Consider the following 144179-nt stretch of genomic DNA (forward strand, 5'->3'; position numbering starts at 1 on the left):
AGTGTTAGATGCCATTCCAACCAGTCTACTTCAACTGTTTAAAGGGATTTATAACACAAGTCAATTAAGAACCCAGACAATTTTTTTGGACAATGTGGATATTTGTGTTAATTCAGTTTCCAATAAGCAAAGAAGAAATCTTTTACATACCACAACCTTACCTGCTGGGAGGTTTTATTGGGAGTCCAAATTTGTGGACATAAACTGGACATATGCTTGGACTATTAGTGATAAATACTGTTTAAATAACAAAATAAAAGAGGTGTCCTTCAAAATATTGCATTGTATATATCCTACCAAAAAAACTTTGAGTAGATTTGTTGTGGATATGGACCTGTCTTGTTCATTCTGTGGAACTCAGGAGGAAACTATTTATCATCTGTTTGTGGACTGCTGACATACAAATATGTTTTGGATTGAAGTGGGGAACTATATTGGAAATATAACTAAACAAACTGTCACATTTTTAGATAAAGACATTATTCTGGGTTACCTTAATATCAAAGTAGACAAAGACTGTATCTTCATTACATCATTACATCTTCATTATTATTGGCAAAATTTCTTATCCATAAAGCCAAATGGTCAAACTCCAAACCTAAATTCCAGCATTTTTTGAGTGAAATAAATCAGTATTGTACCATTGTTAAACATCTGCAAAACCAAAAAGCACTTCGAACTAATTTAATTTTTGAAAAATTGAAAATTTATTAAACCCCAAAGATTTTTGAAGTAATGATTCTTTTTGTCTTATATATATATATATATATATATATATATGTATGTGTATATACTTATATACTTTTTGTTTTATTTCTTATATTTTCTGTAATATGTACACATTGCAATTTCCCCTGAGACATTCACATTGTTATCGTATTGTGTTGTTTGTCAATAAAGTATGAAAAAAAAGGAGAATAAAAGCTGCAGCGATCCTCTACACCCAAATGTGTCTCTGAGCTCCTTATTTTACATATGAAACTCCGCTTTACCGACACCGAACCCCGGAAAGCAGGCTCCACTGACAATAATCTGATTGTGAGTTGCCAAAAGGTTCAGAATCTCTTTGTTTTAAACCTATAATAATCCAGAAATAAAGCTTCACAAAAGGCTCCACATATTTCATCTTCAAGATAGGCTTCGACAGACAACTTCGGTGTTTTCTCCTTGTTAATCTATGACTTTTTTCTCGCAAAATTACGAGATTTTAAGTCGTAAATTTAGGAGAGAAAAACTCGTAAATTTACGAGATTTTAAGTCGTAAATTCATTTATTTATTTATTTATTTTTTGGGTGGGCCTAAAACTCCGTCGTAATTTTGTTTAAAGGACATACGTAAATAATGTTTTCTCAAAGTAGATCAGTAAGTATTTAGCAAGAAGTATTTTTTGCAATGACCACCATAAAAAAAAATATGGGACTGAAGTTGTAAAAATATGAGATAAGTAAAAAAAATAACGATAAGAAAATCGTAAAACTAAGAGAAAAAAATTATGATTCTACAAAAAAAAGAAAAACAACCTAAAACGTTGTCATATAACAAGGAAAAAGCCATGCGATTTAAAAAAATAAAGTTGGTTGTGTTAGCCTCCATCCACATTTGCCAACTTAATCCATCAGTGCAGCCATATCTGCAGCTATACTGCAGATGGCATAAACGGCATGCCTGACAGAAATCCTGTCCTTGTGGGTGAAGTATCCTTATCACCAGTCTTATGGAAAACCAGCGATATCCGCGGCCGGCTTAAATCTGTGTGAATTTTTTTTTATGAAGTGGTGCAATTTCCTGAATGTTATTTTCAATATCCTTTTACTTATAATAAACTATGTCGACTCACTCATTGCTTAGTATTTCCTTAGTTGTAAAACCAAAGCTGAAGTAACCGCTTACAATGAATTTTAAATCTCTCATACTGAAATTCCATATTCGTCCTTTTTTCTTGTTGTTGCTATTTTTCTTTGTAAACAGCCTTTAGTCTCATACATTTGTGACTTCAACCTGTACATTTTCTACTTGTTACTCATTGAATTATAACTTCATTCTCCATAAGTGTTCACTGTTTTCTCATATTTTTACAACTTTATTCTCATAAATTTCAACATTTTAAAGTCTTTCCAGGTATCTGTTGTAGCCACTCCTCCAGCTTGGGGGTTACTGCCCCGAGTGCTCCAATTACCACCTGCACTTTCCATGCTTTCTCCATAAAAAAATGTATAATATAATTATATATATATCTATATCTACATATATATATATATATATACATAGATATATATAGATATATAGATATATCTATATATAGATATATAGATATATATATATATATCTGTGTGTGTGTGCAAGGCCTATTTTTACCTCACACCATAATGAAAAAATTAAGTGACGCATGTGTTTTATTTACTTTTTTTTATGATAGCTACTATAACAATTGTTGTTAAGGCAAAGAAAAAATCTATCAAACACAAATTTCATTAAGTTTTTATCAAGAAATAATGTTTTTTATTTTTTTTCTTCATAATCATTTAAACTTCAGTGCTCTAAACAAAATAATTTCTGGTCTACTCATAGTTTTTAAGCCTTTATCTGAAAGCAGCTCAGGTTTTTGAACCATAATGATTATTAAGTCTGAATTAGAGAACAGATGAGAAAACAGATTTTATTCTGGGCTGAAATGATTTAATACACTGATGTTCTGCAGTTTTAACAACCAACATCAAAATGACCAAAAAAAGGCAAAACTAAGTGAATTTAAACCAACTATCCTGTTCATGCAATTGGATAAACAAATGGAAAAATGGCAAACCCTGAAATCAAAGATAAGACTTAACCAGAAGAAACACGGATATTACTTACTGAGGAAGTGATCACTTCAGAAGGAACAACGTCTGAAACGTTTTTCCAACACAAGAACAGAAAAATAACTAAAGATATTAAAAAAAAGGCGTAAAACAAAGACTGACAGGAGGAGGTCGGACTTCTAGGACAGCGCATGCACACAGATAAGGCATAAAATGAAGAGAAGCATATCTACAGACCATAAAAAATAAAAGTCCATGTGAGATCATATTCAGGTCGATGAATATGGTTTTGGTTTTAGAAGGACTACAAAGTTCATAGTTCAGTGGACATCAACTGAAAGTCCTGAAAAACCATGAAGTTCTTCTAGTTTGTTTGGAACTGAAATGTGAACATCTCTTGCCTCTACCAGGCATGCAGCATGTTTACATTTTTTGCTTGTATTCTCTGTCACTTATGGATCACTTACCTTTTCCTTGACGTGCTGATGTTGTCCTGTCCAAAACTTGAGCTAACAGCAGAGCATAAGGCCTCTTGTATTATACAGGTTTTACTGTTACAATAGCGGGTTATCAATCTTCTGACACACAATGTGTATAATTAAATAAACCCCTTTTGTAATTTAGGCAAAACTTTATTTACATTTATTGTATTTGCATCATTTTTTTTTTTGGACCGGACAGAAATGAGAAAAGGGAAGAAGAGAGGGATGTAATATGGGGGGAAGGGGGAGGGGGGTAAGGGCACAAAAGAAAGGAAAGTTAAGGAAATTGTAGGATTATTACAGAAGTAATGGGATGGGGGGGGGGGGTAGACTCATAAAGCAACAAGTTGCTGGAAGTTTATTATTATTACTGTCAGTTGTAAATGTTACTCTAAAATTGGCGGGGCTTTTCCACACAATGAAATGTTACAAACATAACTGTTGGCTCCAAAAATCTTCACATATGAACATGTCAATATGTACACAATACAACTACAGTTCACACACACAAACTTATGCATAAAAACCATCACACCATTTCATTCAGTCACACAAACTATTTATGCAAACTGTTGTGTGTGTGTGTGTGTGTGTGTGTGTATTTAATTCAATTCAATTCAATTTTATTTGTATAGCCCAAAATCACAACAACAGTCGTCTCGATGGGCTTCGAAGTGAAACATGAACTCAAAAGGATCATGAATACAAAGAGTTCAATAGTAAAATACTAAAATGACCAGCAGTATGTCCTAAGTCAGCTAGCTTGATGTATAATGGAATTTCCCGTAAGACGCCTAATGCTAACACTCGTTTAACTTAAACATACACTGCTGACTAAATGAGAACAACTTTATACTCACTGGCACGAATTTTCCAAACTCTTTCATGGAAACCATTTGTGGTCTAAAGCACAGATTTGTGCCCAAATCTTCTGTAATAAAGTTTAATGCTAAATCATGAGCTTCACCTAGTGGCCAAACTGAAACGCTCCCAGGAGAGGCAGAACATAATGATCTGCTCATTTTTGTTGGAGCTTCTTCGTTTGAGAAATTATGTAACACTGTATTGTGTTACCAGTCTCATTGGTTTATTATTTCACTAAGCATATTTACAGATGTGAACTGGGAATAATGTGAAAATCTTCAAAACATATATAGACAGGAGCGTATGCAGCTGCAGGGAGCGTCAGTTTGTTGTGTAGGGGCCGTTTCAAACACCCTGATATAACTGATAATGGAAAAGCATCGGTGCAAGATTTCTTTTTCTCTAAGCACTGAGCTGGCGCCCCCTTGGAACTGCTGCCCCAGGCAGTCGCCCGTACTACCCGTACTTAAAACCGCTACTGCCAAAGAGACTGTATTCTTTCCGAGATACTTGAACTTATGGCTGACATTTCTTCCAAGCTGATATGATCAAACAGCAGAATCCTGTATTGAGTTATATTACTATTTGTCTGGTTTTTTGAGTTTAGTAAAAGAAGGTGACTATTTACATGTAATTTTCTAAATACATGCAGCCAGTGCTGAACTTTTTTCTTAGCCGCACAGACCCAGAGGAAGGGTTAAGGTTGGAATTACGGTTACGGTTAGTCAAACCACCAAATGGTTACTGAGTGCGGCTGTGTCTGCAGCTCACTGCTCCCCAAGGGGAAAGAATCAAATGTGCAGATCACGTTTCACACACCTTAGTGGGAGACAATTAATTGGACATTAACTTTAACTTTGAACTCATGCGGCCAACAATAACATTCAGCCTTGGGCGCATTATAGTACGTGCGAGTAATGTTGCAATGTGCATCTTGGCTCCACATACATTTTGGGCCTACAATATTTTTTTTAACAGGTTTTGTGCTATTAAATACCAATAAATAAGTTATTTATGCGATAAAGACCCTGCACATCCTCCACTATAGAGCTCTACAATAGCCAAAGGTCAATCAGTGTAACATTTAATTATCAGGCAGGAGATGCATTTTCACCTGATAAAAAAAAACAAAGCAGTAATATATAGACTGGCTTGTATGAGGCTGAAGTTGGCATTGGATTTTTCTGCTTCAATTTTGATGGTTAAGGAAAATCTTAAGGGGAAAAGTGTAATTTTCACATTAAAATGTTCCAACAGGAAATCTAAAGTAAAAAGACATCCCAAAACTCTCTGTAGACATTTTATGATTGTCTGTTTTTTTTTAACCGTGGTTACAAAGCAGTTTCCTTGTCCTGGGATCCATAAAGTTTTGTCTTATCTTGTGTGTTCAAAGCTGCCATCCCCTTATTGTAATGATAACATCTGTTAAACACAAGTGGCTCTTTCCTGTTTGATGGACAGGACAGATGAAAAACGTACTGTTGTTAAATATTCGAAAATAAAGTAATATAACGAACATAAAATGTATTTGTCTTTTTTATTGAAGATAAGATAAGATAAGATAAGATAAAGATACTTTATTGATCCCAGCTTGGGAAATTGGGTTGTAACAGCGTCGGCGTTAGGCTCAAGATACAAACAATGGCTGAGAACAGAGAACAGAACAATCAATCAGAAGGAAACATCAGTGAAAAAAAACTGTATTGCATGACAGCTCTGGAGAAAAACAGACAGACCATAAATGAGTTTATCTATTGCAAATGCATGACAAGTTATAGAGTCCAATGGAGTGAGGAATGAAAGATCTCCTGTAGCTGTTGGTGTGACAGCGAAACTGCCTTAGCCTATTGGAGAAGGCGCTCCGCTGACCGTCAATAACAGGATGGAGAGGATGCTCAGGATTATCCATGATGAATAAGAGCTTATTTAAAGTCCTCCTCTCCATCACAGCTTCAAATGTGTCCATTTTACAACCGATTATGGAGCCAGCTCTTTTGATCAGTTTGTTCTGTTTATTAGTGTCCCTGGCAGATATGCCCCCCCCACCCCCCCCCCCCCCCCCCCCAGCAGACCACCCAGAAGAACAGAGTGCTGGCCACAACAGACTGGTAGCAAATCTCGAGCATCCTGCTGCACACGTTGAAGGATCTTAGTCTCATCAGGAAATAGAGTCTGCTGCTGGCCTTCTTATACGCAGCAGTGCTGTTGCTCTTCCAGCTCAGTCTGTTGTCGATGGTTACTCCCACTACCTACTACTCCATCCATCTGATTCTGGACCATGCTTCTGCTAAAGCCTTGCAGTCAGTAGCAAATACTGATGCACACACCTACAGTGCTCTCTATTGATTGTTGCTATTTCTTTTTATTTTATTTTTTTAAATCACATACAAGTTACACCTGTGTAGAAGTTACACTATGAGCCAAACTGTGCAAATATATATATATATATATATATATATATATATATATATATATATATATATATATATATATATATATATATATATATATATATATATATATATATATATATATATATATATATATATATATATATATATATATCCCCAATCCCACACTGACATTGGGATGTCATTCGGGCTCAAGAAATGCAGCCGGATGGTGACAAAGAGAGGCAAGGTAGTCCACACAGGAGGGGTCTCACTCCCAGAAGGAACAATAGCAGACATCGAGGACAGTTACAAGTACCTTGGAATTCCACGGGCAAATGGCAACCTGGAGCAGGGAACAAGGAAAGCTGCAACAGCTAAATACCTCCAACGGGTAAGGCAAGTCCTGAGAAGCCAGCTCAATGGCAAAAATAAGACCCGGGCAATAAACAGCTACGCACTGCCAGTTATCAGATACCCTGCAGGAATAATAAGATGGCCAAAGGAAGAGATACAGACCACGGATGTTAAGACACGAAAGCTCCTTACCATGCATGGAGGGTTCCATCCCAAATCCAGCACCATGAGACTGTATGCTAGCCGCAAGGAAGGAGGCCGAGGACTAGTGAGCGTAGAAGCCACTATCCAGAATGAAACATCCAAGATCCATGAGTACATCAAGCTCAAGGCCCCAACTGACAGTGTGCTCAGTGAATGTCTCAGGCAATGGAGAGCAGAGGATACAGTGCTGGAGGACAGATGCTCATGGGAGGACAAACCCCTGCATGGGATGTACCACCGGACCATAACTGAAGTGGCTGATATCAAGAAGTCCTACCAATGGCTAGAAAGGGCTGGCCTACAGGACAGCACTGAAGCACTCATCCTGGCAGCTCAGGAACAAGCCCTGAGCACCAGAGCAATAGAGGCTCAGATCTACCACACCAGACAAGACCCAAGGTGTAGGCTGTGCAAAGAGGCGCCTGAAACAATCCAGCACATAACTGCAGGGTGTAAGATGCTGGCAGGTAAAGCATACATGGAGCGCCACAATCAAGTGGCTGGAATAGTATACAGGAACATTTGTGCAGAATATGAACTGGAAACCCCAAGGTCAAAATGGGAAACACCTCCGAAGGTGGTAGAGAATGAGAGAGCAAAGATCCTGTGGGACTTCCAGGTCCAGACTGATAGGATGGTAATGGCGAACCAACCAGACATTGTAGTGGTGGACAAAGAACAGAGGAAAGCCGTTGTGGTGGATGTGGCAGTGCCAAGCGATGGAAACATCAGGAAGAAGGAACATGAGAAACTGGAGAAATACCAGGGACTCAGAGAAGAACTGGAGAAAGCATGGAAAGTGAAGGTGACAGTGGTGCCTGTGGTAATTGGAGCACTCGGGACAGTAACCCCCAAGCTGGAGGAGTGGCTACAACAGATACCTGGAAAGACCTCAGACCTCTCAGTCCTGAAAAGCGCAGTGCTAGGAACAGCTAAGATACTGCGCAGGACCCTCAAGTTCCCAGGCCTCTGGTAGAGGACCCGAGCTTGGAGCATAAACCACCAGGGTGAGAGGAGCGTTTTTCTTTAATATATATATATATAAATATATATATATATATATATATATATATATAAATATATATATATATATATATATATATATATATATATATATATATATATATATATATATATATATATATATATATATATATATATATATATATATATATATATATATAACCCCCTCCAAAAAAACAGCACAACTTATTCTCCGAAAAATATAGGGACTGCATTGTGACATCTGCATAATAAAGACAGAGAAACTCAAAATCAGATGTCCCAGGGAGAGGAAACCTGCTCAGGTTTACAGAATACGTTAGGACAAGCAACCTGGGCTAAACATGACCTGCAGTCTCTTCTGATTCCTCCTCAGTTCAGGTTCAGTTTAGTCCGTTTCCACTCATCGCGCTTCTTGAGACAAACCTCAGATCTGAACACAAACATTTGCTCATTTGAAGGCTCCGGTCCAACAGAACTACTGTGCTTGACCGCTAGATGACGCTAAACGCATATAGTTCTGACGCAGTGAAGTTTTCCAGCAGTGTCGGCCCTGGGGAAGCGGAGGTGCTGGGAGGGAGAAGGGAAGACGGGCGGTGTTTCAGCTTCAGCTTCAGTGCGAACACACTGATGAAAGCAACTTCACTTCAGCGATCACTGAAACCTGTGTTTGGAGCTCTACCTGCGCTGGAACAATTACAAACCAACAGATGCAGTGTTTTCTGCTCCTTCATCGAACGGGTTCAGACCCTCTGACAGTTAAACTCCAGTTCTAACGCCAAATCTTTCGGGACGGGCTGTTCTTTATTTGCTCATTATTTGTCCCCAAATTGTAACTGTTAATTGTCTTCTTCTGTAACAAGACTGACGCTCTGACCTGCATGATTATTCTGCGTGCGTGATGAAACGCTGCCACGCGCTTTAGGAGCGCTGAAGGAGAGAGTGTGAGTGTGTGTGTGTGTGGTGGGGGGGGGGGGGGAGCAGCGGCGCTGTCCAATAGGATGTGTGATGGGAGGGAGTTTGTAACTTCAGCATTGTCCCAACTTAGAGGGACTCCGGAGCAGAGACGGCTGACGCGCGGCACCGTTATTCGCGTGACGGTGCGTGAGAGCCGTGGATGCGCCCCGACTCTGGAGCAACTGTGAGGGAAGCATCAACTCTCTGCTTCTTTGTTCCTGGAGGTTCGTAGGGGGGGGCCACAGATGGACTGAAACGTAGCTTTTCTGACCTGCAGGAGTTTTATTCTTTCACTCTGAGGACTTTTACGCGCGTGCGTGGATTCTTCACAAAGGAGAAGAGACTTGTGAAAAGTTTGGTCATGCGAAAGAGCCGCTGCTGCGCCCCTCGTTAAGTTTTCGGGACTCCTGGAGTTCGGGGCTGCAGTAAGTGAGCCGCTAAGGTCCAGATAGTGGATGCATCATCAGCCTGCGCTGCGGCGGAGAAAGGCGGACCCGGTACTGGACCATGGCGCGTGCAGGTAGAGGTTTGAGTCGGTTTCATCTGGTTTTGTTGATGCTTTGGACTCTGTCGCGAAGCTCCGCATCCAGCCAAGTCCGTCAGGAGTTTCAGGTCCTGGAGGAGCAGCCCATCGGAACCTACGTGGGCACCATAGAGACGAAGGCCAGCTTCACGTACCGCTTCAGCGAAAACCACAAACTTTTCGCCATCAACGGCTCCACGGGGGTCATCTGCACCGCAGCGCTGATTGACAGGGAGCTCCTCCCGAGTGACGTCATTAACGTGGTGGTGCTGTCCAGCCAGCCCACCTATCCCACCGAGGTCCGGATCGTAGTTCTGGACATGAATGACAACTCGCCGGTGTTTCCAGACGCGTCCATCGTGGTGTCCTTCAAAGAGGATGCGAGCAGAGGCAGGCAGGTCATCCTGGACACCGCCACCGACGCAGACATCGGCAGTAACGGAGTTGACCACACCACCTACAGAATAGTGGAAGGAAACGAACAGAGGAAATTTCGCCTGGATATCACCGTCAATCCCAGCGGGGAGGGGGCGTTTCTGCATCTGGTCTCCACAGGAGGCCTGGACCGGGAGCTCACTCCTTTCTACCAGCTCCTGATTGAAGTGGAGGACAAAGGAGTTCCCAAAAAGTTTGGTTACCTGCAGGTGAACGTCACCATCCAGGACATCAACGACAACCCCCCAGTTTTTGAGCAGGACCAGTATCACAGCAGCGTGTTTGAGGATGCTGCTGTAGGCTCCAGCATCCTGCAGATCACAGCCTCCGATCAGGATGAGGGCGCCAACGCTGAAATCAGGTACATCTTAGATGAAGGAACACCTTTCCAAATCGACCCCAAAACCGGCACCATTGTAATCAAGGAAAGTTTGGACTTTGAGAGCAAAAAGGAGTACTCGCTGACCATTCACGCAGCGGACAAAGGAGTGCCCTCTCTGTCAGGCCGGACAGAAACCACCATCAAACTTTTAGATGTGAACGACAACGACCCAGTCGTAAAGTTCAGGTATTTTCCAACAACCTCCAAGTTTGCGTCTGTGGATGAGAATGCACAGATTGGCACAGTGGTGGCCTTGCTCACCGTTTCAGACTCAGACTCCCCGTCTGCTAATGGCAACATATCCGTTTCCATCTTAGGAGGCAATGAGCAGAGACATTTTGAAGTACATAAGTCTACTGTGCCTAATTTAAGTCTGATCAAAGTGGCCAGCTTGTTGGACAGAGAGAGAATTTCCTCTTACAACCTGACAGTGTCTGTGTCAGATAATGGCAGGCCGATGGCCAGGTCCTCCTTTGCCAGTCTGGTTATTTTTGTGAATGATATCAATGATCACCCCCCTATATTTCAGGAAGAGCTTTACAGAGTAGATATCAGTGAAGACATCCCAAAAGGCAGCTATATTAAAGGGGTCTCTGCAACAGATGGAGATTCTGGGCAGAATGCCAACCTGCGCTACTCCCTGGTGTCAGGAAACTCTTTGGGTTGGTTCTCCATCAGTGACAACAGTGGCCTGGTAACCAGTGCTGCTCTGCTGGACAGGGAAGTTGCTTCTGAAATCGTGCTAAACATTAGTGCCAAAGACCAGGGGCTCCAGCCCAAAATTTCCTACACAAAGCTTATAGTCAGTATCACAGATGTGAACGACCAAGTGCCCACGTTCACTCAGAGCACTTACCACGTTTCGCTGCTGGAGCACGCTCCTGCTGGCACCGAGCTGCTGGTGCTGTCGGCCTCCGACAGTGACCTCGGCCCCAATGGAACGATCCGCTTCTCGTTCGATGCTGAGACTCCAGCCAGCCTGCGGGAGCTGTTTCGTCTGGATGCTGTGTCTGGCCGCCTGAGCACAGCCGTGGAGCTGGACAGGGAGGATCAGGCCTCATACTTACTCCACATCAGGGCAGCTGACGCAGGTAGCCCTCCTCTGCACTCTGTAGGAAGAGTCAACATCACTCTGTGGGACATCAATGATAACAGGCCAGTTTTTTACCCAGTTCAGTATTTTGCTAGTGTTAAAGAGAACGAGCCCCCAGGCTCATATGTAACCACAGTTTTAGCATCAGACCGCGACCTGGGGCGAAATGGCACAGTTAAATATGTCATTTCATCCGGAGACACCACTAAATTCCACATTCACAGCAACACAGGGAAAATTACCACACTGGTGGCCCTGGATAGAGAGGAGAAAACTGCTTACCAGCTGCAGGTGAGAGCCACAGACGGAGGAGGCCTGAGCTCACACACACATGCCTTTGTGACAGTAACTGTCACAGACACACAGGATAACCCACCAGTCTTCAGCCAGGAAAATTACAGCTTCGTCATGTTTGAAAATGTGTCTCCTGGGACTGTCATAGGGACAGTGTCAGCTACCACAGTTGATCTGAACTCAAACATTTCATATCTGATCACCTCAGGAGATCAGAGGGGCCTCTTTGCTGTGAACGGAGCAGGCCAGATAACAGCATCCAGCCTGATAGACAGAGAGGAGAAAGGATTTTATCAGCTGAAGGTTGTAGCCAGGGCCGGGGAGATCACAGGAGAGGCCTTTGTCAACATAACTGTGAGGGATTTGAACGACAATGCTCCTCGTTTTCTACATGCTGCGGAGCATGTGAGTGCAGTGGAAAACTGGAGCACTGGACACATTATATTCCAGGCCAAAGCCTCAGATCCAGATGAAGGTTTAAATGGCGTGGTGGTCTACAGCCTCAAAGAAAACCCCAAAGGCCTCTTTCACATTCATGAGAAGCACGGCCTTATCACACTGACTGGGTCGCTGAAGGCCTCGACAAACTCCTATGAGGTTGAAGTTACTGCATCTGACATGGGGGTTCCTCAGCGCACCTCAAGCCTCAGCCTCATCATCAGCGTTTATGATGTCAATGACAATTCCCCCATGTTTGACCAGCTCTCTTATGAGGTCATTATCCTGGAGTCTGAACCTGTCAACAGCCGTTTTTTTAAAGTGGAGGCCACTGACAAAGACTCTGGTCTTAATGGAGAGATTATGTATGACATCGCTGGTGGCAACACGGGGGATATGTTTGGCATTTTTCCAGACGGGCAGCTATACATCAAAGCTGAGCTGGACAGAGAGGTTCAGGACAGATATAACTTAGTGGTTGTGGCTAAAGACAGAGCTGTGGAGCCGCTGAGCGCCTCCGTCAATGTCACTGTGATCCTAGACGATGTAAATGATAATCGTCCTCTTTTTAACAGCACTAATTATGTGTTTCATTTTAAGGAGGAGCAGCAGAGGGGGTCATTGGTGGGGCAGGTTTTTGCAGAGGATAAAGACTTTGGCCCAAATAGTGAGATTAGATACTCCTTTGAGACTCCACAGCACAACTTTGAGCTGAACACCATCACTGGGGAGTTGACCAGCACATTGAAGCTGGACCGCGAGTCACTCATGAGACAAAGAGGCACCGCTGTGTTAAGCTTTGTGGTTGTCTCATCAGACCAGGGCCTCCCCAGGCCCCTCAGGGACCAAGCTAAAGTACAAGTTTATATTCAAGACATCAACGACAACCCCCCTAAATTCACCAAAGACATTTACCAGGCTTCCATTTCTGAGTCAGCTCCAAACATGACTCAACTCCTGCGGGTCTCTGCCTCAGATGTAGATGAGAGCAAAAATGGGGTGGTGCATTATCACATCGCTGAAGGCAACGAGGAAGCCCAGTTCACTATCGATAGCAGTTCCGGACAGGTGACCTTAGTCGGGAAACTTGATTATGAATCTTCATCCTCCTATTTGTTGAAAATCATAGCTGATGATGCTGGAGATGTCCCTCTTTCCTCCTCCTGTATGCTGAGTATTAGCATCTTAGATGAAAATGACAACAGTCCCTCCTTCCCAAAATCTTCATTATCCGTGGATGTTCTGGAAAACATGAGAATTGGGGACCTCGTAGTTTCTGTTACTGCTACTGATGCAGATTCTGGCCAGAATGCAGACATAACATACAGCATCACTGCCATAAACAATCACGGCACCTTTAGCATCAGCCCCAACACTGGCAGCATCTTTCTGGTCAAAAAACTGGACTATGAAACTCAATCGTTTTACAAACTCAACATCACTGCGAAGGACAATGGCAGGCCGGCCCGCTCTTCATCCATTCCTGTGGTTGTATACGTCCGGGATTTTAATGACAATCCCCCCGTTTTTGCACCTGGAGACATTTTCAAGTCCATACCTGAAAATCTACCTGTCTCAGCCTCAGTCTTGACTATTACAGCGCATGATACTGATGCAGACATAAACGGGCAGTTAGAGTACTCCATTGTGCAGCAGGTCCCTCGAGGAAACTACTTTGGCATTGACCCAAGCTCTGGACTTATATATACCAGCAAGGAAATTGACAGAGAGTTTTCCAACCTGTTTGAGCTCACAGTCAAAGCCACGGATCAGGCTGTTCCAGTGGAATTCCGGAGGTTTGCCCTGAAAAATGTCACAATATGGGTCACAGACCTGAATGACAACTTTCCCACATTTGTGTCTCAGAATGCTCTTGTGGCTGAGCCCAACATAGTCATTGGCTCTATCCTTACAACACTTGTGGCCTTTGACCCAGATGATGAAGCAAATGGGGAGGTGGAGTATGAGCTGGTGGAAGGAGACTCTGACACTTTCATCATGGACAGGTACAGCGGAGACATCCGCCTAGCCTCTCAACTGGTGCCTTCCCGACTTATGTACACCCTCACGGTGTCAGCCACTGACCACGGCATTGACCGCAAGACCTCCAAAACAGAGCTGACCATCATCCTTGAAGGGGCGGATGGGCCAATTTTCTCCCAGCCCAAATACATTACTGTCTTGAAGGAGGGCCAGCCTCCGGGCACCAATGTCATCTCTCTCAATGCAGTGAGCCCAAGAGGGCCCAAAGGGAAAGTTGAGTACTTTATAGTGGCGGTGCGCAGCGGCGAAAGTGGTGGAAAAGCCATGGGACGCCTTTTTAGCATCGGCCGCCACTCAGGAGTGATACAGACGGCAGCAGAGCTGGACAGAGAACAGGGATCCGACCTGTATGTTCTGGATGTGTACGCCATTGAGACGGACGCCAACCAGCCCAGGACGCAGCGTACTGAGGTGAGTGGCTGGCTTGTTGCTTTTCTTCTTCTCTGCTGGAACACAAAAACCATCAGTTGTTCTGCTTTGTAAAAGGGTTAGACTATATCACTGAGATCTTTAGACTTTTTTTTAGCTGAAGTGGACTGAGAATTACTGGTCACAAATAAAACAACCAAAATTTACAAATATCTGCTGATAAATCAAATCCAATTTAACTCAGAACTGTGTAACATGTTGTACCCCAACAGCTGTTTTTAAAAGCACTTCTGTATTTGGCTAAGAAAAAAGGTTTAGAACATTGGAGAATTCTTCCTCTATTGAGTTGAGTTATTCTTATCTGGGCCTTTGTGTGGACAGAAATTTTAAAAATCCTCATTATGGACATTACCGGCTTATAGCTGTAGAGACATTTCCATGCTCCTTTTCAGTCATTTCCCCTCATCAGTGTCTGTTTCTGAGAGGCCATGTCAGCTCTGGGTGGTCTCGGGGTGTCCCATACCACCCAGGCCTGCTGTGCAAGAAATAATTGAGCATTAAAATTGGGTGACCTCCTAACAGACCCTTCATGAAAAGATGCTGTTGCCAAAGAGAAAGAAAACCGGGCGACCCTTCTAATTAGCATTAGGTAATGCATCTTTTCAGGGTTACATTCTTTGAAAGGTAATGTTGGAAGCCTAAGTCCAGTTTGGGGGTCGAAAGGACTCAGTAGGCTAAAATGGAAACCAAATGTGATGCTGTGTGCGTGGTTCTTCCCATGGTTCAAAGATTCTACTGAGTTTACATTAAAACACTGGGAAGTGGTAGCTGCCTTTCTTCAGGAAAATGCTCTGTGTTACTTAATTATAAAAGAAAAATTGATGTGATATGATCCTGAAATTGAACGTTAGAAGGAAACGTCTGACAGTTGTTATTGATGCCTTTCAGCTGCTGCAAGTATTTAACCTGAAATCCAACACTGGGATCAGTTTTTGGAGACAAACTGACATGTTAAAGAAATCCTGGATTATTTGGCAAAAATCGTGTTAGCTAGGTTAATTTAGAGGTTGACTGAGAGGCCAAATGGGAATATCAATGCTTTCTCGCTTTGCCTGCAGCAAAGATGACAATCTGCTTTCCTGCAGACTTAGCAGCTGAACTAATGAGAGAAAGAGTGCTTCACTGCTTTATTCCCCAACTTTCAACTCCAGATTGGCTTCATGCTAAGCCTGAACTTTGCCCTCCCATGGAGAGATGACTAACATTCTTTGGGACTGAGCAGTTAGTCTCTATAAAATGAAAAGGGCAACAGCTTGATGGGATTCAGGTGAACGTCCATGAAAGGAGGTGAATTTCATGCAGCAGAGCAGAAAAGATGCTCCATTTGTAAAAGACAAAGTGAGCGGGTCATTTCCTTGCTGTTGTGTTACCGTGTAAACCTACATTCTTAAACTAACGTTTTTCCAGAGCGCTGTTTATACAGCGGATATCCAGTAGCAACTAGGGGATAATTTCCACCCCTGGGGTTGTGACCCTTTCACATTCTCAGTTTACCCATTTTCCTCATTGATTGGATGCATGAGGGAAAGCTGGCATGTTTCCCTGTGCAATGCAGCATGTGTGATGTTTTGGAAACGCTCAAACAAAGAGAATTCAGCTGGAAATGTTTTATCGGTGGCCACGATCTTAAACAGCCAGAGACATTTGTCAGTGTTTGCTGGTTACCTCTGTCCAAACAAGACTCTTTGTGCCTTCTGGATCTCATCTGGGTCATGTGCTGGGATATCCAGAGGGACTTTCATTTACCCAAGCTTTGCTGAAAACTGGACAAAGGTAGATAACAAGATTTGGATGCTGCTCCTCGAAGGTCTTTGAAGGCTTTTTATAAACTTCACTACCCAGAAATCTTGGTGGTTCTTCCTCCTCCTAGTTTGGGTAAAGTGTGGAGAAAAAAAGTATCTTGGCAACCGTTTGCTCTATTGTTGTAAAAGAATTCATTGAGCTGAGTAGGATTCTTCTTATTTCATTCCAACATTTTGATTCATCACATCCCCTGATGTCTGAGAAGCCCTCAGCTCACGATAGTTACATCTGAGTGACGTTTATGCTCAGCTGAAGGATTGTTCCCAGCTGAGTGACATGTCTCCTATAGAGTGAGATGTTCAGTATTGCTGAAGTGCTCTCTGCCACCTTCACACGAGGGTCATCACATGTGCTCGTTCACAATTTAGGCTAAAGCTTCATTTCTGCGTGTTGTAGCAACTATCCAGCTTTCAGTAACTGGATCTGCTTTTCTCAGGGTTGTCAGTTTCATCACTAGAATGAACTGAAACACGCTCATTTTTTAGGTTGGTGAAGGATCCCGACTGTTGGGAAAGTGGCAGATTGCTTTTAAACAAACATGCCGCACAATCCAGCCTCGCTGTGGAAAAGAGACAACATGAAAACGACACACTGCTCAAGTTTATTTAAAAAAAAAGTCACGCAAGAATTGCTGACATGCATTTACAATGAGTGGTTGCTCTGTTGTCTCTGGCCAGTCTGTGACTGCCGCACTGTGGAAAGAAAGCGGTTCTCCCCACCGACCTCTGTACTGGAGGTTTGAATTGGCATTGCTTTGCCACTGATGAAAAAGATTGAACCCATCCAGTGATTTGTATGTCTTCATCACTTCTGTCATATAAACACCTGGAGTAAACAGTAAATAGTTCCAAATGCCATCGTTCTCCACATTTCATCACCCTTTAACTTTTTTCTGTGGTGTCTGGACTTTTGTTGAGATGATTCATGTAGCTCCTGACACAAAATCTTGTGTTTGAACTGGTCACTATGCAGTCCATGTTTCACCTGTTGGCTTCCTGCCATCTGGAGTTGGTCAGGTCACATGCGTGAGAATGGGACTAAGGTCTGCAGATATTCAGCTCTGCTACACAGATGGATTCTCTTCAGCTGCTGCTTTCAGACAGTTTTCTGATGGCCAAAACAGGAAAAATGACAAACTTTAGCCGTGTTTGTCATACAGCTTTATAAGCAAATGATAATTTATTTCTAACCAGATAGATGTGTGTCAGATCAGGAAGAAAACAAACATTTTTGTATCTAAAGTAAATGTCTTTACTTTAAATACTTTGATGGTGACGGTGGTAGACGCTACTGATAGTAACTTAAAAAAGACGAAAGACAAAGGAAATCTACTGGTGTAAAAAGGAAACTGAAGCAAAGAATGAATAATATTATGTAAGGGTAAATGTCAGACGAAGTATGCATTATCACTTTTTAACGCACGCCGTGGAAGCCTGAACCGAAGCGTTAAAAGTGATAATGCACACTTCGAAGGCCATTAACCCGCTTATACCATGGTCACTTACAAAAGCAACGATGGGTTGAATAAAGCATCAGTTCAGAGAGAAAGTTCATCTCTTACCGCTTGTTTTTGTCCAGATGATGAAGCTAAAGGTTGCTTTAAAGAAGCCGGCGCAGTGATACAAAACATTTAAGCTAGCTGACCGGAACTTCTTTTTTCACCGTGTGGTTATCCTGTGGTAAATCACTTTTTAATGCACACCCAGCAGCCAATCAGAATCGAGTATTCACCCGGACCATGGTATAATATATTTTCAAATTTAGGTTAAAGAAATTTATCAAGCTCCCGTTGTCCCTCCACTGTTTGTGTGAGGTTCAGCCAGAACCCAGGCGGTTTTAGTTCCGGCCTGGCTTAGCTCTGAGTTGTTGCCAAAAACAAACATGGCCAGTTTTTGTTTAGTTTCCTGAATGTCACTGGAATATGAAGCACAACAGCCAGTAAATAAACACTTGTGAGGTCACGATTCTGCTCAGCGCACAGATGCTGTGATGGATGAGCTGTGGAGCCACTGCTGCTGATAGGATAGGGATCATAAAGCCAGCAGTAAAATTTCAGTTATTTCATTAGTCTACAAGTAGATGTCAACGAAAATGTGGTCACATGACCCCCTGGTGCCTCTGAGGCCTGTTTTGCTCTGCATTATCTGAAATGAGAAGGTAGGCGTGGCATATGAGATTGACGGTTCTTTGAGCATGCCCATTACAGGGTTTGATAGCTGAGGGTCTAATGCTAATCTGTCAATCAACATATCATGAACTGCTCAAACATAAAGAAATGACTGATGTTCATAAATATTTTTCCTGGTTTGTTTGTCATGAAGAATAAATCTAACCACAGAGAAGAGGAGTATTTGGCAACCAGACTGTGTTTTTGTGTTAAACAATTTTACTGTAGAGTAACCTCATTGTCACTGACCTGGCTCCAGTTAAATTTTTCTTTTTTTTATATGCTTCAGCCTGGAAGTCAAAGGTTTGCTGCTTGTATGATGTGTTCCTGGAGAGAACATCAAACCTGAAGTCTATCCAGATGCCATTTTCTTTCGCAAAATGGACTTCGCCATGTTGGACACAGATGATGTCAGGAAGCAGTGATTGGTTCTAAGTTGTCTGAGTCAATGTTTCTATGGCAACCATTATCACATATCAGTAGTGAACATGTTGGCTAACACTGCTTTCAGGTGGGAGCCTGCTTCCACTTGAAAGCAGGCTACACAAAGGCACACTGCAGGGCTTCATGCTAAATTCAGATTTTTTGAAAAAATCCATTTTTTTGCAAGGCCTTTCACATTTCCAATTAAATACGAATTTTTGTGATCTCCTGTGTGACCGTGAAATGACCCAGAAGTGACCTGCATGCGCAGAAGAGTACTCAACGGTGAACGACGTCACTCGTTGTTTGCGGAAGTGGCTAACGTTAACAATGGATGTCAACAACAGTGTTGTCAACAGCGGAGCTCTTTTTTCATTATTACATTTATTTTCACAAAGGAGCAGCACAATTACAATCTTCTCATTTTAAGAAGGCATTGGAGCCAGGATCGTCTGGAACCACTGTTGTGGAATGAGGATGTGGATGTGCTGGGGCCGCGCGTGTGTGTAAGAGTGGAGAGAGCCCGTGCAGCGCCGTATTCCCTACTGCGCTGCACGCGCTTTCTCCTCTCTGAAGGGCAGTGAGAGGGGCAGTGGGGGCGCGCATTAGTGTTGTGTGTTAAAGAGAAAGGAGAATGATAATAAAAGAAGGCTTCCACCAGAATAAATGCTATTGACTGTTTATTAACCTGTTCTGGAGAATCCTGGAGAATCTGAGGGTCCGAACGGGGAAGTGAACCCTGGAGGAGGATCCGCCTTCTGTCCCCCGCGCTTCTGATCACGGTCGGAAAGGGAGGAAAAAAAAGTAATCGCGGGGAAGGTTCAACACCACGCTCGGCCATTTTGCTGGAATTTTTTTTTTAATCGCGCGGTTGCGATAAGAGCCCTCGAGTTTGGCCTGAATAGAGCTGTCACCCTAAATATTAATCAAATCGGTGACCTCGCTTCCCTTCCACTGACTGGTCACAGCAGCATCGTCCGCCATGGTTGTTGTTTATGTTCTCGTTCCCGCCTACTTCAACGCAGAATTATGTCGTTTGTAGCGTCTCCATGACGTACGGGTCGGATTCATGCGGCCTGGCCGTTCAGACGGCGGTCCCATTTCAAAAGATCGGATACGTATCAGATTCAGGACCACATACCCAGTGGCCTGGGTCACATTTGATAAGATCGGATCTGTGTCGTCCAGACTGTCATGAAAAGATACAGGTCGCAAAGGGGCAAAAAAATCGGAATTGGGTCGTTTCAGCCTGCGATGTGAACGTAGCCTAAATCTGTCAAATGTTTTAAACATTGGATATGAGACCACCTACTTTTATTGAGGCATCTGATTAGTGAGTTTATAACTTGAATAACTTTCACTACAAAAAATACCATTAAACCAAGAGGATTAACATTTAAAAATGGTATCAGATTCAGAACGGTTATTCTGACCAATAGAGTGACTGAGTAACAGCTGTTTATTTCTCTATAGAAGTCTATGGGATTTTGGCTTCTTGGGCACAGCAGGTACTTCCTGTTTGGAAGACCAGGGGGAAGGATCATTCTGTCCAGTTCTCATATGGGTAAAATTGGTGTTCTAATGCAAGTGTTAAAAGCACTTGTGAAGTTCAGTACTGGTTTTGCCCTGTTACAGGTGAGACACAACCATCACAACTTTTCATTACTGTTCCTGTCCACTGGGACTGCAGGACTTTGGTTTTTTCAAGGTTCTTCAAATTCTTTGCATGTGCACCTTAAAATCCTTGTTCCCATAACCAAACGCTGGTTTTAGACTTTGAACCTTCCAGCAAAGGGAAGCTTGAAAATACTAATAAATTTTGCTCTCGGATTCTTTTCTGCGCTGTTTCCCTTAATCTACCCCCCTCTGCAGTTTCCCTGGATCCGATTGCAGCAGTTGCTCTTAAACTTGAAGTGGATCTCAGTGAAGAGCTGTTTTCTCTGAAAGTCCTCTGGTGCCCCATCAGCCTTTGCCCCCTCCTGTAAAGGCATTGTTCCCCTTCAAAAACAAACAGCAGCGTTTCCACAGCCCTTCCTCTCTTCTGCCTCTGAAGATAAAGTGTTGATTTGTATTTATTTTTCTGAGCTAGCTCTTGGCTTGGCAGATTTTGGAGGGGTCTGGATGACCCTGACGGGCGGTTTCTCCTCAAATGAGGAACATGCTTCTGAAATGTTTCTGCCTGCAGAAAGAAGGACTCTTAGGGAGGAGTCTGCACGTGCCAGCCTTTGTTTTTTAAGTTATAATGAAGTAGAAGGTGTTTTTTTTTTCCATCAGCAAAGCTCTGCTGTTGGTGTGAACGTCTCCTTCTGGAGCGAGCTCCTGCTGTTTCTGCAACTCTTCAGGAGCAGCTGCACTCCCTCCTGTGTGTTTTTGTTTCCAAAATCAGAAACTTCTGCAGCAGAACTCTGACTTCTGTCTCCTCTTTGTCTCTGTTCTGGTGAGTTTGACTCTTTTCTAACGTGAGCTCAGAAAAGGCTGTGGTTTGGAGCTGAGCCTGCAGAGTGCACAAAAATCCTGAAACCTAAAACCTATTCGGCCTGTCAGGTCATCGTGCCGGGAGGAGGGTCACATCCAGCTGCACCACGCCGCGCATGTCAGTGTGCACGCTCATGGCTGTAGATGTGGGGATCACTCCGGTCTTCTCTGTCACAGATAACTCCCTAAAATCTGCAGTTCTCTGCTTTAACCAGGTCTGACTTCTACCGCAGTGGGTTCACGCTCACAGGCCGCATTCTCCAGAGGACACGTTTGCCACCAAGCGAAGGAGAAATAGCTCAAACCAGCTCCTTCCTTCAAGACTGCAACTCACGGTTCGTGTGCTCGAGCAGAGTTTGAGATGTTCCAGCCAAATAATAATTTAGGTTATAATTCACACAGTCATCTGGCCGGGGATGCTGTTAGAGGATCTGCTCACCCCCCTCCCCGTAGATGGTCCCTGTGAGTTGAGAGAACCGGCGGGTAAACTGGTTCTGAGCATGACTGCCTTCTAAAGCGTTTTACAAGACTCCATTGTCATAAAAGTTGAATAAACAATCAGCCGTGCAGAGAAGTGAGTACTGTACTCCGTGTAACCCTCTGTCATGGAGACCAACAGACTTCAGAGCAGTCAGAAAAACTCTGCTCCAAGGCCGTTCTGGTCATGTGTTCAGCCTAATCCTCAAGAAGCTTCTGGATTATTCCTTATTTATTTGCTCAGAAATGTTTGTTTCTGTTTTCTGTGACTGCGAAGAAAAGTGTTTCTGCTGCTTGTCTGACCGTCTCTGATAAAGATCACAGTTACTATGTCTGTGTTTGTGGGGCTTTGGCCTCAAAGCTGGACAGAACCGAAGACTGCATGGAGCAGGTCTGCCTGAAATGTCATCCTTCACTGACCGCTTTAGATTTGTAGAGAACTGTGACATCATAAACTCAGATTACAGACATCCTGCCTCAGTGTCACATTCAGCTTCACATTGTGTAGGCAGCACAAAGCTGTAGGACTGATCTCCCAGCAGGCACTCTGTGAGGCTCAACTGGACATTTCATCCAAAAATGCAGCAGATCTATCACAGGTTTCTATTCTTTTGTCCTACTATGAAGTTTCTGTTATTGGGCAGTTTAGAGCAACCCCCCATGGCAAAATGTAAAACACTTGAAGTATATTTTACAGAGTCTACTTTAGTATAAGTATAGCAAGTCTAATATAGACCATATCCGCGTAATGCAGAAAATATACTAATTGAATACTTCTTCTGACTAAATTGGAACATTTTAAGTTTACAATGTAGTAAAAAAAAAAGTAAACTTCAAGCATAATAATAATAAGTATACTTGTAGTAAACTTTAAAAGACTACTTTTTTTAAGGGGCACAGAAACATGATCTTTACTTTTTGTATTTCATCTTCCAGAAGGCTGAACCTTCAGCTTTGTCAGAACCAAACATTCATAGAACATTCAGAAACGTTAACCCGGCTTTTTCCTGAAGGAGAGGCTGTGATGGAGGGAAAAGTCTTCACAAAAGAAGGAAATCCTTACCCACGCAGTTCTTCTTATTGTTCTGTTTGCTGGGCTGTGGAACAGTGGTCATTGCACAGATCAAGCGTAGGTACCATCTCATTATATTTGCACAGAATCAAAGAGGATTTTTCCACCTGAGGAGTAAAGAGCAATACCGTTCCTCTGCTCTGGAGTCCATGATGGTCAGACCTGAGCACCAGAGATGTTCTCCACTGGCCATTTATTCCAAACTGCTGTAAAAGGTCACATTGCCTTGCCGACAGCTCCGCATGCTCTTTGACCGATATTCGGTTAGCTTCAGTAAAAGTAAACTAAAGTCCGAGTACACAAAGTTACCCTTGACATGCCATCCCATTGTCTGAACTTTGCATTGTCATCTGTGGCGAACTGAATTGTCCTGCTGCGGTTCCCTGGCCCGCTCTACTCTAAACAGGTTCAAACACACATTTGTTCAGTCTATTTTCAAACACGGGTCGCAGCTGAATGATGTTCACGGAGGATCAACATGTGCATTAAAAGAAAAGTCTGTCAGCTCTGCGGTCGACTGTCTGCCGCTTGTTTTCTCTCTGCCTCATCCAGAGTCAGAGCTGGACCTCTGCTTAGAATAATAAATGGCTGTGGTTGCAGTTGTGCATGCTCAGTGGACTTTTGCATCATTTGGTTTATTTTCACTTCAGAGATACATTTCTCCAGTTGTTTGACTGATTGCCTTTTTTGAGAGGAGTCCTTCTTCTGACCTGCACATGGTGACCCCTGCATACTTCTCTGCTGTGTTCAGAAGGGCCCAGGGTTTGTTCAATCACAAAGCTGCTGCAGAAGCTGTGATGCAAAGTTTCCGAGTGTTGTTGTCCATCGGCCAAACTTAGTCTGATTGGGAGGCCGTTGGAAGTGATCGAGTCCAGCGATGATTTGGTCTGAAAACTGGGTCATGAAGGTTCCTCGCTGTGAAATAAATCCAAGGCTGGGAGTGACTCTACATCCCATGGATTTCTTGATCCTTTTTGTGCTCCGGTCCGACTGTGAAGGGACTATAAAGTCTGCCCCAGTCTCTCCAGCTCAAAAAATGTTCCGTTACTTTCTCTTGTAAAACGAATGGGGCTGGAGAGGCAGAGGCAGAGCTGCGGGTTGATTTTGGCACAGGGTCTCTGTGGTAATAATGGATCCCAGCTACAGAAAGATTTGTTTTCCACGTGACTCACTGTTCTCTCTAGCATCAACAAACACTCAAACTTATCCACGTGCAGAAATAGTTGCTGCAAAGTTCCTTTGTTTTCCGAGCTTAGACTCCACCGCTTTGCCTTGCCGAGCTACTTCATCAACCCCCTCGGACCCCCATCAAACCCACCGCTGCAGTCACAGTGGTCTTTCACACAACCTCCAGGGACATTGACCCAGAAGGAGAGACGTTTTACGCGCAGGCTGATGTGCACGCACACACCTCATCTGCCCCTCCTGCGGTGAGACGAGCCCCCACAGGCAGGAAGCGGGATCTCTAGCAGCTCGGACAGATAATTTAAGAACAAGAACGGAGAGGAGAGAGAAAAGGGGGGGAGGCTCAGGAGAAAAAGGGGGGAGGTTTGGAGCTGAGTTTAGTGTCAGAGGTAGGAGAGCGGCAGTGATAAAGTGGCACCAGAATGCCAGAACCCGTGTTATTTCTGTAGGAGTTTCCCATCCTGCTCCCGTTATGCAGCACTTTGGTTTTTTTTTAGTTTGTGCAAAACTTCAGCTCTGAGTTCTTGCTGTGCCGCAGCAGTTAAACCACTTTTCAGGTTTGCAGAATCTTTTCAGGCTTTTTCTTGCTTGGCCTGCAGTGCAGTTCTGCTCTAGAAAGAGCCAAGCCGCAGCTTATCTGCAGCTGCTTTCAATCTGCCCTCTGAATGCTGCAGCTCTCAGAACGTCCTCGCTTAACTTCAGGGGAAGAGGGGAGATTTGAAAGATCATGCAATGCTGGCTGTAAGTCTTTCTGACAAGACTCTGGAGTCTTCTCCCTTCATTTCTTTTGCCGCTCTGCTCTTTAAAATCCTGCTTCCTGATAACACAGTGTTCTGTTTAAGTTTGTGGTTTTCAAATTCTCTTTTCAGGTCCAAATGTTTAATTTTCTTTTTTGTTTTAGTTAGAAATCCGGTTTTATTTTGATAGTGTATTTTTTTCTTGGAATATTTCTGAGTTCTACTTCCTGGTCCTGCTCTGTTGCTGACCACATCAGTCAGTGTTCTAAATGGAGTGTGAAAGTCACGCTGGTATCCCACTGCCAGGTTTTCGTCCCTCACTCTCACTATTACCGGTATGTTTTTTTTTTCATCCAATCCTCTGCCCTGGATCTCACCTGCACTCAGAAACCAGCTCTGATTGGTCAGTTCAAGAGGCTTTGACATGCTGATGCAGCTCTGCACTGATCGATTGTTTTCCGTCGTCTCATATCCTCTTTTCTAAGATAAGAGGAAAAACTGTTTCTGTAGTTTCTGACAGTGTGATGGGGCTGCTGGAGTGAAAACTAACATGAATAAAGGTGTTCATGTCTTTCACCCCAGAGGCTCATTTAAACTGTTTTTTCCTTTCTTTGAACCATTATTTAAGCACATGTTGATGAATTGGTCTCATTTGAATAGAATAATGTTGTCAATATTTAGGTATTTTAGTATTTCATGGTTTATGTTCTTTAATGGAGTTTGTTTTTTTGCTCACAGTATTTGTCACTCTGGAGCCTTTAGGGTTCTCTTCCTCTGCTGGTTCTGGGGAGGTAACCCTAAAATATTTTAATGGGAAGTTTGAACAAAAATATATTACCACTGGTAAAAGAAATACTGGACTGCGTTATGGATTAAATCTCTTACTAACCCAAACCAGGTACCTTTACCTGCTTCTGTTCAGTGCTGTCTTAATTATTTTAGGAAAACCTTTGAATCATTTCCCCAAGTTCAACCCTGTCATCCAGCCAGCCAAGATGCAGGAGAAAACTCAGCTTTGGGACTATAAGAATAACTGCCACCTATAGAAAAGACTAAGGAAACCTCAAGCAATGAAATCAGTATGAAAACATACAGAGAGATGAGCATGCACATGCTTCACGGCTTGTTTACAAATCACAACTGTGTTCACAAATAAAGGACAACACTCAGTGGTGGACTCAGCAGTTTGGGGACCCCAGGCGTTCAATAACATGGGGCCCTCTGCAGGAGTTAAATTAATCCTTTTTTTTAAATCCTTGCCTAGGATAAAACATCCGTCCAATAACTTCTTCATAGTGCACTTTTAGACAGAATCAATGTCAATAATCCAAATGTTTTGATAAGCATCTAAAACGTGAAATCACATTTCATTGTAAAGGAAATGCCTTTTATGTAGATGATTTTTTTCTTGGTAAAAAATCTTGAATTTATTGAATGCGCTTATTTGTTTCTTAAAGCCTTTCTATGAAGGGTTAGATGGGTCAGGTTAGGAATCTGTTTTATCCCCATTTTGTGCTTGTCTGAGTATTTTTGAGGTTCAGGTCCCCTGCCTGGGGGACTGGCGACCTGTCCAGGATGCCCCCTGCCTTCGCCCGCAAGTGGCAGAAGATGAATAGACTCTACACTGGCAGTAAAAAATGCAAAATTGTACATTTTGTAACACTTTCTTCCAAAAATGACTAAGCTGAATTGTTTTTTGATGAAAAATTTTCCCCAATATTCGTATGGAATATTACTTACTAATCCATAGATAGGAATTATCATCTGACCGCCCCCATCAGAGCAGGCGCTTGGGCCGAAATGTTTTTTTTTTTCCAGCTCTGACCCGCTTGCGTTTGTTTCTTTAGCTAACAGGAACCTGGTAAATGTACTTTTGAAAAGAATCAAAATTTCTGGGATTGTTCTGCAAGTTTGGTGCCATTGTGTTTTCATTTCCAGTTCCTGAAGACCTGGTCAGCAGCTGACCTTGCCACCACCTTTACATGCGGGGAAGTGACTCACCAAGTTCTGCAGGAAATTCTCTTTAACCTTACTTATCAGCATGAATTATGAAGTATGTGAGGAGATGACAGGGGATTCTTAAGACAGGTTTCTTTGTTGAAAACTCAGGGAAAAGAAAGTTAAGACTTTAAAAGAACTGAATTAAAATCAGACACATTGTTTTACTGTCTTGTCTGATTCGATGACGCTAACCCATCATTCAGATGCTTGATGTGGGGAATCATGTCCACATGTGTTCAAATCAAAGATGGTGAATAAAACAAAAGGAAAAACTTCGATTGGAGCAGATGTTCAAAGTTGGGGGAGTTTGGTGCGTAGATGAAATCATCAGAGTTCCTGTTTTGTTCCTCGAACTCTTGTTTTGGTTTTGGCCGGAGGCTTTTCCACGGGAGGGAAGGATGCCGTCGGGAAACGCTGTTTGGTCTACAAGAGGTGTGGTGTTACAAACTGACGTCTATATGAACGCGAGGATTCAGGGTTTCAAGTTGAAAACTGTAGCTTTTGCTAAACAAAGAGGTCGAGTTTCAGAAACAGAAATGGAAGCAGCCTTCTGTCCAGGTAAAATAAAAAGCTGCAGAAATCACCGCTTTGCAGAAAAGCTGTGGGATCCTGAGCGTCTCAGAGGAGCGTCTCAGGAAAGGAGCCAGTGGTCACACAGACAATAGAAGAATAGTTTCTGGTGACTTTCAGGGAGGTTCTTGGACCGGGCCTGGTGCTGTGCTGGAACTGCTGCTCTGTCTTTGACATCCACAGCAGTCACAGAGAAAAAACTCTGACCTTGAGCGTGTGCACGTGCAGTTCACTGCATTACTGCGAGCTGTCCTTCAACAACCAACAAAACAGCCTGTTTACTCAGATTCTCCAGAACGGGGCTTCTGTCAGACATGGAGGACTTCTGGCTGGAAGCAGCCAACCGCTCTAGATGGTGCCCCCCCCCCAGCAGTTAGCCAGACTAATTCAAAGCAGCTGCTGGGGGTTTGAGGCAGCGTGACTCAGATTGTTGTTTGTGATCAGGGTACCTGAGCTGCCCCGCCCTCAGCGCTGTTGTCTGACAAAACTCCAGTTTTGATTAAATTTAGTGGAAACAGCTGCAGTCAGCGCATGCTCCTCATGAGGATTTACCAGCGTAAATCACACAGTCTTTGTTTGTGCGTTTGTCTTTTCAGGTTTCTTTGTGTTTTTGAGTGATTGCATTTGTTTTTGTCATATGTGTGTTTTTTTTTTTTTTTTTTTTTTAGCTTTCAGTTTCTTCATTTTTGAGTTTTTTCATTTTTTTGAGTTTGACATGTATGTGTTGAATGTGTTATGTGCGTGCGTGGTTGGTTAAGTTTATGTTTGACTTTTTTGGGGTTTTGCGTCTCTTGAATGTGTTTTGTGTGTTTGTTCTAGTTGTGGATATTTGTGTTTTGTGTGTTTCTTTTTAACTTTTTAGTTTTTTTGTGTTTGTTTGGTTGTGCGTGTTTGTTTTTGTGTTTTTGATGTTTGTACTTTTAGTGTTTTGCAGTATAACTGTGTAATTTTCTGTGAGTTTGTTTTTGAGTTTTATTGTTCGTATTTTTTGTGTGTTTTTATTGTGTGGCAGAGGTTTTTTGTGTTCCAGGGGCTGAGGTACAGGGGGGCAAGGAGGGCATCTGCTCCCCCAGGAAAAGTTTTGCCCCCCTCCCCCCACCACACACACACACACACTGATATTTTAAGTCATTATTAATATAGTTATTGTGTGTATATATATATATATATATATATATATATATATATATATATATATATATATATATATATATATATATATATATATATATATATATATATATATCCATTAACAGCATCTCATCCATTTAAAATCGTATTTTTACTCCTCTCTTTGTAACGGTCTTACACCCTGCTGCTCTCATTTACCACCCTTCCAGATTCTTTTGCCCCCCATATAAAACGTTCTAGCTCCTCCACTGTGTGATTGTTTTTAGTTTTTTTTTGTTTGTGTCTTTGTGTTGCATATGTTTGTGTGCTTGTTATTTTTAGTTGTGCCTGTTTTCTGCTGTGTTTCTGTTGTATGTACCGGTATTTTGTGTGTCTGAAGCCGATCCAGAGTTTGTTGTGTGAGCTTTAAAAGCGGTTGTTCTCGGTCTGATCCTTCAGTCACTCAGAGAACAGCATCAGGTAGAAGGGCATGCCGCTCAGACATGATGTTCTGCTGCAGCCTCTCCTGAACCCACACATCTTTCAGTCGTAGCTCTTTGGTGGTGCTCATGACATCGCCTGGTCATCCAGGAGTTTCTTCATGAGCGCAAACAGAAGAAACACTTTCTGTGCCATCAAATCTCAGACTCTCTCAGTGAAAGCAGAGTCAGCTTTCTTATCATTTACCTTCAGGATTTACCGATGTTTTTACAAACACTGAAAGCCTCTCAGAATGAGATCTACTCCGAGGAAAATTGTGTTTTTGGTGTTTTTAACATTTTCTTGATGGTGTAGTACATACAAACACAAGGAGCCGGTTTAGCTCGTGCTGGTTTGCGGCGCCTTCCGTCCGTGGAACCAGGGTTCGACTCCAGGCTGCTCCCTGTTCCCTTCTCTACTTCTGTACCGGTCCCAAGCCCGGTTGCTTTGAGAGGGTTGTGTCAGGAAGGGCATCTGGCGTAAAACATTGCCAAGTTTACCATGCAACTCGTTCACTGTGGCGACCCCTGATGGGAAAAGCCGAAAGGGAAACAACAACAGTACATACAAACACAACATTAAGCTCAAAATCCTTTTTCTGAGTATTTCTTTGTTTGAATCATTGTGAATCAGGAAAAGAAGAAAACTGCCATTTGAAAAAGATCACATCTTCTACATAGAAAATGTGCTGGGTGGGCCACAAGCGCCCTGCATGCAAGCTCCCAGCAACAGGGAGGGGAGGAGGAGGTGGGGTTGCTCAGAAGTGAATTTCTATAGAACTCCCGCCACTCTATAGAAACTATGTCCTAGAAAACAACACCGCTGTTTGGATTTTTCCTAAACATAGCATATTCGTAAGTAAAAGACCACTGGGAACACTTTTACAATAGATTAAAAGATGATCAGAGTGGGACTTTAATCTACCCCAGTTTAAAATGCAGGTGATTCACTCGGTCATACTGCTAGTCATAGATTATACATCATGTTTACTTTTCATACAGTTTTTAGGCTCTCTGTACACAATTAGACTCAGACTTTAAGTCGTTCCTTTCCTTCATTTGCAGAGATTATCTTCTGTTTACATGGCAGTTTAATTGCTGCTTCAATGCTGAGTTCTGTCAGTTATCTACAACAACGATGCACCTTTGTGAAATCTGGGCAGTGAAGTTGTCTTAAAAGCAAGCATGCTTTTTGTGGTGTGTTCCTTTTTAACTCCAGAACACCATCCATGAGTGGATCAGACGCAGTGTCCTCTCCTGCTGCTCTGCCACACAAATGTCTGACTTCTGACTGCATCAATGTATGGAGTCCTATACTGTTCATAATTAAATAAAAAAATATTTAATTCAATAAATAAATATGGCCTCATGCAAATACACAATCAACCAATAAATCTCTCATAAATATATAAAAAGATCATGAAATTGTGAAAAACCTGCACACTGATTTTAAATTAGCCATTGTATTATTCAATATATTTCATTTTGCTTTAAAAACATGTTCATTATTTTAAAACAGCATTTTAAAATATTCATTTTTAATCATGTTGAATTTTACTATAATTCTGTCTTTTTTCAGAAGCTCCGATTTCAAAATCAATATTTTCCAAAGTAGCTTTGTTTTTATTTCATGTTGCTGTTTTTCACAATGGCTGATTTATTTCATGAAGAGCTTTTTCAGCAGAATGGGTCTTTCTGTCAATCAGTGAAAGTGGGCGGGATCTAAACGTTCATTGGCTGATCCATGGAAATCGACTCATATTCCTGGATACCCGCTCAGCGGTGTGCCAGTCAGAGATGACATATTTCAGCGATATCCGCGAGGCTTTGCTGACATTAGAGATCAAATAGAGACAAACTATCTGTCTGCTGCAGAAGATGCAAACATCCACAACTCTGTTTTTGTAGTTTGAGGGTTTGTGTGGACCAAACCACAAAGGAGCTCCGGTCGTCAACATCTTTCACACTCCTCATTCTTACGCCATTCACTCACAGCTCACATCGTGACATATGTCGGCTCGCAGGAGGATCGACAGAGTGAGACCAGGCAGCTGTGCAAAGCGGGACAAGCCTGCTCGGGCCTCCTGAACCTTATGATATTTTTCTATTTTCAATGAGACAATGATTATAATCAGGTCCTCTGGTTTTATTTTTCCCTCTCAAGAAAAATGTTGAACCTTTCCTGCGATGACGTTTCTGACATCTTAACACTCTCCATGTACATTGTGCATCCATGCATTGTTACTGAGATAAGCACAAGCAACCGCTCCATGTGGCTATAAGGCTAAAAACATTAGCTTGTTGCCCCTCCCACACGCGGCATGGTGCGTTCATGGAAACTCCAGTTCATAGAAGCTTAGTGGAACTCCAACAACCACCCAGCCTAACTTAGACCACTACTATACGTTCATGAGAAAATGAAAATTGCCAAACCGACCACAAAATCACCTGAATTATGAACACTCGCCCAAAGCCACTTTTATCCGCAAATTTAGAACCAAAACTGCCCAATTTCTTGTAACACTGTGGATGTGTTGAGGTGCATACTCCCCCTAGTGTTGAGGGGTGTGCATTGCGCCGTCACGTTTGCTGAAGCATCTTCGATCGATATAGTCAGGGGAGTTAGGGTGCTGCTGCTCATGTCTGGGTAAAGGAATAGCCAATCACAAAAGTGTCTCCGCCTTGTCTGTTTGATTGACAGACAGACCCATTCTCCTGAAAAAGCTCTTCATGAAATAAATCAGCCATTGTGAAAAACAGCAACATTAAATAAAAACAAAGCTACTTTGGAAAATATTGATTTTTAAAACCGAGGTTCTGAAAAAAGACGTAAAATTATAATATATTCCACATGATTAAAATGAATATTTTTAAAATGCTGTTTTAAAATAATGAACATGTTTTTAAAGCAAAATGAAATATATTGAATAATATAATGGCTAATTTAAAATCAGTGTGCAGGTTTTTCACAATTTCATGATCTTTTTATATATTTATGAGAGATTTATTGGTTGATTGTGTATTTGCATGACGTCATATTTATTTATTGAATTAAATATTTATTTATTTAATTATGAACAGTATAGGACTCCATATCAATGCACTTGCATTGGCTTTAAAGAAATGTAGCTCCTGGGATAATTTTAGAATCTCTGATTTAGGATTAAGACAGAGCCTCTGCTGTAAAAAACCAATCAGTGAATTTTTGAAAGGGAAAAAAACATTACTCACCATTTTCTTCTCAACAGCTTGAACATCACTGTCCATATTTGTCCAGACAACAACCCTCATGTTAATATACACTCACCAGCCAGCACACCTGTCCAACTGCTTGTTGACACAAATTTCTAATCATCCAATCACATGGCAGCAAATGAATACATTTAGACTTGTAGACATGGTCTAGACGATTTGCTGCAGTTCAAAGCGAGCATCAGAATGAGGAAGAAAGGTGATTGAAGTGACTTTAATCGTGCCATGGTTGTTGGTGCCAGACGGGCTGGTCTGAGGATTTCAGAACCTGCTGATCTACTGGGATTTTCACCCACAACCATCACTAGAATTTACAAAGAATGGTTCAAAAAAGAGAAAATATCCAGTGAGCAGCAGTTCTGGGGGCAGAAATGTCTTTTTGATGTCAGAGGTCAGAGGAGAACAGCCAGACTGGTTCCAGCTGATAGAAAGACAACAGGAACTCAAAGAACCACTGGTTCCAACAGAGGTCTGCAGAAGAGCATCTCTGAACGCACAACATGTCCAATCTTGATGCAGAAGACCACACCAGGTCTCACTCCTGTCAGCTAAGAACAGGAAACTGAGGCTACAATTCACTCAGAATCACCAAAACTGGTAAAAAGAAGATAAAAAAATGTTGTCTGGTCTGATGAGTCTCCACTTCTGCTGCCATATTTGGATGGTAGTGGCTTTTATCAACGGTTCAATCTGGTGGTATTGGTGTAATGGTGTGGGGGATATTTTCTTGGCACACTTTGGACCCCTTAGTACCAGTTGAGCATGGTCCCAATGCCACAGCCTACCTGAGTATTGTTGCTGACCATGTCCATCCCTTTCTGACCACAGTGTACCGTCTTCTGATGGCTACTTCCAGCAGCATAAGGCACCGTGTCCTAAAGCTGGAATCATCTCAGAATTGAACATAACAATGAGTTCACTGAACTCAAATGACCTCCACAGTCACCAGATCTCAACCCAATAGAGAACCATTGGGTTGTGGTAGAACAGGAGATTGACATCATGGATGTGCAGCCGACAAATCTGCAGCAACTGTGTGATGCTGTCATGTACATATGGACCAAACTCTGAGGAATGTTTCCAGTACCTTGTTGAATCTGTGCCACCAAGGATTAAGGCAGTTTTGAAGGCAAAAGGGGGTCCAACCCGGTACTAGCAAGGGGTTTCCTAATAAAGTTTCTGGTGAGTGTATATGATGCAATAAGGTGCTTGATGATGAACAATGTTTCACGTGGTAGCTTCCTGTTTTTGTTTCTTAATTTGTTTAGCCTATCTTTTCTTGGTGTATTGTTTTATTGATTTTACCCAGAATCCCTGCAGATGCCAGCCGTGCCATCTGCTTCACTGTTAATCTTTTTCATCTTCAGGTTGACTCGCGACCCAGTAAAGTGTTTTGTGTCACTGGAAGCAGATAGTTGTCTGTCAGTGAGTGATCTGCTGCAAAGCTCTCAGGCCCTCTCTAACTCAATCATGTCACCTCTGACCCGACTTGGCAGAAGTTGAGCGGAAGCGCAGCCTCTTGTGTTGGCAGCCAAACAGGCAGTTGTGTGTGTGAGGGGGTTTGCCATTCTGGAAAGTGTGATTGTGTTTCATCAGGCGGATAAATGTTTGTGCGAGTTTGTTCATATGTGACAGATTCCTGTGGCTAGCTGGACTGGAAGCCCAAGCGTGAACTCGGTGCGCTCTCTTTATTTCTCTGACGTCTGACAAGGCTGAGGCGCTGTTGGTAATGATGTGGTTATTACTTCCCATCATGCCTCACTGCAGGCTGGGCAGTAAAACTGCGCTCCGCTGTGGAGCTTTTTTCTGTGAAACAATCATGTGTCTGATATCATTGTCTTTTGTTTTTTCCAAAGTTAAAATTCTGAGTTTTTCCGTCTTTGTGCTGCTGGAAACACACTGTTAACTGTTGTTGGACCGAACAGATGTGTGTGCTGCTCAGGGTTCTGGTTCATCAATGGTGAACTCTCTTTCAGGGATTGGGTTTCATTTGAAACAGAAAAGAGTTTTTTCATCGGAGCTTGATGCAGATTTCATTGTTTCTCTGAAAAGCAGCAACTCCTCTGTAAAGAAGATGGGATTCAACAGGTCTACCTGTAGGGTTTGGGGAAATCTTAAAATAAAAAATAATGGAAGTTTTGAGGACTTTTTATTGCATTGGTCACAGGAACAAACAAACCACAGCAATATTAAAGCAAAGTAGCATGTGTGCAAGGCCACAAAATGAAATAAATACTTGTGTTAGGGCCTAATGACCCAGGGGTAGAGTGTATGCTGAGAGCCCAGGAGATTGCGGTTTCAAATCTACATTTGGGTCAAAGCAATAATTCTAAGAAAGTGCCTCCCTTGTTGACTTTCATTATAAAGGGTTAGAACTGAGAGCTAAAGATCCCTTAACATTCCTGATTATGCTGTTTTTAGGCTAAATCAAGAAACTGTTTTCTAGGCCATCGTTTCTGCAGAGCAGCAGGAGTTCATTAGAAATTTACCTCTGAGTTGTGAGTCATTTCCCATCATCCATCTGTTTACTCTCTCTCCCGCTAGCTTACAGCCCCTTACACCCCATAACATTACTGGTGCAACAAAAATGGCGAGCAATATCAGATCTATCCAGCCGTACAGTTTGGATTTAGATCCCAGCTCAGACCAGGAAAACAAAGACGTACCGGTACATGGAAGACGTCCACTGACAAGAATCTTTGATGTGTTCCAAAAACTCGTTTTAACACTATGGGAGACCTCGTCTTTCAGGCAGTTGCTCCCTGAATTTGGAATGACCTCTCTCTGTCTCTGCGCCAGATTGACTCAGTCGAGCGTTTTAAAACAAAGGCAAAGACGTTCTTAGTGAGGAGAGCCTTTTATTTATGTTCACTTTTGTTTGTTTTCTTAAATGCCTAAGTGTGTTTTAGACCTCCTTAAGACTCCCTGTGCCATTCTGTGTTCTTTCTCTGATTTTATATTGTTTTAATATTGTGAAGCACTTTGTTAGTCATTCTCTGAGAAAAGGGCTCATACATTTTACTTACTTACTATTTGTCTACAAGTGGATGCAATTTTTGGCTAAATTTTCTTCATGAATGTCCTCCATCATCAGAAAAGGCCATAAGAACATTAGAAACACTTTGGGTCTTTAATTATGGAAGCATATCTGTCTCATAATTCATAAGTCTATACCAGAAATACTTTTTCATTCTCAAAATGTGTTCGTTGACTCAAAAATAAAATGAAAAAGGAATCTGCCAAACGGCGTTTTCTTTTTCTTCTTCAACACCGCTCATTCTGTCACTTCAGCAAAATGTTAAAGAAAATGGTTTTTGACATTTCATTTTCAAGATATTCTCTAGTAAAAGTTCTCTGGCTGAAAAATGATTAATGCAACACTTTTGCACGGCGGATGTGAAAACGAAAATGCAATCCCCTCTTTGCTTTATTGCTTTAGTTATGTCACAGAATGAGCGATGTTGAAGTAGAAAATGAAAAAGCGTTTTGGAAGATTGAGGTTTAATTTTGTTTTTTTATCATTTGATGCAGTTACATTTTGAAAATGAAAAAACATTCCTGTTAATCCATTTTAATTTTCAAATTAGACATTTCTAAATGAATTTTGCTACACATTTACCAGAGAACTTGTTGAAAATGAAATATCAAATATCATTTTCTTTATTATTTTAATTAAGTGACAGAATAAAAAGTGTTGAAGTAGAAAATGAAAAAGCATTTTGGTGGATTGCTTTTTTCATTTTATTTTTGAGTCAACAAATGCAGCTTCATTTTGAAAATAAAAAAGCTTTTCACGTAAAGAATTTTATTTTGAATTATGAGACAGATTTGCTTCTATAATCAATTGGGTGATTAAAACATTCATGTGTGTCATGAGAATGATGAAAGAAGTGTTAGTAGAAATGTCCTCAGATAGTTTTCTTTCAGATTGGAGGGAGTCAGATTGCTTCTCTTCACTTTTGAATCCTCGGTTGGCTCTTTTGAAAGTTCTTCCCTCCACACGGACATTAATCAGTTACGCAGCTTCTGCATCAGATTTCAATTTGTCTGAAAATCAGGATCACGGTGCGAGCTTTGTGCAGGAGATCCTGCTGCTGAGTCTGCACCGGCTTCAGCAAGCTGGAACTGCTGCGGGCCTGGATTAAATCCAGATGTGCTCATGTGGAACCAGTTTGACTTCCACACTGACAAATGCCCCACCTGCCCCCAGCACACGCCCCCATTTGGAGGCTGCTTGAGCCACTTGCTATCAATGCAGACATTTATTAATGGCTATCCCAACACTTGAGGCAAATTTTCAAGCATAAACTAATATTTGTTTGTTTTTGGAAAGTTGTTGCATTCAAAGCAGAATTAATAACTCTTTAATAAAATCATACGAGGAGCAACGAAAACAGTGTCACTGAACGCACAACAAAGACGAACGACATTTTTAGACTAAAGAGACTGAAGGATGGGTATATTCTTTCAAACTTTCAATCAGAATTAGTTTACAGCCATAACTTGTGAAGTTTTTCCGCATTCTTGGGAGCATTACTCTGGATTAATGCTGGAAGAATGAAACGAGAAGCGGCTTCTCTTGCACACCCTGAAAGTCCTAAATGCTGTTTCCCTCATTAACTCTGCTCTTCTCACACAGTTAACTCATATCATTAAGACACAAATTAGCTCGGGGTAGTGATAACCCCCCCCCCCCCCCCCCCCTCATTGTTGGTGTTGTTTACACTGTTGTTTTTCCTCTGCTCCACTTCCATCAGTTCACTCGCCTTTAATTAATCCTTCTGCTGGAATTGGGGGAAGTAGGGAACTTGGAAGAAGTCCCGGGATGATTAATTTAGGCCGTATATGATTAGGAGCAGCCAAAAAAGATCACAGGCCCCTTTTATTCTGCAGCACCATTTGTAATTTATTTACTGAGCCCCCCACCACCACACCACACCACCACACCCTGACACCCATCCTTTTGACAATAATTTCTCCTTGTGTCGGCGCTTCAGTCCTTTCAGTCATGAGGTCCTAACCCCCCCTGCAGATATTGTGTGGATGGAAAAGACGTCTGTCCGTTCCTTTAGGAATAAGATGGATAAATTAATAGATCCTTTATGGGGTGGGGTTGGTGGGTGGATGGAGGGCGTAGAAGACCTGATGGAGGCCATTTCTGCAGCAGAGATTACATGGCTGGTTGTGTCTGCTGGCAGACACTGAGCATGCTCACTGGAGTCTTTTAGAGCCCCTCGCCATTGTTACGCGGGGATTAGTCCTCGGGTTGTTATCCCATTACACCCTAATGGTAGCAATTTTCTGGTTAGGAATTTGTTTTTTGTTTCTTCTTTTTGTTTAGAAGAAAAAAATACATGCCAAAGGGTTTTGAAATGAAGCATGTTTGATGGGGAAAACAGTTTCCATGGATGGGCACAGATGAGCTGCTTTTCCCAAACTTTGAACGGCCATGATCTACCTACAGCTCCAGGAAGGAGAACTCCTCCACTCAAGCTGTCAGCGAAATTCTTATAAAATTCTGGAAATGGGTTTTCTCCTTTTTCTTGTATGTTATGGTCAGGTCTTTGTTATGAAACGGGACATCAGCCAGGCTTTTCAAACTAATGCTCTTAACAGCTCATTAAGCTTTTGGTACTTTTCTGTAAGTTTGCCCAAACACTAAAACCTTGTGTCTTTCACGTCTGATTAGTGACACTTTAATAAAGTTGTTTAAAGTTCAGCCGACTGAATTTTCCCCCATTTCAATTGTTTCTATGGTCACAGGGAAATGGCCCACATTCAGCCTTGGATGCAATCTTTTAAATGCAAATCCTTTAAAAGTGGCCGTGTAATTCTGACTCTCACAAGTTGGCTTCAAACGCACAGACACACACAGACACACGCACACACCCACCCACATATATATATATATATATATATATATATATATATATATATATATATATATATATATATATATATATATATATATATATATATATATATATATATATATATATATATATATATATATATATATATATATATATATATATATATATATATATGCATGTGTGTGCTGTTCTGGGTATATTTATCATGACGCCCAATGCCAACTCCCTAGGCGAGCATTGAAGGTGTGAAAAAAAAAAACTTGGCTAATCTTTACATTTCTTTGCCCCCTCCCCCCTCCCTCCCCCTCCCTTTCTTGGATGGGCCAACATAGACAAAGCCCTCTACTCTTCCACTTGATTGGGTCAGAAGGCTGCAGTTAAAATGTTTGCTCCGAATTGTCACGTGTTTTTTTCTTTCTGTTTCCACGTATTTATTTATTGAAATGCCGCTGGGGTAACTATGTCCAATCGGCCCAGGTCCAGGCCTTTATGATGAGCTCACAGAAAAGGGGAATGAATGCATTTTTTTTAAGAGTCCGACGTGAGAACACTTCTTACTTTCTCTGTTACTTATTGAAATTATAGCTGTCAGCCACTTCTCAAGAAGGGGAGCCAGGGGGAAGCAGGTCGCTGACTTGATTTTCATGGGAAGGCTTATTCGGCCATTCAGGCTCTGATAGGTCCAGTATTGACAGCCTCTTTGGGCGAGGGGAGGGGAGCATGCCGCCTTCATTGTACCCACGGTTTGCTGAGGAAAAACAAGAGAGTGCCTCGGAGACAAAGACCTCAATGGGAACAGTAGCTCCTGTGTCCTCCTGCTTCTGACTGCCGCTGCTGGGAGGCTTGTGTCCTCCATTCTGGCCTCAAGTGCTGCTCCCACCTTCTCCCAAACAACCCTCTTCTCCCACTCTTTCTTCCTGCTGTCAAGAGGCAGCAGAGGTGTTGCCGTTTCACTCGGTGACCCCCTCTCAGCTGAGTCCCTGCGCCTCTCTGTTTGCCGTCTTCATTTGCTGGAGAGTCCTCCGGTCGTGGACAACACTTCTGAAGTGGGTGGACCCCCCCCGTGCATCACCTTTTCCTGTGTTAATGTGTCACACGGCTCCTTTGAACACGAACCCTGCGCTCAAGCACTTACTCTTATTTTAAGGAGTCAGCCGCGGGCTCCGAGAGTGCAGCCTGCTGGTGGAGGTTCGGGGTTATCGGGTCGCTCTTATCGAGGCTTCTCTTTGAAGTGAGCTCTGGCTCCGTTTTTCTCCTGATAAATGCTGAATGTGGGTTCAGTCTGGGCAGACGTCCAGACATGCAAAGGATGTTTTTGTTTCATTGTGTTCCAAAACACCAAATAAAATATCAGCACATTTTGCCATAAACAACTGTGAACTGAGTTGATGCTCAAAAGCGCAGTGCTGCAAACTCCTCACGCTTGTGAAGCTCCTGGAAACACTTTCTGCTGATCGTCCTTAAGGCTCCTTCGCTGCCAGCCTGGCTTTGCAGTAACGGTGGGGTCGTTGTGAAAACACTCACAGCACAAACTTAGTAAAACCAAACTGTCCTGCAGCTTCTTGTGTGCAAATAATCAAATTCATCCGTAAAGCAGAAGAACTCTGCAGTGCTGGAAGCAGCGGTAAACAATGACGCAAAAGCAAAGCAGATGGAGAAAGCATTAATAACGTCCATTCATTCAACAATACTGACTATTTGAAAGAGCTGGGTTGAGCAAATAGAGAACGTGAACGTTCTGGGATGAGCCCCCGACCCCCTGACTTGACTTCCAGCCCTTTGAGCACTTGTTGACCCCGGTAACCTTTCAGCTAACCCAGGAAATTGCCGCTGTTCACTTTGACAGCAAATCTGAAGCATTTCTCTGACGCTTGGTCAAGCAGCCACAATTAGAGCACAATGGAGGCTCCAACGGTGGAACCGAGGCGGAGAAGTTGGTGGTTGCAAACATCAGCTGGGTGCTCAAACACACATCTCAGATCTACAACTAGGTTTTCAAGAACGTCACATTCTTTCTCTCTATGTGACGATCAGCATTATAGACTCTGCCCCATTGCATATACTAAAGCTACTTCCTTTAGAAGTGCTCAAACCCCGCCCATAACCCAGTGGCCAAATCTTTCCGTAGATGTTTGAAGACCCCCAGCTTTGGTACGGGGATGTGGTCACTCCATTTGAGCTCTTTATAATAATTTACTGTATCAGGTGGTGCTTCTCTCCTGGTATGTGTGGATTGAAGCGGTCATGTGCTAAACTGATTAAGAAGTTGGTGGTGACCCAAGGTTAAACCCTCAGAGTGGAGGCGGGGAGGGGTGTTTAAAGCACAAAAGGAGTCAGAGTGAATGGAGGTAAAATGGGTCACAAGTGAGGTGGGAAATATATCCAAAAATTCAGATCTCTGCTGTCTGACTCCAGAGGAAGTGAAACTTTGCAGAAACCGAGGTCAAGGATACATTTCACCGGCTGCTGCCAAAGCCCCCGCCCTAAAAGAGCTTGAAATAATGCTGGGAAAGCGAACCTTTCCATTGTGAGTCTGACATGTTTTGGTTTGGACGGTTTTCCTTATCATCCTCCATTAAGCTGACCGTGCTTCAAGCCCGCCTCCCCCCTTCTCAAGCTTTAAGGCACGGGCAGACAGTTGTTGTAGCTGGCTTGTCTCCTCGGGGGCCTGGAGCAAACGGAGAGCCAACTGCTTTCCTCCTCCAGACGGGGTTGAGCCCAGTTTTTCCTCCTGGAGTTTGGTGAAATTCAGACAGATTTAGCTGAGCTCTGATGCTGCCAAGCAACAGTGGCACAGCCTGGGACTGCTGAGATTATTACCAGCCGGAGAAGTCGCAAGCCGGGGGAGGGCTGGAGGAAGGGGAGGGGGGGGGGTGTTTGGTTGTCCTCAAAGAGACGCCTGGTCAGTGTTTCCACCGTTAGAAATCCGTCTGAAGCAAACGCCATGATGGAGGACAGAGCAGCAGGACTAAACTGTGACTGATCGGATGTGGCAGAACTTCTTTGTTTTACACTTTGCAGCCGGTTTCATGACACCATCCCTGAAATTGTTGTTGCATGACTGCGGCTTTCACTTTGGCATTTCCTAGAAACGTGACGACATTAATCCCACTCATTACAGCTGAACAATGCCTGTTGCAGCAATCCTATTTAAAGCCATTCTGTGTTTCATTTGGAAAAAGCGTGTTTGGAGCCCCTTCCTCCAATTTTTTATGAACTCAGAAATGTTTCTTTAGTTCAGCAGAGTGACATAATCATAGGTCTTAGTCACAGCTGCCCTTATGGGTTGATACGCGCCGTCTACTAGCGTGAGACGGGTCAACCTGGACAAGCCACGCAGCTGGCCCGCACATAATATCAAAGTTCTGGTCCGCTCAGTGAGGCTGTAGAGAGAAAACGTTCATGCACGTTTTTTCTACAGGCAGGCTGTAGAGAACATCACTACATCACTTAATGGCAAAAAGGGGTGAAATAAATGAGACACAGGCACGTTGGATGGATTTTTCATTTTCTCAACCCCCCCAAATCCTGTGCAAGGGAGCCCGTTAGTTGTTCATGTCATACGTGCACGCAGCCTGACTGCTAGAAATGACTAAGTTTGATAATCAGAGTGTAGTTTGTGTAGTTTACATTTCACCTGCACGCCCTGCCCTGTGCATGCAGCATTTGCGTGCAGTCAATAATGGGCCAGTAGTCACACCTCACTAATGACTAGTGTGATGTCAGTATCACTTATATGTCATTAGAATGTGTAACTTATGAATACTTCACAATGCACTTCACACACGTGCTTCAGTTATCATGGTATGATCCATTTTCATGACGTCCCTCGAGCCTCCAGGGAATTGCAAGATACTACCCTCAAGATCCAGCTACTCTAGATTCTCCATGGGCCCGGGTGACCCAAAACCCTGCAGCGCCCGTACGGGTCAACCCCACATCTGACTTAGGCGTCACACAGTTTCAGAGGTCAGTCACAGATGAGTGATGTCTCACTGTCAGTGAGCTTGCTCACATCTAACATTATATAAATTCTTGAATATCTAATTGTAGTGTAGCCAAGATAATCAGAGGACTTTTTCTGGGATGTTGTCACGTGCTGATGGTACTGATAGAATGACAGTAATGGACATTGTATTTACACCAAGAGGGGACTTGTTTTAAACAATGTCGTCAGGGCCTGGTTCCAGCCTCTCATGAGCAAATGTGCCATTATTATAGTCTTCTTCAAAGATCAGTGCAGTTATGATTGATGTGTTCGTCTCCTGTCAGATGTATGACAGCTCTCTGCCATAAGATCCATGGTAACTGTAACATCTCTTTGTATTTTACATGCATAATTTCCGCATGTCCAGTGTTTATATTGAACTGCTGTTGGAGGACGGGGGTCGTCATGGTAACTCTTAAGGCTTTACCCATTAATCAATAGATGTAGCTCTGCGATGAGGAGAGAGAAGCCTGCTATTCATTGACTTTGAGCGCATGTTTCATGAGTTCCTGTCATGCTCACAGGTAAAGCATATGTGCACTGGTATTATTCCATGCATGAGGTGGAAAAAGCCTTCTGGAAACTCAGAGGAGTTCCGCGACCCTGAGGGGGAAGCATCACAGCTCCAACTTGACCTTCTCTCCTTTCCATTTATACTGCATGACCAATTAGGACTGCGTCCATCAGAAGACATATCTGCCCCCCCATTAAAGCTCTTCTCAGAGAGCTGTAAGAAGATATCGTGCTCATAATTTTTGACCCCGTTCCTTACCGTCTCACCAGAACAGATAACAGAGCTGAAGATAATGACATTTCATGAAACAGCGGCGTGCTCTCTGTTTATTTTCAGTCACAGTCTCTCAGCAGTTGAGAAGATAAAGACTAAGCAGAGCCTGGAACAGCTGACAGAAACCCAAACGCAGAGCTCGAGCCTTAAGATGTGGGAATTTTGGCCTGGATTCCAGCACCTTTAGGGTCGATGAGTGATGTGGTGCCTGGGCGTGATCTCTGGAGGATTCTGGGTTGCATTCCTCCAGACAACCATCAATGCAATGTAATATGGTGTAATTCAACAAGAGGATAAGCCAGGTTTTTATTCCATAATCACAGGACGCTTTTCTTCTGGATGAATTACAGATGTCTCGTCATGGCTGTAATATTCTCTTCACGACCCCCTCCATAAAACCATCTTAACTTGTTTGCATTGACTCAAACCTGCTTCACAAATCCCTAAAGAAATATTCTACCACATATTTCAATCAATTAAATCTTTAAATTGATTCACTGCCCGGTTTTCCCATCTGTATCATTTCAGTAGAAATGGTTTGTCCACACTGGACTCCAGCTTTCAGGATTGTTGTATACTGACAGAAAGTGAGGATGTTTCCCTCCCAGACGCCGTGATGAAGACTCTGACCACGATGAAGCTGTGAGGCTGATGATGATGAAAGCATCTAAATTAAGGGATAATGCCTTTAGACATGATTGGACAAGGTGGAGGCGTGAACCGAAAGGGGAGGATAGTTGTTCGGTCACTTACAAAAGAAATAAATACTAAATAAATGATAAGTATTTTAATAGCATCATTTTTAAAGGTTTAAATTATTTGATACACTATGCAACACGTTGTCATGGTAATAAGCATGCCTCTTGCCCTGCAGTGAAGGAAAGTGGTATATCAGCTGAACATGTTGAGAAGTGTCCAAAGCGTCATTTCAGAATTAAAGTTCATCTTTTACTGCTTGTTTTTGTCCATATGATGAAAAAAAGGTTGTTTCAAAGAAACCAAAGTTCAGAAGTAATTTCCTAGATTTCTTTGATTGAAGAAATATTCACCATTAACTCTGCTTAATAAACGTGTTTCAAGAAACTACTTCTTTTCAAATGTAAGTAAGAAATGATTTGTAATGTAGTAATTATAAAGCAACTGTGTGAAGACTGTTTGTTGGTGTGTGCATGAGCAGCAATCTATACAATTTACTTATGGCATTCATCTCATATCATGGCTTTGTATTATCATGACCCCCCCCCCCCCCCTCTCTCTTTCTGCCCCCCCATATCATCCTGTCTGAGTGGCTAAAACTCAATAAATAAAGTTCGGTTACAAGAGGGGTTTATGTAAACACACTCAAAGGAGTTTTAAACACCCCCATGGTAAAAGCAAAACATGTCCATCTCAAGAGGCACTCAGCTGCAGTCTGTACGTTGACTAAGAAAATATTTAAAGTAATTTTAACATTTTTAATAATATATAGATGTATTCACTCTAGATCCAGCAATGGGGAGAACAAGACAGAAATACTGGAAACTAACTATTTCAAATCAAAGGCACCATTACCGTTGATGGTGGAATTTGAGAGATCCTGTCATGTCTGTCAGACATTTGAAGGACAGAGATCTTTTCTACTGACTTGCTGTTGTGATCAACTTCAATAACGAATGTTCCAAGTTCTGTTGTTCTGGTTATCAACTGGTGTTTAGGCCAAAGTAAAGAACATTCAGGTTATGTGACCAGAACTTTAGGTGTCCATTATCAGTTTTTTTTTTACCATGGTACATCCATTCATTCATCCATTCATTCATTCATTCATTCATTCATTCATTCATTCATTCATTCATTCATTCATTCATTCATTCATTCATTCATTCATTCATCTTCTAAACCCGGTTGGGCTCTTTTGGGGTCACAGGGCTGCCGGTACCATGGTTCCATCAAGGTTACTTTGGCCTTATCAGCTGTGTTGTCAATCAGATGGAGGAAATAGCAATCCCAGTAATTCAGTTGTAGTTTATTTTGACTGTAGCTCAGAGAGGAGCAGGATAGAAGCTGTGTGAACCTCTGTGGTGGACCTGGATCCACCTGCAGTGAAGCGCATCACTTTGTGTTTTTCTGCTTTGAGCCTGTGTGCTCAGAAGGGTCCAGAAGTTATGGATGAGCATACTGATTCCTCTGGTGAGGACTCTTTTCTCCTTTTCCTCTGTCCTTAAAAAAAGGGGAGATTCATCATGCAATTTGTGGCCCGCCCCTGGAGGCCCACGATGAGGGGGGGGCGGGCAGAAACTGGAGATGACTAATAAAAGCTGAACTCTTGAATGGCAAGGTTCTGTTTCCCGTGGCTCTGTTTGCAGCGTGGACCCTGGAGGCCATAGCCCCTCAACCCAGGGGGTTGTCAGTTACTGATGGTGCTGTTGTTGGATCCAGAGGGAAGGGGGCCGAAGAAGCCCCACCACAATCCCACTTGTTAAATAGCATGAATTAATGAAGTGGCAAAGCTGGGAACTTCCTACCCCTGAGCAACTTGGGTAAAAAAGGAAACCAATTCCTTAGCATTTCTATGGGCTCCCAACCTCTTTTCATCCTGTCGGACACCCCTCCCCACCACCCCTCACTTTGTGCATCCATCCTTCTATACTCTCAGAACGTTTTTGGAAGTCATTAAATCCCCAGGATTTATGCTGGACTTAAAAACCCAGCTGATACGATGCCTCAGCGAGTAAGAATGCATCTTCAGCGGTCATGGCTGCTGAGACGCTGTGATGAAACAGGGATGCAGATGTCAGTGATTCTGTTTTCTCTCTGTTCTTTCCCCACAGATCCTCCCAGATGTAGTTTACTCAAACAAATTGTTCTCTCATAACATCAGACTGTCTTTAATATAGAAGGTTTCTCAGAAGTTGAAACCTGGTTTTATTGCTGTTATCAGTGATGTTACCCAAGTAAATCCGATCTTTCTAGAACTGGAAAATGCTCCACTTCTATTGATGGATGGTGTCAGTTCCTAATCACAGGAAGTGATCATTTGTGAAACTTTTCTTCACTGATTCCTCTATGAATACATTGTGTGACGAGTGTGATAAGTTCTCTGAATGAACAAGTGTCAGCAGCTGTTTATAAGGAACTCACATTAATCCAGACATGGCTCGGCTTTGGAAGACAGAACCGGTCATGGATCTGTTTGCTCCAAAGTTCTCACGCTCAGGCAGAACAATATGACGAGGCTGACAGGGGTTTAGACTGCTTCTGCACCGACGCGTCCCTGCAGTGACCCGCAGGCTGAGACCCAGAACCCATACAGATAACACAGAGCACTTTAAGGTGAGGGCTGGTTGTTCTCCAGCTCTCTAATGGAAGTCTGTTTACACTTTGACTTTTTCATCTCCTCTGAAAGGCCTCCTTCTCATGAGAAGGCTGGAAACTCTGAGTTTTGAACCTGCACTACAAGCCCTGTAGTTCAGGATGATAGGAAGGATTGACTGAAGAAGGGCAGAAGGACACACAGAAACTTTGTCCTTCAGTAGTGTTTATGGCCCGAAGCAGGACTCAGCTTTTGAAGTGCGACTGCAAAGACGAGTCCAGATCTGCTGCTTCGTTTTGGTCAGATCCAGAAATGTGTGTCAGAATCTGCTTCAGAATCTGAGTGCGATCCAGAGTCTGGGGTCGGGAGGGGAGGTTTCCATCACGCGTCCCTTCCAGGCGGGCGCTCCACGGTGACTCCAGAGTAACTGATGCAGACGCTAAAACGTCTGGCTGCTCCAATTTTGAAGGTCATTTAATGCCGTAATGACTGCGTGATTACAGTGTGTTTTTGTGGAGGACAATTTTCCTTCACTCACTCAAAGGGATCTGAAGCGTATCAAATCTATTTTCAGCCTCACGTAGAAGAAACAACCAACATGCTAGAAAAATAAACGCCACAGAACTTCAACGTGAGCCAAAGTCAGAGCACACAATAGGAGGTCGTCGTCATGGACACCACTAAACAAGATTGTTGTTATAGCACTGTATTTCAGAAGGTTTTAATGTGTTTTCAGAACTAATGAACATTCAACATAAGTGAATAGGGAACCAAATGGTGATGTTTGAAAATAGATGCAGAGCCCCGGCCTTCAGCAGCTGAGCAATATGTCCTCTGTTTTCCTGTGAAGGCCTCCAATTTTGTTAAATCTCACTCTTCAGTTCCTCCTCTTCGTCATAGATTTAGGGGGTGGGGGGTACAGCCTTCCTGAACACCCCCACTCAACAAAAACCTCAAATATTCATTGTAATGTCAGATCATCCTCATTTTCATCATGTGACCACTAGAATGTGCACGTTTGTCAGGAGCGCGCACGTGCTCTGCTTCAAGTGTCCAGTCTTCATGTGTCAAGGTGCTCAGTAACAGGGGGGCCACAGGGGGGCCACAGGGGGACACAGCGGGACTGAAGTCTGCTCCCCTGAGACTCTGTATTTACTACCGAGCAATAACAGGAAGCTCTGCTGGCTGGGCTGCAACAATCCCTCGTTGTGTTCGGTTCCTTCCCGTCTGTGCTGACTCGACTTTCTAACCTTCAGCCCCCGCCTCCAACCCCAGGTCAGATGTGGCCTGAAGTGGGTCAACAGGGAGCCGTGGCACTGGCCATTGTTTCAGTGCGAAGCTGCTTGTCCTTCATGATGAAGAGCGGAGCAGAAGTTGCCGTTGGCCACAGTCACTTTGCGCTTTGTGGGGAAGTGCTATTCAATTCTTCATCTCAAAGTCTTCTTCAAGTCATCAAAACTGTCAGACAAGTATTTGCTCAGACTCAGAGGGTGAGGACAGTTCTTGACCACAGCCGACTGAAGACTCACAGAACCTTCTCCTTACCGCGAATGATGGTCTAAGGGAAGGGATGCCCAGTTTAGTTTAGTCTGTTTGGTTTAACAATCAGCTATTGTACTTTATAACAGATTACAATTACTGAAGCCTGTTAAGACATCTGTGTTCTCTAAACAGGCTATAAAAATAAAACTGAATTGAACCAAACGCTCATTGGATCAATTACCAAAGCGCCTACGTCTTTTGTTCAGAGCAGATAGAAAAAACTATAGGTTGACAGGATTACTACATCCATCATGGAAACTCTGTTTCTGTTTGTTCTGATACAATAATGATCATGAATGTTCAAGGAGACATCTTCATCTTCCTCGTCTTCATGTCCTTCTGTTTCAGAGATTTGTTAAAAGGGGTGGGGCCTAAAGCAGCTGCTTCAAGCTGATTGGGTGGCGGTGGTGTCATTCATTTGAAACACATGCTGGGAAGTGAGACTGCATTTGTTTCTGCAGCAGGTGAGTTCACCTGTCTTCCTCTGATGATCACAGAACCGAGTCTTCTTTGCTCTGATCAGAACCAGAGTCTGGAAGCTATAGAACGAAAGCTGCTGAGGACTGAAGGTCCAGCTTCTGTCCAGAGAAACGTTTCCCCCAGAAGAACAAACAAGAGCAGTGAGAGAGACCAGAGGAGTACAAAAACAAACTCCAAACATGAAGGCACGGGAGCAGGAAGTGTTTTCCTCTCTCCTCTTGTTGTCATGAAGGTGGGTTTGTTTTTCTGGAGAAGTCTGGATTTGATTCATCAGACTGACTGTTTGTTTTTGTGCGCTCGCCTGCGTGCACGTCCGCTTAGGTGAGATAATGCAGCAGGAGTTTAGATGAGCACGCTGAATGATTCATTTCAGCTTTATCTGCAGTCTTTAAGATAAGGTGCAGAGTTTCCACCCTCCCACCCAGAGCTCCCTGCGGCCTGCAGGGCTTCAAACCGGGCTGACATTTCTGCAGAGATCAGAGCAACAGCGGCTGACCCCATGACCACACTAGGAGCGCCCCCTCTTCCCGCCTCGCGCTTTCGTCTGATTCTTCACACGCTTTTCTAGCTTCCAAAGACAAATGATGAAACTGTGAGCCGCTGTTTTCTTAACCCTGGCCAAAGCATAATGAACATCTGCAGAAATGACACGTCTTAATAAGATTTTCCAAACAGCTCTCCACATTTTGCGTGACGTCATTTTTCTTCTCTTCCCAGTTGGAGTGCTTTTGCTTCCAGCCGTTTCCCTGCAGGCTCTGCGGCCTCGCTGACAGACAGCTTTCATTAGTTTGTCCGAGCGGCTCAGCTCTTCCAAACAAAGGGGATGAAGCAAACACGTTAGCTGTGTCTCCAGCTGTGGACGGGGCTGCAGATGCGTCTCGTGGATGTCTTCCAGCAGATGATCAGGCGTGACAGCGTGCATGCAGAGTTATGCATCGCATGTCTCTCCATGTTTTTGATAAATGCTTTCCTTTCACAAACACAGCTGTCTGGGCTAGTTTGGGTCACTTTTCCCTCTGTGGAAAAAAAAGGAGGTGTCATAGATAAATGTTAGTGTGTCGCCCCACCTGAAATCACTGCGAGGATCCGGATGGGATACAGTGTGGGATGCATTATCCCTGTCGGCCTGTGGAGCACCATTTTGTCTTCCTGAACCGTAAATCATCCAGCCTTGGCGCTCCCATGCTGACGGGCCCAAGGCTGGAGTCTGCTTTTACGAGGCTTTCTGTGTTTGCAGAGGATTTGGTTTTGGAGCTTCAGGGCTCCAAACGTCTACAGTGAGCTGTGGCTGGTTCAAGGTCTAGTTGGGAATCAGGAGCAGACAAAACATAGGTGCTTCCAGCTCTGCTCCATTCTGATGCATCCACTGGTAGACAAAGAAATCCATGAACGTCTTTGTTTTCCTCATCTGAGCTGGAATCTGGATCTAAACTGGACAGCTGGATAGATCTGATATTGCTCAATAATTTAGTTGCACCGGTAAAGTTGCGTTGGGGTTTTGAGGGGCTGGAAGCTAGTGGGAGAGAGTGTATACGAAAGAATGATGGAAAGTGTGGGCAGGCTTCCACCATGCCAACAGTGCCTCCCACAACTCGTGTTTTTTTTTGTAACACAGGTTTTTTGCTTTCGGCTAAAAACTGGATAATTATAATTGGAACAATTTGAAAATAGTTCAAAAGATGATCGGAGTGGGACTTTAAATAGCCGCAATGTGAAGGAGCTACGTATTCTTCTTCTTTTTCTCAGTATATAGAATGGGATTGTCTCTCTCCTGAAGAAGAATGGCAGTAGAGTTGGGAATAGCAGCTCAAACATCTTTAGGAAAACAAAGTTAAAGTCAAAATCTGAAGTCAGACAACGTTTCTGAAATTTTATTTCTTGGATTTTGATGAATATCCTTTTTCTTTTTTTTCTCTCACTCATTTAAGTCGAGCAGATGGAGTTTGAGTTTTCTGTAAACTTCTGACATCATGAAGGCTGTTATTGTTTGGGGGGGGGGCTGAAAAAGGACAGATGTTTTTCTGTGGTCTGCAGCCTGTTCACAGATGCTAGGATGATTTCTTTCTTCAACCCATCACCATGCTCCCTGACCTGCAGGGTCAGCAGATGTAGCGCAGTTTGTGTTTACATAAATGTGTTTATGAATAAACATGACAGCGAGGACAGGGGAGGCGTTCGCCTTCCAGATCAGACTTGGCCGGGGCGCCGATTCTCTGTCAGACTGGAAAGAACCGAAAAGCTTTCTTCCTGTGAGGAGGGTGCTGTTCAGTGATCTTTTGAAGGATCCCTGCTGGCAGTTTCAAGGCCGTGATCCTGAGGATCCTGGAGTCTGTCCTCCTTGCTCCTCCTTCAGAGGATGGGAGACACAGATCGAAGACCCAAAGCTGACGTGACGCACACTAGCTTCACAGGATCCACAGCCGTGGATCCTGTGAAGCTAGTGTGCGTCACGTCAGCCTCTGCTCATGATATCACTGCTCTCTCAAAGCAACAGCAGAGCTTCAATGGAGCAGCCGCTCACTCTGGTCTCAGTCTGCCCCCCCCCCAACAGTCACCGGTGTGAGATTATGTCAGGATCTTCTCACGCAGCAACAAAAGCTCTGCAGTCCATTTGGTGTTTGTTTCACGTGAGCGTGTTTGGCTGTGGGGTAATGAGGCCGCTCTCTAAAGGTGCCCAGCAGGCCAGGCCGCGCGTCCCCAAATCCCTTTGTCCGTCTGGCAGGCCCTAATCTGGATTAGTTTATTTTTTTTCCTGCATTAACAGCTCGCTGTTCAATGAAACATCACGCAGCCCAGTGAGTTTGAATCGTGGCATTACAGCGCTTCAACCTCAATGTTCTCTTCGTGGGAATCCAAGTTTGGCTGTGGGGCCGTCCGGCACTGGGAGATTTTTTTCAGGACGGGGAGGGGGGCTTGCTAAATCTCCCTTCAGCCAAAGAGCTCAGACACAGCGACTAGCTTGTTAGCACAACTGAAAGTGTAGCTCTTCATCCGGAAAACGAGGATCCAAACTTCAGCGCTCCAGAACAAAAAGAAGGAAGGAAAGTACATGAGCATGACAGCAGGTTCCCCGCCCATGCTCTGGCCCAAGAGATGACCATTTATGCATATCTATGCTGTCATCGTGCTGTATTTTGTCTGATAGTAAACACAGACATCCAATGGGGACGTTTGATGTGGTTCAGAATAAATAAAATAGAATTCATGCAAAATGAGTGAGGCGCAGCAGCGTGTTGTGTTTCTGCTCCTTACTTATCCAGAAGTTTTCCATAGTTTCCTTATGGAACGAGTTTCCAGCAACTGTCCCATTGATGGTCTTTGATCAGATTCAATGGGAACCTGCTGGCTGTAAGCTGGACAAGCAGCTCTGTGTTGAGCTGTCAACACAATCAAGTCATGGTGACGCGATTTTTTCTCCAGTTTTTTATAACAAACAACAACAAATGATTGTTCACACATTAGCGTGTTAGGAACAGCGCTTAGAAGACCCCCCCCCAAAAAAAGAAAAAAATCTGACAAAGAGAGTTTCGGAGACGTTCAGCGTAGCTTATCTTCATTATTGTACTTTAGCAATATTCCCCTAAAAGTGTTCAAAAATGTCGAAGAGTCAATGTTTCTAAAACTGGGATGTGAAGACCATCAGTGAACTCTGTCAGGGAACACTTCGCAACTTCACAAGGCTGCTGTTTTCTGGAGAATCATCTGGATTAAATTGTTTTTATGTGTTGGATTAATAGAAATTCTCAATTGCTTTTGAACAAAATGTGAACAGATGGAGTTGCAGTACCTGGTCAGGAAAACTCTGACCTCTGGAACAAACCATCGACTTTTCTTCATCCATTGCTCTTATGTGCCTCAGTTCAGGAAAAGGTCCAGACTGTTCTTCTCTGTTCTCCGAACTGTCACCCTCCTCATCTTTTTTCCTCTCGCAGTCTCTGCTTCATAGTGCCTGCTTCCTTCAGCAGGGGGGGGGCAGGTGGAGGTGAAGGTGGTGAATGTTCCTGTCGGTGACTAGATCATATGTGACACGTTAAGCCCTTTTGTGCGGCTCAGTCCTTAAATCCTCTTCCCGTCACTGACTGACAGAAAGGCCAGACGTCCTCCAGCTTTAACCCCCCCCCCCCCCCCCCCCCCCACGATCGTATATAGCAGTAATTTGATTTCTTGCCTTCAGCTATATTTCCATTCTCAGGTGTGTTGTGGTGGTTCTGAAGGTCTGGGTCCAGTGAAGGTCTGAGGCTCCAAATGCTCACGCTATGCTTGAGTTCTCCTGGTGCTCCTGGTCTCTGGTGTCACTTTTGATTGGAGCCTGAAGCTTCCCTCAGCAAAAGTCTGAGGGAAGAATATTTTTTAACCCTCAAACCCCCCCTGCTGTCTGCCGTCTGTCTTGTGTTCAGGATTTATTGAAAGCAGCAAGTGATAAAAATGAAGACCAGAACTCGCGTTTCTCCTTTTTTTTCCACCAGTCCACAATATACATGTCAAAGCAGCAGGAAAGGTCAGCAAACAAATGACCCCCCTGTACTAAAATGTGGTGGTGACCCCATTGTAACCAAAGAGCCCCAACAATGCAACTGCTCCAAGGAATAAATCCTCACCTCCTGACCCTGCTTACTGGCCCTCTAAACCCTGGAGAAAAGCAAAGACGTTATGGATGATGGCAGCTACAGGGGGGGGGGGGGGTGTGCTTCCTCTTTTGGGGGGGTGTCTGTGTGTCCTTCATGAGGTGACAATTAACAGTCCCGGTGGGTTTTCTGAGAGAGCTGAGACTAAATGTGTCTGAACTCTTGGCTGCCCAACAAAAAGGGACGGCAGAAAAAAAAAAGATCAAACTGATGAAGAGGAGGCAGAGGAACAACAAAAGAAAGGAAAGTAAGAGAAGAAGAACAATAAGACGTATAATACACATGATTAAAGGAAGATGAAAAGAAGGAAAACCATGCATGGAGGACAAAGCTGAAAAAGAAAAAAATGATATATAGGAGAATGTGTCTGTGTGTAAAATAGACAAAGAGAAGGTGAAGGAGAACCACATAGTCGAGTTACCCATAATGCTGTTCAGACACTTTTTTTTTCTCATCTAAAAGGTCACTCCTCGGCAGCGCCTTAGAGATGCGCTCGCCGCTGACTTTTGCCCCGCCCTTAGGGGGGGGCCGTCTTTCAGCAGCTCTGCTTATTGTGTCTGTCTCAGGACTACTGAGGGAAACCGGGTCACAGCGAGGCTGCCGCTCGTTTGTTCATGTCTGCAAGAATGACATTTGGTCGTTTTAGGAGGCGCGGAGTGGCGTGCTCTGAATCAGAGGCTTCTCATGCACACAGTGAGGCATTGACGTTCCAGCAGTAAATCAGGGAGGGGGTGCCTCAAATTATGCTGAACTTTACAAGAATCACAGGCCGGCCTCTGGCTGTGTGAACACGCTTTTGGCTCACATCTGCACACGGCAGTGGATGAAGCTGGAAGGCCCACCGCCGGCTGAGGCATCATGGGAAGAGCGGTCCTGTTTTTCTTGTACTTCCACTGATGGCCCCGGCATTCCAGAACCCGTCTTTGGCAGCAGAACTCATTCCCATGTTGGTGATGTGCATACAAATGGCTGCTTAATGAAGACGGATGGTTCCTCCAAAAGCCTCATCTTCATGATAAAAAAGACGGCGTCAGAATGTGAGGCCACCCCCCCGAAGGTGGAGGGGCTTCAGAGTCACACGCGTGAGAACGGCCATGTTGTCGGGCGCTGCATGGTTACGTTTCCTCCATGTGGAGAGAAAACTGTCCCAAACTCTTTTCCTGTCTATTTCCATTAACAGCCCCAGGGCTGGGGGTGGGGTGTGGGTGGGGGCTAAACGTAATGCCACCTCATGTTAAATTCATCAACATTTTTCATCCACTTTCTCTCTCTCGGCCCCCCGAACATGTCCAGCTCAGGGTTTCTGGGCGAACAGTTTCCTGTTGGGGCTGAATGATCGTAGCAGATGTGCTCATCCAGACTTTCTTCAACGTGAACCAGAACTTCTTACAGGCTGGGGGGGGGGGGGTTGGTGCTGACATTGGTGAACAAACTTTCTTCACCTTTAGCGGGATGGCAGATCAAACCGGGGCTGCAGTGAATCCAGAAAAAGGCAGCAGACTGAGTCAGGGGTCAACAGCTGAACAGTTGAGCACGGATGTTCAGACTGGGGGGGTGAAGGGTGTGTGTGTGGGGGGCGTTCTGTTGTGCAGTCTGTCTGCCAATCATGTAAGATCACATGAGCCCACGACTGTAGGAGTTTTCTGTTTATGGCTCTGGACTGACTGCTGTGGAATGAAACAGCTGAGAAAATTGAGGAGGGGGCTTTGGGAAGACGGCTCCACAAAGATGCAAAGAGCCGCAGAGGAGCAACGTTCAGCCTGCCTGAGCAGCAGCTGCTGCACGTTTCTCTGCACTCCGCAGGTTTGATGCTGTAATTGCAGGTAATGGTGGACTGAGGTGATAAGGCCGTCAGCGGCTCCAACACTGGGGAGGCGGCAGACTCGCGCTGATAAAGACAAAATATGTTTCTTTCCTCACATCTTCAAAGCACAGCTTTCACAATAAGGGCTAATTATTTTGTTTTTAGCTTTCATCTCCCAAGGAGGAGAAAAGCTTGTTTTGATGTTCTGCTAACCTTCAGTGGATGAAGGCAGACGCAGCTTCATCGGCCTTTCATTGCTGCTCATTTGTGCTCATTTAGAAGATGGCTTTGAATTGTGCTTCAGCTTCAAGGAGCTAAATCTTTCCTCCATTATGTGTCTCTGATCTGGAACAAGGTCCAATTACCTACAAATCTGAGCTCAGAACCGCAGCAGACCGGAGAGAGAAGAAGAACCTCAGCTTGACCTCAGTCAGGTTCTGCCAAATGGGCTCAGAACCAAACCGGGACCCAGCAGGTCATTACAGAAACCCCTTCAGAGCATGCTCAGACTCTGCTTGACAGAGGTGAGCAGACTCCTCAGACGAGGAGGATCTCTTAGGGAGGGAGGGAGGGAGGAGTGTTCACTTTGACTGTGCCAAGGTTCGGCCGACTCCTGCTTCAGGGGCGTCGTTTTCCTCACCCATCGCTCCCCGTTCCCTCTTTGAGATCGTCAGGATCTGAATGTTTGACTGACTGATGCAGCCTGTTGTTAGTCAGGTAATGCAGAAGCGGTGCAAAAACAGGGCTGCTTTTATTTTGCTGTTGTGATGGAAAGAGTTTTTCTGAATGGATTTTCTGACCCAAAAATTCTTGAGTTGGAGGATGTCTTTCAGCCATTTTACACCACGATTTGTGATTTCTATTTACTCTTGTTATAAAGTGACAGAGCAGAAATGTCCTCAGCTTCTGCATGGACTCTGCTGGTTGCCGTAGTTTGCAGAGGTGAGCCTTTTCCTAATCGGAAAAAACTTCAGGCATGTCAATAATCCAAACTGTTGTTCCACCTGCGAGTGTCAGCTCTAAAAGAGGATGAGCTGCGGTGTCACAGAGTAACCCCCCCGACCTCCCGTCTCATAACTGACCTGTGTGAATGATTCATCCCCCCCATGAATAATGAAACCCCGGCAGCCCGCTGGCAGCTCCTGCAGTCTGAAGCAGAAACGTGATCTTTGAGCTCGTAAACTAAAGCCTTTCACCTGCCGTTCCTCCGGTTCTGGGGTCTGCTGCTTTCAGCCGAGGACAGACAGAGGAACCCCCCACCCCCACGCCCCACACACATTGACCTCACTTCCTGTGCCTCCAGTGACTTCGTCTGCGAGGCTCTTTGAAAGGTTTGTGTCCCGTGAGAGGGTGGGTAAACTAGAAGCATAATTATTTCTAAAAACTGCATTTCTGCACTAATTAGTCGACTCCTCAGAAGTGGGCCTGCATTATTTACACATGGGGGGGGGGGGGGGGGGGGAGATGAATATTCATTGTTGTTGGCTGTGCCCGATCTCTCAGCTTCACCATCAATTTAGTTCTGACTTCTGCTTTCTGGGACATGTCGTATTCCTTTTCTTGAGGGGGAGGAGCCAGCTGTCCCGGTGGAGCTTCCGGACCCGGGCCCAGCCGGGTCACAGGGTGTGTTTTCAGTTTGGAGTTGTATAAAAATGGGGCCAGAACTTGTGGCGTCTCCAACCCCCCCTTTGGTTCTGGGTCATTTTGCAAAATAAGTTAACAGAAGCCGATGCTGAGACTACCCTGTTAAAAGCATTGTGGGACACCCCCACCCCACCCATTCCATGCAGTTTCCATCTTTCAGCAAATCTTTCTTGTCAGAAGATGGAAGGTGGACTTTGGAGCAAGCGTTTGCTCACCAGTTTGGTTTGAGTTCACAAGCAGCAGTTCAGGCCGAGGCAGACGAACAGGAATCCAAAATCTCACGTTACTCTGAAGTGGGAGCAGAAATGTGTCCCTGGGGTTTCTGCTTTTCCACACCGGACAGCTCAGCTCACTTTGTGTAATGACTTTCTGACTGCTCAGCTTCAGACGTCTGTGTGTGCAGCATGTTCTTCTCATGTCTTTTGCAGTTCCTCAGCGGTAATTTAAAAACGGCACAGCAGCTCCACAGCTCATGGCTGGATCCAAATGTGATGCAGGAAGTCCAGTTTTTCCATGCAGCCCTGTAAATCCTTCTGTAGCCACGCCCACGAGGGCAGTTTTAGCAAAGCGCTGTGGAAGTGAGGCTGTGGAGCTAAACTATTCTCCAGGCTGACGATCGTCCACGTGCTCAGACTCTCTGGGATATTCATGTCATGTCTCGTTTGAAAAATAATGTCTCATATTGATCTACTGAACATCACAAGCTTTTTACAAACAATGGACCTCAAGGGTCTTCACTCCTCCATCTGTAATAAATCTGACTTATCAAAGCAGGCCAGAGTTTATCACATGGGGTGTGGGGGTGTGTGGGGGGGGGGCTCTGTGGTCTGCTGTAATGCATGTTTATTTTGGTTTCCAGGAGCTGAAAGGGAATCTCCCTGAGCAGCAGTTGGTTTGCTCTACTGTTTCACTTGCTGTAGTCTCTGTGGAAAAACGAGCTGCAGTGATGGGTTTGTGTCAGGCTGTCCATCTGTCAGTGCATAATCCTACAACACGGCGCCGCTGCAACACGCTGCTGCTGCTGCTGCTGCACGCACCTCTTCATGTGCGGCTTTACCAAACCCCTTCCTCAATGTGCTGCAGTGTGCCACACTTCAGCCATGCCACTCTGACATGCCACCACTGTTGCTGCAACACCACTGTTGCAACAAACACATTGCAGGAACGCGCAACTTAAACCAACAGAAGATGACATCACCTAGTAAGCAGCTAATTAAAAGTTAGCATTAAGAAGAAAAGCTAAACGCCTCGGCCTCATCTTTTTATATTAAATCACGGCTGCCCGATCTGCTGCTGTTTTTAATATGCTTCAGATTTAAGGTCTGAACTCAGATCTGAGTTTCAGCACAGAAGACCTCTGGTTAGCTGAGACCTGGCTCATGCTGGGACTCTCGTTAACTCCTAAAACTGAACAACAATTTAGTTGAAGTGTAGGACACTACAGAAGACTCTAACTCTGTGTGAACACTGGGTGGTGCTCTAATGTGAACTGTTCTTACTCTGCAGGTGGAGATCACGCTCCAGGACATCAACGACAACCCTCCTGTTTTTGCTAATGATGTTCTTGATGTGACCATTGAGGAGAACATCATAGATGGCTTCAAGATCATGCAGCTAACAGCCAAAGACGCTGACGAGGTGAGGAGTTTCATAATGATGCTTTTTCTCTTTACAGATCTGTGAAGTTGAATTAATTCTTTGCTCAAACACTTTTCTCAGACAGACATGAACATGTCGCGCTTTCCTCTTGTTAAAACTTTCAACGTTCAAACCTTCATAGAAAATCTTTTACGTTTTTTAAAAAGATGAAGCAGAGTAAGAATGGTTACTGATGGTTCTTAATGGTTAATAATGGTTTTTCTGACCAATTTTCTGAGTAATAGCTGTTTATTTCTCCATAAGTCTGGGATTTTGTTTTTTTGGAACCAGCAGGTAGTCCCTGTTTGGAATGTGAGGGGGGAGGAGTTGATCCTCCACTCAATCCAGTACTCACATACAGTCAATGATTGCAAGTCAACTTGCTGTTGGTTGGAATATTCCATTGCTGCTAAGGGAGGAAAATGCACGATCAGTCTTTTGCCATTTCAGTGACTTGGGATGGGGTTTTGTTCTTAGTTGTTCAGAAATCATCTACCTTTTGTGGTAGTGGCGGACCGTGCATGACACACCTGGGCCTTCAGCAGTGCTACGTCTGAATCACTCAACCCCTCATTAACCATTTTTATGCCTCTAAACAAATTGAATAAACAAAACAGTAAACAAATCTCATTATGCAACTAAAGCCAGCACAAAAAGTTGAAAACTACCACATAAATTAGGAATATTATTTAGTATGACATTTATCATTTCACTAATCAAAAAATTGATTATTTGAAGACAAAATCCATCCTCCTCTCTTTCCTCAAAAACAGTCCATCACCCTGTCATGTAGATCATCGTCTTCAGTTCCATCAAGAAGTCCTTTTCTATTCCATCAAGATGTTTCATCGAGATGTACTGGAACTGAGTTTCTCCTTGTTGGGATTAATAAAGTTTTCCAAAAAAAAAAATGTCCGCTGAACAGACGCAGTGGACATGGGGAAGGTCAGCACCAAACACACAAATCTGTACGGCTGCTTCATGATTCACTCAGATTTATCTGATGAAGGAAGTCAAGAAGATCAGAGGGAGATTTTCCTGCTAAATCGTCCTTGGAGTACATTACAGTCATCTCTGTTTTTAACTGAGACAGATCAAAAAGTTCTCTGTGGCTCTGTGTCAAACTGGACAAGGCTGCATGTGACTTCCTGAAACTTCTGTCCAATCAGAAGGTCTGAATACTGTGATGTTGCCTAAGCCTGCTAGAAGAACCTGCTGACACCAACTCAAAATCTGATTGGTTGAAAGAAATGAATGACAGACTTTGATTTTGCATTAGGAGGCCTTCACAACTTATGAGGGTATGAGTATGCATGGACAAAATATCATTAACACATAATTCAGATATTTTTTAGGCCTTCAGAGAAGGCCTTGAAGGCCCTGACGGCCCGCCACTGCTTTTACTAATGATAAGTCCTCCGCTGTTGTGAGTACGGATTAAATCAATGTGTTGCGTTCAATCACACAGCCTTGAGAGCATCGAGCATCATTAGTTTGCAAATTTGGAAGAAACACAGTGACATATGCAGAGACCACTCAAACTGAGGCTTTAGATCCATGACTCTTGACCTGGGAGACTACAGTGAGATGGAACATTTCTGGGCTAAAATGGGGACCAAAAACAGACGGTAAATAATATGTCCGGTCTACCAAGATCTAAATGTAAAAGGTTTTTCCACAATCAGTGACTTGTGTTTTTACATTTTGTCTTTTAAAACCCATTAAAAAAACAAAAGGTTTATACATACTGTAGTTCTATACGGAGCTTGAAGTTTTGCATCTGTATTTTAAAGTAGGCTAGTAAATGGTGTGATTTCGTCATAGGCATTGACTGTACTGGACTGAATGATGCTTTGCCCCTGGCGTTCCAAATAAGAAGGTACCCGCTGGTTCCAAGAAGCCAATTTGAGTACACAATACTTTGTTTATGCACTAGTAATTCAAAAACTATGAAGTAAGAGTACACAAATCTTTGCGAGGAGATAGCTTTGTTGTGTGTCTGAATGCTATATTTGTAGTAATACATAATCAGAACAGATAAGATATCATATCATGAGGTATCAATAAACACTTCTGGCACGCAGCGGGTCCAGTAGTGGCTTTCCGATAGAAAGAATTTGCGCTCAGTGTTTTTAAACACGCATGTGCATCAGCGTGTAGATCAGGGGATGTTCGATTGGCCGTTTTGCATGTTAATCAGATCATGTACTTCTCGGCGAGGATGATGATGCGCTGACTAATTTTCATATATATATATATTTTTTTGGTTATTTATCTCTGAATGCCCCTGATCTACCCACATGCCCTTTGACGAATGAGCACCCCTGGTCTAGTGTCTAACCCCCAGAGCCAGCTGTGGGTTCGTCTTCTCAGACAAACCACGGTTGATGAAATGCACTTTCTCTTTCTGCATGTTGGGTCACAGATGGTTTGCTGTGTGCAGAAACTGAATGTGTCAGAGCACATCAAAGAAACCTCAGTCAGAAAGTAAGAACATTGGAAGAAAATATTGTGATGCACCCAATGACGAGTTAATTTATGACCACAATGAGTCAGCATATGCCACAATTCAATGACCAACTGAGTTTAAACCCAAACATGGAGAGGATGAACTCTGTGGTGGCTCTGGGCCCTGAGGACCATTGATCCTTATTTTCTTTGTATTCTTCATGTAGTCACTGTGTGATTGTTCTTTGTTTGCATTAAGGTAGAGCTGGTTGTTTTGACCACGCATGTGGGGCTTGAAGGTCCTCTGGCTCTCTGTGGTGGACCTCCGCCCACACTAAGACCCCACTGGTTCTTTGGTCTGTCTGGTTGCTCTGTGGTCACTTTGGCTTGCCAGCAGGTGCTCTCTGGTTGCTCTGGTTGCTCCCTGGTCTCTTTCAGGTGGATTGATGTGGTCTTTCTGTGGTTAGTGAAGGTATGATGTGAACAGGCTGTTATCTCCCCTGCCTTCAGGGGAAAGGTTCAGGAGCATCATCACAGACTGCACATGTGACCCCTCCTTTAGCCTACTGTAAGGACAGCAGAATTTTTAATATTCAGAGAAGTCGAGGCATTAACTTTGACTAGCTTTTACATTAATGCTGCCCATGAACATAAAACACAGTTTTAATAACAAGTTTATGTTTGTTCTGTAGTTGTATTTGTTTTTAATTAGGATTTTATTTCTAATCTTTATTATTCGACAGACAGTTTGTGGGGACAAATTTAAAGAAATGTTACTTGTGGAGAGCTAAATGTTTTGTTTTGTTTGTTTAATGTGCTGCATAAAAATGTCAAATCAAAAGAAATGTGTGGTTGCTCTGTTGCCACTTTGAGCTGCTCTGGTTGCTCTGAAGTCACTCTGTGGTTTTTGTGGAGTTCCTCTGAGGTCCCTCAGCGGTCCCCTTATTCTTGTTGCGTGGTCACTCCCTGGGTGCTTCAAAGGTGCTCTTAGGAGGCCACAGTTCCCAGAAAATCTGCAGCGGCGTACTCGGCCACAGACGGCGTTCAAGTTGTTTCATGGGGGTTAAATCCTGCATTCACAAAAATGCAAGTACTGCCAACCTCTCTAAAAGGTTGATGAGCCTCAGACAAGCCAAAGGACACAAAAATCTGGCCAAAGAGATCAAATAAATAAAGTAAATTCACTCAGATTTAGTAGTAACCTATAAGACCACACATTTTTATTGCACAGCTGTTGCTTTACCTTTTTCATCTCGCTCTGAATGAGAGAAAAGTTGTACAAAATTCAGAGTCTTGGCCATTTCTCCCTTTTGGGATACTGCATGGACTGTAAATCTGGGTCTGGAAGCAGGTCCCTCTCCTTAGAATGGAGATTTATTGGATTGTTTTTTTATTTTTTATCAGTAAATGTTTCATAAATGAGGTCAATTGGAGTTAAGTTAAAGTCAAGAAGCTGAAGTTTCTTTGTGGACGATGAAAAACTTTAGTTAAACTCACAGGATTTTTTAATTTGTTGAATCAGTGAAATTTAAACAGAAACATTAAAAGAGAAGCATGGAGGAACCTTTCACAGCGACAGACTTTGATTTTGTTTACCAAAACTTCAGTGCTGCCAAAAAAGGTGGCTAACTAAAAACTGGAGCTGCAGATATGAGGCCAGCCAAGCCGTTGCCCACTTCCTTATGCAGGAAAATAAAGCCGCACTGACACTGAATGTACGGAACTTGTTGAGAAAAGCATGTGTGAGCCTGTGCAGAGCAGCCAAGAGAGCAAGCTGTTGACCAGCTGACGACTGAATTCAGACATCAGAACCATCTGATCCAGTTTAACATGTGAAGACCATTAAAATGGTGGTTCTACGCATCCGTTCTTCCCTACGCCCATTTCCACTCCAAAAGAAAGAAACTCCAGATGGGCCAAAAAAAAAGAAAAGTACTTAAAGCAGACTCCCAAATAAGTCTTTTTCTGTCTCGACTGAAAGACAAAGCAGCTATTTGTGTGGGAAAATTCGGCTTTAATGAGAAAAAATCTGCAAATAAATGAGTCAACTTCTGCAGGAGTTGTCGCTGCTGGTTTTCCTTGGATCCCTGGATCCCTGTGGACTGTTGCACATTTTCCTCAGCTCCTCCCAGGTTGTAGAGTTGTAAGCAGGTTCTCATTCATGTCCATCATGTTCATGCTGGTCTCTGGACTGATGTTGGAGATGTAAGGTTATGCATCGTAGGGGGCTAACAGCTATGAGCCTGTGAATGATGAGTCTGAACGCAAGCAGAAAAAAACTTAAATCTGAAAGGAGAATGCTTCATTTTTCTCCCTCTTTTATAACTCCTGGCCTGCTTGCTTCATTCTTTAAGCTGGCATATAAAAAAGAGCGGCATTGGATGGCCTGCAGGCGTTACCTGCCCTCCTCGCCCCCCTTTTAACCCATTTTGACCTGGCATCACTGGCTGAGTAGCTGCTTCATGCCCATTGCTCTTCCCCTTTTGCCTCTGCCTCCCAGGTCAGAGCTGTAAATGACAAATCCATGTAAAAAAAAAAATTTTTCCCCAAAATGGCGGCTTTTCTGTTGGTTTTATCTCCATGCAACCATTTTATATTTTGCTGATGACAGTCAGATCTATGTGATTTTAAGAAGAATCTACCAAAGCTATGTTTTGGATTTCCTTGGAAGCACAGTTTTGTTTGTTAAACACATCCATATTCCTAGTATGTAAATACTAGTTTGTCACATCATTGAGTTCAGGTTGAGTCAACGAATTGTGTATTAAAATTTCTCAATATTGCAGTAAAAAAAGTGCAAGCAGGAAAGGGAATGCTACTTTTGTGAGCTTGCCACAGTAGTGCAGTTCAAAATCTACAACTTCTAAATTCAACACGTTCTTTTCAAGTAGCTTGATGCTCGAGGAGATAGATCACAATCCCAAATCCTAAAGAGGATTTGTGAAAGTGACTGCCTCTTCCAAAGGTCAAAGGTCAACAAAACTTCAGTTGGGGTTGTAGACATGGTTATGTCCGAATTCCTTCACTACACACAATATAGTGGGTTCGCCCTTTTGTAGTGCTGTACGACTCTACTATCTATCTATTCCAAAATCGAATCAAAATTTCCCAGAAATCTCTGTGAAAACCAGTGTGCATCAAAATACCACAATGCCTTGCGTCTAAACAAATGTTGCCACAAAAGAAATGTAAATGTATATTTTTTAATAAACCATCAAGGTTTTTATCCTCATTAGACAGCGGACTCATAAATGATCGTCACAAAACGCTCATATCAATAAGATTTTAACTTCATGAAATCGATGACGTCACATTCGCCGTTAAAAGAAAAAAAGTATTGTGGTGTATGGTGTCTGAATTCCTTTCAAAATTTAGGGAACTTCATAGTCTCGCACTATATGGTTTTTTTAGTAGTCAGGGATTAGGGCGGGAATCCGGACACAGCCTTAAACTGGTGGCACGAGTTAAATTTCATGAAGATCGCTTGAACTAAAGTTATCTATTTCCATATTGTTGTAAAACGTAAAAAATTCAAAGTTTCACGCTTTGCCACAGAATGGCCACCAAGTCATAGGTCCTGTGGTCATCCCATAATAACTTCAAAACCAGTTTGATATCCCTGACACCTGTCTGTTTTGGTTTCGTCAATGGATTCTGTGGGCTGCACGGTGGAGCAGTGGTTAGCGCTCTTGACTCACTGCAGGAAAGCCCCTGGTTCAAGTCCCATCTGTGGGCCCTGGAACAGAACATCAACGGGGGACCCCTCTGTGTGGGGTTAGCATGTTCTCAAAGAGACTCTGGTCCCCTCCCACCATCCAAAACATGCTTCATAGGTTAATTGGTTATTCTAAATTGTGATTGTGGCCCTGCAACAGACTGGCGACTTGTCCAGGATGTCCCCTGCATTCACCCACAAGTGAAAAGGTGAAGATAAATAATGGACTTTAAAGTATGTTTTTTGAGATTTTGTCCCTATTCATTTTATGATAGTTTCTCCCGCCGTGATGTAATCTTTTGTTTTTTTGGGGGGGAGTGGGGGGGGGGGTGGTTTAATATTCACAAGATGTATTTTCACTGTGAATGCAGTTATGTCACTGTGACACTGTGAATGAAGTTATTCTGCAGGACAGAATAACTCTACTTAGAAAATGAAAAATATGAATTGATGAATCAATTCTCCCCCTTTTCAAGTAGTTCTTTAAAAAAAGACGTAGTATATGAATTTATAATTTCATTCTGAAAGGAAACAACCACCTTTTTTCTTTTAAAGGGAAAAGTTCTGTAAAATGACGTAAACTGTTATTACAGTGAAAATGTGACAGTATGAATAAATATTAGTTTGAATGGTACATAAAAAGAACTTCTGAGGTGAAATCGAAAGGATTCAGTAGTTTGGCTGTGATGCTTTCCTCTTTTGCTCTGTGCCGCCTCAGAGGACCTTCAGGAAGCAGAGACACAGCAAAAGCATCAAAGATGCAGATTCTGTGTCGAGCACTGAAAGATGCCCAGTACACATGTGGTACATGTGCTATCTCTTTATCTGCTGATGGTATGGATCAGAGAAGTGGGCGGGGCTTAGGTTGTCTCTTTCAGTTGAATTTGAGCCTTTACTATATCCCACTGGATACAAAAACCTTTTTGAAGTTGCTTTAGCTTTTTGACCCAAACCACAGAGGAGTGCTTGTCTGATCCCTCATTGTCCCCCAGAACAAAAAAACCCATCAAACTTTTCACTATCAAATCACATTCAATCCCCCAAAGCTGCTTCAGCCCAGAGCAACAGAAGATCCTCTAGTCTGTGACTGCATTGCTATCTAATCCAGTTTTTTTTTTTTTAATGAAAGAACTACTCCAATGAAAATGTTGTTTTGGGGAGTTTTTATCATGTTCTTCTGGCATTTTTCTTATGATGGAGAACATATATGAGGAAAAATAAGATTAGAACTTAATTTCTGAGTATTTCTTGATAAAAATAGTTGTAAATCAGCAGATGACAGAATGTTGTAAAAAACCTTGTAGTTGTTACATACAAAATACAATTGGTGGGCCACAATCTCTCTGCTCTGCTCCGTTCTAATTCATCCACTTGCAGACAACTTGTTCCATGAACGTCTTTGTTTTCCTGGTCTGTAAGCTGGAGCGTAAGCAAAGGGATGATGGGAAATGAGGGCAGGCTTACTCGGTGCCATTTACCTGCTCGCAACTCAGAGGTGAATTTCTAATGAACTCCTGCTGCTCTGCAGAAACCACGTGCTAGAAAACGACACCGTTTTTTGGATTTTAGCTAAAAACGGCATCATCATAAATAAAAGACCAGGGGGAACACGTTGAAAAAGTTGATCTGAGTGGGACTTTGAAGTTAAACCATAAATGACTGTTGTGAATCACTACAGCATTGGGCTCAAAACATTTAAAAAAATGAAAAAAATAAAAATAAAAAACAGAATTTAACAAAACTATGAAACAAGGAGAAAAAGACCGCTGTTTGCACTGACCTGGAAACCAGACTACAGTGGAGTCTCACAGTGGAGTTTTTCAGATCTGAAAAACGGTGAAACAGTTTATTTAAAAATCCCCAGTTTGTCTTAAAGCAGTACACTTTAAACACAATTAAAATGTTAGGTTACAAATGAGCTCAGATCCTCTTTTAAGGCCAGATTATTGTCACTGAGTAATAGTGGTCTGTAAGTGGCAAGCAGAGTATATCAAAAGTATTGAGCAAACAAACTGTGACAGTGGAGCAGAATACTCTCTGTGAGTGTAATTATTAGGAAGAAATGTCCAGCAGAAGCAGGGTCAGTAGAGACAAACATCTACTGTGACCAATTGGTGTCTGACAGGACAAAAAAGAGACAGATCAGTCTCTCAGTAGTGACTCACATAAGTATGAGTTACAAAAAAGAGGAACCAGGTAAGTTGAACGCTTATTTTCTTTGGTAGAAGTTACACACAAATATCTTACTGCCCTTTCACTAAAGCAATCTCCTTTTACTGTCAGGGTGAGGGGGGCTGGAGAACAGGTAGGACCCAGACGCAGAGGCAGGAGGCACACGGTTCCAAGGCAAAAGGGTTTAATTGCAAACAAAAGGCGCTGCAGAGCAGGATAACTAAACAAAACTAAACTTACTGTGGCGTGGCAAGAAACATGGACATGGCAGTAGGGACGAAGAGACGTGAAATACATAAGACACTAGGACGTTAGAGACGTTAAAGACGTTAATGGACCAGCACAAGAGGAAGGGAGAGACGAGACTTAAATACAGGCAGGGCAGACAAGACACAAGTGAACATGATCAGGACAGATAGGGACCAGGAAGTAAAACTCAGGAACATGACCAAACAGAACACCTTACAAAATAAAACAGGAAACAGAACCAAACATAACAGAACAAGAAATAAATCAAAAACCAAGACAAAACAAACCCAAACCATGACATTTACACCCTTTAAAGGGCGTATACCATGCTATTCATAAGCCTCGTAAACCATATCCAAATATATTATAATATATTATCTTTGGCACACTAAAGAATGATTTTTAATTCAATCTGAGTTATTTTCCTGAGTTCTTTTGCAACCGGGAATTAAGACGACTTGATCTCTGAGGCTCTGCCTTTGCTCCTTGTGGGCGCCGCCCATTCCATGACGTCCTCCTAGAGCCGACCTCGGCAGCGTGTCTGTGTTTCACCCACGAAAACAAACAACATCCAAACTTATTCAAAGATGGACTTCCATATTGTCCATATAAAATAAAAAAGAGTTTTTGCCGATCACTGCTAGCTCCTCAGAGAAAGTGGGTGTGTTAACTTGGGGGCGGTGCTTGCAGCACAGACTCTTATTGGAAGGGGCTGTTCCTCCACTTTGTGATGTCACAATGTGAGGACCCACTCTTTTTCATGGATTGGAGGGGCTGGTTGTCAAAGAGCAGGTTTAGAGGAATACTCAGAAATGCGTGAACGGAATGAGGAATGAACATTATATAACACTTAAAAGCTCAAAAATTTGATTTTGTATGATACAGGCCTTTAAACATACAGTTGTTTTCTTTCCATAACTTTCTTGGGTCTTTTTTATTAAACTTTTTGGTTTTGTTTACTGAAAATAAGCAAGTTTAAAAAAAAATCCTCTTCACTTAAACATTTTAGTTTTTGTTCTTAAGACTTTCAGTATTTACTAAAGAGTCTAATTGGACAGGAGCAGCCTCCTGTCTGCTCTTTGTGACAGTCGGATTAATTGAAATTAGCCTCTTGTCATTTTTTGTTTTGCTGTCCTCAGCTGTGATCAGCTTCATGTTTTCCTGCACTTTGTGTCACACATTTTCCCCTGATGGACTGGAAGAGGTTTTGTTCATGTGAAACAAGTTGGTTGGTTGATCTGGAAACAAGATAGGCTGACATGAAGTGGACAATCAAATTTTCTGCTTGAGTTTCTTTGATGTTTGTGATCATGAGACTCTTTGTCTTTGTGTTTTCTGAGAGTGCTGTCTTGAGAAAAAAAGGTTACTCCTTTAGTAGAGCCTTGATGCCTAAAATGATACTTTAATCTTTACAAAATAGGGGTATAACAATTAATCAATTAATCAATTAATTGATTTATCCAACCAATTCGATCAATACCGTTATAAAATCGTTTAAAAATGAAATAAATCAATAATTGATATTGGAAAATACCATTTGGATTGATGTACATTAGGTTTTTATTTTACTATAATGTAAAATGACCAAGTACATCACAGCAGATAACACACACTATGAATTTGGCAAAGTAGTGTGACCGTCCAGTGTCTAGAATATTCTTAGAATGTTCTCTTTGGATTCTTTGGATGTAGAAAAACAACAGTGGTGAACTTTAGGAAACTAGAATGTGAATGGATTTGACATTCATTCAAGTTTACTTGTTTGTTTGGGCACATATTTCATTTCCACTTGATGATCTGGAAGAAATCCAAGAATCTGGAAAACTTCACTGTTAGGAAGCAGCTATTTCTCTGTGAGTCACACTAGTGGAAGTTTAGGATAAAGATCAGATCGTTCAAAATTAACCAAAATTTACTATTGGCTACCACAAACTATGAATATGATTAATTGAATTATTTTTCATGAATCGTTAAATCCAATAGGACAAATTCCTCTCCAAAAGAATGAATGAATTATTTTAGTGTGTCAGAATTTGTTTACTATAAATTAGGAAAAAAACAAATCAAAAATAACTTGTGAAAAACAAGTTATTCATTCTGCTCACAGAATGGTAAACGTTTCTGATGAAAGGACCACTTCACTAACCGATCATCAACAGAAACAGAGTCTCTGATTTCTACAGCATTCAGGTTTTCTAACAGGACAGAACACAAAGACGTCAGCAGTGATTGAAAAGAAGTAGCTGGCTGCACATCAGTTTTGGAAAGAATCATTAAACTAAAGGTAATTCCTATGAAGAAAGCTAAATGACAATCAGGCTCTGCAGGAGCGAGTGTATCAGAAAGTTCATCACAAGGTCAGACCTTCAGAGAGCCTGGGAGCTGCATCTCAGACTCTGCAGGCCTCAGTCAGAATGTTAAATGCCACTTATACAGTAACTGACTTGACCAAAGTGGAAAACTGGTTCAGCATGAACGCACATGCTGTGCTGCAGCGTTTGGGATCAGTTACACAGAGGAAACAGATGATTGGATCACTTGGTTCAGGCCCCACATGAGAGGGTTGATCAGAACCTTTGACAACTTTATAGAGCAAAACTTCACCTACATATGGTCTGCATGACCAAATAGGATAAAACCAAATCCAAAGTGTGTCTACCCTTGGACTGCACTAAGCTAAGGTTTAAACATTTCATTAGACAGAGGTTTGTCTGTGTAACCATCATGAATTTTAAAATCACCAGCAATAAGAAGAGAGTCAGACTTCAGCATAACCTCAGTGAAGAAGGCTGCTTAATCATTTTCAAAAACGGTTTTCTACTTTGTATTGTATTTTGAAAAGGGCACAACACAAGACTCCAGCCAAGCTCAAGAAATGAAAGTTCAAAGTTGGAATAGAGAGTTGTGGTTTTGGTTTTCTGGGGTCAATGTGGAAGCTAAAAAAAATCAGCCGCCAATGTCTGATAAACACTCACAAACAAACAAAAAAAGGTCACTAAAACTGGTATATTCTAAGTACAATCATAGAAGTGAACCACCGTTTGAAGAACTTTATTAGCAGCATCCCTGAAACATTATACAGGTGGTAACTAAATATTCTGCATTATTATTATGGGATGTGGGAACGACTGTAGCAAAAAAATCCACATTTGGAGTAAAGACTTCTGGTTTTTTTCTTCTTAATGTAAATTTCTTTTATTTTGAAGTTGAAGGCTCTTTTTCCGTTTCCTCACTGGATCGTTTTTACTAAAACAAACTTTCCAAAGACGTTTGTTTTTTGCTAACTTTGCTAGCTTGAGGTTTCAATTTAGCGGTCAGAGCATCGACTTTGAGAAGATAGATCTTTGACACGTGACCAAGTGACTTGACATGCATCAAGAATGAGTCGGATGTTGGGAGAATTGCATAGTTTTTCAAAAGAAAACTTCCTTCAGAATCAGATTATTGATAAAATGGGTCATGTTTTTTTTTCCCAGAGTACCAGAACCAACTGTCCCAGGTACCCACTGCATTGGATTGGGGACCACTGCTGTTGAAAATAACTAAACTCCTTTAAACCCCATATCTGCCTGACTTGTGTGGCACGTTTTAGAAATCGCCATATGTGAAAGAAGTGGTCTTACCCACATTCTTGTCTTATTCATCCCAGAAAACTCCACAAATCATCTTTGGAAACAGTCAAATAATAATGAGACTGTTGAAACGGTGGCTCTACACATTCATGTTACCCTTCCTCATTTCTACTCTCAGCCTGAAAAGAGTCGAGCTGTCTGGAGACTTCCTGTTCAGCTCACCTGCTGTTTTTGCACGTGTTCATTCAGCTGTTCCAAGTGTGGTTTGGGGGTTTCTCTGAGGTTCAAACCTCATTTTGATGGATTCCCTATTAAGATAGGAACACATCTCTAGGAAATGTTTATTTTGTAAATTAAAGTCTTTTTTCTTGTTTTATTTTGAACCTTTCATCTCAGGGTCCCAACGCTCTGGTCACGTACACCATCATCAGCGGTGCAGATGACAGCTTTCGCATCGACCCAGAGTCTGGAGATCTGATCGCAACCAAGAAGCTGGACAGAGAGCGAAGATCAAAGTATTCCCTTTTGGTTCGAGCAGATGATGGAAAACAGTCATCTGACATGAGGCTAAACATCACCGTCAAAGACGTCAATGACCACACACCCAAGTTCTCCCGTCCAACATACTCATTTGACATCCCCGAGGACGTAACACCAGGTGAGTTCACTGAGAACCAAACAAAAGGCAAACTTAAGAGACACATCTTGTTAGACCAGCGTTTCTGACTTTACTCCATAGTTGCATCTACCTTGCAAGCTTTATTCATTTCCCCTTACCAACCTGGTGAACAGCTTCCTTATCGTGTCTCTGCAGAGCTGATGCCTTGGATGAGTTAAGGGAGGAAAATAAGTCATCTTCAGAATGGAAAGCACAGCCTTAAATCAAACAGAAAACAGGTTTAAAGCTTTTAGTTTTGCTTTGCAGCTCCCTTTGCCTTTTCCTACGGACAAGAAAATCCAAATTAATACTAGAAGGAGCTGCATTTCCAGTAGAAAATGCAGGGTTGAATGCTGTATTGCTGAATCAAAATGAGGGTAATAATTGGCACTAAAAAATTTTTAAAAAGAAATGATCAAAGTTGACCATAAATGAAAAACAGCACAATAACAAAAAATATATTTTTGTGAAAAATGCCAGCGCTGGGTATCGAACCAGCGAGCTTCTGCACCACAGAAAGAAGCAAAGGTTTTCAAGGTTTCCCCATTTTTTTCAATGGAGGCACAAATCCTGGAAATCTTGGAATATCTTGAAAAGTTCAAGCATTTGAAGAAACCAAAAGTCATAACAGGAAAAAGCTGAAACAGCTGAACATTTTAATAGTTTTTTATGTTTAGAAGGAGTTAAACGGTAAAAAAATGGCGGAAGATACTATAATAAAGAAATAAAAAGAAACAGGAAAACAATGGGATGAATGCTTTATAGCATGCTTTATATGCGTTATAGCATTCAACCAATTAGATTAGACGTATGAACAAATACATGGACTTGCAACAGACAACTTGCTGACGTTGCTCCACCATGTCATCATAATGTGTACTCATAATGCAATCAGGACTAAACGTCTGATCAAACCCTTTGCTATTAGCTCTCTTGGAGTATCAACATCTGGTGGATTAAGCATTAAGTGCAAATCCACGCTTTGACTCCAAACAGGAAGGGAACCTGAAAGAAAGAAGTCTGCGGTTGGCTCAACTGCGAGTTGTTTTACTCTGTAGAGCATGAAGTAGTAAAACTTTGGATCACATGTCTGTCACACCCTACAGGCTCCATTGTGGAGGTGATCCTGGCCAGCGACTCTGACTCAGAGCTTAATGGAGAAGTCAACTACTCACTGGAGGAAGACGATGAAGATGGGACTTTCCTCTTGAACCCTGTTACTGGAGTCTTCAACGTGACACGGGCCCTGGACTATGAGACTCAGCGATACTACATCTTAACAGCAAAGGCTCATGATGGCGGCGGCTTGGCCAGCACAGTGCGAGTTTACTTCAATGTGCTGGATATTAATGACAACCCTCCCGTCTTCAGCAGCAGTGCGTACAGCACCTCTGTGTCTGAGAGTCTTCCTCCTGGTTCCAGTATTGTCACTGTTGAGGCCAGCGATGGAGATGATGGTAGGTGACTGAGGAACCTGTCTAACCCCAAAAAGTTCACTTGACAGTGTTATTCAGCTTTGTGGCTCATACATACTGGAGGTTTCTGGATTTGAACGAGGAAAAACTGGTTAGACCGCTGCTCCCCCATAAGCCCAGCTCTGCAGGTCAAACAACTCAGCCTTTACTGAGATTAGACGCAGCGTGTTAATGTTCTGGTCTGAAGTCTTTATTCTTGTTTTATTTTTAACCTTTCATCTCAGGGTCCCAACGCTCTGGTCACGTACACCATCATCAGCATACCAGCTGATTCCAACAAGACAGAACGAATATTTGATGTTTCAGTCAATCTGCTGGAAAAGTATGAGTCAACCTAAACTTAGCTCTCCTTCCTTATTAAAAAAATATCATTATTCACCAGTCAAAAAACATTTGAGACCCCCGTATGTTTTTATGAAGTGAACCTTGGAAAGACGTTTTGAGCAGAATTCAACATCTGCTCTTAGAATGAGATGTTATCTTATTTTAGATTATTGTTTTAAAGATTTTTAGTGTTTCAGACCTTGAACACAGACTTTCTTTGTTCCTTTTACTTGGACACATTCACATTTACTTAGTGTTCTGATTCCTAGAGTTTTTTTTGTGATGATTTTCATTTTTGAGAGATGGAAGGAGGGGGGTGTCCACTGCTGCTGCTCACTAAATGAGGAAATCGATTTTAGAAATAACCGATGTTGATTATTATTATTGTTATAATTATGATTTTCCTTTTCCTGGTTCAAGGTCACTTTCAATGAAACTTCTGCTGATGTTTCTGTAATCAGAAGACTTAGCGTGTCCCTTTTTGCTGCTGTTTCTCTCAGGTGCCAATGCCCAGCTGTTGTACAAAATCGCCTCTGGGGATCCCCAAGGCCACTTTGTTATCACCAAGGAGGGGGTCCTCCAAACTCAGAAGGCGTTGGATCGGGAAAGCCAGTCCTTCTATAACCTTGTCATCACTGTCAATGATCTGGCCCCGCCTCCTGCAGCCCGCTTCACCAGCACAGCCCAGGTGTCAATCATTCTGCTGGATGTCAATGACTGCCCCCCCATCTTCACCTCTCAAAAGACCACTTACATCCAGGAGAACACGCCGGTGGACACGGTGGTGTTCACTGCCCAAGCCACAGATGCTGACAGCGGGCCCAACAGCTATGTGGAGTACTCCCTCAGAGGGCAGCACCAGAACAAGTTCATCATTGGTACAGTTGATGGAGATGTCAGGTTGATTGGGGAACTTGACAGAGAGGAACTTTCCAACTACACAGTTACAGTTGTGGCTACAGACAAAGGGGTCCCACCTCTGTCTTCCTCCATGGATGTGACCATGATAGTTCTGGATGTCAACGACAACACGCCAAGCTTCTCACAGAACATCTATGACATTGAAGTTGAGGAGAACATCCTGACTGGTACTGATGTCATCCAGGTGTTTGCCAGCGATGCTGATGACGGAAGCAACGGGCAGATAAGGTTTTCCATCTCTAGCGGTAACACCAACTCTGATTTCCGGATAGATTCGGTCACAGGGGTGATCTCGGTGGCCAAGCGGCTCGACCGTGAGACTCGATCAGCTTATTCGCTGGTGGTCCAAGCCGCAGACCGCGGCAGCAGCCCCAGAGTAGACCATGCAACTGTCAACATTGTCTTGCTGGACGTTAATGACTGTTCCCCTTTATTTGAGCTCTCTCCGTACACCATCAATGTTCAGGAAAACCTTGAGAACCTTCCCAAAGACATTCTCCAGGTCAGTACTGGGGTTTTGTTCTTCTTACACTCCTTGAAACATTGTACTTCGTGAACTGTAGTGATACTCATTCAATAGACTGAGACTTGACTGTAGTCTAAGTGTCTCTTTGATGTTCTCTCAAACTTGTCAAATACTTTACTAAAATGGAAAAGAAAACATCTAGGATGAGACGTTTCTGAGGATTCCAGCAGAGAAGTCCACAAGTCATGAATGTCAGCAGCTAGCTGAATATATTTTATGTAGATTTCCTAGAAAAGTCTGATTAAAAAAGACAGACACATCCTTCTTCTCTTCATAAGTTTGTGATGCAGCTGCAAACCCACAAGTCATTTACTGGTCAGTGTAACATCTTCTCACACTCAGCTCACTGCCGTGTCACAGTAGATGAATGGGGTGATGTAAACTAAGACGCAGAGACACTTGACTGAGTCGTAAATTCATAAAAATCTACATAAAAGGTCAGCAAGAATGGAAAACTTTACGAAAATCTGATATTACAACACAAAAGAAAAGAGCAGAAAGAAAGGAAAAGGTGTAGTCCAGTTCAGGTTTTAAAATGTGGCATTGAAAGATTCTTCTGACCTTCCCTTCTTCTCTGAAATCAAGAGCTCTTCATTTCAATCTCCTCTGTTTTTCAGGTTGTTGCGAGAGATGACGACCAAGGAGCCAACAGTCAGCTGAGCTACATGCTGAGTGGGGGGGATGAAGAGGGGGCTTTCACGCTGTCGTCTGCTGGTCAGCTAAGCGTGACGAAGACTCTGGACCGGGAGTTTGGAGCGGAATACACTCTGCTGATCACGGCCACAGACTCAGGTATGAGTGGTGAAAGTGAGTTGTCCACAAACGAAAGACAAGAAGAGAAAAACTTCCTAACAACACAAACGAAAGCTGTTTGTAGCGTTTGTGCACTTCTGTCACTGTGGTACATAGTCTTCAGTGTGCTGCAGAAACGCAGGCAGTGTGGCTTTTTTCTCCTCGGTGGGTTTTGTCCTGCAGCATCTTGTGTTTATTTGGATTTGGTGGTAGAGCTGGTTATAGCAGATAAAAGGTTAACTTGTTATTGCGTGGAGGCCAGTTAATGTGCAGTTGAAGGAGCGTGCTGCATCCAAATCACATGTTTCACGGTTAAGTATATGTTTGTCTGAGGCTGCTTCTGTTTCACTGCTGGACTGAGTATGTGAGCGTGCTCAACCCTGTGTATTTTTGACTGAGTGCAGCGCTCTGTGAGAACCGGCGACTGCATGCAGAAGTGTTGAGGAAGACTCTAGTGATGAAGCTGTTCCAAGTCTGTGACCATCACTCAGCTTCTGGAAGTCTCCAATAATCAGAGAGCAAACTTTCCCAAAGATTAAAAATGAACTCATCCGGCCACAAACGTTCACATGCATTTTTCGGCTCTGTTCCTCGTGCACGCTCCCACATGAGCTGAAGCTTTCTGACAAACGAACGTACCAATTAGGGTTCGATCCCTTTTATGCACTCCTCAAGAAATCTGCTTTTAGAGTCCCGACAGGACTTCCAAAACAGTTCGACGGGGTATTTTAGTGTTGGGGCATTCGCAGGGTTTCAGTCTCCAATATCAAAATATCAAAAAAACAAACAAAATCACAGAACCGGCCAAGTCACCCAGTAGCATTTTTCTGACATTTTTGTGGCCTCGGCGGTGAAAAGGAAATGCGAGTTTCAGGCAGGAAACGTTGAAGTTGGACAGAGGTGCATGTGACCTGATCTGAACCGCAGACATTCATCTTCTCGTGTTCTTCCAGTAATACTTGATCTGCTCTTTCTGAACCACCGTGCTGGATAGAGCAGAGGCCATCATCCACAAAGACCAGGTCCTCAGTCCGAGGGTTGCAGTGGGCTGCGTTCTGCCTCTGCAGCCACAAAAAAGAAAAGGAAAAGACTCAGACTGAAGCCTTTCTGACCAAGAATCATGCAGTGATTTATGAGCACGCTCTGAATCTTAGCAGCAAAAACTGTCATGAGTTTGTAATTTCAGCCCCCCCAGAGTGGCATCTGCACAGCAGTGAAGGTTTACAGCACATCTGGATGAGAAGAACTCTGACAGACTTCAGCCAACATCTGGAATCAGCTGCAGAAAACAGCTTTGAGTCACTGCTGAGTAATGTGCCGCTCCGGTCTGCTGGAATGTAAAAGCGTTGGATCTCCAGCAGAGTCATGAAATGTTTTCATCAGTTTGGCTTCAAGCAGCTGAAGGAAACATGTTTTCATTCAGCCCTGAAGAAGGCCTCACCATCAACAGACACCAGCCTTTGTCTCGTGAGGTTTAGGAAGATGCCGGATCTACTTTCATGTCTTCTGCAGTTTTATTCAGGAGGATTGACATGTTTTACTTATGAAAGAAGCTTGAATGAAGACCCAGAAAACCTTCTACTCATTTTTTACCAGCAGGAATCTGTAAACATCTGAGCCAAAGTCTGCATGAAGACATGAAGCTACAAGGTTTGCCACAGAGAGCTTTACGGAAGGATTCAGACAAGTGTCAACTGATGACACATCTGTGATTTTTGTGAGGGGGGGTCATGCTGTCCCACTCTTACAGATGCGTTTTTGTGCGCGCTCATGAGTGTGCTTGTGAGAGAAACAGTAAATCTGCTCCATGCCTTTTATGGTTGATTTGCTTGCATAGAAATCCGTGTCTTTCACTTCTTTCCAGCACGCCCCCCCCCCTCCTCACAGTATATGGCTCTTTGGGTGGTGGGGGAGGGTGGGAGGTGGGGAGGCTAGATAAAGAAGTTTAATGACCGTCCGGTTTTCAAAGCGGGATCTTTTCTTTTCCTCGCTGGCTCCCATGATCCTGCCGTGGAAAGCTTTAGTTTGTCCCGGTGACTTGATGAGCGGATTAACAATCTCTCCGTCTCCTAGCTGTCCCTCAACACCCCCCACGCCCACCCCCCACCTCGCCATTAGCAGGGCGCCTGCTATACGTTGTACTCTGAAGCCGGCATACACCAACCAAAAGCATTCCTGAAAAGGATGTCTTCAAATTTGGAGACAGCGATTGACAGTTCAACAGATGCAAACCTGATCAGACTTTAGGTTGAGCTTTCAGAGCGAGTAGGATCCAGATCTGCTCCTGAAACCTGCATGTGTCCTCCTTCAGCAGCTCCAGCGTCTGCGCTAACTGCAAATATAGGCTTCATGACATTTTTCCTCCCTAGTCATCGATAAAGACCTCCCTCCATCAATGAAGACCTCCCCCCCCTTAACAAGGCCTCTTTCCATTGATAGAGGCCTCCAGTTCTCTCATTAAGAACTCTGTCTTCTCGTAAAGACTTCCCTCCATTGCCAAAGCCCTTTAGATCTTCCTTTGATGGATTAATAAAAAAAAATAGACAGAAATAATAGAGGAAAAACGATGAAGCAGTATGGACTCCTCACCTGTCACGCTGCTTTTGCTGTCCTCCTAAAGCTGCTGTGAATTTCCAAAGATTCATATTTGAGAAATTCCTGTGAGGCAGAGCTTGGTCTTTCTGCCGCACACACAGAAGAAACAGTGCGTAAACATCCAGAAATGTCTCCAATGTCACTGTGGATTGATAGATTTGCACATCTTTATATTTATGTTGCCCCCTCCCCCCTGTTTGCTCTCCATGTTTGGCAGGCTGCAGTGGGACGGTCACTGAACCTGGCTGCACTCGGCCGGACGGGACGCATTAAAAGCAGCTTTGTTGCAGAGCAACAGGTTCTCAGAGGCAGAAAATGTCAATTCTGCCTGTTGGCACTCAAGCCCCCCCCCCGTGATGCTGTGTTTTATTTTCTCCGTTCTCTTGGAGCTGCAGTCCATAAAGAGTAATTAAGCTGGGCTGTCTCTAACGTGCACGTCTGTCGTGCACGGCTGCACTTAATGAAGCAGCAAACCTGGAAGTGTTGAAGCTTATCTGCAGACACTCAAACATGCTTCTTAGCACAGACTCACAGCTTTTCCCAGCAGGTGGGGGCTGTGCTGTTTGCTGTGGATCAACCCCCTGTGGGTGCTCACAGCGACGTGCACGCCCGCTGTCAGGACACACACACTCGTGCACCCCCTGCGGCTCAGAGAGCATGGCTTCATCACCTTAGGAGAGGTTAATGTGATTGAGGGATGGTAACGGACACTCATAAGGTGCTCAGACTCAGCCATATGTCTGTGCTGGGGACTGCCTCCTGATTGGCCTACAGAGAAGAAGATGAGGCAGCAGATGGTCGGCCTTCATCTCAGGTCAGAGGTTTCTTGGTTCTTCTTCTAACATTTAAAGTGGATCTGGTCCCAAACAAAGACCTCACAGATTAACTGCTGGATTATATCTGGCTCCTCCCAAAAAGAAAAACAGGAAGCAAATTCATTAAAGGTCCAGAACTTTTCTGAGGCTCTGTGGATTCTGCTGTGACCTCATCAGACAGTATGAGCACTGAGGCTCATTCACGTGAGCAGCATTAGCGTCTCATTGAGGCTGCAGCTCCAACTGTGACCTCATTCAGGATGAGACGGGTGAAAATAATAGATGGATCCAAATTATTTCTGGAAAGAAATCCTCCAGGATGATCAGGACAGCAGGGTCTGCTGACCCCAGTGTGAACTCTGCTCAGATTATGGTGGCGCTCAGACTCCATGGTGGTCAGTAGGTCTAGTAAGTAATCTTGTCAGACTCTTCCGAGTCATTGTAGGCGTTAACATCTGTGATCAGGAATAACAGCTTCATAAACTTTTTATGTGGTCCTTATAGTATTCTATTACTGTGCTTCCTTGTTTGTCACTTTTCATTTTCTTTGAAAAAAGGAAAAGAAATCTTGCTTTATTAACTAACATTTACTTTTGTCTGATTTTCTAGCTGGTCTGTCACAATAAGCCACATGACCAGCGACCAAACCAAGCACATTATTTCACAGCAACTGGGGGGGGGGGGGGGCTGGAGGGGTCATTCTGTTGGGATTAGGGAAAAAGCTTTTTTTTTTTACATCAGAATCCGAGTCTGCAGTGCAAAGGACACGCGGTAAGTCATCTCATGTACCGCAGCGTGGACAAATGGCGTATTTCCCTGAGACAGCCATCCCTCATCCTCAAGCCTCTCTCCGAAGAACTCTGAGTCACCCCTAACATAAAAAAAACAGTGGGGGGTATATTTAGGCGTGTGACGCTATCATAAAACCCCAGCGTGGTTTTCATAAATTTACATTCTTGCACATAGAAACGGTAACAGATCCATCTGAAGTGTTTCAGCTCTGCAGCTGCTGCCGATACGTGATCCCAGCCGTGCAGGAGGCATGGGGGGGGGGGCACGTCCTGTGGCTGCGCAGGGCGGGGGTGTATCTGCTCTGTTTCAGCAGCAGGCAGGCATCTTCAGGGCCCTGGGGGGGCCGTGCTGTGGCCCTGATGTGTTCAGCGGCAGTGGTGGAAACCAATTGTTCCGAATTCAGTGTGTGAGGAGGTGGGGGCAAACTCTCATGGTCGTAAACAGGTTCTGATGTCACATCCTGTACAGCAGTAAAATGCCTGAAAGTGGCGTCAAACATAGAGCGGAGGGGGGGGGGGTCTGCTTTGAGTGTGCAAACAATAGGAGGGCAGCCACAGCGCCCCTTCTCTGACCAAATGCTTCCCTGCAAATAATAACCCCCCCCCCCCCCCCCCCCCCCCCCCGACACACAGCGTAGTGTGCTGAGTTCTGTGTGTGCCTACATGTGGGGGGGTCCCCTTCATCTGCTCATCCTCACAGTATTACATTCATAAAGGTGTTCTTCTTAATGAAAGTCTGCTGATGTCTGTCTGTGAGTTGGATTCATTTTTCTTCCGGTTCACCCCCCCCCCCCACACACACACAGACACACATACACACACCTCCTGTTCTGAAGAGTTTCTGCAGAAGTCTCTGTGGTTTCAGGACAGACTGTTTATGAGCAGGATCTTCTGAATCACAAATATTTTTAAAAATGGAACTACATAATCGTCTCAGTTTCAACACTGACTGCACGAGCTTATAAACACAGGAGCCTCCGGACTAAAATTGGTCAGAGTCACCGGCAGATCGTAGTTTGTGTTTGTGCGCTTCGATGAAGCCTCTCGTTTGTTCATTTGTCCTGCTTCTGAACGTCAGCCGTGTTTACACCGAGCGTGCACATCAGACACTTCTGCTCTGACCAGAAACGCGGCGTGCGATTCAACCTTCAAGTCAAATTTCTGTTTGTTTTCTCTGAGCGCAGCTGTGATGTTCCTGTAAACTGTGGCCCCCACAGAAGCTGCTGCCTGCAGCCCCTGAGAGCTCCCAGCAGCAGGTCAGCGACAGCAGCCTGACAGTTGCAGGAGTTTGGGGTTTTGTTTGAGCTCTGAAGCCTTCACCCCTTTTAATAGGAAGGAGTGCTGACTTATTTGAACCATGTCGTTCTAAGGAATGGATTTTTCCCCTGTGTAGTTTCTGGTGTGTTTTTGCCCCCTCCAGAAGTGAGCATTTGAAAGATGTAACCTTTTCACTCATTTTAATGTTTTTATCTTTCAATTTCAGTTGAGTTCATTCATAAAAGAATTGTTATTTAATACAAAAATCAATACATAATTTTGTGTCCAATCTTTAATCTTCCCACAGTCTAAGAACATGTTTTGTAAGGAAACACATCTGAATTGCCCTTCAGTGTGGCTGTTGGTGCATTTATGAGCCAGAGACTGGCAGCCTGTTCCAAGTTTCTGTTTACGGGGACTGGGATTGGCTCGGGATCTATTCAATATGTACTTCATCTATTATGAAAGCAGTGGTGTTTTTTAGGCCACGGACCTCCTTAATGTCAGACAATATTTCCACGGACCAGTCTGAACAGGGCTGAAGATTACGTTCAATATTTTTGAGGTCCTGAAAAGAACATTTTTACATTAAAATTCTACTACAAGAAATTTTGTTTAAAAAAAATCTGAAAACATTTGTTGATTTTTTTTTCAGATAACGAAGATTGAATAAAACAAAGTTGTTGATTTTTAGAAGTTGTTTCTTATTAAAAAAAAAATCAACATTACAGTTTCTTGTCATCGTCTCAGATCATCTTTCAGGGCAAAAATACATTTATTTTTTAATGCAGAGGAACATTTTGTGTGCTGTATTTCTTAACAGATGCCGGCCTAATTCACTGTTGCTGTTGGAAGATTCTTAAATGTCCTTTTTACTAGTTTACACCAATCAGCAACAACTTTATTTGATTGAGTCTTTATTCTGTGTAAAATGTTTGCAGCTGGTTTAAACTTGAACTTTGTGATGAAGATTTTCCCTTTGGATGATAAAAACCAGATGCTAACGTTAGCCGTGTCCAAGTTTTAATGATGGATAAATAAAGCAAAATAAAATGACAAAACCGCTGTTAAACTGGTATTTTTTAAATATAATCATAAAAATGAATCCACGGTGTCTGTAACCTTATTATCTTTGTGTGCGAAACTTTTAAAAGTCAGTCGCCACATATTAGGAAAGCTGGTACAACTGTCTCGATAAATCTCCTGGTTTTGTCTGCAAATAGCAGCTTTTATTTTTCTTTGAAGTTGAAGGCTGTTCTTTGGTTTCCTCCCTGGCTCTTTTCTCCACAAAAACTTTCCAAGTCATTTCTTTTTTTTTTTTTTTAGTTTTTAAGCAAGTGACGTGTCAAAACAGACAGATCTGGTGAACAGAATCTGGTAGTTTTCCAAAGTAAAACGTCCTTCAGTATCAGAAAAAAACAAACAAAATGGAAGTAATCTAAGATAGCGTATGCAATTGGATGGATGGATGGATGATGGATGATGGATGGATGGATGGATGGATGGATGGATGGATGGATGGATGGATGGATGGATTTATGGATGGATGGATGGATGGATTTATGGATGGATGGATGGATGGATGGATGGATGGATGGATGGATGATGGATGGATTTATGGATGGATGGATGGATGGATGGATGGATTGATGGATGGATGGATGGATGGATGGATGGATGGATGGATGGATGGATGGATGGATGATGGATGGATTTATGGATGGATGGATGGATGGATGGATGGATGGATGGATTGATGGATGGATGGATGGATGGATGATGGATGGATGGATGGATGGATGATGGATGGATGGATGGATGGATGATGGATGGATGGATGATGGATGGATGGATGGATGGATGGATGGATGATGGATGGATGGATGGATGATGGATGGATGGATGGATTTATGGATGGATGGATGGATGGATGGATGATGGATGGATGGATGGATGATGGATGGATGGATGGATGGATGGATGGATGATGGATGGATGGATGGATGATGGATGGATGGATGGATGGATGATGGATGGATGGATGGATGGATGGATGATGGATGGATGGATGGATGGATGATGGATGGATGGATGGATGGATGGATGATGGATGATGGATGGATGGATGATGGATGGATGGATGATGGATGGATGGATGGATGGATGGATGGATGGATGGATGGATGGATGATGGATGGATGGATGGATGGATGGATGGATGGATGGATGATGGATGGATGGATGGATGGATGGATGGATGGATGGATGGATGGATGGATGATGGATGGATGGATGGATGGATGGATGGATGGATGGATGATGGATGGATGGATGGATGGATGGATGGATGATGGATGGATGGATGGATGGATTTATGGATGGATGGATGGATGGATGGATGATGGATGGATGGATGGATGGATGGATGATGGATGGATGGATGATGGATGGATGGATGGATTTATGGATGGATGGATGGATGGATGGATGGATGGATGGATGATGGATGGATGGATGGATGGATGGATGGATGGATGGATGGATGATGGATGGATGGATGGATGGATGATGGATGGATGGATGGATGGATTTATGGATGGATGGATGGATTTATGGATGGATGGATGGATGGATGGATGGATGGATGGATGGATGGATGGATGGATGGATGGATGGATGGATGGATGGATGGATGGATGGATGATGGATGGATGGATGGATGGATTTATGGATGGATGGATGGATGGATGGATGGATGGATGGATGGATGGATGGATGGAAGGACAAACAGACAGATGAAACAGCCAGTGGATGGATGAGTTTAAAAGTCACCAAAACAAACTCTGAGACAAAAATCAATAACCCAAACAGATGGAGGATGTGAAACGCTAAAGAGAAACTCAAACCAGACGAATGTTCCATGATGCATTTCATCAAATGACCACTGCAGGTTTTTTTTCCAGAGAGCAGTTGCCTTAGACTTATGTTTTACACCAAAAAAAAGAATTATTTAAGGAGTCAGTTGTTTAAAGTTATTAAGCTCAACGTTTTTCATTTTTAGGAGCACCTTTTTTGATTGGCAGGTGGGTGGACTTTCACTTTACCTTGTCCTGACCATTTAGCCCATTTTATCCACGTTGGTGGGTCTTAAGGATTGGGGTCTTGTCCTGTTACACTGTCTTTTTAGCTGTAGCTAAGATGGGGAAGTGAGTGAGCTGTGGTCATGAACGTCCCATTCCTAACATTACATTGGACATTCCAATGAATCTGGAGTTGGCATTTCACTTCACTGTCCACCAAACACAGGATCTGCATTGTGCTTGTGTACTTCCAGGTTACAAAGAGTTTGGTAAATCTTCCTTTTCATACCCTACAGGGTCCAGCAGGAATCATTGCATCAACATATGAGGATGATTCATTATCCAACTCCAAAATGAGAAGAATTAGTGTGCAGCATAATAAGACTATTGACAGAGTTTCTCATATTTATGAGGTAATCCATGCTGGCTGAGTAATAACAACACAGAGCTTTCTCTCTGACCCTATTGCCCCCCGCACTATTTTTTCTTACATTCGTTTTGCAGGACTCCCCGTCATCTTAGTGCCCACCATCCAAATGATTTTTATCATCACTTTTTAATCCGAAGCCCCTAGTGGTTTCAAGGGTCTGTCGTTTTCAGCAGCTGTGTCCACACTGGCTAGGGACACACGTTCAGGGCTGTTTTTATGAGGGTATGATAATTGATATACTAACACAGATTCCTGAGGAGAGCTGCAGGATTATGGGAGGTGGAGTGGCCTCATACGGACTGGTCTCTCTTCAGCTGCTCTGCATAGATGTGGTACTTTCTGTGTGAAACATACCAGCATCATGAAGTACTCTAAATACCTGGAAGCCTTCAAAGGTGCCGTCGAAGCCCAGAGTGGCTTTTAGCAACCAAGCTAAATGTGCTTATGTTTGAAATGTGGGTAAGGCCGCTAACCATTTAAGGAAGGATTACAAAGGGCAGCCCGATCACGTGTGACGTCCCTTTTTTCCCCTCTGGTTTTTCTGCATTGCAGCTCACGTTCATCTGCTATTGATTAAAACCCAACCCCAGCAGGCCCCACCAGGCCTGTTTCGTCAGCCGGAGAAAAAAACGGTCAGATTTTTGCTGAAAATAGCACTTCTCCTCACTCAGGTTCCACAGACCAGCCGGCTCAGTAGAGTATACCTTAAAATAGATATTTCATTGTGGAGGTTAAACCCAGGAAGTACGTCTAAGAGATTTGGTTTCATAGAAATTGAGTCCATCAGTGCTGACGTGTGCAGTAAAAACCCCAGTGCTGGCTGCAGTCAGTGAGTTTATGCTCAACACATCAACACTAATGCAAAGATGTGTTTGATGGTCTTCATATTTATTCCCATAACCAGGATCATACGGTTAAATGCTGGCATTCGTGGGAAGAACTGCTTCTGTCTTTGGGATTGACATAACCTAACTTCTCCTCCTGTTTTTGTTGCCCCCACAGGCTCCCCGGCTCTGAGTGGAACAGGGACGGTCACAGTTCTTGTGGACGACGTCAACGATAACGTCCCGGTTTTCAGCTCCTCCACCTTTCACACCACCATCGCAGAGGACGCTCCAACTGGCACAGATGTGCTGCTGGTCAACAGCTCAGATGCAGACGTGGGCATCAACGGCGCTGTCAGGTACATTCCTGTCACCTTTCTGATTAACTGTTCAAGGAGTCATTTAAACGTTAGTTCTACTGAACTCTACTTTGCTTTGTGGATGTCTGCTGACAAAAACAAGCGTTTAGAGTTGGAGTCCACGAACAGCAAATTTCTGTCACTCCCTCTTCTGGATGGTTTCTCTCTGGTAGATGGTTACCCCAAGTAAAGCCCCCCTTTTCTTAGTGACCCCGCTGATTGTAAACGCAGTGTGCTCCAGTTTCCCAAAACACAATAATGAAGATGTTAATTGTCCATGACAACATGTGCCCACCAGGGGTTTCGGGCTCTTCGTGGAACCAGAACTGCTGGTCCTCAGTTTTTGTTTTTAGTCTCACATCCCATCAGCTGCATGTCTACTCGTATCTGGACTCTGTTCTGAGTGCAGCCATCTGTGTATCCGCCAAACCAGTCGAAGTGTTTTCAGCGTTCTGTGGTTTGTCTTCCCATTTCTTGAATGGCATTCAGGAATCCTGAAAAATCTACACAAAGCCTTGTGGATGTATGAGCTACATCACATTCATGTCTTATCCTGCTGAAGACTCAAAGAAGAGGGTTCTCCAGTTCTCTTTAACATTCACAAAGTGAAGCATAAATCATGTTTCAAAAATATGCCATTATTTTATCAGAAACAGCGTAAAACTTATTTTAATCCTCCAACTCCTGCAGTTGGCAGCCTCCAGTAAGTATGAGGCGTTTGATAAAACACAGAACTCACTGAATTAATGTTCCACCAGTAAAGCATTGTCAACATTATTTTCTCTTTTACACAGCTAAAACAGCGCCCCCTGCAGACAGTGACAGTCATTTACAAAAACTTTACACATGAAATCCTTGTGCAGTACACAATCTTTCATTCATTTAGAGCAGCATTTATTTTTGTGTGAATTTGTGTGAACTGACTTTTTTGAACGCTCCTCCTTTGAAGTTGTACTTGTGCCACTACAGGACACCAGGATTGGACTGGAAATTCAGTTTTCATTTTTATGTCATGTTTAGTCTGAATAAACAGTACAGTGATCCCTCGCTATAACGCGGTTTACTTTTCACGGTTTCGCTACTTCACGGATTTGCATCGTGCAATGTGTTTAGCATTCTGATTGGCTAAAAAGTCCCTCCGCTTCTTCTCTACCTGTGCGTCACTAACGTTGCAGTTTAAGGTGTACACGTACGTAAAACAGCTTTCCAAATTTACAACACGTACGTGCAAATTCTCTTGCAATTTCGAGTTTCTCTAAAACCCATAGAAAAAGAGCAACAACTGCCTATCACTATGTTCTTCTCCAGAACAAACACAGCTGCACCGCGGCTTCAAAAGAAGAAAACACTGCAGAGCGGAGTCAGGATGCAGCGGCTCAGTCTGAAAAGCAGTGAAATACACCTGACGCCCTATTTGTCCCACTGTACTTTGTATTTTTTTCATAATGAATTAAAATTTTCTCCCATTTAATCCAAATACTGGGGTCGTGGTGGGCGGGGCTAATCTCCGCAATTTGAAGACTTCTGTTCACATCGATGATTAAAATTATTATTTGACAATACAGAAGTTATTTGTTGAAAAAGACGTTTCTAAAGTACTTTTATTTGTGAAACAAATGCCTGAGCCTGTAAAATGGTTTGTTCTTTCTTTTCAATGTAAAATAGAGTTTTTGATTGTATAATAATTGTTAAAAAAAAAAGGTTTCTACTTCACAGATTTTTCCTATCACGGGTTCTTTTTGGAACGTAACCCCCACGAAAAACAAGGGTTTACTCTACACCACCTAGACTGGTGACCTATTCTGGGTGTATCCTGCCTTCGTCCTACCGTGTCTGGGTTGGCTCCTATGGAGTCCTATACTGTTCATAATTAAATAAATAAATATTTAATTCAATAAATAAATATGACGTCATGCAAATACACAATCAACCAATAAATCTCTCATAAATATATAAAAAGATCATGAAATTGTGAAAAACCAGCACACTGATTTTAAATTAGCCATTGTATTATTCAATATATTTCATTTTGCTTTAAAAACATGTTCATTATTTTAAAACAGCATTTTAAAAATATTCATTTTAATCATGTGGAATATATTATAATTTTACGTCTTTTTTCAGAACCTCGGATTTCAAAATCAATATTTTCCAAAGTAGCTTTGTTTTTATTTAATGTTGCTGTTTTTTGACAATGGCTGATTTATTTCATGAAGAGCTTTTTCAGGAGAATGGGTCTGTCTGTCAATCAAACTAGACAAGGCGGAGACACTTTTGTGATTGGCTATTCCTTTACCCAGACATGAGCAGCAGCACCCTGACTCCCCTGACTATATCGATCGAAGATGCTTCAGCAAACATGACGGCGCAATGCACACCCCTCAACACTAGGGGGAGTATGCACCTCAACACATCCACAGTGTTACAAGAAATTGGGCAGTTTTGGTTCTAAATTTGCAGATAAAAGTGGCTTTGGGCGAGTGTGCATAATTCAGGTGATTTTGTGGTCGGTTTGGCAATTTTCATTTTCTCATGAACGTATAGTAGTGGTCTAAGTTAGGCTGGGTGGTTGTTGGAGTTCCACTAAGCTTCTATGAACTGGAGTTTTCATGAACGCACCATGCCGCGTGTGGGAGGGGCAACAAGCTAATGTTTTTAGCCTTATAGCCACATGGAGCGGTTGCTTGTGCTTATCTCAGTAACAATGCATGGATGCACAATGTACATGGAGAGTGTTAAGATGTCAGAAACGTCATCGCAGGAAAGGTTCAACATTTTTCTTGAGAGGGAAAAATAAAACCAGAGGACCTGATTATAATCATTGTCTCATTGAAAATAGAAAAATATCATAAGGTTCAGGAGGCCCGAGCAGGCTTGTCCCGCTTTGCACAGCTGCCTGGTCTCACTCTGTCGATCCTCCTGCGAGCCGACATATGTCACGATGTGAGCTGTGAGTGAATGGCGTAAGAATGAGGAGTGTGAAAGATGTTGACGACCGGAGCTCCTTTGTGGTTTGGTCCACACAAACCCTCAAACTACAAAAACAGAGTTGTGGATGTTTGCATCTTCTGCAGCAGACAGATAGTTTGTCTCTATTTGATCTCTAATGTCAGCAAAGCCGCGCAGATATCGCTGAAACATGTAATCTCTCTGACTGGCACACCGCTGAACGGGTATCCAGGAATATGAGTCGATTTCCGTGGATCAGCCAATGAGCGTTTAGATCCCGCCCACTTTCACTGATTGACAGAAAGACCCATTCTGCTGAAAAAGCTCTTCATGAAATAAATACGCCATTGTGAAAAACAGCAACATGAAATAAAAACAAAGCTACTTTGGAAAATATTCGATTTTGAAATCGGAGCTTCTGAAAAAAGACAGAATTATAGTAAAATTCAACATGATTAAAAATGAATATTTTAAAATGCTGTTTTAAAATAATGAACATGTTTTTAAAGCAAAATGAAATATATTGAATAATACAATGGCTAATTTAAAATCAGTGTGCTGGTTTTTCACAATTTCATGATCTTTTTATATATTTATGAGAGATTTATTGGTTGATTGTGTATTTGCATGACGTCATATTTATTTATTGAATTAAATATTTATTTATTTAATTATGAACAGTATAGGACTCCATAGGCTCCAGCAGCCACGTTACCCTGAAATGAATTCAGCTGGTTCCTTATGATGGATGGATGGATAGTACACCATTGCAGCAGGATGTCTGATTTCAAATCTCCCACCTAGATCTAGTTTGAAATGACTGTTGCAAAAGTTAAGGCAAAAGCTACGTAGGTTTGAGGGTCTTTTTGTTGCTATAAACTTATTCGAAACACAGTTCTAAAAACAAAGCTATTGAGTTTGTTTATATGTAAAGCCTTATGTCCTTCTCTAAAAAATGTCCTTTAATTTTTTCACAAGCTACCGACTAAGTGGAGGACATGGCCAGTTTTCCATAAACCCTGCCACAGGACAGATTATCAGCAGCGCCCTGCTGGACCGAGAAGAACGAGCCAATTACCAGCTGCTGGTTGTGGCGACAGATGGAGGGCAGCCCAAGGGCTTGTCCAGCTCCGCCACTGTGTCCGTGACGGTGGCTGACATCAATGACAATCCTCCACGCTTCCATCACCACCCTTACGTGACCCACATCCCTGCCTCCACTGCAGCAGGTTGGACTGTCTTAATGATAAGCATGCAGGATTTTACTGTGCTGAAAAGATAGTAGTGTTTTCTTATTTGTACTTCAATCAGAAAAGTTAGAAAAGAAAAGCTTTTTTTCAGTGTTTATCATTGTTCGATGACCCTGCCTTGAGATGCTCATCATGCGTCACGCTGTCATCTATTTCTCAGTTTTAGTTTTTCTTCTTAGTTCACCCTTTTCAGTCATTCAAGAATGTACATTTCCACCAACCTGCTTCTGGTCTCTTGAACTTTAACCTTCTGGCAGTTCCAGGGAAATGTTTATTTGAATAATTACTACCAGGTCAAATTAAGCAATTGAACCAATAAAAGCTCTTTTCTTGATATTTCTTCAGGGGCCTTGGTTTTTGCTGTCACTGTCACTGATGAGGATGCTGGTTCCAATGCCCAGCTGCAGTATTCACTGATGGGGAGGAATGCTGAGAAATTCAAGATCGACCCAGTAAGAGGTGCCATCACTGCCAGTGAAAGGCTGACTGGAAGTTCAGAGGTTACTTTAGCAGTTCGGGTGAAAGATGGCGGAACTAATCCTAGAACAGATTCAACCACTGTAACAGTGCGCTTTGTTCCTGGAGGAAACTTTCCCATCATCAAGGTGAAGGAGCGACTTTTTTCTTTCCCTGAGAATCAGCCAAACAATCATGTTGTTACAACTGTTACTGGGTCATCTTTGAGGGGCGGACCTCTTTCCTTTTACATTGCTAGTGGCAACCTGGACAACGCCTTTCATATAGACCAGCTCTCAGGAGAATTGTCAATCAGACACCCTCTGGACTATGAGTGCATTCAGAAATACGTCCTGTGGATTGAGGCCCGAGATCAAGGCTTCCCGCCCTACTCCTCCTATGAAAAAGTGGAAATAACGGTCTTAGATGTGAACGACAATCTGCCGGTGTTTGATAAAGATCCCTTCAATGCGGAAATACTTGAAAACCTTCCACCTCAGCAAGTGCTGCTGGTCTCTGCTGTTGATCTCGACAAAGGATCCAATGGACAGCTGGAATATGCCATTATAGATGGTAACAAAGATAACATTTTTAGTATTCATCGAGCTACTGGTGAAATACGAACCAACAGGCCTCTAGACCGGGAGAAGGTGGCACTATACAGTTTAAAAGTGAAAGCCACAGATCGAGGTTCTCCACCCAAAAGCACGTCTGTCAAAGTGCTGGTGAGGGTGTTGGATGTGAACGATAACGCTCCCCGGTTTTCCAAAATTTTTAGTGCTACTGTGGCAGAGAATGCACCTGTGGGTTACACCGTCACCAGAGTCACCACCACAGATGAGGATGCTGGTTCAAATGCCATTAGCAGATACTCACTTACAGATAGTGGTCTTCCATTTAGCATTAATCCAAACACAGGAGACATAACAATCAACAGACCTCTGAACAGAGAAGAAACTGATCACTACATTGTTAAAGTGTCTGCACACGACTCTGGCTGGACAGTCAGCACAGATGTCACCATATTTATAACAGACGTCAATGACAATGTACCCAGATTTACCCGGCCTTCTTACTACTTGGAGTACCCTGAGCTGACAGAGATAGGCTCCCTGGTCACACAAGTTTCTGCTGTTGATCCTGACGAGGGTTTTAACGGCAAGATTTTCTACTTCATTCGATCCCAGTCAGAGTATTTCAGAATCAATGCCAGCACAGGGGAGGTTTTTGTGAAACAGCAGCTAAAATACCAGAACTCCACAGGTGCCAGTAGTTTGAATATAAATCGTCACAGCTTCATTGTGACAGCCTCTGACCGAGCGGTCAAGCCTTTGATAAGTGAGACCACCGTGATTCTAAACATTGTAGACAGCAACGATAATCCTCCCGTGTTTGAGTCACTGAGCTATTTCACTCCTGTCACTAAAAGTGTTAAGGTGGGCACCAGACTGATGAGAGTTGTAGCCCATGACGAAAAAGACTTTGGTCTTAATTCTGAGATTGAGTACCTAATAACAGGCGGGAATAGCTCTAGTAAATTTGTGCTAGATAAAACAAGTGGATGGATCACTGTTTTTTCTTCTCTTGTATCTGAAGTGAATAAAATTTTCCTCATGAACGTCACTGCAAAAGACAAAGGAAATCCCCCTTTGTCTGCTAATACGGCAGTGAGAATTGCAGTCACAGAAGAAAACCACCACACCCCAGAGTTCTCTCAAAGCCAAATTTCCGCTACTGTGCCTGAAAGTCTTGCTGTGGGAACTGCAATAAGGACCGTGTCTGCCAAAGACAAAGACAAAGAAATGAATGGCCTTATCACGTATAATATTACTTCAGGCAACGATAATGGTGTGTTTATGCTTAATAGTAAAACTGGAGTGCTTTCCTTAGCTAACCCTTTGGACTTTGAAGAGAAGCAACAGCATGAGCTTAGAGTTTCAGCCATAGATGGCGGTTGGATTGCAAAAACAAGCTACGTCTCTGTTACAATACAAGTGACTGATGTGAATGATAACCCTCCCATATTTGATCCAGACGAGTACTTTCCCACTGTTCAGGAAAATGTTCCCAGTGGCACTACGGTGGTCAGAATGAATGCCACTGATCGGGATTCAGGGCCAAATGCTGTCATGGCATATGTGATACAGTCATCAGACAGTGACCTCTTTGTAATTGACCCAAACACCGGCATCATCACCACCCAGGGATTCTTAGATTATGAAGCTAAGCAGGTCTACCATCTAACAGTAAAGGCCTTTAACATCCCCGACGAAGACCGTTGCAGTTTTGCCAATGTCAACATTCAGCTTAAGGGAGCCAATGAATATGTTCCCCGCTTTGTTTCCAAACAGTACTACTTTGAAGTCTCTGAAGCTGCTCCAAAAGGCACTGTGGTTGGAGAGGTTTTTGCCAGTGATCGAGACCAGGGGGAGGATGGAGTGGTTTACTACCTTATTTTTGGAAAGAGCAGAAATAAGGGCTTTAGCATCAACAAGAAAACTGGACAGATTTATGTCACAGGTATGCTCGACCGTGAGAAAGAAGAAAAGATTTCACTAAAAGTGTTGGCAAAAAATGCAGGAAGCATTCGTGGGGCAGATATTGATGAAGTGTTTGTGAATATTACTATCCTTGATGCCAACGATCCGCCTGTCTTCACCCAAGATTTGTATGATGTCCAAGTTAGTGAAGGTCTATCACCTGGTGATCTTGTTACTTTTGTGAAGGCGGATGACTCAGACTCTGTACCAAGCTGGAGCAGGTTTTCTTACTTTATTGACCCTGAACTTACTAAAAACATGTTTACTATCAACCCCAAAACTGGCCAGGTGTCTGTAGCTGCAGAGCTGGACAGAGAAACCACCCCTGTGTATAATCTCACAGTCCTTGCTGTGGACACTGGTACACCTCCTGCCACAGGCATTGCTACAGTTATAGTGAATCTGGAAGATATTAATGACAATGGTCCAACCTTGACAACCACTTACGCAGAAGTAATGGAGAACCAGAGAGCTGGCACTGCAGTAGCAACACTAACTGCTTCTGACCCAGATCTACCACCCAACCAAGGTCCATTCCTGTACAGCCTGATGAACTCTGGCCCTGCAAACAACTGTTTTAGCCTCAGCTCCACTGGGGTGCTGACCACTAGTCAGGAAATAGACAGGGAGCAGATTAGTGACTTCTACCTCCATGTTATGATCAAAGACTCTGGGGTGCCTCAAATGTCTTCTACAGGAACTGTTCATGTCAAAGTAAACGATCAGAATGACAACCCTTCAGAGCCACGTTCTTTGGAAATTTTTGTCCACTACTTTGGGAGCTTGTTTCCTGGAGGCTTTTTAGGAAGTGTCAAACCACAAGACCCTGATATTCAAGACAAGTTCCACTGTTCCCTTTCCCCCCCATCGTCCAGCCTCTTCAGCATTCCCCCAGGAACATGTGACCTTAACTCGAAAGCGCGCTCAACAGATGGAACCTTTGAACTGAACATTCACAGCAGTGATGGTGTCCATGGTTCAGTCAGTAATACAGCCACAGTTGTTTTTATGGGCTTCAACAATGCCACAGTGGACAACAGTATTCTCATCAAGCTTCGCTCTGAAGGAGTCAAAAGCTTTCTTACCAACCACTACCTCAGCTTCGTTCGCGTTGCCAACTCCCAGCTAGCAGGACTAGGGACAGGAGTACTACTCTATGGAGCCTATGAGCTCAATAATCAGACCTTCCTAATGGCTGCTGTGAAAAGGGGCCATGGTCAGTATGTGAACCCCAGTGGTGTAGCCACATTCTTTCAGAGTATCAAAGACATTTTAAACAGACACAGTGGGGTCCAAATAGATGCAGTGGACCATGATCCATGCACAAGTAACCCATGCCAGAATGGAGGCAGCTGCAAGAGGCGCCTTAGTGTTGGAGCTGAAATGAAGACAGAAGAAAGTGTCCCTGTTATCCTTGTTTCCAACTTCCCTCTGGAGCCCTACGCCTGCAGTTGTAGGCCAGGATATGCAGGAGCTCACTGTGAGACAGACATCGATGAGTGCAAGCCATTGCCTTGCCACAATGGTGGCACTTGCCACAATCTGGTGGGGGGATTCTCCTGCACCTGTCCAGAGGGTTTCACTGGAATGGCCTGTGAGAGGGACGTCAATGAATGCCTTTCCAATCCCTGTAAGAATGGGGCACTGTGCCAGAACTTCCCCGGCAGCTTCAACTGTGTCTGCAAATCCGGATTTAGAGGTAACGTACACAGGCACATGTACATTCACAGACATACGCGCACATGCACACACCCATACATATACACACACTCGCACGAGTAGCATTTTATTTTTGGTTTTCTGGTAATGCCTGCAGCAGCCGCTCACATGCAGGCAGTAATGTACAGCAGTCGCACACTGTCTTTGGTCCAAAAGAAATATTTGCTTTGAACGTTTCCAAAGGTGTCACATTTGCAGCATTATGGCAAGGCTGTGAAAACAGTTTGGCTTTTTTCTTATAAGCTTAATGCGTATCAGCTTGTCATGCTTGTTTTGACAAAAAGGACAACTCACAGCACGGTGTAGTCCAGTGTTGAGTCTGGGCTCCAGACAGAGTTCGTGGGTTTCACATTTCATTTTGTGCCTCGGTGCACGTGCAGCATTGACCACACACAGACTGCACTCACAGATTTCTTAATCAAGCACTTCAGATCTAGCTTACTGTTTGACAAATGACCAGCATCACGAAATGTCCAATAAGGTATTTTCATTTGGAACTGTAATGAATGCACTCCATCATTGGCCGTGGTAAAAGAGTGCATTTTAAGTGGAAAACACTGCACAGTAAATTGGATTCTGTATAATGTCCAGGTTCTGACTGCAGCATCTGAAAGACATTTTCAAAGTGAGCTGTAGAAAGCAATTAGCCTCATTACTGTCCTTTTTTATTATGAGGATAAAAAATGGCCGCAGATCTTTGAGTTTTGCAAAGATGGATGATCCTCCCGCTCCAAATGCACTTATTGACTTACAGTAGTTTGTGCGCCCTCGGTGTGAACTCTGAACCTCTTCCTGTTTTCCCTGGCTGATTTTTGGCAGCAGATTCCATCTCCATCAGTAAATTGTTCTAGGGATTTATAGCATCAAATATGTTTTCAGAGTTCACTGTCAGGCTCTTGCTGTTGCACCATGTGTCACCTATTATTGATGCATGTTATTTTTACTGTCAGTGCCACATTCCTGACCATGATGTTTAACCTCTCCGCTCATTACAATTGTCTGCATGTGTGGCAGCTGTTCACATACATTTCAGCTGTTTGCTTCCACAAGAAAAACTCAAATGGGATTTGATTTTGCAGTCATTAGGAAACCTGATTGTTCCTAGTGAGAAGTATTAAATTAGATCATTAAGTTTCAAGAAGTCATGTGAATAAAATGATGTAATTTTGGGAAAGTGTTGTTCATTGCAAAATATTGTTCTTCATATAAAAACATTGAACTAAAACACATAATGTTACCCTTACGCCTTTTTATGTTGTATTCATCATGGTTGCATGGACATGTGAAGCATGCTGTCAGAGTAATGCTTTCAGTCTTTTTGATGTGTTTCTCAGCTGTCATGACAGTCATGCAGGATGTTCTGTGTTTGTCTGCCATCTTTCATTTGTCTTGTCCTGTGAATCCAGGAAAATCTTGTGACTCCATCGTCAACCACTGTGAGTGTAACCCTTGTTTTAATGGCGGCTCCTGTCGAAATCGGGTCGACGGATATTATTGCCACTGTCCATTTGGTAAGTAAAAACAAGTGGCGCCTACAGCGTTAAAGAAGCAAATTCCCTTAAAAAATGTACACAATCAATATACTGCGAGAAAGAATAATTAGTTCTCTGATTTTAATAAATGTCAACATTTCTCTCCATTTTTTGTGATTTTTAATTTGTGATGAAAGAAGGTTTTTGGCTGGAAATCAAAAGCAAATTAGGAAGAAATCCATCTGAAACTGTTTGTGAAAGCGTTTTTTACAGCAGAGCCTGAATGTGACGCCTCTGTGGTCTTTTCTTCAGGGGTTTTCGGCAAACACTGTGAACTGAACAGCTACGGTTTTGAGGAGCTCTCATACATGGAGTTTCCATCGCTGGATCCCAACAACAACTACATATACATCAAGTTTGCAACCTTGAAGAGCAACGCGCTGCTAATGTACAACCACGACAACCAGACTGGAGACAAAGCTGAGTTCTTGGCTTTGGAGATCTTTGAAGGCCAGATGCGGTTCTCCTTCAACTTAGGCAGTGGAACCTACAAACTGATGACCACCATCAAGGTTTCAGACGGACAGTTCCACACCGTCATCGCCAGGAGGGCCGGCATGGTAAGATCTTTTGGCATAGCAGAAGAGTTACTTCCTCAGGCGACTAGTTAGTTAATGCCATGATTGAGTTACCCATTCGGTTCTAGATCAACCTCTGAAATGCAGTTTCTCTGAGGAGCAAAAATCCTGTGATCGTCAACTCAGTTTAAAAAAATTATTTACTTGAAAAGGTACAAATGGATAAATTAATGGGTTCTAATTTTTGAGTTTTACCCGACATCTGCTGACTCCAATGTGGCTAACAGAACATACACACGCATGTATGTAGGCATGCATGTGTGCTTAACAGAGATGCACAGAGAGTTGACAGCATTATTAACTGAAAGTGTCTGACAGCCGTAAAACAGAGGTGCACCACGTCAAAGGGAGGAACAAAGTTTGAGGTTTGAATTTGAATTAGTATTTATTTCAGCTCCTTCTAAAGACAGCCTCATCCTGCTTGGTTCTGACCTGAGGGTTAGCAGATCTCAGAGGCTTTGTGAACATCTAGGAGACATAACAAGTATTGGCTTTCTGAGTGGTTTATGAGCACGACTTTTAAAAGGCCTGAGCTAAGAGAGGAACTAATCCAGAAAGAGGAGAACGAGCAGTCTCCAGTGCTGGAGTGCCTGTTTGGTTAGTTTCAGAAGGGAGTGTTGTTCTCCTCATCTTGACCTGGTTTTTGAAGAAGTTTGCCTTTTTCTTATCTCATGTCCTTAGTACATGGAAGACAAGGAAGGTTGGAGATGTACTGCTGATCTCTATCTGACCTGAAAAAATGCCCCCAGTCTCAGTAAAACATAAAACAATCAAAAATTGTCCATCCCTCCATATTTTAACCCGCTGTATCCCTTTCGGGGTTTCGGTGCTGGAGGAGGGCCACTGATGGACCCGTCAGCTTTTAGGGAGTGAAGCGTCTCCAGAAGATCAGTGAAATCCTTCTCCAGACCTCTGACTGTTGCTTGGTAAAGTCCATCGGCAATGTCTCCGACAGTCAGCTGTTTATCCAGAGGTTTGCAGTTGTTTCTCAGAAACCATGTATTTAGCAAAGCATATAGTCTGGGTTCACATTTAACAGTAAAATCACCCGCAGGGAAAGGCTGAGGTCCAGATGATTGCTCCCCCTGGGGCATTTCTTAGCCTGTGTTATAAGGGGGAAAGGTTTTCTGGGTCATCCAGAAAAGACCAAAGGTCTTCCAGAGTGGTGTAAATCTGTTGTGAAATTGTGGTTTTTGAGAAAGTTGTGTTAATTTTCCTTTTTCCCGATGTCTGCTGTGTGTGTGTGTGTGGGTGTGTGTGTGTGTGTGTGTGTGTGTGTGTGTGTGCATGCTCAAGGCCGATGAGGCTCTTCGCCTGAATGGTAGAGCTGCCAGTATAATCTAAGATTTCAGGCTGGGGCTCCGGTCAGTCCTTGACCTCCCTTTCCCCAGGGATGTGATTTATTCTTTGGCTTTGTTCCATGACCATTCCATAGTGGAAAATACTCACAGATTTATTGTAAGACAGGACCCCCCGCCCTTTTTTTGGAGCCTCATCAGAGTGCTCATGTTCTCTGTTTCCATGGTTAGGTGGTATCGTTCCGTACAGTCCGATAACATCACAGCTGATAAATCTGTAATTTCAGAGCGGCAAACTTCTGAATGAGAATTCTGGAAAAGAATCACATTGTGCAGCTTCAGACATTCAGGAACAGGTTTGACAAAAATCTGAAGTTCAGCTGTTTAACTTTCATAGCTGTTGACAAAAACAAAGTACGAAAGCAGAGAAACTGAACACACCAGTACTCGCCTGCATATATTATGGTTCAGCAGGGTCATACTGTCCTGGGGGACTCGGACCGTTGTGGTTCTGGTTGACTTGAGTCCCAGCTGAGGTGGAACGTGGCTGTCAGGGCTTTTCAACACTTTCACACACTTTTCCGGACGGTTTCCTCCTCAGAACATTTGTCTGCTCCCTGCAGCATCACTCCTCTGTTGAACATGGAGAAAGAAGGAGAAACGGCTGTCCCGATCAGATAATAATACTACAAGGGTCTGAACTGTAGAGGTAAAGACGAAGTCTGCCCTTTTATTTTGAACAGCTTCTAACTCGGATGCCTGGAATCGGACTTCTTACAGCAATGCAGGAGAATATTTTCTCAAATGCTTTTCTCACATTTTTTTAAATAAATACAAGTCATTTTTTTAAACAATTTTAACTTTAAACTTTAAAAAAGAAAAAAAATGAAAAGTACACAAAACAATTGAAATACCTTCTTCATAAGTCACATCAAAGTTCCTCAGCAAAATCCATAAAACTGGTCTAAGAAACCTCAGCTGGCACAGAAACTCGACAGCATAACTGTGGACACAGCAGGGCTGCACACGACAGACAGACTGAAAAAGTTTCTGTAGTCTGAAATCATGTGGTTTCATTGTCAAGGTGGCTGAGTCCTCCAAGGAGCACTCATTTCAGCTGCTTGGATCTGGGATCTTCTCCTTTTGGTCATGACCCAAAGCTCATGAACACAGATGAGGGCAGGAACACAGATTAACCAGGAAATCCTGAGCTTTGCCTTTTGACTCAGATACTTCTTTACTTTAGGAGATCAGTGCAGCGACTGCATTAATGCAGCTGTCAATCTCACTCCATCCTCCCCTCACTCATAAACTAGATACCTAAAGACCCATTCCGTCCATCTTTTGATCGATTTTCAAAGTGTTCCCAGTGGTGTTTTAATTAGGATTATTAGTCAAAATCAAAAACCGGTGTTTTTTTCTAGGACAAAGTTTCTTCAGAGCAGCAGGAATTCATTAGAAATTCACCTTTGAGGTTGTGGGTGGGACTGTTGCTGTGAAGTAAACCTGCCCACTTCCCATCATCCATCTGCTTACGTGCTTTCCCACTAGCTTACAGCCCCTCACAACCCCAACCTAACATTACTGGTGCAACAAAGTTGTGTTGCACCTGCTGTAAAGTTGTGAGCCAGATTCCAGCTCAGAAAATAACAAGTAAAAAACACCAAAAGCAGCATTTTCAGCAAAATTAGTCTGTAAACTGCTCCTCTTGGGGCAGAAGCTCCCCACCTGCCCTGTGAGGGAAATCCACCTTTTTCCAGTTGAGAATGATGGCCTCCGACTTGTGGGTGCTAATTCTCCTTCCAGACGCTCCAGTGCATTCTGAAGGCCCTGGTTTGAGGATTCTAAGATGCTAATTTTCTGATAAACCGTTTGCTGAGTAAAGGAGGTCACATGACGTAATCATGTGTGTGCATTGCGTGTGTTCTGTGAAGGCTGCGTCTCTGACGGTGGACCTGTGTGGCGATGACCAGGAGCCCGGTTACTGTGCTGTGAGCAACGTGGCGGTTCACACTGACTGGTGAGAAAATCAAAGAGTAATTTAATGTGACTTCAGGCAGAATGTGTTTGATCCTCTCACATCTGACAAAAGACACAGAAACCATTAAAACTTTAATCTAATTCACATCTTAGTCCCCAACCTTCCCTTATAGAAGACAGAGCTGAAAAGAGGAAACATGAAATAATAACACAATTTAGTCAGCGTGGAAGAACAGACTTTCTCTACTCCTCAGTAACAGTTGCTGGAGAAGTTGGACCCTCTCCATGTCTTGTGTTGTCATGTTTTGCATGTGTGTTTGAATGAGTCCTTGTGTGTTCAAGTGCACTCAGGTGTGTTTGTGCTCCTGCAGGATTCTTGATGTGCAGCCCAACAGGCTCTCGGTTGGAGGCGTTGGCTCCATTGAGCCACTGCTTCATCGGCGTGGACAGGTCGGCACCCACGACTTTGTGGGCTGCATCATGGAGCTGGCGGTGAACGGCCGGCCGCTGGAGCCCAGTCAGGCGCTGGCGTCCCGTGGCATCACTGAAAGGTTTGCACCCAACCCCCCCTTCTCATTTCCAACCTCCTTGACTCTCTGTGTGGAGATCTGAGACTGTCCATGGAAGGATTTTTTTAGACACAGATAGTGGATTTTTGATGGGAAAGAGTGAATCCCAGAGAATTTCTTCCTTTCTGTTTCTTTGTGAAACGTGAAGCAAAAGCAGATCTTTTAAGATGCTAATGTTGGAGGCTTCTTTGTAGGTTTTTGTTTATCGCCCTGGGAGAGGAACCGCAGCTCTGCTCATCATTTGGAGTTTCTTTTTGGGGCAGCACACTGCTGTGCTCGCTTGTCACACGGTCACTCTGACTGTCAGTTTTGGACCATTGTGTCTGCAGATGTCCGAGACTGGAAGGAGCCTGCACAGGCAGCCCCTGCAGACATGGAGGCACCTGCGTGGACCGCTGGTCCTGGCAGCAGTGTCAGTGCACGGAGGGTTTCACCGGCAGCTTCTGTGAGAAATGTGAGTGTTTGCCTCTGAATGGCCTTTTATGTTGACTCTGCTGCACACAGGAAATAATAAATATTTATCATTGATCCTCAGGAGTCACTAAACTGTAGCATGAGGCTCAGAATGAAGTGCATTTGTGCCTGACAGCTTTATTTTAAAAGCTCCTTATTTCATAAATCCTCAGGGTTGACTTCCTTTTACTTAAAATAGATAAGCAGCAGCTTCTACTTACTGAGACTTTACAACAGTCCAGTGCCAAAAACAAAATTAACATGTGAGACTTAATCAAAATCTGGGAAGTGTGTGTTATTCAGAAAATGACATATCAAAACAATCCTCTGGTTTGTTTGGTGAAATAACAGAGCACAGATTCATAAATGTGCCAACACGTCTGGACTGAAGGAGCTTTTCTTCTGGATCCTGGGACAGTATATTTACACAAACAGCATTATTACTATGATGTCAGATTCTGGCTGTCACACATCACATGATAAGATCAAAAACGTTGTCAAATTTCGGTGTCATGGTGGCTTTCTGGGTTAACGGTTGGGTTATGTTTACCTGCTGTGTTGTTGGACATGAAACTTTAGACTTGAACAGTATGAATTGAAGTGGAGGCAGAAATTTTTAACACAACTCTTGTGATCTTTTCCTGTCTCTGATCCAGACATGTCGGCAGACACCGCCTTGACTCTGGACGGTACCGGTCGCCTGGATTACTCACTAAAGCAGGGCCCCAAACGTGACGCCCTGCTAAGGCAGACGCACAGGGGCGTGGCCCCTGACAACTCCCAGCCCAGCAGCTTGGAGGTCAAGTTCAGAACCCGTAGCAAAACCGGCGTTGTGCTGCACGTCCGCGAGAACAGCAACTACACCACTGTGAAGGTGAGGGCTTCAGGTGTCTGCTATGGCTTGGAAAAAAAGGTTCAGTGAGGCAGAAGTTCTGAAGTTTTATGCTGAATAGTGTAACATTCTGACTGAGGTCATGTTTAGGATATGTACCTTTGTGGATTAGATTGCATCTTGGATAATATTATATTCTGAACAAAGATATAGACATCAGTCAGATTTCTGCTCTGAAGAACATTGATCAGGTTAGTTGCATTCTGTCTCTGTCATGACTTATCATCCAATCCCAGGACGCATACATGTCCCGTCAGTGTAAAGCACAGACATGGCGTAAGGCCTTCTAGCTGGCCTTGGTGTCACAGACTCCAGATGTGATTGGTGATTGCAGCTCTCTGTCTCTGCTGCTTACAGCCCACTGCAGCCTGCTCTGTGGATTCTGAAGGTCTGAACAGATTTCATAGAACCTCACAACACAAGACAGCTGAGATACGATTGAACCAAATCTCAACTATAAAGTAATGTCATCCCCTCGACCAAGTAGACATTGTACTACATGAACAGAACAGAATATGAAGAAGAAATACACTTTTGTAAATATGTTAAGCCCAGCAAAGCTGGGTAATATGAGGTAATATTCTGGTTAAAGTAATATCCTGAAAAGGGGTTTACATGAAATGCAGCATGACTGAACCTGCAGCAAATTGCTGCTCTGGAGCATTTTGACTGGTTGTGACATCACCAAGCCAGGTGTCTCTGAACATGAACAAAGAGGCAGCTGACCATTGGAGAACACTCAGTCAATCTGTTCTAGAGCCGAGGACCCCCCCCCCCCCCCAAACCCTCTTTTTAAGCACAATGTTAAGATCCAAAATATAGGTAGAAGTTATTTTATCTAGCTATTGAGGCCAAAAGGAAGTTTTGGACCCTGATGGTAATTATTGTTGGTTGTAAAGGAATATAGTGGATTCTATCAATGGATGGATGGATGGATGGATGGATGGATGGATGCATGGATGGATGAATGGATGGATGGATGGATGGATGGATGGATGGATGGATGGATGCATGGATGCATGGATGGATGGATGGATGCATGGATGCATGGATGATGGATGCATGGATGGATGATGGATGCATGGATGGATGATGGATGCATGGATGGATGCACGGATGGATGGATGGATGCATGGATGGATGATGGATGCATGGATGGATGATGGATGCATGGATGGATGCACGGATGGATGGATGGATGCATGGATGGATGATGGATGCATGGATGGATGATGGATGCATGGATGGATGCACGGATGGATGGATGGATGCATGGATGGATGAATGGATGGATGGATGGATGGATGGATGGATGGATGGATGGATGGATGGATGGATGGATGGATGGATGGATGCATGGATGCATGGATGGATGGATGGATGCATGGATGCATGGATGATGGATGCATGGATGGATGATGGATGCATGGATGGATGATGGATGCATGGATGGATGCACGGATGGATGGATGGATGCATGGATGGATGAATGGATAAATGGATGGATTTATGGATGGACAGACGGATGGATGCTAGTAATAATGGTGTGTGGAGTGAACAAAGACTGACACATATATGTTAAATGTTTTTTGCTTCCTCCAGCCTATTTTCATTTATTCTGCATTAACATTAACCAACATAAATGGCACGACTGGTTGGGAAACTGTGGGAGAAAATCATACCAACCTTAATCCTGGCGGATTATTTTGTGCTTTTTAGTTTAGCCATTCCACAATAATGTTGAGTTTTTTTGTTTTTTGCATCCTGGATCAGAAAGTCTGTGGTCCAGTGAATTGTTTAGAGGCACGAAGCACCATGACATCACAGTCTTTGGCATCTCCTGCAGCCTTTAAATGAAGCTCACAGTGCAGACCCTAAAGTTGCGTTTGGACCCAGTGGAGGTTATGTCAGCTGGATAATAATTAGGCTCCCTCTGCAGGGGGGGGGGGGGGGTTAAGGTTTACTGCACCGATTTTAACAGCTCCCTCCAGATGGGTGGGTGCTGACATGGATCAGAAGAAGCCGCTTCTAATCACCATCAAACCTCCAACATGGCTGCCTGGTGATGCTGCACTTTTACTGCACAGCATGTATTTTGTAATCAAAAAGTGTCCATAATCCTTTCAAACTTGGATTCCCGGCACCTGCGTGTGCATGTTCCTGACCTCGTGCACGCCAGTCATCACTACACGCTTTAAACAGCAAGAAAACTCTTTCTAAGACTCCGCCCCTCTTTAGCCTCAGAGCCCTCTTCCTCTGACTGACGCTGGGCAGTTACCCAAAGAGGCCCAAACTTTCATTCATCCTCTTCAATTTTCCTGTCAGACACCCCCCTCCCTCCCTCCTTTTCACTCCAGTGAAGCCGTCTCGCTGCAGCAACAACCTTCCTTACAGGATTTTCTTTTCTGGCTCTGAGCAGCTTCTGGTCCTCATCAAATCATCATCATCACAACTTCTTAAAGGGTGTAGAAAGTCTGACAGGAGCAATGCAGAAATGCTATAGTTCCTCCAACATGTGTCCATGTTGGAGGAACTATATAAACTTTAGAAAGAAAGCAGGATGTGGAACCGATAAAGCCATAATTGTTTTTCCATCCTTGGAGTCCTCCGTCTTCTTTGGCCGTGGACGCTTTCTGCTTTTCCAATTTAAAGCATCCGGAAGCTACTTCTCATTGCTCTGGAGTCTTTAAAAAGTTTAGGAACACGATTAGTTTTCCATCAAAATAGGGAGATTATGACATTACCATACACTCAGAAAGAAGGAGCCTCGCTATGATTTCTTTAAAGAAATGTTGTGCTTTGGGGTCATCACTTCTCTAATACAAAGTGCCTCACAAACTTAAATAAATTCAGAAGCTTTACTAAAGACAAAAGGAATCCAACCCTTCCTGTCAAAGCTAATTATCTGCGTTATTTGCATTTTTCAATGCAGGTGTTTTGATGTTGTTCACATTCTGGATGGAACTTTCTTAAATTCCCCTTTTGTAGTTTTTCTGTGCTCCTGCAGACGGCGACACGCTTAGAATCAGCGAGCTGCCATCAAAGCATGGAAAACTGCACACCAGCACTGGCTCAGCTGCTGAAACAAAGACATGACTGGCAGCCAGAGGAGGTGGAGCCAGTAGAGAAATGAGTTGCCAGACAGATTATTCTACTCTCTTGGCAGTCAACAAAAAAATGTGTCAGCATTTAATCACTGACAAAATGTTTTTGACCAAAAGAAAGGCTTTTGTTCGAAAACAAAAATGGGCACCTCTTTTTTTTGCACCTGGTATAATCTGAGAGTCTGATGTTTCTCCTTCACACAACCAAAAGATGGAAAATGCTTCATGCACGTCACTTAAAAGGACAAACATTTGAGAATTTAGGCACTTTAGTTTGTTAAGCCAGCAGAGGCTAGTGCAGTGTGAGACCTACAACCATCAGGTCACAGATACAGGTTCAGGTACAGTCAGAGTCCGGCTGTGGTCTGAAGGTTCTGCCAAACCACTGCAGAAGTGTTATGGCTGCAGTGTTAGAAGGGTGGCGCTCTGTGGATTAATGTTAGAGATGGTAATGTTTCCTCAATTACATTCTCATAGCTTTGGACTGAGATGAGCAGGAGCTCCTGAAATGTAATTTGCCTGTATTTGGTTTAGTTAAGATGACATGCAATGTGTTAAGCACAAATGCTCTGACCCTGAATAACTCGGGTCCTTTTCTTCATCCTTACAGTTAGCCAACAAAGCCACAACTCTTCTCAAAGCTCTTTTTTGTTATTGTTTTTCTCAGCTGAAGAGCGGTAGCATCCTCTACATCTCAGATGCTGGCGTTGGTGGGAAGGTAGAGCGCACCGTGAGTGATATGGCGCTCTCAGACGGTCAGTGGCACACACTCCGGCTGGTGAAGAATGGCTCATCCACTGAGATCCTGGTGGACAGCAGCCTTTCAAGAGTCATCCAGCACCCCACTCAAGACTTTGGAGGTCTCAACGTTCTGACCATTTCGTTGGGGGGGATTCCACCAGGAGCACTTCCTCAGAAAACAGGAGCAGGTGAGACACTCTTCCTCCATGTTTTATTTCTTTTTTTTCTGTCCATTTCATTATCTTCAGTGCATGCTTCCCTTTCAGACTAATTCAGCCGAATCCTGACAGAAATGAGTCTTTGTTCAGGACACGAGTCAGAACAGGTCACCTGAATGAATTATACTGTTAGTATCTGAAGATTGGGATCATGAAAGGCAGCAAGATTCAAGCAGCATTTGGAAATGAAGCTTTTCTTACTCCCTTCACCACGTTAACCCTTGTGCTATCTTAGATGACCCCCACCCTTGCATTGGCATGTTCTCCCTACCATGACTAAGGTGGATAAAGGTGGAAAGATTTCATGTAATCCATGGACACCAGTGAAGATCACAAATCATTGAAGAAAAAAGATTCAGAGCACTGTCTAGTGGGTCTAGATGACCCAACTCCCAATGTTAAAGTGCCTAGGATAGCACAAGGGTTAAAAGGGAAGACTTAATCCAACTTTTATTAACAGTTTCCTCAGATATATGTATATATATATATATATATATATATATATATATATATATATATATATATATATATATATATATATATATATATATATATATATATATATATATATATTTGTTATATTCACATTTTGTCAGTGCTGTCTCCAATGCATCGAAAATAACATTTTGCAAATTCAAGTAAGTTAAGTTTTTTTCTGAAAACTCTGATCTGCCGTTGTCTAAAAGCAAGATCCAATAGGTCAGAATCATCAAACTGATCTAAACTATCCTCCACTGTTATAGTCTACTCAATTTTCCAACATTGTAGATCATTATAACCTCCTGGCTCCCAGAGAAAAACATATAGGGTGGGATTGGGGTGGGGGAAAATCCTTTGTAGACACCAAAGGGTTATTCAGTATAATCAGTAGTAGTATACTGTTGGGTGAATGCGAGTTGCACCCTGGACGAATCATCGGACCATCAACAACAGTGGAGAAAAAACTCCTTTTAAATTTAAGAATAAAAAGAAACTGCCATCAGAACCAGACTCAATATAGATGACACATCAGTTGTCACCAGATATTTATCTTGGCTGTAGATGGGTGGTGTGCTCATGAAGGCCGTAGTTTGGTTGTCCTCGTGTTCATAAAAGTGATTTCCAATCATGGTACTTAGAACACATATTCCTGTAAGTTTTAAATGATTCTCCGCTTAAATACACCTGATTCAGCTCATCACTAACTTTTGCAGACTTTAGACTGACAGTAATTAAAGTCAGGCATGTCAATCTGATAGAAGACGTGCTCTTAGAACCAGGGTTTGGAAACACTGGTGTTGTTTGTGTCCTACATTTATTTCTGTAAAAAGATTCCAAACTTGCATCCTCTGCAATGTGATTGTGTTTGAGTTGGGGTATGCACTTTATGGGCTAACAGAAAATTCATGTTTGGATTAGGAAAATCAATTTTCATATAGGCTTGTAGAGTAAAAATATAGCTAGACTAGAAAAACAAACAAGCCAGGAACCATCAAAGTTCTTTAGTTTAAGTCTGGAGATGATTGAAAGAGAGAAGGTAACAAAAAAAAGTGAAACTAGCATTTCAAAGGAGGGAGAAAAAAGGTTTTACTATGTACTAATATGGTAAAAATGGACTGTTGGGAAGATTTGTTAGTCCGTTTCAAACACTGAAACAAATCATCTCTCAGTATGCAAACCTGCAGCACAATGCAGGCTAACCAATCTGTACTTCAGTGGTTTACTCAAGAGTTTTGCTTAGGTTTTACTCACTTTTATGAACTTGTTTTTACAGAAAAAAATAACAGGAATTAATGTGCACTGGAATTTGACATGGGTAGTGTGGTGCTTTTAGGCACTAGCTGTAAAATAGAATAGTCAAAGCAACGGAAACAGTTAAAAACTTTCATTTGATCCATCTTGTACAATGGCTTTGTCAAGGGTTTCTCTTCTAAAGGATGTCATATTTTCTCTGAAATTGCACAATGATTGATACATTTTTACAGTAAAACATTTGCTTTGTTTGACAATTTTTGCATGTTAAAAAAATATTAATTTTTTATTTTATTCCTGCAACTTCCAGATTCTACTGGTTGTAGCAAAAGATCATCAGCATTGGAGGACTCATCGATATTAAGATAATTCGGGATGGCTGCTCCTCCTACAGTCTTTCTCTGTTAACTGGCTTTTTCTACTGTTCCATTACAGGCTTTGACGGCTGCATGGCATACGTGAAGTACAATGGGGAGAACCTACCATTTACTGGGGAGCACAACCTTGTTACCTCAACCAAGAGCAGTTCATCTGTCAAAATTGGCTGCAGAGGCCCTAACTTGTGTGAGAGTAGCCCATGTTGGGATGGGCTCATGTGTGTAAATGAGTGGTACACATACCAGTGCGTCCCACCTGGTGACTGCAGCTCCAATCCCTGCCAGAATCATGGCAGCTGTGTGCCGGGCCCCAGCTCTGGTTTTACCTGTGTCTGCTCTGAGTTCTATGCTGGCAAGACCTGTGAGACATTGGTGGCCTGTCTGGGTGTGCAGTGTCCTCAAGGTACTATTTGCAGCACAGGCAGCAATGGTGGATTTATCTGCAGCCCAAGCCCCACAATCGAGTCAATGGTCCTTCCCATCTGGGCAGTGCCAGCAATTGTTGGCAGCTGTGCCACTGTTCTTGCCTTAGTGGTACTTAGCCTGATCTTGTGCAATCACTGTAAAGGCCGAAACAAGACAAAAGTGCCAAATGAGCCCAGGGACAAGAAACCCAAGGAGAAGAAGAAGAAAAAGAAGAAGGGTAGTGAAAATGTAGCCTTTGACGATCCAGACAACATCCCTCCATATGGAGATGACATGACGGTACGAAAGCAACCAGAAGGAAACCCAAAGCCAGATATCATTGAACGGGAAAACCCTTATCTGATTTATGATGAAACTGATATTCCTCACAATAATGAGACCGTCCCAAGTGCTCCATGTGCCCCCTGTAATGGCCCAGATGCAGATATTGAGCATTATGACATAGACAATGCCAGCAGTATTGCCCCTTCAGATGCTGACATCATCCAACATTATAAGCAGTTCCGTAGCCACACACCCAAGTTCTCCATCCAAAGACACAGCCCCCTGGGCTTTGCCAGACAGTCTCCGTTACCACTTGGAGCAACAAGCTATACCTACCAGCCTCAGTTTACTCAAGCTCTGAGATCCACTCCACTCAGCCACTCTCATTCAGCTTGCCCTACCCCAAACCATCTGTCCAGACACTCTCCAGCCCCCTTCACCAAGCCTTCCTCCTTCTACCACAACACTTCTACCAGAGAACTCAACCTGTCTCGCCGTGAGGGCAGCCCAATGGACATGCACAATGACATGTGCCAACCACCCCCCATGTTTAACTATGCCACAAGGTTGGGAAGGCGCAGTAAGAGTCCACAGACCATGAGTGGCCATGGTCATTCGTCCAGGCCTGGAAGCCGTCTGAAGCAGCCAATTGAGCAGATCCCCTTGGAAACTGGGCCACCTGTTGGACTATCTATTGAGGAGGTGGAGCGGCTGAACACTCCACGACCAAGAAACCCCAGCATATGCAGCGCAGACCATGGGCGCTCCAGTTCTGAGGAAGACTGTCGCAGGCCTTTGTCTAGGGTTCGCAACCCAGCTGACGGCATCCCTGCCCCAGAGTCGTCTTCAGAGAGCGACTCACATGACTCCTTCACCTGCTCAGAGATGGAGTATGACCGGGAAAAACCTGTTTCCTACAGCTCCCGCGTCCCTAAGCTGTCTCAAGTCAATGAGTCAGATGCTGATGATGAGGACTATGGTGGGAGACTCAAGCAGAGGCGGTATTCAAGTCGACGGGCTGAAGGAGGCCCTGCTGTTGTTCAAATGCCCCCTACTGAGCAACATTACACTCTTTCCCACAAACTGGGGCATCAAGCTGGAGGCTTCAACTGGGACAATCTGTTAAACTGGGGCCCCGGCTTTGAACACTATGTAGATGTGTTCAAGGATTTAGCTTTGCTTCCTGAGAATGCGGCAGCAAAAGACATTGAGATGAACAGTGGGGATGGCTCTGTGACTATTCTAAATGAAGGAGAAGCTGAGCAATATGTATGAGACTATTTATTACTATCTGTAGATAGTAGATGTAGATGTTGCATGGAGGTTACATTCTCCATTCAAAAATGAAGGTTGTACATTTTGAAAGATCATCCGTTTTTTTATATATTATTCAGTATAAAATGACAACTTTCAATGCAGTAAGGCTGAAAAACAATTTTTGTAAATTGAAAAGATTTTAGTTCCACCTCAGATTAGTTTGCTATCTTTTCTGGGTTCAGGCTGAACATCTATTTGTACTTGTCTCATCATGTGACACAGAGAAGCTCTGAAACAGAGCCAAGTCCAAATTCAGTTCAAAACTACAAAGCTCCATTCACATTGTCCCGGTTAAACACGGTTAATCTTTCCATTCTCATATAGTCTTTTTTTTAATTTTCTGAAACTGTTGCACATGTCCTGGATGTGACTCCACCTGGCAGGAGACAGATCCAAAACCTCTTTCTGTCTTCAATGGAGAGCCCTCTCCTTAAAAACTGGCTAAATACACAGAAATGAGATGTAATTTGGTCTACTGCCTTACAGACATTTGAGGATTGGGGGAAAAACTTTGCCCTTCTGTTTTTTGGGCGGAACAAAGGAATCTTTTTGAGTGTTATTTGTAAAAAAAAAAGTGTAAGAATAAAAATAAAAATGATAACAGTCTGAACAGTCAAGTGTCTTTGGAGCAACTACAAGTGTTGATGACTGAAACACAATGAGCTTGAGTACATGTTTTGTCATGAGAAATCATGGAGTTCTTTTTCATCCTGTTAACGTCTTTATTTTGACATGTTTGATTTTTACATTTTTGTATTGTTTATTAACTTAATTACCTATGCTATGTTTTTACGGATATTTTCTTATGATAAAATGTTTGTTCTTCCTTTTAAGGAAAGTAAGAAGGATGACTTATTTTTACATTTGCTACATGTAATATTAGTATTTTCCACTTTTGATAAAACTGTAACATGCTGTCTACTTTGTACCTATAAAAAGCCAATAACAATTAAAAAGTATTTATTTAATTGTCTTTCTTTCTTAAAAAAGCAGGACGTCCTTTACACAAAACCTCAACAAATGTTAAAAAAAACCTAAGGTAGTCTAACCTAGACTCAGATGAAATTATGACTTAAATCACATATTTAAATTAAATTTCTCAAATATCGAGCCACAACAAATGCTAACCCCCCTCCCCCCACCCATAATCATTTGAGGCCACAGTGACAGGGCCTAGTCCAGTAAGATAAGAGTTTTTTTTCTTTCCCCTATTTGAACATAAAGTGACACACTCTTAGACACATCTAATTCTTGTGTTATTAATGTAGGGATATTTTTTGTGTCACGTTTTGGAGCAATACTAATTTGTTGGGTTATTATTGTATCATTTGAACCCAAATTATGTTTTTTCCTGAGTTAAAGTAACCTAGAAAAAAAATAGTCCCTTTTTAAGTTGGGTTAAAACCACCCAACCTGGTTTATTTGCCCCACCTTTACATTGACGTGTTCTCCCTACCATGACAAAGGTGGATAAAGGTGGAAAGATTTCATGTAATCCATGGACACCAGTGAAGATCACAAATCATTGAAGAAAAAAGGTTCAGAGCACGGTCTAGTGGGTCTAGATGACCCAACTCCCAATGTTAAAGTGGCTAGGATAGCACAAGGGTTACGGTATTAACAAAATGTTCTACGTTTCTAGAAATGAGAACTGTACCATCTGAAGTAGGATGGATGGCACCATGTCTAAGTAGGTCATGCTTTCGTAAGAAGTTTTCAATTGTCAATGTGATCCACATTTCATCCCAAATGAGCGTGTAAAAGAATAACAATTCAGTTCCTCTACTACTCATTCTTAGAATCTGTCTGACATGGAATTTTGAAAAATTTAGAAGCTGAACCTCACTTAACACTTTCTTGGGGGTTGGACCACCTGTCCATCAAGCCTTTTCCAAAATACATCCATCTATCCATTTATTAATTCATTTTCTGAACCCGTTGAATCCCCTTCAGGGTCACAGCGTTGCTGGGGCCCACTCAGCTACTGTTGATTGAAGGTGGGGTAAACCCTGACCAGGTCTGCTGCGGGGCCACACAAATACATGCTAACTCACATGAATTTCTAGGGGCAATTTAGAGACACAAATTAAATATGTAGCTTACTTTTGGACTGTGGGAGGAAGCTAGAGTGTAGGTATGCTCCACGTAGAAACGTCCCAGCTGGGATTTTAACCATGGCATTCTCACTGTGATGCGAGAGTGCTAACCACTACCCCATCATGCAACCTGTCTATCTGAAATTTCCCCCATATTTTAAATTGCATGTTAGATATGCAGGTCATTTTTGGGAGGGCCAGGGTATTTGGTTGACAGGTGGGCTGCGAGCACCAATACAAGTAAACACTGACAAGTGTTGAAAATACTGTACAGGAATTTAAATGTTTGAAGAAGTTCCTTCATGCAACAGGTCGGTCAATGTGCAATGTTAACCAAAGCCCACCCTTTCAGAAACTGCTTTGGAATTGTATTTAGTTCCCACTTTAGATGTCAGTGTCATCTGCAAACAAACAAAATAGAGACAGAATTCAGAAAGGAGAAGGGGCTTAGCTTCTTCACGCAGTCCCACCTCCACCTCCAACTACTCAGTCACACCTAAAAACGACTCACCACTATCTCACCAGGTCTCATTCATGTTCTCGTGTTCACCTGCGCTCCACACAAATGAGCCGCAGCGTCTTCCTCTGACAGCTTCTGAACTTCTAAAATCATATAAGCTCAGAGGCACTTTGTCTTGGAGGACCTCTTCATCTCACATCTGCAATAAAGCTGCGTTTCCACTAAATGTTTTAAGATGTTGTGTGTACTCCTGCCAGCCAACATGAAAGCATCAGCAGAGAACTAGAAGAAATGAAAAAGAGAGAGATGTGAAGAAGAAGACGACAGTCTGGTCTTTGGGAAAGATGGAACGACACTGGATGCCACCCGCTTGTGCACAGATATGATGGATGTCAAACAGTCGTTTCTGGAGCCGAGCTCAGGCAGAGGCATGTTGAATCTGCTGTCACAATGCTGCCTCAGCAGCTTCCCGTTTTGTTCTCCTTCAGAGCCTGGGTTTGGACCACATCTACAACAGAACTCATTTACATTGACCTGAGTATGTATAGCTTACAAACTATTTTTTTCACATGAAGAAATCTCCTAAGTGTAAATAAAAGTGCCAAACATTTTCTGAACTGCTTCAACATGGAATGCCCCTGAAATGACCTGGCAAGTATGTTTCAGATGGCTACCATTTGGCCCGATAAGACCTGTAACAATGTTGTCCAGCACACTGCAGCTTGAACAGATTAGGTTTTTTGTGTTTTATTAATGGTTTTACAGTATATTTCTAGGCATTTATCCCAAGTACTGTTGAAATCACTGTTTATCAAAAGAGTGGTTGTCTTCTTCAAAATATGTCACATGCATGGTAACAGGAACGCATGGGTTATGAGAAGCTGTAGAGTGAGGTGCACGTTTACTCTGTGATCACTGTGTGAGCTTGATAACATCTCATCTGTACTGTGAAATAATTTTGAGTCTGTGAACAAAGAAGTGGATAACCCAAAAGATAACAGGGGGCTATATTCTTCTGTAGATAATATTAAAGTCGTTTTATCTGTGAAACCTTAGTGTCAGAGGGTGTCTTTACTTCTGAAAACCACCAGTTCATGTGTTAACCTTGTGCACTCACATGGTGGTTGACCTCATACCGGTGCTCCGAGTTTTTGGCTAAAGCGTCTTGTGTCTTGCAGTTCCCTTTAGGCTGCTGTGGCCATCTTGGGAGAAAAAATGGAACCTACCATTGTTGTGCACGTGGTTGTGACGTATTTGTTACCTCTTGTTGCTGCCCTGTCATTCTGCTCACCTGGCAGATGTGGGCCACTGTTCCTGATTGGCGCCTGCCGGCTATTTAAGACAGAGGAGGCCTCACCAGGAGGCAGGCAGGCAGGCAGAGAGAGCAGAGCATAAGGCTAAGGAGCATTTGACTTGAGTTGGAGGTCTGTTTTTCTTTTTTCTCCTCTTTGTCTTCAGCAGTTTTATACTGTTGAGGTTTGTAATTTTTGTTTGGGGTTGGGCCTTGGTAGCCCTGATTTGCAGGCTTTGTTTGTTTCTTTGAATAGTTAGATTTTGGTTAGGCAGCCTCAGCAGGGAGCTGCTGACTCTGACGGTCAACGTGGCTAGGTCAGCTGTCTCCTTGACTTATTTTGTTTGACCAAGGTTCCAAGCCCTTTTCTTTTCGTCTGTTTGTTTTTTGAACCAGCGCTCAAACTATTTACTTATACTGTACAGGACACAGTTTCTTTCTTTCTTTCTCAGTAAACTGTGTTTCTCATCCTGCTAGTGTCCATTTTACATGTGGTATAGCATTGGCTGGGCGATATGGAATTTTTGATATCATGATATAGTTTTTCTCATGCCAGGGGAAAGTGTGGGAAAGGGACACTACATTACGCTGTTGCTAATAAATAATGATTTCTTACCAATAATGTGACTTCTGGTGCTGCATGGTGATTTTGCTGATGGTCTAGTCTGGTTGATAGGTGGTGAGTTTAAGCTTCATGCAGGCGTTCAGACTTCCATCCGTTAAACATGATCGTAGGTTGGTCTGAATGTTCTTTAGATGTAAGAGAGACTTCTCACATGCATACGTGGAGCCAGTACAGCAATACTCACACGCTGCAATGTGTGGTATGTGACGGGCAGCGTGTTCTAATCAATGCGCCGCTTCACCTCGCTGCCTGCGCCCACTACCCCTCCCCTGTTCCTTCACGCACGCGGCTCCTTCTTAAAGACGGAAGTGCGCATTTGTTTGTAACAGTTTCAGGCTGTTACAAACTGGCATCGCATCGCGCCCGAGAAGGACTGGTCTAATGAAACTTTTTTTTAATTTATGTATACTAATATACACCTTGTGTGTCAGAAGGTTCTAAACCCCTGTTGTAACAGTAAAATCTGTCAGAAGCAAGATGCCTTCAGCTCTCTTGTCTGCTCAGCAGTTGGACAGGACAAGTTGGGAAAAAAAAGATTTGGGTCTTTTAAGCTCCAGCTCCCTCTGACCTCTGCTGGCTCTGGGGGGTATTCCAGGAAGAATGTTTAAACTAGCCTGACTTTAAGCCTGAACTCTGGCTGAAATCCGCCTGAACTTGCTTACTCTGGGTATGTCGGTTCCAAAAGACCGGATATGAGTTGGCGTAATTACGTTCGACTTGGTAACCCTGGGTTAACGCACGGTACATAAAGACATTCTCAATAGATCGCCGATTTCTGGAGTCACCATGGAAACGCGTGGAGAAAAAAAAAAAAAAGAAAGCGCGACACTTGAGACGGAAGTGAGACGGAGTCTGAGATTTTAATGACGGCGGATAGAAATTATAAGTCCATCAAAAAAGTAACACGGCTGAAAGATAATTTAGTTAAATTTATTCAAACTCAATAATTGTTTATACAACTCAAATTTACGTATTTATCTAACTAAATGTCACATTACTTCATTAATCTTTTTTCCATCTTAATTACTTATATTTCTTGAACTTTCATATGTCTAAGTTTGAGCCGGCAGATATGCTCATTTTTATGACAATAAAAAGAACGGAAAAAAAAATGCACGGAGTGCAAAAATTCATCACAGAATATTCCATCACTGTCATAACAAGTTTGGGTGGTAGAGGTGCTTTATAAACTCATCATCCTCTACTTTACTCTCACTCATGGTGCAGAAACTTAAGCATAGTAGGACAAACTAGCTCGGCAAAACACAGTGAAACACGGTAAAACAGCTATACAACTAAACACATTTTGTAAAAAACCCACACTTAAACCCAAATCCGTCCAGACAGGCAAAGGGAATGATATCCCAGAATCCCTTGCGGTGCCGATCTAACGGCAGCACCAAAGTTACATCTACTTAATTGAATTAATTTGAACGAAAGGAAAATAATTGTCTGAAAACTATGTGTTATTTTTAAGGTGACCTAACAAAAAAATGATTTATCTTATCTGAAGCAAATAATTAAGTTAGATCAAAGTAAAAAAGTTTATCTTTCCAACATCCATATGTGGTCTTATCACCCTCTCATGGTGGAAAAAGTATTATCTGAGCTTTTTCATCCACTAAATCATCTTCAAATGGACACGCCATGCTGTTTCACCTCTCTGTAAACAAACTAATCTTCAACTAAACCTGCTCCAGACCAGGTTATGTTCAGAGCATGAATGGCTATGGTAACTTGACCTACCCTGAAACATACCTCCATTTCTGGAACCGAAAGCTGAGGTTATCAACTTCCTTAGCCTCAAACTTATCGTGGGAGCTAGCATAACCTGCTTTCTGGAATACCCCCCTGCTCTGCTACTCCAAACACCAAAACCCTAACTGGGACTGTAGGAAGTGGCTAAGCCACCACAGCAGATTCTGTTCCCTACAGGCAACATGGGCTAACCTGGGCTGTTAGCAGAATTTTAATGAAGTGCCGCCCGATAATTCATGATAAACAGTGCGAATGAAGTGGATCAGCCTTACAAGCTGGAGTTGTAGGGAGGAAGCAGCAGCCGTGTGACAGCCTGGCTCATTAAACCATTACCACATTAGCACTGCCACATGAAGGCCATTCAGCTGCGCTGCAGTGACAGATCCTCAGTTTTGCTAACACCTGTTAGGAGCTTGTTGTTGAATGGTGTTCAAGAACTTGCACTTCACCCGTCTTTCCCTCTCCTGACAGGCTCTTTGTAAACAGGAATCAAGCAAGTGGCACATTGTTGGTGAGGAGGAATGTGCACACACTGGGCAGCTGATGGAAGAACATTCGTTTGCTGCTAAACAAAGAAAATGCTGATTGTCCCTCTCGGCCCTTTGGCCATTTCACTCGGCTGTTTTCCTTTGCATTTTCCCATGCCCCCCCATCTTTCTCAAGTTTTAATCTTCTCTTTTTATCCAACCGCTCTCAGCAGCCTTTCCAAAAGTCTGCCTTTCATGCTAATTGTCTCTCAGTGGCACAGTTGCCTCCCACCTACAGACTCCACCTTGTTTGCCCCCCCCCCCCCCCCCCCCCTCATGGTTAACCATTTTTTGTTTTTCCACTGAAGGATCACCGGAAAACAAATGCACCAAAACAACCAAAAGTTCTTATCATATTTACTTGTTCCTTACACACTTCCACAAGTTCCATGGTTGCAATGAAATTGTGTTGGTGCTGGGGTCAGCCTTTATCTGAGCTGAGCTCCCTGAAGTTTCTACAGAATTTTGCAGCCCCTGGGGGGTGGAGAGGGTTGGGGGGTGGAAGAGGTCTGTCCTGAGAGTCTAAAGTCTTTGGATGTCATGGACTGTGTTTGTTTTTTTTAAAATTGAATATCCCACCTCTCAACCTCCCCAGTGAGGTCTATGCTGGAGATTGGGGAAGGTGCCTGGTTGAAGCAACAGTTGAAGCTCAGATTATGGAAAACCGGATGGGATGGACCCATGCCATTCTGGGAGTTTCACCTTCATGTGTATTGTGGGCTAACATTCCATTTTGTCCATCTATACATCTTGTGAGGTGCTCTAGGAGAATGGGACACCTTTTTTTTGTTTTTGTTTTTTTACTTGTCCTGTCCAAAAGCTGAGCAAGCAGATCAGAGCTGAGTGCCTCTTCTATTGGACAGATTTTATTATTACAATTGGGGTTTATGGATCTTCAGACAGACTGAGTGTATATTTGTATAAACCCCTTTTGTATTTGAGGCTAAGCTTTATTTAGGAAAATTATATTTGGATGCATTCTTTGTTGGACCGGACGGAAAAAAGAAACAAAAGAGGAGAGAAAGAAACAGAGTGGGATGTCAGAGATGGGGGGAAAACGGTCGAGAGTAGGGGGTAGTCGATATCACAAAGTTAAAACATAAAAGTGTCGTAAGTAAATCAAATTACATAATTTAGTTCACACAGCAACAAAAACAAGAAAAAATAGTCTGCATACAATTATTTAAATGTTAGAAGTATAACCATTCATTAATGATTAAAGATTTATCTCCCAGGATTTCTGCACATAGACAGGTACACACAGTATTCGCATTACCAATATTCATGAAGAGGGGTGTAGAAATAGAGAAAAAAAAACAATACCCATGCCCATATTTGTGCAAAGGTGAATAAGCAGGAGGGTTGAATGAATGTGTGCCTCTTAGAGTGTACTTTGATTACATTGAATGCTCCAGCAGAGGCAGGAGGCCCGACCCCCCACACCCCAGAACTAGGGGCAGACATCGCAGCAACCCAGCCCATCCAGGCATCCAAGAGCCTCACCGTCAGACAAAGATCCAGGAGCAACCACCCTCCCGTGCACCGGACCCCCACCACAGAAACGGGGACAGAGGTTAGGACCCAGCAGCCCCCCGGCTGAGGAGTAGGAGGAACAGAGAACAAGCAGAGCTGGAGCCCCGGCAGGGACCCGCCCCACCCCAAGGCGCACCGGGCCTGTACCCAATGCCCCGACCGCTCTAGACCTACGCCGGCACTCAGACGAGAGGCACGGCACCGCCCAGGAGTCCTGAGCCCCCACCCGCAAAACAAAAACACTAAGGTTGTGTCTGAATTCCCTAACTACTCTCTACATCAGGGGTGTCAAACATACGGCCCGCGGGCCGTATCCGGCCCGCCAGATGGTTCAATCTGGCCCAGTCATGAAGAGTAAAAATTATAAGAATGTTTAAAAAAACAAGCACGTTTCAAGTCAATTCCTGTAGCGAGTTATGATTTTTTAAAGAAATAACCGAAATACGCAATTCCGCCACGGGGAGCAAAGGATAAGCAAAACAGGTGAAAATGCATGTCTTTGCACCTGCCAAAAGTGAAACCTAACGGCTCTGTGTCTGAATAAGATGTAGTTTGGTTCCCCACAAGCCCCACTGCTGTTACATTGTTATAAGAATGATCAGTAGTGACACAATAATGACCAAAATGTTGTCAAAAAGAAAAAAAAGGTTGAAGTGAAGTGCTGAGCTTTCCAGGAAAATGGACAAAGTTTTATTTGTTTACCGAGTTGAATGCAAAACCTGCATGCTTGTTGGCTGGTGGCAGTGCGCAAAGAACATAACATTCAGCACCACTATGAGACAATGAGACAATGAGGAAAGTTTCACCATTTGCAGTTAAGAAAAGAGAGGATTTACCAACTAAAAGCTGGACTGAAAAAACAACCGTCTGCATTTGCTGCAGCCATGACGTCAGTGATGGAGCAGTGACAGACACCTGATTGCAGACAAGTTGGTGCAAAAATCCAAACCATTTTCAGATGGTGAACCTATAGAAAAATGCTGAAGGCTACAGAAGTCTTCTTCCCAAAAAGCAGTCAACCTTTGCCAACATGAGTCTGTCAAGGATTATGATTACAGATACAACATCTATGAGGAGACTTGGGCACCATATTAAGGAATCCAGTCATTTATTGTATTTTTGGACACTATTAATGAAAGTACAGATACAAATATTGCACAACTGTGCATATTTCTTAGAAAAATGCTGAAGAGACCGTCATAGCAGAGTTTCTTGAGTTGATGGACACAACAACAGCTGATGAGATAGTCAGCTCTCTAGTTACTGTGCTGGACTATGTTGGAGTGAACTGGTCACTCGACATGAGTTTGGTCATTGATGGCACCAATCAAAGGTCAGGAAGAAGGCAGGTGTTGCCACAAAATTGATGCAGAAACCAGGAAAAGATTCTTGGACATTTCATTGGGTTTTGTACTGAGCCCGTGTCCTGACATTAAGATATAAAAATATATCTTGTTCCCACAGATTAATATCTTGTTCCCACAGGTTATTATGTCGTTCGCACGAAATACTATTCCGTTCCCACAAGATACTATTCCGTTCCCACAAGATACTATTGCGTTCCCTCAAAATACTATTCCGTTCCCTCGAAATGATTAACTCGTGCGAACGCAATAATTATGTCGTTCGAACGCAATAATTAATCCGTTCGAACGCAATAATTATTCACGTCATAAGTCATTCACGCGGATATGCTCTCTCTGTACGCCGGCAAAACTAAGCCGCTTTCAGCGGTAACTTCCGTGTCTCTGTGACCCATATTTGTTCAAAAAAGGAACATGAAAAACAAAAATGATCACTTTATTACTGTCTCAATGAATATAAGAAAAATATCAATAGATTTATGATAACTAGGCTGCTTTGTCATACGATAGCTCCTGCTATGCTACTACTAGCGCCGCCGCAGAGCTCTTTGATGTATGCCGGCATTTGGGCAACTGGCTGGTCGGTTGACAGACAGCTGATATGGTAGTTTAGGGTCGAACAGGAATAATAATATTCAGGACTTGTCTTTTATTAACTTTAGCAGTCAGTCGCTTTACATTTGAAGGCTATAAGGATACATGCTAACTGACTAGCCGATCATTGATCCTGTTATTCATTTACGTCATAGATTTACAGCAGATACCTTCACATTTCTGTCTGTGTGTGTCTCATTACATTGCATTGAAGACACGGAGGATGTTTAGAGAACAGATTTATTTATTTCAAAAAGCACAAAAGCATCCATCGTATTCACGTTCATTCACATGATGATGATCTGGGGCCCTCAGTCATCTTGCTGCAAAAGCCGCTTCCTGCCGCTACTTCCGTGTCTCTGTGAGCATTCAATAGGGGTAAAAATAAAAGCAAGAATGGTCGATCTGTGATTGTCTGGATGAAAATCTGAAAAATATCATATTAAGCTGGCTACTTCGCCTAAAGCACTTACCTTTAGCTTGTAGCATAACAACAATAGCAGTACGTCACGTTTCCCAGAATGCTTTGCTGCCAATCATTGGCCAATCACCGTGTCCCTGTGACCAAGGTCTAACAACAAGACCAATGATTGGCCGCAAATAAATCTGTTCTCTAAACATCCTGCGTGTCTTCAATGCAATGTAATGAGACACACAGACAGAAATGTGAAGGTATCTGCTGTAAATCTATGACGTAAATTAATAACAGGAAATGATCGGCTAGTCAGTTATCATGTAGCATAATAGCCTTCGAATGTAAAGCGACTGACTGCTAAAGTTAATAAAAGACAAGTCCTGAATATTATTATTCCTGTTCGACCCTAAACTACCATATCAGCTGTCTGTCAACCGACCAGCCAGTTGCCCAAATGCCGGCATACATCAAAGAGCTCTGCGGCGGCGCTAGTAGTAGCATAGCAGGAGCTATCGTATGACAAAGCAGCCTAGTTATCATAAATCTTTTGATATTTTTCTTATATTCATTGAGACAGTAATAAAGTGATCATTTTTGTTTTTCATGTTCCTTTTTTGAACGAATATGGGTCACAGAGACACGGAAGTCACCGCTGAAAGCGGCTTAGTTTTGCCGGCGTACAGAGAGCATATCCGCGTGAATGACTTATGACGTGAATAATTACTGCGTTCGAACGGATTAATTATTGCGTTCGAACGACATAATTATTGCGTTCGCACGAGTTAATCATTTCGAGGGAACGGAATAGTATTTTGAGGGAACGCAATAGTATCTTGTGGGAACGAAATAGTATCTTGTGGGAACGGAATAGTATTTCGTGCAAACGACATAATAACCTGTGGGAACAAGATATTAATCTGTGGGAACAAGATATATTTTTATATCTTAATGTCAGGACACGGGCTCCGTAGTTTTGCACACTTGAATGACAGTAAATATGTTTCTGCACAGGATCTGAATCCTGATATTGATGGCTGGCTGAAGTTTGAGGAGAGAACAAAAATAATAATAATAATGGATTGGATTTATCTGCGCTTTTCAAAACACTCAAAGTGCTTACATTGTGTCTTGCTTGTCCAGCTTTTTTTATGTCTCACTCACACACACCCCCCCTCTAGTAAATCCTCCCATGAAGTTATAATAAAGATGAGATTGTAGTTAACTGCACACTAACATGCACAGGTAAAAACTGCGAATTAGTTTGATCAAGCATGGTTGTCTGTTTATTTGTTTATTTATTTGGAGGCCAATTAGCTTCCACAAATTGGTTGCTAGTCTTCCTGGAGTCCATACGCAAAAAATACATACATTTTACCAATTTCACAAAAACCGAAAATGATTTCACAAAATACAGTGACTAATTCATCATATTTACCTTAAAAGCTTCACACGTTAAAATAAGTTTTAAAAAAAAAATTCATTTTTGTACCAGCATATCAAAACACGTTGTCACGGTGCCTGTCAGTTCACCTCCCCCTCCTACAGCTCTCACCACCTGGCTGATTGGAACCAGCTGACGCTCATCTTCTCATCATCCTGCCGGTCTTCATATGGGAGCTCCTCACCAGTATCCAGCGCCAGTTTGTTATACTCACTCCGGTGCTTATGCCTGGCCTTTTAGTCTCAGCTAAGTTTATCTCGCCTCTATACTTACCACGTCTTTTGCTCACCTTCAGGTTCCTACCTTGGTCACGCTGGTTCCCCCGCTCCACGCCAGTCCCGCCGTCCTCGGCATCCACTCTTCGCACCAAGCTGATCCCGCCGTCCTCGGCGTCCACGCCTCACCTTATTTACCCTTGGTAAAATAAATCTATTTAAAGTCATCCTTGCTGTGAGTTTTCTTCCGGGTTTCAGCATCTGGGTCTGCTACGTCTACGACGTCATGACACACGTAGCAACATATCAACATCAACAACAATCCATTTCATAACAGCAAATCATGCAAATCGTTAGTTATTGTAAGTAGTCCATGTATCTTAGTTTTTAAATCTTTTTGAAATAATATTTGTTACTAATAAGCCTTGTCCTTCCAGACACTTGATTCTATGGAACAGAAAATCTAACCAGCACTGTTCGTCTCATACAGTTGGATCTTGAAAAAAGAACCATCAAATCACCAGAGCTGACCTGACGAATCTGATATTGATGACAATTCCCACTGTATAAAACTTTATTTACCAAATATTGTGTACATTTTTTAAAAATGAAATTGAGCATTGAAGACTGAGTTGTACTTTGTCTTTTACCATCAACCAACCTAAAATGGTGTGCATCTCATTCACATTGGTCCAAAAAGAGCAACCAAGAGCCACCCTGGCAGCTCGATTTTGGTGGCCAACATTGCACACACCTCCGAGCCAAGGCGATTCCTCTGCCCATCTTGGATACTATATGATTTATCTGATCTGTCCAAGAGAGCTGATCATCTAATTTGATGCCCAGAAGCTTGGTTTTAGTCACTTGTTCAACCAAACTATTGTCAATACTCAAATTCAGGTAACATGGTGCATTCAATAAATATTTTGTACCTAAAACGATGCATTTTGTTTTACATGTATTAAGAACTTATTCAACTTAACCCAATTGGTAACTAAATTAAGGTGGATTCTGTAGGGCTGTTTTGAGCTCTGGGACAGTAGCAGATGCACAGAATAAAGTTGCGTCATCTGCATATAACACCACTTCTGCATTTCTCACCTCCTGGGACATATCATTTACAAACACTTATCAGTGAAAGAGACAACTGTGAAAATCCATAACATTTGAGCTTTGCCAACAGAATATCATGGTGGATTACATCAAAAGCAGCTGTGAAATCTAAAAGTACCACACCCACATATTTTTTATCATCCAAATGTGTGAACCACTGGTCTACCATATGTACTACCGCCGTAGTGTTCAACCATTTAGCCCCTCCATCACTCAAAACAGAAAAAATAAAATAAAATTGGGGGTGGAGTCTAAACATCAAGAAGGAAGTGCATCAATCCAGGAGGAACTTGAAGCAGAAGTTTACATTTGGATGAGAGGCTTGACTCTCAGACACTTTAGGGAGCTATGAGCATTTCCAAGCAGGGGAAGATCTTAGCAAAGATAGTTAAGCTGCAAGTTTTTCAACTATAATTAATTTGAATTCCTCGTGTTTCTTCTGAGAACAGTTTAATGTGAACTTTCGTGTCTTAAACGCTGAGGAGAAGTGAAATGGAAACCCCCAGAAGACAACCCCCACGTGTGTTAAACGGGGAGAGCTGTTGTGAATGGTGCACATGAACTTAAATCATGTCCACAAACAGCCTTGCTGGCTGTTTTTCTCACACTGGAGGGAGCTCAGTCACTCAGGACTGAGATGACAGCTATGCACCATTTCCATTTGTTCTAGTACACACTCTTTGATCTTCTCTCTAAAGGAGGGCAAATGTGGAGCACAGAGGGGGAAAAAGCATCTCCAATTCAAATGCACCCAATTATTGGACCACAAATAAAGGCCTAATTAGCATGAATTGCTTCCACATTGCTGCTATTTTTACATCATTTCTGCTAATTTTCTGGGGGGTTTCATGTTTTTTTCCTTCTGTGCACAGGCTTCTGTTTCCAAGTCTTAAAGTTATGATGGCGATGCTTCATTTCATTTTGGAACTGCTGTGCTCATTAAAACTGGAGCAAAATATTTTGTTTTTGTGCACCATCGACATGTGCGCTTGTTTGAAAAAAGAAAAGCAGGTTGCGTCATGTTGACGGCAAATGCCTCATCTTGGATCCTATTTAACATAGCGAGGTCCACTGTCCATCGGGTGGCTGACTAGCATAGCTGAGTGCCCACTTGAGCCAAACACATGTGGGGCAACCACGGAAACTGCGGAGAAACCACTGCGGGGCCCACATTTTTTGTCCACTTTTAAACCATATGGGCCCACTTGGCCTTGCCGGCTGGGAAACTATGACAGTTTAGATAGGCATAACAGTAATTGTACTCATTGTTTCAGAACTTAGCATAAAATTAAATGGGGGGCAACTATTTTAATACATGTGTCAATCACACAGTGCCACGTTTGCATTGACTTTTCGTTGAAAGTGGTTGTTTTACCTTGAGTTATCTTCTGTGATCACGTGGAGCTTTTACAGACAACAAATTCATGCAGGAAATGGCTGAAAAATAAAAAAAAGATGAGGCTGCAAAAAGAAATTAACAAAATAAAAGAAAGGTTACTATATCCAGGATACAGATCAGAACTTTTGTGGTGACCAAAGACTGCGGCAGATCATTGCTGCCATCCTCACATTGGTTTCGTGTTTTCATGACTGCTTCATATAGTAAAGTGTAGAGCCCCTTCTGCTGCTGTGTTGAATATTTATTGAATGTCTTGCTTTAACCGCACATGTCATCCAACTGAGACTGTGCACCTATTGATGGGTGGGGCTGGGTGGGGACGGGACTTTTAGTATATACGATAAAAAGTCCAGCACTCTAACCTTTCCAAATGTGAAAAGTCATTATTTGCTCGATAAATTCTGTATAATATAAATGGAACCAGACTTGAACTGCACCATGTGACCATATCTGGTCCTGGTATATAAATTGTCACTCTTGTCAACATTTCAAGAGGACTCAGATTGAGCAGTTTAAGTCTTTTTTTGGAGGTGTGGATCGGGTGAGAGGTATACTGCTTCCTGAAGCATTTACTCTGAGACTCTTGGTCTAACGCTCTGAGTAACTGAACTAACTTTTTTTGTTACCTTAAACTTGGTAAAAGGTGCACTACAACAACTGAATGTTAAGGATGTAAAAAGAACCTTGTTTCAAGAAAAATTGCCTTATATTCTGTCTTGCAAGAGAAATAATAATATCAAAAAAGTTTTTAAATAGTAAAATAATCTTAGTTTGAGAAACTTGATTGTTGTGATGATTTGATTGTTGTGGTGTCCAAAGACTGAACCGCTACCTGATCGTGGTGGAGAGGTTTGAGATTTCAAGTTATCCCAGAGGCTAAGCTGTCTGGGGCTTTTGCCATGGGAAACCCTGGCAGATGGGTCCTGGGTGAAGAGCCAGAGCGGTTCACAACCTCCTTTATGAGCCACAATAATCTAGACATCATTACATTGCCCAGATTGGCATCACCGGGACCCTGCCCCGGAGACTGGCCTGGGGTTGTGATTCGCATGCAAGCGCCCAGTGGGCTGCTCCCGCAGGAACTGGTCGGGTCCAGCTCAAAGAAACAATGTGGAATCACTATCCTGCGGGTTCACCACCTGCTAGAGAGCTCAGAAGGGCTCTATGCGATGTAGTTTGGGTAGCAGTTGAAAGCGGGTGGCTCGGAGGACAAACCCAATCCCTGGACATGGAACTTGGCTTGGGAACATGCAATGGGACCTCTCTGGGAGGGAAGGAGCCTGAGCTTTACCCTAAGCCTAAGCGGGAGGTTGAAAGGTACTGGGGTGGGCTTAGTTGTGAGATCCCAGCTCAGCCATCAAGTGTTGGAGTTCTCTTCACCTTCGTGTCGTGTCTCTTCACCTTTGAGTGGGGGACAGGTCACTGACTGATTTTGGCCTGAACAGCAGTTTGGAGTACCTGGCCTTCTTGCTGTCTCTTAAAGGGATACTGGCATCCCCCCCTAACGGTGGACTCCATTCCTTCTGGGGGACTTCTACACCAACACGGGCAACGACATCTGGAGAGGCATGATTGGTAGGAATGACCTCCCTGATCTGAGCAGTGTTTTGATGTTGGACATATGTGCTCATTAAAGTTTGTCCATGACAAACAACATGTTTGAGCACAAAGGTGTCCATCAAAACATGTGGCATTTGGACACCCTTGGCAGGCAACAGAGGATCAACTTTGTAGTTGTTTCAGGCAAAATGTGTCAAAGACAGGTGTGTCTTGGACACTCTTGTGAAGAAAGGGCATTAAGGAATTGAGGAATAGAAAAAAGGCCTACAGAACCACACTACAGTCTCTGTGCATAGTGCAAAAGAATGAGCTTTAAGAATAATTCATAAAGTGGTATTGTGTGACTCTGTGTGTGTATGGGTGAATGGGACTCTTTACTGCAAAACACTTTGGGCTTTAAAACAAAGTAGGGAAGTACTACATAGGTACACATTATATACCAGTTTATAGGGAAGCGAGCATGACCTCTACACCAGATTCTTAAGCGGTAAACCCCAAAGACGACTGACAGAAAAATTATCCCAGCAGAACTTAAAGACAACCTCTTCCCTATCAGTGTGAAAAAAGGGGTTCATTATGAATGTGTATGACTCTCAAATGTTTGTGTAAGAGTCTTATCACAGCTGATCAGTGGAGAAAACCAAAAGAGATGAACAGTGAGTCCTGTAGAGAGAAGAAGGAGAATTTTGAACTAGAAGCTCCTGTGACCGGCCTCTGAACTCAGCTTCTCCCAGCAGTTCCTGCCAAAGTAAACAGATGCCTCTCCTTGCTCTCTTTTTTACGTTTGCAGTGAAAGTATTATCCTGCATGTAATACCTTTTCTTTTTTGAGGGGGGGGGTCCATAACGAATGGAGTCCATGTTAAACCGACACTCCCCTCTCTTTTAGTGAAACTCCTCCTCGGAGCCCACACAGTTTGCAGCAGCAGCTTTCGTCCGCTTACTGCTGCTTCTGCTAAAATTGGTCCTTAAAGCTCCAGCTGGGGCAGCTCAGTCTGCTAAATACTGAGGGGGGAGAGTTTAGAGAGAGGTATGAGATAGAATCAGGAAAGAAATCCTCCCTCAATGTTTCTGCCTGTCTGTACACGGAGCTGAGTTTAAAATTATTTGTTGTTTTTCGAGTAAACTCGCAGGTAAACCAGAACAGAGAGCCTGGATGAAGAGAAAGCAGAAACCAAAGGCACTGTTTAGTGAGTGAAAGACCTCTGACATTTGGCGGCATCTTGCTGTGAAACCCCATAAAGATGCGTACATGATCATCTGCTCTTCCTGCACACATGCAGGAGCACAAGCTGTTGCGTGAGGAAGACCCTTCTCCAAACCTTGAAGGACACAGCTCTGCCAGTGTCGATATTGGACTCCTGCTGCAACATCTGCCCCTGCAGGTGTCTCGACATTGACATTTGCAAGTGCACGGTGGGCTGGGATCATTTAAAGAAAGCCCTGCCGAACCTTAACAACTTGCCGAAAGGCCTCCGCCAGACGAAGCCCAAAACCGATAAGAAGCCTATTAAAGCTCATTATTGATGTTTATTCCTTTTTTTGCAGTGTTTTTTTAAAGATCCATATCTAGAACGCTGGAAGCTGAAACCAATGAGCTGCTTATCATCATTCAGAAAACAAAATTCCACAGTGAACCTCTGTGAATGGAGGGACACAGAGATCTTTTTTGCAGCAGAAACCAATAACATGATCCAAGACCATCTTTAAGGAACTTTGACCTTGACCAGTGCTTAAGGTTTTACCCTCATATATTGTTCATTTGTTGCTGAATTTTTCAAAAACCTTTTCTTCTGCAGAACAGGCTGGACAGGTTCCTTTGACTAAATCCAGAACTGTTTTTAGCAACAGCAAACACAAACCACCAGAGATCCGTAATACCATGGCCCAGGTGAATACTCACGTCTGATTGGCTGCTGGGTGTGGATTAAGTGATAATCCACAGTGATAATGTACGCCCAAAAAAGTAGTTCCGGTCACAGCTCAAATGTTTTATATCACTGCGCTGGCTTCTTTAAAACAAATTTTTGCTTCAACATCTGGACAAAAAGAAGCGGTAAGAGGTGAACTTTCTCTGTGAACTGATGCTTTATTTAACCCATCGTGACGATCAGCGTGGATATGGTTTTCCTTTGCTGCTGCAGTCGAAGTCGGTGTTGTGCCAAGATGTTTCCCCTGAAAGAATTGGTTTCCCCTGTCTCTGGTCAATTGATTTGTTTCGTAGCGCTTTGCCCCATACTTGCATTGTATTACATTTATTCTGAGTAAAATAATGACAACTTTTTGTGTAAAAAAAAAACAAAAACTAGAAATAGCTTTTGTTTGGCTAAAATACAATAAGAAACACTGTTTATGAAAGGGACTTTGTTATTGAAGTATTTAACACTGGATAATTTATAAGTAGTTGTTGATTTACTGCTAACAACTGGGGGGCACAGATTCTGGCTGGCTGGAGCAGCGGCCTGACAAAATCTGTGCCCCTGTTGTTGTTTAACATAAAATGTTTGGGGGAAAAATGAAAATATGACAGTAAACTCCTACAAGCCCCAGAATAAAGTTTATCGTAAACATTCACCTTCTTTTTGCGGCAAAATATGAGTTTCTACAATGCCAAAAGTTGTGCCACGACTGGGGAACCTACGCTCACCAGGTAACAAATAATCTGCTTTTTGTGGAAAAAAAAGATAACAATCTAAACCAAAAAAATTACGGTAACCAGAGATAAGTACTAAAAACTGATTGAATATTTCTTTCTTTTGACTATGGTATAAGCGGGTTAGTGACCTTTGAAGTGTGCTTTATCCTCGTTGCGTCGTACAGTTCAGGCTTCCACGGCGTGCGTTAATATCGGATAATGCACACTTCGTCTCCCATTATCCCTTACATCAAGTCCAAGTACTGCCTAGTTTTTATCGTTACATATAATGAAAGCAACCAACTCAAAAGCAAACCAAATCAGTCATAAAACTAATTTCAATAGCAGTTGTCTTCAGACTTCTTTTTAATGAATTATCTGTGAGGAAGGGGTGGTGTTTTTTTATGAGACGTCCCAACCATGCCTAGAACCAACAGAACCTTTCACAGATCTGATGTGGATCTCAGATCTGAGAGGCTTAGAACCTTAGACTACAACTTAGTTTTTTCAGGTGATACCTGTCACAGAAAAGATCCTCTAATATTTTGGGGTCATGGGGTAACTTTTGGGTGAAGGTGAAGTTCACCCTGAGCAGGTTGGCAGTTGCAGATCCACACAACCGCACATACAAATTAGAGTCACCAATCTACCTATGAATCATATTGTTGGACTGTGGGAGGAAGCTGAAGTATCTGGAGAAGGCCCATCCATGCATGAAGGGGACATACAAACTCCACACAGAAAAGACCTAGCTAGGAACCAGGGACTTCCCGCTGTGAGGTGATTGCTAACCACTACACTACTGTGAAGCCCTATTTGTAAGTCAATTTGGATAAAAAGTGTCTACTAAAGGAAAAAGTATAAAGACAGAGACGGTAAATGAGCAGTGTCACATCTGCAACGCTAAAAGTAAAATCATCTGCAGAGCTGATGAGTAGCAGATATTATGTTACTGTTTTTCTTTCAGCAGATGAACGTTCAGGTTGAGTGGTTTTCCATCGCACACATAGAGCAGAACCGACAGCGACGGAGCGTTTCGGGCCTGTTGTACAGCGGGAACGCTCTGAGAATGAGAGACTGTGTGAGAGTGCAGCATGTCAGCTGAGAAGAGGCTTCGCCTGCATACTTTCAGGCAATTAAGTTCATCTCGTGAAGAGACTCCACAGTCTGCACCTGGTCTGTTTTCCATCCACACAATCTGCTTTCTTTGGTCGCTGCATGTCGGTCTGATTTGATTTCAGCTCTTTGAGATTTAATATAGTAAATGCTGATGCTGAGACGGGACTGCAGGAATGAAAAGGAAAAAGGATTTCATGTGGTTTGGGAGCTTGGCAGACGGACAAAGCTTTACAGGCTATATTTAACTGCAACGGGATCCATGAATGCTGTTTTGAAGCAGCCAATCACACGGGTCGGGTATGAAACCGATTTTATTTAGAAGAACATTTGGTACCAGTCTTTTTTCTAACCCGTTAAACCATGTTAGTAAGGTTCCAGTGGCACACTCACATATGCAACAAGAGTTTTACTGCCGACCGCAGGCAGATCCAGACAGAGCAGGATTGAGGATGATCCTTGAGGATCTGCTGTCAGAACAAGGATGAGACATGCACAGGTGACCTCTTCATCCAAACTGTGGAACCAAACCTTCCCATAAAGACTAAGTGTTAGCTCTACTGCTTCAGCTTTGAGCTGAATAGAGTACCACAGAAACATATTTTGTTTTGTTCACTCAAGTGCCAAGCTCTGACAGTTGCCTTTTTTTGATACAGTATTTTCCGCACTGTTGGGCACATTGGATTATAAATATGGTGAGGACCTATGGTTCCGGTTGAGGACTACTAATTCTGGCTGTTGATGTGGAAAACATGGTCAATCCAAACCAAGTTATATATGTCAATATCTGTAAAAGACCATCAGGAAGGTTGATTCAAACAGTCCTGATAACCTCATTTGAGCAGAATCCACCCACACAGGGCAGCCATGACAGGACCAGAGAGTTACCTAGTGACATGCTTTCTTCAGATTACCTGACTAGCTGACCTTTTAAGCTGAATACACACCAAACAGGATTTGCGTGTCAGGGTTTCAATATAAGGCCCATGTTCAGACAGAATCAGAGGTTCGAGTGTAGTAGTGTGGTTTGGGCGGAACATCAACGCTAAAATTTTGACAAATATTATAACTTTGGCAAAGAATTTGCATGGCATTCACCAATCAGGAACTCAGTTGTGGCCCCAGGATATGTTGATGATCTACCGTTATGCAGACGCAAGTCCTGCAGTATATGGTGAACCTCACCGTACTGAAAGAATCTCTGAATAATCTCATGAATCCAAACACGGAGACATGATTACTGATACTTTTGTAGAAATCTTCACAATGCATTAACCTGATCTCTCAACATCAACCATGTCTTCCATGCACTGAGTGTATATACAGATAAACAGTCAATGCTTCCATGGAGCGATGAGGCTGAAAACTTTGGACAGTAGCTCCTCCGACAAGTGGTAGGAGCGTCTAGTTGGACAAACGTCCAGCAACACGTTAAGTCATATCTAAACAGAGGCTGATTGTTCATCAAAACAGAGGTGAATTGCTTTTGGTGAGAACACACTATAAGAACTGGGTTTGGGATTTCAGGCCTGGAGGCCCAGGATCCTGCTGTATTTTCAAAAACCCTGCCCTACACGCTGCTAATTACATCAGGTGTGTTTTGCCAATGAGACGCTACAAAGGCAGGTCAGATGGAAAACAAGTAGGAGGTCCGTAGTTTGACTTAGAATGATGTTTATCTTTGGTTTATTCTTTACTTGGCTAAGTATAATGTAATCTCAGATTTTAAAGAATGTGATGACGGATGATAACTGCTGAAGTGCTGATGAGAACAATTATTCAGAGATCCCTTTGGTTTTCTGACCATCACATCTTTATCATTATTACTGCTTTGTCATATCATCACTCTCCGTTTATCACCTTCAGATTGTGGTGGACAGGAGAGTCTGTCCCTGAAGCATTAATAAAAGTACAACAGCAGAAGATTGGGACCTTCAAAAAAAAGACAGTGATACTGTAATAATAAACAATAATGTCATGAGAAGGAGGCTTCTTTTGTATCAAAGCTGAACGACATAGACTTGGATGACATCAGTTTTTCTTTCCCTGAGCTCAGATAAAACTGAGGTTGTTGCTCTTGGACCCGAGCGCTTCAGGGATTAGCTTGATAACAGTTTTATCACTCTGGATGACATTCATTTGGTTTCCTGTTCTCATGTGAGAACCTTAGAGTCCTTTTTGATGAAAACTTGACTTTTAACCCTAACATTAATACAGTTTCTAAAAACATCTTTCTCTCATCTCATTGTATTGCATTACTCTGCAAGTGCGTTGTATTTTTATTCATTGGACATTTGCTCCTGAACGTGAGTTTATATGTTTTACTTTTCTTTTGCTTTCTTGTATAAGATGTTACAGATTTGTCTAGAAAATTATGTGGTTCTCCATCCAAGGTTTGTGTAAAAGTCCACATCTTTTCTATTTTTCTCTGCATGAACATCTATGACTGCATTAACCGTTGTGTTTGCGCATTAAACACTGGTCAATTAGCTTGAGCTACCATTCACGACCAGTTAGAAGCGGACGTGTTTCAGGCAGGCTGGTGTCCATCTTTGAGCTGACTGAAGTTGGGCAGAGCTGCAGGATTAGGATAGCTGGAACGCCAACAGTAAGATTTGAACAGGAAAACCTGAGATGGAGGACTCGTCCAAAGGGATTTATGTGTCTCAGTGAGAGGTACAAGCCCTCCCAGAAAGAGACTTGAGGAGAGCACGAGCTGCTCTCAAACTCTTTTCCAGATGTGCCCGCTACCCGTTTCATAGGCATGCTGGGGGGGGGGCAGTCTAAGCTTTGACGCATTTTTAACTGGAAAGATGATGAATGTTTTTGTTTTGTCTTTGTTTTAATTTTGTTAGTTGTTTCAGATTTTCAGCTGCTTTTGTAATACCGCCGTAAGGAACTTGAATTTCTGCTGCTGTTGAGACAGCTCATGCCTCTTTTTTGTGACTCCTGTTAATAAGGCATTGATTTCCAGACTTTCTTCACCTCGTTGTCTTGATGTTTTTGCCTTCTGATCTGCAACCCTGTTTTCTTTAGGTTAATCACTCCTGTCAGTCACTCCCTAACAAAACTCTAAATCTCATTGTCAATTATGGCCAAAGGCATCTGGCTGCAGAAAACAAGATGGTGTCCAGACAAGGCATGTGGGAACCGAGCCTACAATCTTCTGATCAGAGGTTGACTGGTCTAACTCTGCACCACAGCCGCAAAGATTCTACTGCAGTTTTATTCTGGAAATGTCTCTCAGTTGCCATGTTTCTTTTTATCTAAAAAATAATATCTGTATTGTATTACAAAGTAAACTGTTATCCAGCTGCTACTTTATCATGTCTCTGGTCTCCTCTGCATCTGAGCTGCTTGAGGAATGAAGATCCAGGAACATCTCCACTTTGGGCTTTAACAGCTGCAGAAGCACTGATGCAGATGTTTGACATTCAGTTTGAATTTTACACTGTAGACACTGAGTTTATTTTTTGTGGCTTTTTAAAATCAAACTTTGTGTAACAGTTTAGTTAAAACAATCAAACTTGGTGGGTAAACAGATGGTGCTTCAGAGTTTCTGCTTCACTGCTTCCTGCTGCAAAGAACCTGTCTATGCAAAAGAAATGACTCGTCCTCTGCTTTGTTTCACTCAGACACTAATTAGAAGAAGACAACCCAAAAATGCGAAGCTTCAAACCAACCGCTGTTTGAATGTTAGACTGAGCGTGAGCAGTGAGCTTATTCTGTTGAGTTAGATGTTGGCGTCCAGTTCAGAGTTCAGAGGAAAAACCAGCAGGAAAACATAGATCCACCTTTGATTTGACACAGCTTACCGGACTGGGAGAGGAGGTTGCAGGAAGTGAAACACTGATGACAACACTCTAACACTGTTATCCAACTGTCACAGTCAAGCACTTAATTGGCCGTAATTTCCCTTGTGTGCACGTGTGTGATTATATGTGTTTGTGTATGTTTGTGCATATGTGCATGCTCGTCTGTGATTGAAAGTAGATTAGTGTCCTGTGACAGAAGTCTTGTAGAAGTTAGTCACAGGTTTATGAGGCTGAACTTTAGATTCTGTGTTGCAGCAACAGAAGCATAATAACAGGATAACTACCATCGCTTTCCCCTACATGAACCGTGATGTGTGTTTGTGTGTACATTGATGTATTTGTTTGTTGGGAGATTAAGATTTGACGTTATGCTAGGTGCTTTCTTTCTGCAACGGCCTACAGGGTCTCCCATGGCAGACAGGTCTTAAGTGACAAGCCAGACAAAGAGCAGCATCAACTTTTGGAAACTTTTAAAACAAGATCTACGTCATCACCAGGACAGATGTCCCACCCCGGAGTCATGTTCAACATCTCAGCAATTGGGAATGTCTCCACCCTGGCCAAACCTACAGACTCCACCCGGGCCAGATATGCCCATGTATACATCAAATGGACACCTAACTTAACTCATTCATCACTGGAAAAACTCACACCTGCATCTTTATTTGGTCTGATTCCACTCCATCTCCAGAAACCAAACTAAAGACACAACTGGTATGGACTGATAATAAATTAAGAATATATTTTATGTTGAATGCTGGTTATTGGTTATAAATTGAATTTATGAGCTTTTTGATGTGTTTGACATGTTAAGTTTTTGAAATGTTAAATTGAAATTCTGATGTGTGTCTTTAAAGGTTTTCAACCTATCATGTTCGTCTATTATCAGACAGCTTCCTGCCAAAATAAACACAAAGGTAAAGCAAAGTAGATGAGTGATTGAGTTGATTCCATGTCCGTTGGAAAACATGGTCTGTCGAGTTGAACAGGAGCTGGGGGAGACCAAAAGACTCGACAGAGCCAGGCCCAGATTTGGGGCTAGTGCTGTGTGATTTTGGTGGCAATCAATCCACAGACACTGAAACTAACCAACCGGACATGGAAGGTCACATTACTGAGTGGAGGAATCCTACGCTTGGGGGGCTAAACAGCTTTGGCTAGAGATGTACAATATTACCAAAAGTACAATATTACCAAAAGTATTCACTTGCCCATCCAAATGATCAGAATCATGTGTCCTAATCCCTTGGGCTGGCCACAGGTTTATAAAATCAATTAGATTTGAGAAAGAATGGGTCGCTCTCAGGAGCTCAGTCAACTCCAGCAGGAAACTGTCATAGGAGGGCACCTGTCATGAAATGTCCTCACTCCTAAATTTTACAGTTAACTGTCAGCTCTATCAAAACAAAGAAGAGTTTGGGAACGACAGCAACTCAGCCACCAAGTGGTCCAGTGACTCAGAATGCTTCATGATACCAAAACATTTTGGACAATTCCATGCTCCCAACCTTTTGGGAACAGTTTGCAGCGAGTCCATTACTCTTCCCTCACCATGTCTGGTGTGGATGAACTGGACTGACCTGCACAAAGTCCTGATCGGAACCCGATAGAACACCTTTGGGATGAATTAGAGCAGAGACTGAGAACCGGGCCTTCTCCACCAACGTCAGTGTGTGACCTCACCAATGTACTTTTAGAAGATTGGTCAAAAATTCCTATAAACACTCCTCAACCTTGTGGACAGCCTTCCCAGAAGAGTTCAAGCTGTAATAGCTGCAAAATGTGGACCAACGTCGTATTGAACTCAATGGGTTAGGAATGGGATGACACTTCAGTTCATTTGTGAGTCAATGCAGGTGAGCAAATACTTTTGGTTATATATTGTAGTTTGTTTCACTTCCATGCACAATTTAGGTTTTAAAACACAACTCCTTAAGAGGGGTTGGACTCTCTTTTATTCTGAAGTTGCCCATGGTAAGAGGCCTTAGCCCCTTAGCCCAGCTCGCATGTGTTGAAGGACAGGCTCTGTTAACCCTAGAGACCCCAAAAGGGACATTGCAGGTTAAGAAACTAGATTGTTCCTCCGTGAATAATTTCTATATACCTATGGCACTTCCATGAATTAAAAAGGAGGCTACCAATACGTCACTACCAAATCCTAGTCCCTGATTGGTCAAAGTTGAACCTGGTTTAACTTTCAACGGGCGCTAAATGGCTGCATGTTTTATACTTAGAACCCAAAAATGCCATTCAAATGTCCTCTTTGGCTGAGCGTGTGAGTTTTGAACTCAGAAGCTCGAAACGCTTATTCACGCCCATTTACGTATAATTTCCTTGAGTGTGGCCATTGGACTGTGCATTTCAGAGGACAGAGTGAGCGTAAGTTTACATGTCAGTTCCTGCAATCATTTGCAGCAGGCACCTTAGCATTTAGCTCTTGTATCACACTAACAGAGCCAAGAACACATTTATGTGACAGAAACATGATATAACTTCAACTTTTCCTCCCTTTCCTGTTTGCCTGTTTGACGATCAAAGTTTACTTTCAGAAAAAGCACTGGTTACTGAAAAACTCACTGTATTAATGCTTGACTGTGAATCTGACTGCAGATAACACGAGAGGTTAAAGTTATGTAAATATCTGCCTACATATCCATGACTCCACAACAGCTTTTTCTGAACACACAGAACCTCCATAATTCAGGGCGTTTTTGTGCACTGAGTCAGCAGGCTGTCAAAGTCGGCTTCTTCTGCAGAAAAGCCCAGAAATTTCTCCTAAAGTGAACATTTTCTGGCACACTGTGCTACTTTGGTCTTACAAATGTGGTCTTTAACTTGACGAAGGAGAAAGTAAACAGTACACTGTGTGAAATAGAAGCAGTTGAGATTTATTGTGACATACAGACCAACGTGGAGCCATAAAGGAGTAATGCAACAGAAACAGTGTGCTGGTTGCCATAACATGTACAAGTTTGAGGGCAGAGATGGAGCTGTAAACAATGCGTTACTGATGCAGGGTGGTTTGCAGTGGGAGGAGGTGAACCCACATCATTTAGTTCAGAGATTGCTGCACAAACATGACACTCTTTAATCAACGGACTGTTCATCTCTGAGCGTCTTGGCCTGCACAGCCTTTCACTCCTCCAAATCTGTTGCATGCTGGTTGGTTTGTTTTACATTTACTCGAGCTGTAAAAGGGAAAACCTCATTCCTTGCATCTAAATTTACGGTTTTTACTCTTTTTCTCAATGTGTAATGATAAATTAAAACTAAATTGCTTCTTTTCTTTTTAAATACTTACATATTTTATTCATATAACCACACATTTTGTTCACAATAATATATGGCTTGAATACATACTTACATAGAAACAAGTTGTGTCCCACATCAGACACAATCAGAGGTACCATTAAGGAAACACAACTTAGCTTTTGTCGTGAAAAGCTGCATTTTAACGTTTTTCATTCATTCTTGTGATCAAACCTTAGTAAATATTTGTGTAATCCAACAATGAGTGAAGTTTTTGCCCAATTCAATCAGGAAGATCTACCTCACTTCCAGGTATGCTTGGTTGTCACATGAATCTACACACCTTTATCAATTAGCCCTTCAGTTTTAACCAATAGCCTCTGTAACTAGCCACCTTTTTCCTCAGCCAATTATAATCATACTTTAACCTTAAAATTCTTGAATGGTTGCCTCTCTGCATTCTAGAGAGTTTGTCAGCCCTCCTCCCCCCGTTGTTCTCTCTGGAATGGCCTGGTCTCTAACCACCATCAGCGTCTAGGCTCTGTGGTTCAGTCATCTGTGGTCCGAATTCATCCCAGGCACGCAAAATGTCATTGACCCAGAGCCAAACTTCCAAAGTTTATGGACTTATTTCATACTCTGGAACGTTTGTGAATTAAAACGGACGCTACCCATCTGTCGCTACCAAATGCTAGTCCCTGATTGGTCAAAGTTCGACCTGGTTTAACTTTCAACATGCGTTCAGTGTACTGTATGTGTGTTTTGTACACAGAGCCTGAAAACATACTTAAAAACCTGCGCAGCAACATGTGAACACCAGAGTTTTAAATGCAGATGCCCAAAACACGCATGTAATCATGTGTTCACAGTACATAGACTTTTCATTGAAAGTTGCCACTCAAACGACTGCGATGTGAATTTATCATATCTATCATCGTAAATGAAAATTGGTTCTTCAATTACTTCACTGCTTATGCATATATATTATATTATATTATATATACGCTATGCATATTTGGACACATGTGATAGATAATTTGTTGTTACATCAAAATTATAATTCCCCAACACGTTTGCTGGCAGCACATTTTACATAAGTGGAAGTTTTCCTGGATACATCTAAAACTAATGTTTTTCATTCCACAATCACCACTGAGGTGATCATTTGACACTTGCTGTGTAATTTATAATTTTGGATCTGAAAAAGAGTCAGTTTTACAAGCATCCACTGGTCTTTCATCTAAAATCTCCCCAAATACTTGCATTTACGCACAAAAATGTTTCTGCACAAAGGCTTCCTTCACTCCCCCTCTTCTTCCTCCTCTCTGCTCATCCCATCTTAATGCCCTTGACATTTAGGGGAGCTGTCAAGATCTTCATGGACTCCTGGGGAGAAGCCAAACACAAATGGCCAGGAGGGATATGATGAATTTTCCAGAGGTGATGATCTTTAAACTGAGAAGCAGACAGAGACATGCCTAAGAGGTAAACAGTATGTCTGCCAATGAAGCGTGTTACCTCTGATGTGTACAGCCTTGGTACAATTGTTGTCCTACAGTCACTCCTTCCAGCTTTAGGTTCTCAGATGTTTGAATAAACGTATACAGCATATGTAAATGTATGTAAAAAATCTATTTATATATATCTATATATCTTTATATATATATATATATATATATATATATATATATATATATATATATATAGAAAGATATATATATATAGATATAGATATATATCACACAGATTCATTAAGCTCATTACAGAAATGATAAAATAAATAGATCAAAAAACAAAGAAGAATACATTATCACATTAAACCAGTATTTATTGCTACACATTGTAAGTAAATAAATCTATATTTATATAGCACTTTTCTCAAAGGACGACTTACAAAGTGCTTCACAATGTTTTTTTTTTTTTTTTTTTTTTTTTTTTTTAAACTTGTCCTGTCCAACAGCTAGGCAAACAGATGAGAGCTGAGGGCCTCTTGTGTTGGACATATTTTATTTTAACAAGAGGGGTTATTAATCTTCAGACAAACCAAAGGTATGTCTGAATTGATCATAATTTATCATTTAGTTCTCCATGCCTCTGTCTGGTGCAGTGCGATTCATGTATTGTCCCTCTTTTCCTCTCCCCTCCTGGGGAGTGGGAGTGCTTCCAGACTCCAGTTGGCTCATCCGTGCTCCAGTTCCTGACCGTTTACCTCGCCTTTGCTCCTGCTCCTACACCTGGCTGTGGATCCTGCCTCTGGCTCATCTCTGGCTCGTCTCTGCTCTGTACCTGACCGAGTACCTCGTCTCTGCTCCTGCTCCTACACCTGGCTGTGGTTCCTGTCTCCGGCTCGACTCGCGCCTTTGACTGTCCCCACAACCACGGCTGGATGAAGCTCATCTGCTGGACTTTTATATATGTAGTTGTAGATTTAGATAAGTTAATTCTTCTCTAAGATTTCTGGTAAATCGCCTGTCCGTCCTGGGGGAGGATCCCTCCTTCATGGGGGCACCCCTGAGGTTTCTTCGTTTTTTCCGGAATCCGTTTTTTTTTGGGAGTTTTTCCTTACCGCGAAGGGGGGTCTAAGGGCAGGGATGCCAGTATAGCTTAGTCAGTTTGTTAGTTCATTTTAGTATTTTTCTATTGAACTCTTTGTATTCGTGATCCTTTTGATTTCATGTTTTACTTCGAAGCCCATCGAGACGACTGTTGTTGTGATTTTGGGCTATACAAATAAAATTGAATTGAAATTGAATTGAATAAACCCCTTTTGTAATTGAGGCCAAACTTTATTAATTTCAATCATGTTTGAAAATCTTTGGTGTTGGACCGGACGGAAAAGGAAAGAGGGGAAGAAGAGAGAGGGACGTTAGAGAGAGGGGGGGGTAGGAGGGTGATAATAGGAGGGGAAGGGGGGTAAAACCATGAAGCAGCATAAAGCAACAAGTTTACTGGTTGTTTATCATTACGGTAAGGTTCAAATGTAGTACAAAAAGGGCGGGCCTGTTCACACACACTCAAATATTATCAACACACCTGCTAGCTGCAAGAATGTCCACATGTCAACATGTACACAAAACAGATAGTGTTCACGAACGCATACCTATGCCTTTAAACCAACTAGTGTGAAATCTTTCATTCATTCAATCATGCAAACTATTAGTGCAAAGGTGAGCTAACACCTGTGCTCAAGTGAGTGTTTATGTTCTTCTAAAATGGATGGTGGAATGTGAAAAGAAGGAGGAGGAGCGCCCAGCCACCCCCACACCCATACCCCCGCCGCAGCAGCAGCGGCAGCCGGAATTCCCCCAACGCCATACGGGAACAGGCAGGGAACAACCGCCCCCCGGGCGACCAAGACCGCCACCCAGGCCAGGGCCAGCAGGACCGCGGCGAGGCCCCCAGAGCCAGAGAGCAGGGAGGCGCGGAGGGGAAGAGAGCGCCGCCCCAGCCCAGCCAGGAAAGCAGCCCCCCCGCCGCGCCGGAAGAGCGCCGGAAGAGAGAGGGACGACCACAGCCCCAGACGAGCACCCCACCACCACCCAGGAGTTCCGGGCATCCCCCCGCCCCGACCCCAGGTACGAGCCAGGACCCCCCAAGGGAGACCCGCTCCGCACTCCAGGCAGCCACCCACCCGGCCCACGGTTGGTCCAGGTAGGAGCAAGGCAGGGGCCCGCCGCCCCCGCCCAGGAGGGGGGAACCCCGGGGAAAAAAGGGCGGCCCACAAGGGGTGTTATAAATATGGCCCGACCAGGCTCGGCCATGTTGGAAGTTTGGCGGGGCCCAGCGCCCAGGGGCAAGGACCAGGACCCACCCCCCAGGGACACGAACACCCCCGGCTCAGGTGTAATATGAACCCCCCCACCGCCGGGCCCAGGGAGCCGGCACCCAAGGGACACGGCCGCCATCGCCAAGGGGCCCGCACCCCCCACCAGGGAAGGGGTAGGGGACAGATGGACCCAGGTCCCACCTTCCTTGTAAAATGTGTGTGCTTGTATGGGTGTTTGAGAGGGTGTTTGTGTGCATGTGTGTGTGTTTATGTTTGAATGTATATATTGAAGGGGGAGGGGTGTGTGTACTAAGGGGGGTGCAGTTAAAATTGGCGAGTAGGGCACTAAGGGGACATCTCCTGATTACTCACAGTGATGTCCCTTCACCCTCCACACCAAGGGGCCCTAAATGTCTAAGGTGCGGTTAAAATTGGCGGGTAGGGTGCCAGGAGGACATCTGCTGCTTGCTTGCAGTGATGTCCAAGCACCCCCCCTACCAAGGACCCTACATGTCTAAGGTGCAAATAAAACCGAAAGAGGGGGGGCCCACTCCATACGGCAACCATAGGAGGGGGGCCACTGCCAAGTAGCCCCCCCCCAAGGCGCATCGCAGGCTAGACCCCCCACCCCCTCACCCTAATATGAGGTTATATGAGGAAGGGGGTAAGTTGGGGACAGCTGGTAGACTGTCCCCCGGTGGTCAAACAGCCGTCCCCCAGCCCCCCCCCCCCAGCAAAGGGGCCAGGGCCACCCAGCCCAGGGGCCCCACCCCCGGAGGCGCCGACACCCCAGGCCCGGCACCACCCACCCCACACAGAGAGAGAGGAGCCAGAAAGCGTCGCCCCCCCCCCGGAGCACGGTGCTTCACAATGTTAAAACAATATAAAATCAAATTTTTTGCAGATCAAGTAAAGAAAATCAATATCTTATTGATTGGGCTTTAAACATTTCAGTAATCATTATTGCACATTACACAATGTAATACTCATTGGTTGTAATTAAAAGAGCTTTGATTATTTCACCACAATCAAGTTCACACATCTATTTGGAATTATTCAAACACCTGTTGATCCTTAACTCCTTTTATCTTCTTTTTGTGAAATCAGAGTTTCTTTATACATTTTCCTGATTATTTGGATATTTGAACATTGTTTGAGCTCATTACTTTACCCGATCCAAAGTTTAGAGTCACACAGACACACAGAAACTTTGACATTAACAAGTCACTCCCTCTTGAATTCAGAAATCTTCTAGGTCAACTGTGCTGTCCTTCAGACATTGCTGTGATTCATCAGTCAACTTCAGACTTAAAGTATTGAAATAAAAAAAGTATAAGGACCAAATTATTCCGAAGTGTAGCCCTACATCTTTGCATTATCACATCCAGCTGTAAATGTAATCTTGTGTCTTCTTATAATCTGATTGGCATCAAACAACCTCCTGATGAAGTTAGCAGCTTGTTTAGTGATGATGGCTCTGCTTGGTCTTTTCCCTCATGGTCTCAGACTGTTTCTACCAGCAGATGTGTGTGGTCTGTGCAACCAAAAATTTACAGAAGGTCACAGGTCATTCTCACTGTAAATGTCAGTCTGTCCAAGACAGATTCAAAATGCGGTAGTCCATGTCTTCCATTTGAAACAGCCTTTCATGCAATATAAGCAGGATTATGGCCAAATTTCTGTCCTCGAGAGACTAAGTCTACACACATCCTATCAATGATTTCATTAAGTGAACAAAGATGTTTGAGCCACGGTCCTTTTGCATTTCTTTGGCACACTTCTGCACCTCACGCACTCAAGGCTGCTGGAACAACATTTGTGGAGTTTTAGCTGCCAAAGAGCCACAGTCTGCAGCTGTAATCCACCAAAGCCTAAGAGAATCACAGGCTTGGGCTAGTAGTCATGCAGGGTTGGCTAAATTAAAAATCTATTCAGTCTGTCACAAAATAGATGGATTTGTTTTAAGCCAAACCAGTTGTGGTCCATGAACTCATTATGGAGCACCATGAAGACACACGTGCAGTTTAGGCATGGAATCAGCACCTTCTTGTTCAAAAGTAAAGCTCCTCCACACTCTGATGAAAAGGAGCTGTGTGGTCATTCTGAGCAGGGATTTCCTGAGCTCCACTCTCCTGATATTGCAACAGAAGGCTGATCAGCGGCTCCCACAAGAAACGTGAAAGCTCCTCAGCACACACTATCTCTGAACCATTTCCACAGCAAAGAAAGACAGAAACGATGGAGAACAGCAGAGATGGGGCTGGGGGGTCATCTGAGACAGAGGTCCAACTTTTGGGAACAGATTACTCAGTGCCTGTGTTTGCTGAAGTGAATCTCTGCTCTGTTGTTGTCTTCAAGTTGCTGCACTGTACGAGTTGTTAGTTTGCCAAAGGACTGGTGTCATTAAAATAATGCAGCAAACATGTTGTGGAGGTGAAATTGATGCAGCACTCTGCTCATTTCTGTCACATATAAAGATAAGTTCAAGATGCCTCCTCCTTACTCTTCGATGTCTTTCACAACAGAAATTGACACAGAATGAGAGGTCTGAGCAAGCCTTTGGCTATGTTCACACTGCAGGGCGTAATGCTCAATTCCGATTTTTTTCTAAAAATCAGATTTTTTTGCAAGGCCGTTCACATTTCCAATTAAATGCAAATTTTTGTGATCTCCTGTGAAATGACCCAGAAGTGACCCGCATGCGCAGAATAGTACTCAACGGTGAACGACGTCACTTTTTGTTTGCTGAAGTAGCTAACGTTAACAATGGATGTCAACAACAGTGTTGTCAACAGAGGAGCTCTTTTTGCATTATTACATTTATTTTCACAAAGGAGCCAACACAATTACAATCTTCTCATTTTAAGAAGGCATTGGAGCCGGGATAGTTATAGTGTGATATTTCTGCCACCAAGTTGCACACAAAACTTTTTAAGTTGCACACAAAACTTTCTGAGTTGCAGGTGAAAATATTAAATATTTGCTTTTCAATAATTTATTATTCTGTTTGTTTGTTTTTTTTTGCTTTCAAACTTTTTTTTGCTTTCGAAAACGTTTTTTGCATTTACAAAACATGTTTTTGCGGGCGTTATGTTAAATCTCGCTTTTGTCTTCTCTTTGATTTTGCTGACCACTTTGAGAGCGACTTAGCGTGATATGTATGAGGTGCCGTGTAGGACATAATTCAGAATTAGCATTCACAAACACATGAAATCTCTCACACACACTAGTGAAATGCTTGTATACATACAACTGAAAATGTATTCATTCACATACACATGTGAAATCTCTCACATACACATGTGAAAATGCTCTCACATACACATGTGAAAATCCTCTCACATACACATGTGAAAATGCTCTCACATACACTATCGAAATTTTCGACAGAAACGGAAGGCATTTCAGTAGAAACGGAAGTTGTCTGATTATCGCGAGATAATCATTCGTCTGAATCATTCGAAAATGGCAGCCGGTTGCGCAAGGAAAACCACCGAAACGTGTAAGTATATTAAAAAATATCCAGTATCTGTTGTAAAATATATTTGTAAATACTTAAGATGATGTGTTTAATATGTTATATTCCTCAATCAACAACCTAGATTGTTTTGAAGCTCATCAATTTCAGTAATGCTAAAGCTAACGCTAACGCGAATTAGCGCCGAAGGCTAAAAACAAACGCTAGATATTACATCAAA

At 43.0% G+C, this 144179-nt stretch overlaps 2 protein-coding genes across 4 annotated transcripts in view; one reads left to right on the top strand and one right to left on the bottom strand.

Annotated features, from left to right (window-relative positions):
• The window catches only part of LOC101158332 (galactosylgalactosylxylosylprotein 3-beta-glucuronosyltransferase 1-like), a 12088-nt gene extending 9151 nt beyond the window's left edge, over positions 1-2937 (bottom strand). For both annotated transcript variants that reach the window (XM_023959526.1, XM_023959525.1), the window contains exon 1: positions 2855-2937. The gene's annotated coding sequence lies outside the window, so the exon portion shown is untranslated. The remainder of the gene's footprint in view (positions 1-2854) is intronic.
• Positions 2938-9129: 6192 nt separating this feature from the next.
• On the top strand, positions 9130-110478 carry fat4 (FAT atypical cadherin 4). 2 transcript variants are annotated; one of them, XM_023959527.1, is made up of 17 exons: positions 9131-14674; positions 57982-58113; positions 70666-70927; positions 72034-72384; positions 73227-74149; positions 74791-74965; positions 84936-85116; positions 89044-89294; positions 89661-94010; positions 95437-95541; positions 95815-96122; positions 99373-99458; positions 99790-99969; positions 100317-100441; positions 101097-101314; positions 105104-105365; positions 107562-110478. In XM_023959527.1, the coding sequence occupies exons 1-17, from the start codon at positions 9563-9565 to the stop codon at positions 109466-109468; spliced, it is 14928 nt and encodes a 4975-aa protein (XP_023815295.1). In that variant the 5' UTR covers positions 9131-9562; the 3' UTR covers positions 109469-110478. The 2 variants fall into 2 exon arrangements, with proteins under 2 accessions (XP_023815296.1, XP_023815295.1); XM_023959528.1 differs by lacking the exon at positions 95437-95541 and having other exon boundaries at positions 9130-14674.
• The last annotated feature ends 33701 nt before the right edge of the window (positions 110479-144179 follow it).

The sequence above is a fragment of the Oryzias latipes genome, chromosome 10 (assembly GCF_002234675.1).
Source record: "Oryzias latipes chromosome 10, ASM223467v1".
In the NCBI taxonomy this organism is placed as follows: Eukaryota; Metazoa; Chordata; class Actinopteri; order Beloniformes; family Adrianichthyidae; genus Oryzias; species Oryzias latipes.

Bases quoted from the DNA above. Each gene is read 5' to 3' on its own strand.
- fat4 (XM_023959527.1), top strand. From the start codon at position 9,563: ATGGCGCGTGCAGGTAGAGGTTTGAGTCGGTTTCATCTGGTTTTGTTG. The intron at 14,675-57,981 runs GTGAGTGGCTGG...CTTACTCTGCAG, and splicing joins CCAGGACGCAGCGTACTGAG to GTGGAGATCACGCTCCAGGA. The intron at 105,366-107,561 runs GTGAGACACTCT...GTTCCATTACAG, and splicing joins TCCTCAGAAAACAGGAGCAG to GCTTTGACGGCTGCATGGCA.